Here is a 144,179-nt window from a genome sequence, read left to right as displayed (position 1 = left end):
TTCAAGAACACATTCATGAACTAGGAATTTCATTTCATTCACACTACCATTTAATTGAACAATGGCATGCCTGACTATTTTTATCATAGTCAAAATTCAAATTAATTAAACCCTTTTTGCAATCTGTTGAGAGACAAAAGAATCAAGCCTTCTGAAATCATCAACCATGGCAGCAGCAATAATAAAATCCACATGAATATCAAACAGAACAAGAAAAATATGCAAGGTGTAGGGCATTCCAGGTTGCAGAGCATGAATTAGAAACTACTAGCATCAATTATAAAAGAATAATAAATATATGTATAAATATATATATATAATAATTAATATTATATATTTTTGGTTTGGTATGGGATTCCCGAAATATCGAGAAGCCAATCCCGAATCCCATACCGAAATTTTGGGATTGGTTTGGGATAGCATCCCGAAAATTTCGGGAATTTCGGTTTGGGAAATTTTTGGTTTGGGATTGGGATTTTTTCGGTTCGGTTCGGGATTTTCGGGAATTTTTTCCACCCCTACATCTGACCATTCCCGTCAATGCTCAAGCTGCACGGCACCTTCTGCACGACCTTCACTGGGGGCAAGTGACCAAGATGCACATGCCAATGATGAAGAAGGATGGACATTGGTGACCTACAAAAAGATAAGGAAGCCAAGACCACAAGCCACAAGGCCAAAGAAGGAGCAAGGGAGAAAACACCGCCGCTGCAACAATAGGAAACCTAAAAGAAATATAAAAGCTGTTAAGCCAACATATGTTAGGGAACCTACGGAGCAAGAGCCACGCATTCCCATCTCCTTGCACGAGTACTTCCTGGAGGACTTCTTCCAATAGTGCACTGTCGCTGCATGTCACATGGTCGAAGTGGAAATGGAAGAACCTTTAAAAGGCAAAGCCACCGCCGTTGAGGAAGGAAAGACCCTCACACCCAAAGAAGGTCTGTTAACGTACTTTAGCATCGAGGAAGCGCTACGATTGCCAAAGAAGATGCGACGAGCACTAGCAGCGGTCTTGGCAAGTCCTGACGACCATGAAGTACAAGAAAGCAACGACGAAGGCTTGAAGTTCCAGCTATGTGAATGTGCCACATGTTGTGCCGCCCATGATGTAATCAGCTTCACTGACGAAGACTTACTGCTGGGATCAAAGCCTTACAACCATCCTCTCTTCGTCTCAGGGTACGTAAGGGCGCACAAAGTCAACCGCATGCTTGTAGATGGTGGATCAGCCATAAACATCATGCCAAAGTCAATAATGACCACAATCAGCATCAAGGTGGATGAATTGTTTCTAAGCTGTCTGCTGATATAGGGTTTTAACCAAGGAAAACAAAGGGCAATATGCATGATTCGAGTGGAGATGACCATTGGTGAACTAAAATCAAGCACAATATTCCACGTAATTGATGCAAGAACTTCCTACAGCTTGCTCCTAGGAAGGCCTTGGATCCACGGAAATGGAGTGGTGCCATCCACCTTCCACCAATGCTTGAAATTCTATCGAGAAGGAGTAAAGGTGATCCAAGGTGATACCAAGCCATTCATTGAAGTTGAATCACACTTTGCAGATGCCAAGTTCTACATGGATGAAGATATGGTGCTTGAACCTCTTCCAGAAGAGATCAAATCCACGGACAAAGCAGCACCTAAAAAACAGGAGTGGCAAGCCATGCCCAAGATGCAAGAAGGGAAAGCCGTGCCATCTTTAAGCAAAAACGATGACGAGCCCGCTAAACCTGCAATGACCAAAAGGAGTAGGACGCCTTTAAAAGGACCAAACACGCCCATATTCCGATACATCCCGATATCAAGAAGAAAGAATGGTCAATCCCCATTCGAAACTGGAGCAAGCAAAGCCGAGACACAGCGGGACAAGGGTGATGTAAAATTGCTCAAAACAAATGCAGTTTTGCCTCTGACACAACTAAGCGATGCTAAAGTTGCAAGACCACCACAAGGCTTCATAAAAGCTCTGCTAAATAGGGTAGAACCAAGCTTTATCCCAACCACGAGGACCGAAGAAGGTTTTGATCCAAACGCCTACAAACTCATGTCGAAGGCTGGGTTCAGCTTCGCTTCCTCTTCAAATCCTAGAAAGAGGGTTGCAAACATCATCAATGAAAAAGAACGTAACCTCACTGAGACTCAAAAGAAGTTGAAGGAGCATGGTTATGGAGTTGACAACAACCAAGCTGGGCTTGGCTTCACACCGAATGCACCCATAAAGATTTCAAGCAAAGCAAAGAACGCTAGCACTCAACACATTAGCGTGACCATTGAACAAGATCAAGAGAAGCCTAAACCCACCTATCGGATGTCAGTCTTCGATAGGATGAATCGTTCAAGACCCAGAATTTCGGCACTTAATCGCATTGGTGATCAAGATCGAACCTCCGTCTTCAAAAGGCTTAATACATCAACATCCCAAAACTCTATTTTCGAAAGGTTGTCAAAGCCTAAGAAACAAAGCAACATAGCTAGCTCTCTTCTGCAACGGTCGATTTTGGAAAGACTTGAAGAAACCAAGAAGCTTTCCGGAAAGAGAAAGAAAAACGCCAAAAGAAGAAAAACTCGATGGTTTGGCAGAAAAAGATGACGTTCGAAGCTCTATTCCTTCGAGGATGAAGCGCCAAGTAATCTTGGAGGTTAACATAAATGGACCACTGAAAGTAAAAAGGCGCACCATTATCCACACTGGACAATCTTCATGCCAACAAGCTCGAGAGGACAGCACTGAAGAGGAGGTTCAGGATGTTTTCCACATCACGATCCAAAAAGGCAAAGAAGACGAAGTCCCTGAGGAAGATGTCATTGCTGCACCACCATAGCTCGAAGATGGGGGGCAAGCCACTGTTAATGATCTCAAGGAACTCAACTTAGGCACAAGCGAGGAGCCCAAACCTATCTTCGTAAGTGCACTGCTAAGTGCAGACAAGATAGAGGAGTACTACCAATTGCTATTAGAGTATAAAGACGTCTTTGCCTGGACATACAAGAAAATGCCCGGCCTTGACCTTATCATCACCGTGCATTGTTTTGCAGTCAAGCCTGGAATGCGACCGATAAAGCAAACTCAAAGACGCTATCGATCCGAGCTCATCCCACAAATTGAGGTCGAGATTGACAAGCTAATCGAAGCAGACTTCATTCGAGAGGTGCAATACCCCAAGTGGATCTCTAACATGGTCATTGTCCTTAAGAAATCTGGACAAATACGTGTTTGTGTAGACTTTCGGGACCTCAATGATGCTTACCCGAAGAACGACTTCCCTTTGCCAATCATCGAAATCATGGTGGACGCAACCACCGGCCACGAGGCACTGTCATTCATGGACGGCTCTTCTAGATACAATCAAATTCGCATGGCTCTTGAAGACAAGGAACTAACAGCCTTCCGCACCCCAAAAGGTATCTACTGCTACAAGGTGATGCCATTTGGTCTGAAGAACGCCGGAGCTACTTATCAACGCGCAATGCAGAAAATCTTCAATGATATGCTACATAAGAACGTAGAATGTTACGTAGACGATGTGGTGGTCAAGACAAAGAAAAGATCAGATCACTTGAAGGATTTATGAATAGTGTTCGAAAGGTTATGAAAATACAACCTCAAGACGAACCCGTTAAAGTGTGCATTTAGCGTCACCTCTAGAAAGTTCCTCGGCTTCATTGTCAAGCATCGTGGCATTGAAGTGGACCAATCAAAGATCAAGGCCATTCAAAACATGCTTGAGCCAAGAAACCTGCACGAGCTGAAAAGTCTACAAGGACGGCTAGCTTTCATCAGACACTTCATCTTCAACCTTGCAGGGCGTTGTCAACTGTTTAGCCGACTCATGAAGAAGGATGTTCCGTTCGTATGGGATGAAGTATGCCGCAATGCTTTTGAAAGCATAAAAAAATATTTATCAAGTCAACCTGTCCTGGGGGTGCCTATGCTCAGGAAACCGCTCATATTGTACATCGCTGCTCAGGAAAGTTCAGTTGGAGCACTCTTGGCGCAAGCGAATGAATCCCAGAAAGAAGGAGCGTTTTATTACCTCAGTCGAACTCTTACCGGCGCTGAGTTGAATTACTCCCCAATAGAAAAGATGTGCCTCGCCTTGGTGTTCGCCATTCAGAAGCTTAAACATTACATGCATGCTTACACCATCCACTTGGTTGCTAAAGTTGACCCGGTCAAATACTTCACGTCCAAACCAGTTTTGACAGGGCAACTAGCTAAATGGGCATTGCTTCTCAATCAATATGAGATCATTTACATCCCAGCTAAAGCCGTCAAGGGACAAGCGCTAGCAGACTTCCTCGCCGATCATCCGATCCCAACCGATTGGAAAATCTCAGACGACTTGCCCGACGAGGAGGTGTTCTACATCGACATCTTCTTGACATGGACGATGTTCTTCGACGGATCCGCACGAGCAGACGGAGCGGGGGCAGGAGTAGTATTTATGTCATCGTAAAAGTAAATACTACCTTACTCCTTCTAACTGAGTGAGTTATGCTCCAACAATGTCGCTAAGTACCAAGCGCTGATCATCGGGCTCCAAATGGCAATTAACATGGAAATCACAGCTCTTGAGGTATATGGCGACTCCAAACTCATAATCAATCAACTCTTAACTGAATATGAGGTGAGAAAAGATGATCTTATCCCATACTTCCGGCTGGCAACTCAACTGTTACAAAAGTTCAAGGTCGTGACACTAGAACATGTGCCAAGAAAGGAAAATCAAATGGTAGACGCTCTCGCCAATCTAGCCTCGAGTATGACACTAGGAAAAGATGAAGCTGCAGATGTGCCAGTTTGCCAAAGATGGGTGATCCTGCTCGTTACTGAAATGCTACTGGATGATACAAATGTCATCTCAGTACTTCCAGTCAACGCTGAAGAGTGGAGACAGCCGCTGATGGACTACTTGGAGCATGGAAAGCTTCCAGATGATCCTCGACACCGCTCCGAAATACATCGACGAGCACCCTGCTTCCTTTACTACAAAGGAACACTTTACCGACGCTCTTTTGAAGGGATACTTCTAAGATGTCTAGGCGAGGAAAAAGACAATCAAGCCATGGAAGAGGCACACTCAGGTGTGTGCGAAGCGCATCAGTCTGGACCAAAGCTGCATTTCCAGCTTAAAAGAATGGGTTACTACTGGCCAAGCATGGTGAAGGATTGCCTGGAACATACCAAAAGGTGCCAAGCTTGCCAATTCCACGCCAACTTCATACATCAACCGCCTGAACCATTACACCCTATAGCTGCTTCATGGCCATTTGACGTATAGGGATTGGATGTTGTAGGACCAATTACGCCAAAGTCATCTGCAGGAGAAGCTTACATCCTAGTTACAACAGATTACTTCTCCAAGTGGGCTGAAGCCATACCTCTGAGGGAAGTCAAGAAGGAAACTGTTGTCCGTTTCATCAAAGAGCATATCATCCACCGATATGGTGTACCTCACTACATTATCACTGACAACGGAAAACAGTTCTCCAATCGACTCGTAGACGAGCTCTGCAAGAAATACAAGTTCCAACAGCACAAGTCTTCCATGTATCATGCTCCGGCCAACGGTCTTGCAAAGCATTTAATAAGACGCTGTGCAACCTCTTGAAGAAGGTAATTGGCCGAACAAAGAGAGACTGGCATGAAAGAATAAGTGAAGCACTTTGGGCATATAGGACTACACATAAGACTCCCACCCAAGCTACGCCTTATTTTCTCGTATATGGCATAGAAGCTGTTCTACCGCTCGAAAGTCAAATCCCCTCACTTAGGATGGCTATACAAGAATGCTTGACTAATGAAGAAAATGCAAAGTTACGCCTTCAAGAGCTGGAAGTGCTGGATGAAAAAAAGGCTCGAAGCTCAACAACACTTGGAATGCTACCAAGCACGGCTATCTAAGGCATTCAACAAGAAGGTTCGCCTAAGGTCCTTCCAAACTAGAGATCTCGTCCTTACATTGCGTAGGCCTATCATCACAACCCATAAGACAAAAAGAAAGTTCACATCAAAGTGGGATGGACCATACGTAATACAAGAGGTCTACACCAACGGCGCCTACTTAATCACGGCAGAAGATGGCCTGAAGATCGGCCCCATCAATGGCAGATTCTTGAAGCGTTACTACCCCTAAAGCAAACGAATTACGCTCCTGGCCCGCAAGAGCATAAACTGTGTACGGCAAAATCATCATCAAAACCATCACTCATTTGAACTACGTCATGACTTGTTCCCTCCTCAACCAAGGGTACGTAGGCAACTTGAAACTTCAAAACTTCAAGTATAGTCACATCATCAACAAAAACACAAACACTTTGAAGAATAAAGAGCAAATTCAAAATATGAATACTTTACTCTTTAAAGGAAGGATTTGGTTACAAAGCCTTATTACAAAAAAAAATGAACAGCAGGACGACAGTCAGTGCAATGGTGTGCAACGATCAGTACAGCGACAGCGGTGCAGCAAACAACGGCAAGAGGCACGACAACGTCACCACCAAGGAAAATTGTGACCAAAAGGCACTACACAGCAAAATCCCGCTGCAGTCTTTTGCACAACACCACACGGCAGCGCACCACCGAGGGAAAACTGTGACCAAAATGCACTACACAGCATAAACTCGCTGCAGTCTTTTGCACAACCCCACACGGTAAAAGTGACGCACTGGAACAAGCTTCAAGCAGCAACAGCAAAGAGCCCACGACAATCAGCAAGGTCAACGTGCACGACAACGTCACCATCGAGGAAAGTTGTGACCAAAAGGCACTACACGGCATAAACTTACTGCAATCTTTTGCACCACCCCACATGATAAAAGTGACGCACTGGAATAAGCTCCAAGCAGCAACGGCAAAGAGCCCACGACAAGCAGCAAGGTCAATGTGCACGGCAACGTCACCACCGAGGAAAGTTATGACTAAAAGGCACTACACAGCATAAACTTGCTACAGTTTTTTGCATAACCCCACATGATAAAAGTGACGCACTGGAACAAGCTCTAAGCAGCAGCGGCAAAGAGCCCACGGAAAACGGCAAGAGGCATGGCAACATCACCACCGAGGAAAGTTGTGACCAAAATGCACTACACAGCATAGACTCGCTGTAGTCTTTTGCACAACCCCACACGGTAAAAGACACTGCAACAAGCTCCAAGCAGCGGCAAGAGGCACGGCAACGTCACCACCGAGGAAAGTTATGACCAAAAGGCACTAAACAACATAAACTCGCTGCAGTCTTTTGCACAACCCCACATGGTAAAAGTGACGCATTGTAACAAGCGCCAAGCACCAAGACTCACGACGACGACAACAAGGATAATGTGCACGACAAGAGAGAAATATATATAGAAGATGTACAATTCCTTATACATTTGGTCTTTCTTATATAGGAAAATAGAGATGCAAAATGACAAATCAAAAACCTCCACTTACTTCACCTACAACCTCCACTTATTTCACCTACATCATCCACTCATTTCACCTACATCATCCACTCATTTCACCTACCTCATCCACTTACTTCACCTACAATCTCCACTCATTTCACTTACATCATCCACTTACTTCACCTACAATCTCCACACATTTCTCCTACATCATCCACTTACTTCACCTACAACCTCCACTCATTTCACTCATTTCACCTATAGCATCCACTTACTTCACCTACAATCTCCACTTATTTCACCCACAACGTCCACTTACTTCACCTATAATCCCCACTCATTTCACCTACATCATCCACTTACTTCACCTACAATATCCACTACATAGTGGCCATTTATTTACCATCCATTCAACATCCATTTTCACAACAAATCTAGAATTTACATAACCAAAAAAAAAGAAAAAAGTACACTGGGTCAAATAAAAGCTCATTTACTGATATGTTTGAAAAAAAATTACAAAAATGTGGATGTACATGAGTTAACAAAAAAAAAAAACCCTTCATTGATCAGGTGGAGCCTCATCACTCGGTGGAACTCCAAGAAGAAGAGGTGCCAGAGGTTGATTGTTTGGAGCCTCAACACTCGGTAAGACTCCAGAGGTCGAAGGCAATAGGTGCCTCTGGAGTAAAGCCACAAACATTTGATGGTTACTCTGAATCTGACTTTCAGATTCCTAAAGCTGGTCAAGCTTTCTCTGCATGCTCGTTGAGTAATTATTGGCAAACATGTGCAACTCTCTACTCTCGTGCCAGAGCCCTCTAATCTCTTGCTTAAGGCTCGCCACCTCAGCCATCAAGGATTCAACCAGGCAAGTTCGAGCAAGAAGGCGTTGGCCCATGTTCAATACAGAGCTTGCACACTGAACACTGAAAACTAAAAAGTCTTGAATAGCCAGCTCATCAGACCGCTTGGAAATGATCCTGTTATCTTTTGAAGTGAGAAGATTTCTAGCAACCACCGTGGTGGTTATGTCGTTCTTCATCACAGAGTCCCCAACTGTTAGAGGACCGCTAGGGGATAAAAAGGATGGGTGCCATATGTTGTCTTGAGAAGACGTGTCAGCGTCTTCCTCAACATTCAAATCAAGACAACGGTCAGATGGGTAAGCCATTTGCAGGAATGATGAAGGAAGAAGAGGTCGTGTAAATCAAGTTCTTAGAAATACAAAAGGAGGGAAATTCCTACAGGCAGCAACTCTTTAAGTGTGTTTTTGGAACACGATTAATGCCTCTGTAAAAGAAAAAGAGGTAACAAGGCCTGTTCAGAAATCGAGGAGGCAGCATGGTCGTTCAGAAATCAAAGAAGCACCTCTCTAAAAGCCGGGCCGCTTGTTCAGAAATCGAAGCGTTTGTCATCACCTTCCACACGCAACCTCAGCTTTGCAGAAATCACGGGCAACTTTGTCAAAGATTTCTGACAAAGTTGAAAACGCGTGAATCTTACTATTTCAATTACCCAATGGTTGTCGACAAGAGTAAAGGAATAGCGCCACTACTGGCTGTTGGAAAATTCCTATATATGTCGACCTTCGTCTTCCATAGCAAGGCAGACCTGCAAAAAAAAAAAAATGCCCAAACCTTCCTCACCTCTGAGAGTACATTCCCAGTAGAGCCTCTCGAAATGCTCAATTTTCTTCCTCTCTGGGAATACCCTTGCAAACAAATGACACCAAAGCAAAAGTATCACATATCATCAGGGTTGAAAGCAAAAGTATCTCATATCACGCTTTTTCCCTATCTTTTCCTTTGCCCTTGCTCTTACCTGCAGGACAAGGGGAAAAAAAGTAAACAGTCGGAACCTGAAATCAAACTTCTGACCTGGAACTGATTGCCTGGAACCTTTGCCTGGTTGCTTACCTTGCATTGCTCTCGAGTACTCATCGTCGCTGAGAAGTAATGTTCTGAAGCACCATTTAAATGCAAAGGTTGTATTCAACTCCTGCATCATGAACAAATACGGCAAGAGATTGAAGCATAAGGATGAATGATGAGTTGGAACAGATCACTATAGCACGACGCCCTTCCTTGCAGAATGGCATAATCCAGATGGAGGAGCTTAAGTCAAAACCAAGCTCGGCATCGTTGCTCTAATCAAAGAGCTCGAAAAGCTTTAACAACCTTTCGCTGGCACCATCGTCGAAGAGAAAAGCCTTGCTGCGCAACGCTGTCAAATCACCACCACTTCTTCGAAAGCAAGAGTATCTCATATCATGTTTCCTTGTCCTTTTCTTTGTCCTTATTCTTACCTGTAGGATAAAGAGAAAGAGAGCAATCATTCGGAACTTGAAGTCAAACTTCTAGTCAGGAACTGATTACCTGGAACCCTTCCCTGATTGCTTACCTAGCATCACTTTGCTGGGGAAATAGACAAGGTAGCAAAAGATACCACATCTGCCTGAAGAATAAATGAGGCAAGCGAAAATGATACATTGAAGCATGTGGAGACAAGCACAACAAAACGCGTACCGATTCATCTCCTAACCCTCTTCAATATAAATTGGAAAGATTGAACAAAGAAACAAGCCATCACCTCCACCTCACACTTGCCTGCCATGTGTCCGAATCGTGAGACCGCTCGTGGTCCAATTCTATTCAAGAACAAGCCTCGACGACCCTTGAAGAAATCACAAGTCCTGTTCAAGATCAAATGTCCACCACCTTTGAATCAAGTTCAGCTCCAGATAAAAGGAGTAAATTTAGACATTTGGTGCAACTCTAGCAGAAGAAACCCCCTAGCCGAGTTCAAGAATGAACCTGTGGAAAGTAAACGATTGGAGGAAACCAAAAAATCCTCCAACCCTGTTCAAGATCAAAGCTGTGGAAAGTCAACAAGCGCAAAGATCTACTACGTGAAGCTCCTTGTGGTCCAATTTCATTCAAGATCAAGCCTCGACAGCCTTTGAAGAAATTTCAAACAAAGCTCAAAGATAAGCCTCAACGGCCCTCGAAGAAAACTTTCAGCCCAATTCAAGATCAAGCTTCAAAAACCCTTGAAGAAATTTCCAGTACATTTCAAGATCAAGCCTTGACGCCCTTGGATCGACATCTACATTAAGGGACTTCAAAATGCATCTCCAACACGTGACAAGTACATGTATGCGACATGTCTTGAAGTGGGGGCATTTGTAGGCATTGAAATTTCGGTGAAATGAATGTTGACCAATAAATAAAATTTCAACGCTCACGTGTCATATAAATTTTACTCGTAGCGTGTGACTCAACGAAAAATCGAAATGAATCGGAAAAGTCATCAAATAGGACATGTGGCAACACCTAGCAGAAATGATTTATTTCATCTGAATATTATATTCAAAATTAGGCCTTGAAAATTTCTATAAATAGAAGCCAATTTCATTCATTTCATTTCACCAATTCACATTGCACCAAAACCTTGAAGCTTTGAAACTCTAAAGCTCTCAAGCAAATCCCGAAGGATCAAGAAAGCCTTCTTCGTTTTTCGTCAAATCCTTCTTCAAGATCAAGCCCCGATGGCCCTTGTAAAACTTCCACCAACTCAAGATTAAGCCTCGATTGCCCTTGAAGAACTTCCACCAACTCAAGATCAAGCCCCAATGGCCCTTGAAGAAATCTGCACAACCATTATTCAAAGATCAAGCCCTGACGGCCCTTGAAGAAGCTCCCACCTGTTCATCTAAGATCAAGCCCCAAAGGCCCATTGGATCAACAACTTTAAGATCAAGCCCCTACAACCCTTGAAGAAACTTCTAACTGTTCATCCAAGATCAAGTCTCGACAACCCTTGGATCAACAACACGTCAACAAACCAACATTTTATGGAGATCGAATCCGAGGACCAAATTACAAAGAGATTGTAACCCCAAAATCATTAATACAATATATTACTTTGTACACATGTTCTTGTCTCGTTCGTCGTCAGGAAAATTCGTGTTTACAATAACTCTGCTTCCTTAATTCAGTCTTTCATTCGCACGTAGGGACTTGAATTTGAATTGAAGGATTTGAGCAAATTACATTTTTTCTTAGGAGTTGAGGTTTTCTATTTGGATGCTAGACTTCAATTGAAGAGAGTTGATAAATATTATTGGTTGGGATTTAACGTTGTATTATTCTTCTGTTATGTATTTGAAATTCAAGTGTATTGTTTAGTTGCTCTGGGACTCCCACATTGATAAGTAGACTTGACATTCATGTCGTGATTCTCGTGTTCATGTCATTTTCATGGCATACCCGATATTTTAACGGATCGTGTTGTGTAACACCTGTTAAAGTAAACGGGTAATATGACCTGATCCGAAATCGACCCGTTAATATTATCAGGTAATTTGACCTGACCCGTTATTAGTTAAAGAAAATATATTTTAAATCAATAAATAATAAAAATAAAAAACATAATTTGGGAAAACATAATACTAAATTAGTACATGCATACCACATTGTCACTAAATATTACTTCAAAACATAGTAAAATAAAAACATTTGTATTTCAAGTATTACATACTCCAAAATAAGAGCCTAATGAAAAAACATTAGTACATTACTACAAAATACCAAATGTTCAAGGATATGCAAAATGAAGAGAGTTGCATTTCAAGGTTGAGAAATCTTGCACGTTCATATATGCTTTCACTTTTTTCGGACTTGTCCATTAATTATTATAAATTTGATTTATTTTGAACTCCCTTAAAATACTGTTCATGAGGGTTTGTATGGTTTTAAAAATTCAAACAACGATGTACCTATACTCAAAGCGTAGAGGATGCGATCATAAGCGTTTGCATATTTTTTCACATTTTCCGCACTTGTGAATTAATTATTATAAATTTTTAATGTATTTGGTATTTTTACATTACTTGATATTTTTATTTTTAATGTGCTTTATAATTTTTTAGTCTCACTCTTTGTGTATAGCATACTAAAATAAATAAATAAATAAAACTTATATTTTTAAATTTATATAGAATAGTAATACAATAATACAATAATACAGATTTAATATACAATATATACATATACACTATAACTATTGTATTTTATAGTAAGTTTTTTTAGTAGTTTAAAAAATTAAAATCATCAAAATAACTTTTTTCCTAACGTGTCAAAACGGGTTACTCACATGTCACATTCGTGTAAAGTTGTTAAGAACTCGTTATTAACGGGTTCTTATTGTGTGACCCGATAATGACCCGATTGGTTATTGTGTCGACTTGAAACCTGTTATTTTCATGTCTTTTACATGTCGTGTAAGAAATTGTCAGGTCTACCGATAAGAGGTTTTTTTTTTTTTTTTTTTTTTTTTTTTTTGTATAAAAGCATTGTAAAGCTCACGTTGTCATTCAATGAGAAATCTGAAACTTCACAAGTATGCACTAAACACTAGATAAAACTCCTATCTTATTCTCTCCAATCTTAACCTAACCTATTTGAAACACAAAGTATGATCCAATACAGGCTACCAAACGAGGCCTTAGATTTCGACTGAAGTTGTTCTATGCTTTTGATATAGAAAATTGAGAAGTGTTATACAAATATTATCTAATCGAGATTTTAGAGACAACAAGAGAATCAGAAAAAGGGTTTACTGCAATTGCATCCAATTTGAACATGGTTTATTATTAAATTTTATAAAATAAAACTAAATCCCTATTCAAAAGGAAGAAAAGAAAAATCCCAAGAATCCACCACTGAGGGAGACCGTGAAGCTAAGGAGTTTCTGTGTGGCTGGTTAATTTCTCTGTCTTTGAGAGAAATGCTATATTTAGATTTAAACCTTCCTTAAGTAGATTTTACGTAAAATCTAAAACAAATTCATTTTAGATTTAAACCCTTTGACCAGTGGCAAAGCCACGTTAGAGCGAGGAGTGGCGACTGCCACTCCCCTCGCTAGAAAACACAGTTGGAGCGCAGGTTCAGCCTCTCCCTTGGCCGGAAAACCTAGCCCCTCCATGTTTGTTCATGACCTTCGGTGAACTGGCACGTAGCAACAAATTGGCTTTTATTTATTTATTTTTTTAAATCCAGACCAAAACGACGTCGTTTTGTATGTTTGAAAAAAAAAAAAATTATATAGTTGGGGTTAGGGGGGGGACTGCGTGTCCCCCGTTCAGCCATTCCTCTTACTCTCTCAATCCCTCTCTTAAAACCCATTTGCCAATCAGAGACAGAGAGCAACAAAGCTGCCCCTCATAATCCCAACAACAACGGAAGGGAGGAATTTTAAATTCCTGTTTGGGTTTGGCTAGCTGATTCCCTCTCCAGCTGTTTTCTCTCACTTTAGCAGTTGAGCCGCTAGGCCAGCCTTCAAAGGTAAAGTTATAATCCCTAACCCTAAATAATTATTCAATACGAATTTTGTTTAATTGGTATAGAAATAGAATCATATGCATATGGTAATGCACTAAATTGGTTTTTGGTTGTTGATTATTGATATGAAATTATGAAATTAATTTTTAGGGTGAAAATTAAAATTTGAATTCTTGATTATTGATTAATTAATTCAATTATTACATAATGTAAACAATTATTCATATGATTAGTTGAATTGAATTTTTATTTATTGAATAATTTGTATGCTTATTGGTATTTGTTAATTGAATTGTTAGTTGGATTATTTATTATGCATATTAGTATAGTCTACTATAGGATTAAGAGTCTAAGAATTTATTTTTTTTCTTTCCATTGTACAGTTACGTAATGGAACAAAATGGGAAATCAATGAATGAGTGATAGCATGATTGTTTACATTGAGAGAGATGCATTTGCTTTTATTGATGATGAGCCTATTATGCGGCATTTTTAGGATATGAAACCTCGTTGGCAACAATTGTAATTTGTTTGTATTGATAAATTATAGAATACATTACTATATAAAAGGATTTGGTCGTTGCTATTCTTCTAAACCTTGCACTCTTTTAACTTCGCCCCTCCCCCCGCCAATTCTTGGCTTCGCCATTGCCTTTGACTGTTATACTACTTAGGAACAATGTTTAAAATATTGGTATAGATGGAAATATCAATATGCAAATTTATAGAAGTATCAATTGATATAACGGTTGCCTTCGATGAAAATTGTGGAAATTTTGAATGGGGGGTATTATCGGAGGCTTCGATTGATAGATAAGTTGCCTACTTATTCAGATTTAGTCGAAATTAGGGAAAAATTTATCAAATAAAATAAAATTCAAAAGTTCAAAATCTGTAATGAATTTGGGAAAAATTTCTGTAATGAATCGGTAAATATCGTCGATATTCATTGATATTTCCTATATCTCGTCAATATAGGACGAAGCTTGCATTTCACCCTGCATTTCCATGCCGATCTTTGATTTTTTGAATATTTTGACAAAAATATTGATAATTCCGTGAATATTTTTTACATTGCCTAGGAGCCTAGGGTAACCATTCCTTTCCCATGTGATACAAATAAATATTTTTATTTTTAATTCCTAGCTTACCTCTTTTTTTTTTTTTTCGTTTTCTTTTGACAAATGATATTATCTACACTAATATTGTTTAATGGGCTAGCAAAGGGAGGGGGTGGATTTAGCCTCACAATTGGCTAGGAATAATATTGTTCAATGGGCTAGCAAGGGGAGGGGGTGGGCTTAGTCTCACAATGGGCTAGCAATAATATTGTTCAAATTTGCCTTTGGCGAGAATCAAACTTAAGACATCTCAGTTACAAGTGAAGATGAATACCACTTGTGGGTGCAAATTTTTGTCTCCTTGTTCTTGGACAAAATTGCACCTACAAAACAAACAACACCTTAGGTCAAGGCCAAGAGCCTCACGCACCACCATGAAATTGGGGGGGGGGGGTTTGGCCGAAGAACCTCCCATGCCAAAGTTAGAATTTTGAGGGAAAAGTGTTTGGAGAATTTAGAGAATTTAGCAAGAGTGTAGAACTTCAGTTTGGAGAAAATGAGGGTGTTTATATAAAGGTATGGCCGGCCCCTTTAGGAGGATGGGGACGGGCCACTTGGATGGTCTTTTGGGTGAGATTCATGATTTGTTAGCTAATTAATCAATTAATTGAGTAATAAATCAATCAATTAGCTAATTAATATAATTTGAGAGGAATAATCTGGCGGTTACCTTGCGGAGAAGATTTGATGAGGATGAATGAAATAGGTTTTGAATAATTACCTATTTTGAGCACTTTTAACCTTGATTGAGTCATGATTGTCCATTGCTCGCCCGTAGGAGTTCCGGTATTCCTTGAGGGTAATTTTATCCTTTTTACCCTAGAATCCACTTGTCACCTCCATATTTTTCTCGATTATTTTTGGCTCCACAAATGCCTCCACACCTATTGGGTTGCTTGCAAGAAAGGGTAGCAGGTGTAAAGATCTTCTTGCTTTAGGAAACGTAAGATTGTTTCCTATTTTGATGTAGATTCTTTCTAGGAAAGGGAAATAAATCACTTCCAAAGTCTATTTAAGTCTACCTTATGTAGATGATTAAATCAACTTCAGAGAGCAATTTATTCTACCCTACAAGAGAGAGAGAGAGAGCTAGAGGATATTTGTTCCCCCTCCCCTAACAATCTTCTACACTTGCCCGGGCAAATGACTGTCTCTCGTTGCTTTCTTTGTATTCTCCGTGCCGCACTGAGATAAGAAAAAATTAATTTTCCTTGTCTTCTTGGATAGTGTTGTCGTGGGGCAGCCGTTGAGGTGGTGCGGCACGTTGGCTGGCAAGGGCCAAGAGTTGGCTCGGCATGGGCCAATGAGGTGTTGTGGCAGGGACCACTGCTTGGGTTGCTTGGCTTGGCCAGAGCCAAGGGCAGCTTGTGCTGTTGTGGCTGCAGATTGAGGTGCTGGGGCGTAGTGCTAGGCGAGCCGTATAGCTTATGTCCTTTGGGCTCTTGGACCTGATGGGGGCCAGGCCAGTAATTGAGAGAAATGAGAAGGTCGCGGTCTTCATGGGCTACTGGAATGCTAGGCATGCAGGCCTCATGCCTTCTAGTCTGAGAGAAAAAAATGAAGGAAAAACCAATATAACTTGAGCTCATCTTCTGAGTACCGTGAATGACGTTGACTGCTTAATCCTCTTTACCAGGAGAAAGGTGAGCTGCGCTGATGCGAACTAAGTAAGCACACAAATTAAAACCCTCTTGTGACAATTGTAGTAAAGATGCAAGTAGGGATCGTTCTAGACCGGGGATTAGGAGGGATTACTAAATCACTTGGACACTGACTCAAAAACGTAAAACAAACGTTAAAAACACTAAACTAGACTCAAAGAATGCAAAACTAAACAATAAAACACTAAAACAAACCAAAAGACTCAAAGAATACAAAACACTTATAAACACAAATTAAGACACTTTCTAACTAAATTAGACACTAAGGTAAAGGGGGATTGAGATTTTGACGAAAATAAATTAAATGCACAAATTGTAATTTAAAGGCAGAATTTAAATTTGAATGTGATGAAATATGGAATGAATGCTAGCTAGAAGGTTCTTCTCCACACATGTTACACTTGCATACAAAATGATTTTCAGTTGGTCTTTCGATAAATTATGAAACTCAACACCCCGGGTTAATTAGGTCCGCTTAAATTAACCGTCAAGTTTTCCTTAAGTTAATGAATTGGATGATTGCATGCGACAACCCAAAGCATTCCCCACAAGTTCCCTACATGAATTGCATAATAGAGATACAAGCAAGAATCATTAAACACATTGAAAACTATAAGTATTGACGAGGCATTCGTTACTATGATTGCATGAAACTTATGCCAAGAATTTATTTAACGCGATTGTTTATAAGCAACCTCCACTACTTGTGAAAATAAGTTCATAACTATTAGGTGAAATTCACTTATATTCTAGCGTCATATTCATGCATGAAAATTAAGCGTGCACTCTCAATCAACATACATAAATAAGTTATCGATCAAGCAGTTAAACAAATTGAATCCACAACTTATGAAATTCCAACCAAATATAATCAATTCATATTGCAAGCATAAACATGGTTTCGAATCACCCCCTAGCTAACTAGGGGGATTTAGCCTCTCATGGTCACAAAAAGAAAAATAAAATTGAATTTAAACATAAAGAACAAAGGATGGATTACACCTAGAACGCCCAACGAATCCACTTGAATTTCTGCGCGTCTAAGTCCTCTTTCCTCTTCTCCTTGCTGCGGCAGTGAGGTTAAATGGTGTTGGTGGATGATTTGCGGGTTTAGGGATGGATTTATGGTGGCTGGAAGGGTGGAGGAAAGGTGCGGCAGTGATGGGAAAATGTGGAAGATGGCTGCCGCTGGAATGAATATGGTTTTTGGGAAAAATATGCGGCTGCAAGGAATAAAAAATGAGAGGAGATGGCACGGCCAGGAGAGAAAATAATGGGAAAAATGCGGCTGTTAATGTACTAGGGTGTATGGTTGCGTGAAAAATATGTGTGAAGGGGGCTGGAAAATAAGGGGGAAGACACGGCAGAGAGAATAATGGGTGAAGGTGGCTGCGGCAGTAGGTTAAAAAAAATGTGAATGTGGCTGATGTCCACTTTGAAGAATGAATGGGGAAATAAAAAAATAGTAGATGGTGGCTGAAAAATAATGGAATGGGAAAAAGGGTGAATGCGGATGGATTAGAATATTAGGGTTAATGGCTAATGGGAGGCCACGGCTGAAGTGGATAGAAATTAAGGTTAACTTTGATAAATGGGGGGGGGCCACGGCCTTGTAAGGCTAATGGGATTTTTGTGGCTGTTTTGTTTTATTATAAAAATGAAAATAAAATGGAAGGCTACGGATTAAAGGGGAGGAAATGCACGGCTTAGGCTAGAATTTGGGTTAGGGCCTTCGTTTTGTATCCTAAAGCGCCTACAAGGACTTCAAAGTGGCTAGAAAATACGGACGTTTAAGATTAGGAAAGGTTACCAAAACGGGAAACTTAGGGTTAACTTTCCTAAAATAGGAAACCTTGTTTGAGTAGGATTCCTCGTTTTGGTAAGAATTCATCGTTGGAGTAGGATTTCGTCGTTTCTTCAAGTCTTCAACTCATTCGTTCCTCTTTCGCTCCAAAAGGCTCCAATTTGCATCTTCTTGCACACTTTGGCCTTATAATCTGAAAATACACAAAAGTGGCCTTAAACACTAAAACAACTAAGTAAACACAACATAAATGCACGAGAACAAGCTAATTAAGTCGCATGAATATGCTTCTATCAAATTCCCCCACACTTAACTTTTGCTAGTCCTCGAGGAAAACAAAACAACTAAAGTAAACAAAACGCAACAAAACAAACAAAACATAACCTAAACCTTCCAACGTTTGCCTCAGGGATTTCCAATGAAACATGACATGTCTAAGATCATTACACACATAGCTTTTAGTCTTCTTTCCCCTCAAGCACATACTTACTCATAGTCACCATTCACTAGTTCGCATTTAATCAATTAAAACACATTTTGAATGTAGTAACATGCCTTAGAGAATTCCCTCAATTCCTCACTCGTTATGCACTCAATTTTCACTCAAATTTTCTGACTACACACCCTACACTAGTTATATGTGAGAAGATTGATGTAAACATGAAAGACTAGTACTCACATACGTTATACAAAGAAAGCAATTTCGGGAGTAATTAAACGTGTATGGATATGATCTCATGAATGGAATGCTACTACTTAGATGCGAGAACCAGTGACACCATATGCTCATACCAAATTCAAACTCCACAATTGAAATGCACAACACTCAAGATAGAAGTCAAAGGTTGTAACGGGGCTTGGGGTTTTGGCTAACAAGGAAAGGTAAGGATAAACAAACGTTCTTTAAGCAATAATAAGTACAGTAATGAAATTAAGACCTAGAATTCCCTTAGAATGCAGAAATCAACTTTTAAACAAATAGGGGAGATTCAAACAACTATTAGGGCCAAATTCATTGTTTTGGGCCCTTACTTCAACAACCAATACTTTTCAACTTTTTTCAACTCTTTTTTTTTTCATTTTTTTCTTTTTCTTTCTTTCTTTCTTTTTTTTCTTTTTTTTTTCTTTTTTTTTTTTTTTTAACCGTGCCTATGGCACAAAAACTCACATGAATAATCCCTCCCCCACACTTATTTTCTGCAACACATTAATCAAAAGGAATTCATTGCTTACTATGCTTCAAGAACAAGGGTAAGGATGGTCCTAATCTAGGCTAGGTGAGGATAATGTGGGTTAACAAAGAAAGTAAGCTACACAAGGCTCAATGGGTTAAATCCTACAAAACAAATGAAAAGGGAAATATGGCAATTTGGCTATGGTGTTCACTACACAACTTCATCTTGAATATGTGTTATGCAAATCAATGACATGCTTTGAATGAAATGGGCATGAGTTCTAGCATTTGGAACTAAGTGATGAAACGCCTTCTAAGTAGTAACCAAGCAAAGAATAATGAGATCATGCAACGACTTAGAAAACAATATTGCACAGATTTTAACTCTCCAAATAACGTTTAGGCTCAAGTCTCACCGGGATGTAGCGTTTGTTTAAGTTCCTTCCTTCAAGCATATTACAAAAACTGATTTTTATCATTTGTGATTACATGTGAATTCGTAAACTATAACTACAAACAAGCATAAACCAAGAGTATATCAAACGTCCAACCATGTTTGTAACTTTCTTTAACCATCATGCAATTAAAAACCAAATCCTCATCATTGTGTTGGAAGGTACCCTACGACGCAAACAAACACACAAAAACAACTCTTTTTGGGTTTTTCAAAACAATTTTTTCAAATTTTTATGAGATTTTCGGATTTTTAAGTCAACACACACTAAAACACTCTAAAATAGCTTAAAAACACTTAAAAACAGCAAAGAACAAGTTTAGACATGCTAGGTGGTAAAACCCTACGAATTTCATGCACAAATATCTCAAAACAGAATGTTACCCCCCCACACTTAAACTAAACATTGTCCTCAATGTTTTAAACACAATTAAAAAAAACATTACACAAAACATAAAGTAAGCAACAAAGGGAAGGGTTTAGGGACGCAAATCTGAGTGTGGAGCGATTCCCAAGTTCTTCCTTTGTTGATTGCATGGGTTGCCTCCCACGAAGCGCTTGCTTTAACGTCTTCCAGCCGGACGATGCTCCCTTGAAGGTTTATGGAACCCCACGGCATAGAGGGGTGCAACTACAATCTGTCCGACGAACCACTTCATGCTTTGGGTCCTTGAATGGAGTGGGATAATGATCCTTTCTTATTGTCGTGTTTTTCTTTTCTACATCAACACGAATTCTCCCACGACGTTTAATTCGATTCGGTACCTGCACCACACGAGGTAACCACCTATTAGTTGAATTGGGAATCGAATTTGGAATAGGTGGCTTACCTTTGTTCGGCAAAGAAGTGGTAGCACAATGGACGGATGCACAAGAGTTGCTCATGGCCAATTGTGGTCCTTTCAAGATTGGAGCCGTGCACTCCTTGTTCTCTACTCCAAGTTCCTTCTCGGTGGTAGTTCGAGAAACATCCTTCTTGATCTTTGTTGAACACTCCGTCCCTATGTGTTCAATTACATTAATGGCACAACAAGAACGAACATCATTAGTAGTCTCAATCGATTCAGGAATCTTAAAGTTAATCATATCACCACCAAAGGCCATAGTGACTGCTCCCTTGGCCACATCAATCTTGGTTTGAGCTGTTTTCATGAAAGGTCGTCCAAGTAAGAGTGGTGATGATGGAGAGTGTGCCGAATCTTCCATGTCAAGCACATAGAAATCTGCAGGAAAAATCAAATGGTCTACCTGCACCAAAACATCCTCCAAAACTCATTTCGGGTATGCATTAGATCTATCAGCTAATTGAATAATAACACCATCCTTTTTAAGCTCTCCTAGATTCATATATGCATAAACAGAATATGGCATGACATTAATTGAGGCACCTAAATCTAGCATGGCATGTTCGAACTTTGTATTTCCAATTACACAAGGAATAGTGAAACTACCTGGATCTTTGCATTTGGGAGGTAGTTTGCGTTGCAAGATGGCAGAGACATTCTCACTTACATGAACCACCTCTTTTTCTTGAATCCGTTTCCTTGTTGTACAAAGCTTTTTCAAGAACTTCGCATACTTCGGGATTTGCTTGATTGCATCCAAAAGGGGTATGTTGACTTGAACTTTTCTAAATGTCTCTAGAACATCTTTTTCCTCCTCTTCTTTCGTGGATTGCAAAAATCTGCTAGGAAAAGGAACATTGGGTGGAACAAAGTTAGAATTAATCAATTTTGACCCCAACTTACCTTTGGTGGCCGAATGAGATGAGTTGGGTGCATTAATGTCCCTTGATAGTTGCGGCAAGGGTGTTTGTACCCTTGCCGTGGGCTTGCTTACATCCTCCTCTTCATTTTGCAGCTTTTCCTCCTCTTCTTCGCTTGATTTTGGTGGTTGTGGGGTGGTTCCAACTTCCTTGCCACTTCTCAAGGTAATTGCGTTGGCGGTCTCAAAGCCTCCCTTCGGATTTGGAATGGTTGAGCTAGGGAGCTTGCCTTGGTCTCGGAATTGCCCTACAAACTCCGCAATTTGGCCAATTTTTTTTTCCAATTGATCCACCCTCTTTTCTTGATTCTGCATCGCTTTGGCTTGGTTTTCTTGCCCCTGAGACAAATTCGTTAGTAACTTTAGAAGTGTATCATTATCTAAGGTGTTACCTGAATTTGTTTGGGCAGATTGTGGAGATGCTTGTGTGGGTGCGAATGGCTTGGTGAAGAAGCCCGGAGGTTGTTGCCTAAAGCCCCCTTGTTGTGGTGGTTGTTGGGGCTCCCTCCATTTGAAGTTCGGGTGGTCTCGCCAACCTGGATTATAAGTGTTTGAGTACGGATCGTTCCTTGGTTGATTCTGACCCTGGAATCCAATCGCGTTGGCACTTTCCTAACCACCATTTTCTATGAGTTGCGGGCACTTCTCAGAAGCATGTCCTTGGATCGAACACACCCCGCATACAACCGGTCCTTGCATCCTCATGCCTTCGGCCATCTGAGACACAATGGAAGTAAGATTAGCTAACTGGGAATGAATATCGGGGGTGGAACTTACCTCATGCACTTGCTGCTGTGGGGGTCCTCTTTGTCCCACTCCTTCATATTGTTGAGCGTTCAACGCTCGGTTAGCAATCAAGACCTTGGCATCCCTGGGCGTCTTGTCCACCAATGCTCCACCCGCCGATGCGTCGAGCATTTGTCGTTCAATTGGCAGGAGCCCCTCGTAGAAGTATTGCAGAAGCAACTCCTCCTTCATCTGGTGCTGTGGACAAGAAGCAACAAGAGATTTAAAACGTTCATAGTACGTAGGAAAAGACTCACCATCTTCCTGCTGGATTCCACTTATCATTTTTCGTAAAAGGATGATTCGAGAAATTGGGAAAAACTTCTCCAGAAAGGCCCTCTTCATGCTCTCCCACGATGTGACGATTCCGGGAGCTAAATCGTACAACCAATCCTTGGCTTTGTCCATCAAAGAAAATGGGAAAGCCTTCATCTTCAATATACTTCCGTCAACGTTGACGGGAGTCATACTTGAGCACACCACCTCGAATTCCTTTAGATGCTTGTTCGGATCCTCCATGGACATCCCATGGTACTTCGGAATGTGGTGGAGCAAGCTTGACTTCAACTCAAACTCCTCGGTCTTCCCTTCGGCCGGTGGGGGATATTGGATGCACAAGGGTGCTGCATTAGCCAATCCCGAAGCGGAAAGCTCCTTAAGTGTCCGGTTGTCTACGGCCATGTCTCGTGGCTCCTCAAAGATCCCTGCCGTGGCCTCTTCTTCCTCTTCTAGGCCTTGTTCTTCAAGCTCAGGTTCCGGGCTTGGTGGATTCGACTCGTGGTGCTTCTTCCTTCGTGTCAAAGTTCTCTCAAAATCGCTGTCAAAGTCTGAGATATGCTCACGAATCGGTTGAGAGCTCCGAGTCATGCACTAGTACCTAACACAAAGAAAACAAAACAAAATCAGAAACTTCAACAAAATAAATAAATAAACAGAAATTAAACAATCCAAGGGATTAGCAAAGTTGCTAATCCCCGGCAACGGCGCCAAAAATTTGATGCGAACTAAGTAAGCACACAAATTAAAACCCTCTTGTGACAATTGTAGTAAAGATGCAAGTAGGGATCGTTCTAGACCAGGGATTAGGAGGGATTACTAAATCACTTGGACACTGACTCAAAAACGTAAAACAAACGTTAAAAACACTAAACTAGACTCAAAGAATGCAAAACTAAACAATAAAACACTAAAACAAACCAAAAGACTCAAAGAATACAAAACACTTATAAACACAAATTAAGACACTTTCTAACTAAATTAGACACTAAGGTAAAGGGGGATTGAGATTTTGACGAAAATAAATTAAATGCACAAATTGTAATTTAAAGGCAGAATTTAAATTTGAATGTGATGAAATATGGAATGAATGCTAGCTAGAAGGTTCTTCTCCACACATGTTACACTTGCATACAAAATGATTTTCAGTTGGTCTTTCGATAAATTATGAAACTCAACACCCCGGGTTAATTAGGTCCGCTTAAATTAACCGTCAAGTTTTCCTTAAGTTAATGAATTGGATGATTGCATGCGACAACCCAAAGCATTCCCCACAAGTTCCCTACATGAATTGCATAATAGAGATACAAGCAAGAATCATTAAACACATTGAAAACTATAAGTATTGACGAGGCATTCGTTACTATGATTGCATGAAACTTATGCCAAGAATTTATTTAACGCGATTGTTTATAAGCAACCTCCACTACTTGTGAAAATAAGTTCATAACTATTAGGTGAAATTCACTTATATTCTAGCGTCATATTCATGCATGAAAATTAAGCGTGCACTCTCAATCAACATACATAAATAAGTTATCGATCAAGCAGTTAAACAAATTGAATCCACAACTTATGAAATTCCAACCAAATATAATCAATTCATATTGCAAGCATAAACATGGTTTCGAATCACCCCCTAGCTAACTAGGGGGATTTAGCCTCTCATGTTCACAACAAGAAAAATAAAATTGAATTTAAACATAAAGAACAAAGGATGGATTACACCTAGAACGCCCAAGGAATCCAATTGAATTTCTGCGCGTCTAAGTCCTCTTTCCTCTTCTCCTTGCTGCGGCAGTGAGGTTAAATGGTGTTGGTGGATGATTTGCGGGTTTAGGGATGGATTTATGGTGGCTGGAAGGGTGGAGGAAAGGTGCGGCAGTGATGGGAAAATGTGGAAGATGGCTGCCGCTGGAATGAATATGGTTTTTGGGAAAAATATGCGGCTGCAAGGAATAAAAAATGAGAGGAGATGGCACGGCCAGGAGAGAAAATAATGGGAAAAATGCGGCTGTTAATGTACTAGGGTGTATGGTTGCGTGAAAAATATGTGTGAAAGGGGCTGGAAAATAAGGGGGAAGACACGGCAGAGAGAATAATGGGTGAAGGTGGCTGCGGCAGTAGGTTAAAAAAAATGTGAATGTGGCTGATGTCCACTTTGAAGAATGAATGGGGAAATAAAAAAATAGTAGATGGTGGCTGAAAAATAATGGAATGGGAAAAAGGGTGAATGCGGATGGATTAGAATATTAGGGTTAATGGCTAATGGGAGGCCACGGCTGAAGTGGATAGAAATTAAGGTTAACTTTGATAAATGGGGGGGGCCACGGCCTTGTAAGGCTAATGGGATTTTTGTGGCTGTTTTGTTTTATTATAAAAATGAAAATAAAATGGAAGGCTACGGATTAAAGGGGAGGAAATGCACGGCTTAGGCTAGAATTTGGGTTAGGGCCTTCGTTTTGTATCCTAAAGCGCCTACAAGGACTTCAAAGTGGCTAGAAAATACGGACGTTTAAGATTAGGAAAGGTTACCAAAACGGGAAACTTAGGGTTAACTTTCCTAAAATAGGAAACCTTGTTTGAGTAGGATTCCTCGTTTTGGTAAGAATTCATCGTTGGAGTAGGATTTCGTCGTTTCTTCAAGTCTTCAACTCATTCGTTCCTCTTTCGCTCCAAAAGGCTCCAATTTGCATCTTCTTGCACACTTTGGCCTTATAATCTGAAAATACACAAAAGTGGCCTTAAACACTAAAACAACTAAGTAAACACAACATAAATGCATGAGAACAAGCTAATTAAGTCGCATGAATATGCTTCTATCACGCCTAAGAGAAGACGTAAAGAGGATGAAGGCGGATGCATTGGCTCGTCTGATCACCATCGTGAAGCCCTACTCAAGAGATGCTGGTTGATAAAAAACTGAAGACTTCCTCTATTGCTCATGAGGGTCTGCCTGCTGCTGAGAGGCCTATGATTGACATAACTTCCTCTAATGGGAAGAAAAATGAAGCTGCTAAATCTGAGCCTGTGGCACCTGCCATGTCGAGAATGGCTAGTACGATTGTTGATATGATTGCTTAGCACTAGAGGTCCTGACATGCCTTTAGTGCCAAAGTCTATACTAAAATGTCCGTTAGGAGCTAAGTCTGGTTTACCTTTGGAGAGGCTTGCTGTTATGAAGAGCGATAAGGTGGATTTTGCAGCTAAAGTGGTGCCAATGATCACTCTCCTTGCTACTGAGACTGATTCGCCTGCTAAGAAGGAAAAGACTACTCGTGTGGGCAACTTTGAAAAATCCACTAAGCCTACTTCTGGGAAGGTTGCAGAGATCTGTGCACTTTTGAACCCATATATGGTTGAAGATATGGACGCTTGTGCCAAGTTTGTTGATGGCATTAGAGGGGTTGTTTGCCCAAGTTCCTTGACCAAAAGGATACCAAGGTTGCCAAGGAGGTGGCAAGGGCTGTGGCAGCTGAAGCTTATTCTTTTGCTGAGAAGATTAAGAGGTTGGAATCTGAGCTCGTCACTTTGAAATGGTATAATATCTCTGCCCCCACTTCTCTACAACTTGAGATCGCTCGCCAAGAGATCGTTGACTTGAAGATTAGGCTTGATGCGATCCAACTTAAGTATGAAAGTGCAGAGAAGGAGATCAGATGTCACATACCTCAGGTTCAAGATCTTGAGCGTGCCGTTTCTTAGCTTCGTTCCGCTACTTATGCAAAAGATGAAGAGTTGATTGCTACTTATAAGCAAGTGATCCACTTCAAGAAGGTCGTTGATAGGCTTGAACCCCAAGTGTTGGAACTCTAAGGTGCACTGAAGATCAATTAAAGTTTGAAGAAAGAAGTGGATGAGCTACAGCACGTCCGTATTGGTCTGCTCAAGGAGATCGGGCAGTCGAAAAGTGAGAAGGCTGGGCTCGAGGCTCCGTTTGTTCAGAGTTAGGCCAATTTCTACAAGCTAGGTTATGTAGATCATCTATTTGGTAGGCCGTCTGGCTTCAAGTTTGTTGGGAGAGACTTCGAAACCTTCTCTATTTCTTTGGAAGACTTGCTTGCCTTTACTTTTGAGGCCTCCATTGGTGAAGTAGTCAGAGACATTGGTGATAAGGCTAAAGCAGCCGGGGGTGAAGCGCCAGATGATGCTACTGCTAAGAATGTCGAGGCTGCTGAAGGTGTGGCCACCGACTAGTCGTGGAGTGCTGAAGAGTGATCTTCTGGGTAGTCTTTAGGATTTTTTTTTGTTTTTTTCATTACTTTTTGCTTTGCTTGAACTTTTTCGATCTTTGCTAGTTATTTATCAATTTTCCTAGAAAATTTAATAAACTTGCTTTATTTGCTTTTCTCCATCTTCTTTTCTTTTGTTCATACCCTAACCTTTAGACTTTATCGACTAGCGCCGATGCAGCCGTAAGTTTTGGTGTAGAACTTTGCAAAGTTGTTAGCCATAGGGTCGGCAGCTGCCACTAGACTGTTAACCTTGGCTTTCTCCAATTTCGTAAGTTGTGTAGAAAGTATCACAACACTTTAAGACTTGGTGTAGGTCGTTTCGAGCTTAGCAGAGGTGAAGCTTATTGACTACGTAGCATGTTGGTAGTGAATAAAGCTTCGTATATGCACGTTAATTTGTTTAACCTTTCACAAGAATGTGTGATTGTATAAGTCTAGCGTGGCTTTACTGCTCGAAAGGCAAGCTGTAGGTAGTCTTATGGAAACTGTAGGCTACCTTAGTGCATTCGGTAGCAGCTTTAGGGTTCCAGGGCAAAGATTATTGTTTAAAGTTGTCTCATATAAATGTTATATGCTTAAAAGATAAGTCCAAGGAATATATAATTGGGAGAATGTGATCTAAAGAAGTTAGATTCATGAGACCATTCTCTTTTGTGTACATATCCTAAACGTTCTTGATCACAGGGTGGCAGAGTGACTGGTCTCGAGTCATTGGTGTGACTGACACCAAGACAAGCATGTAGGTGCTCAATAGAGAATGAGTCCATTGAACACGATCAATAAGGAGTTATCATACTTATGTCACATGAGAACTCATGGTTGGGATAATGCAAAGTGGTCATTTGACATGAGGCATCATAGTTATCTTATGGTTAGGTCCTTGATCTTTGACTATGTCAAAGTCACTCCATAAGAGGGTGTCCATGGCATAGTTAGGGTTAAGCCACTTAGTCATAGAGGCAGGTGAATGCACAATAAGGGATCTCTAACCTTCAAACTGTTTGAGAGAGAATACTCTATGATATGATTAAGAATCTCTGGCCAAAGTATGAATGAGATTTAGGAAGTTGTTCCAAATCACATTCCAGGTAATCATATAAGTAAATGAATCATATTGGATAGTAGACATGAATAAATTATCAAACCAAACAATGTGGTCAAGAGTATCGTATTAGAGAAAGACCTTATTGCATTGGAATCCTAAATTGAATAGGTTCTCCACCTCTTCTGATTAGCTTGGGTAGCCATGACATACTACTAGGTGCCACTCATGGTTTATGGAAGCCCCAAATGTGTATAATCACTAATGGGATAATTGAAAGTAAGTTTCAATTCACAATCGATTTGAAGAGTTCTAATCACCCACTACCTCGCTAAAAAAACCTAATGGATCGCACACAGTGTAAGGTAATGATTGAAGGATATAACGAAGATGAGCAAGGACAATTAAATAGTTTAATTGTATATGGCAAAGATTAATTAAAAGTTTTTAAATCTAGAATGAAAGGTTCATTTTAGAGCTTAAGTTAGTTTTGGGTTTCGAGACACAAAAGGGTTTTGGTCCACAAGGCACATAAGGTTTAAGTTGTGTGACAACTAAAACAAAATGGGCAATTAACCCACTAAAAATAGGGAGGCCGGCCATGCTTAGAGAGGGAGTGGGTTTTGGACTTATTACAAGTTTGCCACTCCAATAAAGGTAGGTATAAATGTGACTTTATAGCCTTTTCTTCATTAGGGTTTTCTAAGGATAAAAAGTGAGAACAACTCTCTCAGAACAGCCGGCCACCATGGGAGAGTTTACTAGCATCTAACTCTTCCATGGCCACTCATCTTCTTCCTCAACCATCCTTGGTGTCGAAACTTAGAGCTCTCCAACTTTGGGGACTTTTGGAGAACCCAATTCCTCCATCCATATCCAAGAAGACATGGAGCCAAGAAGCAAAGTTCCTTCACCCAAATCCATGGAGCCAAGAAGCAAGGTGACAAAGGAAAGAAGCCCTCACATGGGTGATTAACCTTTGCTAAGCAAAGAGGTGCTTCAAAGGTATAAAGTTTCTCAACTCACTTTGTTTTGAGTTAAGTCTTGGTTCACCATAACTACTAGGCTTTGAATTTCATGGGTGAAGCTTTGTTTTGAGTGCATACAAGCATGATTCCAACTTTTAATTGTTAATTGTATGCATAAATGTTGCTCAAGTGAACTTGTTTTCACAAATATTTCCTTTATGGTGCCCATCAAGCTGCTTGAGTCTTTAGGCTTTGATGTAGCGGGAGGTCACACATGGTACTTCCTCAGATTATAGGTGTTCCACTGATTTTCGATCTCTTTGTCGTTCATGGTGGCGATGGTGTAATTTCTTTTGCCGCCTACTTTGTTGATCTTGTACAGAACTTCTTTTTGGAGTCTTCTCTACGGGCAGAGATGAAGGTTTTCCTTAGGACTAGATCTCCGGGCTGAAACTGCTGGATCTAGGCCATTTTCTTATAGCTAGAAATGAGTTGTTGTTGGTAGGCTGCGATGTGGGTGATAGTCTGCTCGCGCTTCTCCTCTGCCAAATCTAAGCTTGTGGCCATCTCCTTATTGTTCCGCTCGATGCTTAGCAGTTGAGTGTTGATACTTGGCACGATGACATTGGGAAGAATGATTGCTTTTGAACCAAATGCCAAAGAGAAATGAGTCTTACCAGTGGCTCGTCGTTTGGTGGTGTGATACGCCCACATATATCTAAGGAGTTCATCTGGCCATTTTCCCTTATTATTGGAGAGGGACTTCTTGAGGCAATCGAGGATCGTCTTATGGGATGCTTCGGCCTGCCCATTGCCTTGAGGATATCTCAACATGGACATATGCTGCTTGATCCTATACTTTTGGAAGAACTTCGCCAAATCTTTGTCTACGAATTGTGGGGTGTTGTCTGTGACGATGGATTAACAGATGCCAAATCGGCAAATGATATTCCTCCATATGAAGCGCTCTATGTCTGTTTGTGTCGTGGTAGTCATGGGCTCTGCTTTTACCCATTTGGTGAAGTAACCGGTGGTCACGATCATCATGCCTTTGCCTTCAGTAGCGAGCGGTATTGGCCCTACCAAGTTGATTGCCTACTGCATGAATGGTTAAGGACTCGTATGCGAGTGTAATTTGTTGGAAGATAGTGATGATACCAGCTTGTAGCGTTGGTAGTGGTCGTACTTTTGTACTAACTCCTTAGCGTCTTGGTGCATGGTAGGCTAATAGTAGCATGCGTTTAAAGCCTTTTGTGCCAAGGATTGGCCTATGGAGTGATTTCCGCAAAGGCCTTCGTGGATTGAGCTTAGAACTTTTAGGTCGTCAGGAGGCGCTAAGTAGTGGAGATGTGGTCCAGTGTAGGATCTTTGGATGAGAATGCTGTTCCACATGTAGTAGCGTGCTGCCTTTATTTGGAGTTTTCGAGACTCCAATCTTTCTATGGGGGAATATGCAATTGACCAGGTAATCTATAATAGAATCTTGCTAGTTTGGAGTTGTACTAACCTGTGACACTTTGGCTGCTGGCTCCACCTCTATGCTTGGCTTGTCTAGATACTCCACTGGAATAATGCGTTTGAGTTGGTGGTCGAGGGCAGAGTTTAGGCCGGCTAGTGTGTCCTCATAGGCGTTGTCTGCCTACAAAACTTGAGTGAGGGTTTAAGTTTGACCTTAAGTTGCTGTGTACTTTCTCTAAGTATTGCGTCATCCTTGGATGTTTTGCCATGTACTCCCAGTAGTCTGGTTGGTGATTAGCTAGGAATCGAAATGAATTGCAAGCCTTTTCATTGCCAAGTTTTTTGCCATTTGGATGCCTGCAAGTAGGCTTCGTATTCTTCTTCATTGTTGGATGCCTTGAAGCCTATAGTAATCGTCTGCTTGAACATCGAACCATCTGGGGTGACAAGGACCATGCTTGCTCTTGAGCCTTTGTAGTTGGATGTGCGGTCGACGTGCAAATGCCAGAAGTCTCAAGCGGGTGAAACAAGCATGGTTAGGGAGTGCTCGACTACTTCCAGAGCGTTGTTGGGTCGCTTTAAAGTTGAATTATGGAGCAAGGGTCGGTTGGGGCCGTGTGACGCATAGCAAGATGTGGTGCTCAACTTGCCAATACATGTTGCTCCTATGTAGAATCTTTGGGATGAGGAGGACAAAACTTGCTTTCGAGTGTCCTTCTAGTGTTCGTCTACCCTTGGCGTGCCTTTTGAGCTGAGTTGTTGCATTCATAAAAAAACTTTGCACCGCCAGTGTCTGCGCCTTTATTATCGCGCATCTAGGTTGGGCGGAATAATGCGTCATAAGGATGACTGCATGTGTTTGAAGGTATAACTTGAGCTTCTGGGTTACAACAACTGTCGCCAAAGTTAGCTTTTTAATTTCTGGTAGCTGGTTTCTGCATCAAGGAGAGCTTTTGAACTATCGAATACAGGTAGTTGGGTCCTTAACTCTTCTCGTATGAGGGTAGAGCTTATTGCTACTTCAGATGCGGCTGCTCGTCCCGTCAGACCTTGAATCTCCTTTAGAGCAGTGGGGGACTTCATATTCATGATCATTCGGATTTGCCTTGAATATGCATCGGCGAACCTCATCCCAAAGTGCATGCTTATCTGCCAGAGCGAAATAGTCTGCCAGAGTTATATCTTCGTTCATGATTAATTTTCCGAATAGCGGGTAGTCTACTAGGAATCCTTTTTGGAAGGCTGCTCTAGCTATCCAGTCATTGCATCCCACTATCTTTGCCTTCTTTACTTTGAACCTCTTTTCATAGTCACAAAACGACTCCTTTAGGTTCTTCTTCATGTTGAACAAGTGGTAAGACTTTTTCTTGATCGAGCGATATGATGAATATTCTTTGGTGAAAACCAAAGAAAATTCATCGAAACTCCTGATGAAGTGTGGCGGCAAGGTGTAGAACCAATCTTGCGCCTCGCCTTGTAGAGTGGTGGCGAATATCTTGCACATGAGATTGTCGTTGTTTTGATAGAGGATCATTGCGCTTCGGTAGTGCTTTAGGTGTCTTTTTGGGTCTCCATCCCCTTTGAAGGATATGAAATGTGGCATGCTAAACTTGCATGGAGGTTCTGTCTGCTCGATCTCGTCTATGAAGGGTGACCTGCTTATGTTGGTCATGTCCCATCGTAGTGCCTCGTTAGACCTTGTTGCGTTAGAAATCATGTAATCCTCGGTCAAGAGCCTTTCTACTTTTTCCTGAATTTTCCTTTGTTAGGGGTAATGGAGTTCTCGGCTGCCCCCAGTTGTGACCTACTGGTTTAGATTGCTTTTCTACGTGCTCAACTAGTCTATGTTGCGGCGGCGGTGTATGTGGTTCGTTCCTAGCAGGCAAGGGAATTCTTTGCATGCTACTAGTTGAGCTTAAGCCAGACTGAGTGACTGCTTCTCTTCATCCTTCATGCTGTCTACTTCGATGTGAGGTGGAGGATGCTCCTTACGAGCTTAGCTACAAATGAACACTTCGCTTGGAAGGTTGCTCATGTTTACTATCGGAGAGTGGCCCCAGCCGTGAATGTATGCTTTTTTGTGGGCTTAGTCAAGAGTGCATGCTTCTTCGTGTGCTAAGATAGGAGTATACGTTATCTCAGGGGCCCAGTCTGGTGCCCGAAAACTCGGTTAGTGGTTGCTTGTTGGGATGCTACTGCAGAGGTTCTTCGTCTGCCTTTGTCCTACTTCGGGACACCTCTTCTGGGGCACGTTGCATCTCAGCATGATACAAGAGTTGGTTCACCAAGGTCGTCTGATGTGCGATGGCACTCATCAACTTTATGACTTATCGAAACAAGTGTTGTTCTCCATTTGGGTTAGAAGAGCTTGGAAGGAATGCATCTCCTTGATCAGTGGAACTGTGGCAGACTCTGGGAGCAAGATTTGAGTTGGAAATGCCAAATCCGGGAAAAATGTGTTGAAAATGCTCCCGGTTTGATTGTTGGTCTGGAAATTTGGAGCCGGGACGGTTGGACTAATCTTGGGTGGCTTGGCTAGGGCTTAGGCCTTTGAAGGTTGAAGCAGCATAGCTTGGGCCGTGGCCGTGGCACCATGGGTTTTGTCGAGTGTGGCCACCATGGTGGTTGCCACGGTGGTGACCCGTGTGGGTGGTGCCGTTCCACTCATCATTGTGTTGAGCCTTGTAGATCGTCGATGTCCTAATTCTTGAACGTTGGAATTTCCGTTTGTCGAGATTTCCGAATCTCTTACCATTGTACTTTTCTTTTAAGTTTTATCAAAGAATTTTTAGAAATAAAAATTCCAAGAATAAGAACGCACAAAAAATCTACAAATGAACGAGAAAACGAAAAACCTTGGTTGCGAGAGTCTTCTACGAGTGTGCGACTCAACTCTCAATGAAAGCACCAATTTGTGGATGTAAATTTCTTGCTCCTTGTTCTTGGACAAAATTGTACCTACAAAACAAACAACACCTTAGGTCAAGGCCAAGAGCCTCACGTGCCTACGATGAATGAGGGAAGGGGGGTTTGGCTGAAGAACCTCTGATGCCAAAGTTAGAATTTTGAAGGAAAAGTGTTTGGAGAATTTAGAGAATTTAGCAAGAATGTAGAACTTCGGTTTTGGAGAAAATGAGGGTGTTTATATAGGGGTGTGGCTGGCCCCTTGGCAGGATGGGGACCGGTCACTTGGATGGTTTTTTGGGGTGAGATTCATCATTTGTTAGCTAATTAATAAATTAATTGAGTAATAAATCAATTAATCAGCTAATTAATATAATTTGAGATGAATGATTTGGAGGTTACCTTGTGAAGAAGATTTGATGAGGATTGATGAAACAGGTTTTGAATAATTTCCTATATTGAGCACTTTTGACCTTGATTGAGTCATGATTGTCCACTGCTCGCGCGTAGGAGTTCCGATATTTCTCGAGGGTAATTTTGTCCTTTTAACCCTAGAATCCACGTGTCGCCTCCATATTTTTCTCGATTATTTTTGGCTCCACACTACTAAAGCGTAGTACTAAGTGGCATTCCTAGCTTACCCGTAAGTTAACAAAATGAATGTAAACATGATTTAGGCCAACATTAATTAAATTAATTGCTATTAGATTTCCAATTTTTATATTATTTTTTTCCAAACGTCAAAGCCTTATATTTGACGAGCACTTTATGCTTATTGCCACTTTCATGCTAAGTTCTTTTCGTCTCTTCAACTCTTTTTTTCCCCTTTTTGTTCGTGTTATCCTCTCATATATAGAGGAATAATTTAATTGAAATTTGTCATGGTGAACCTTAGCTTTTGTCTGAAAAAAATATATTCGTTTTTGCTTTTATATGTTTTAAAATTTATCAAAAAAGTGATTTACAAACGCTATTTTTATGTTGAAGCTAGATAGTAATAGTTAAGTAAATAATTAGGAATTAATTCTGTATTTACTGTCAGAGTCAAAATAGTTTTACGCCACCGTACTGGCGACTGTCGGAATCCGGCATGGCCGGATGTGGCATCGTCCACTAGCAGACCCACTTCTCTGGGCCTTCACCAACACCCATCCACATGCTATACTCTGGGCCCAAACCTCCACTGCAAACATGCATCCAGTCTGATGTTCTTATGAAACCTGGCAGGTTGGCGGCTCAAGCAATTCCCCTTCCCGTCGTGGATGTGCAAATGAACATTGATTTCGTTGTTTTCTCTCATGGTGATTTTCTCAATTTGTTTTCTCTCATCAAACTCTTGAGAATTTAGCCACTTAATACTTCAAAAAGTGGGGTATCAGTTAGGGTATTGACACAAATTTCCACCCTCCGTACGGAGATGGATTTATTCTAGCTTGACTAGTTTTTCCAGTACATGACTATCAATTTCTGTTGTAATTTGAAGGTTTTTGTATATTATACATTGTATATTGCACAAGAGACTTGGTTACACTATATAGGCAAGGTAGAAGACATAACCTTCTGACCTCCCAAAACACACGCCTAAAACTACTTTATAGCTAAGACAAATCCCTTGAATTAAGGACACAAGACAGATATCCCTTGAATTAAGAACACAAGACAGCTGATGGAGATTACACTCCTTAGCTGATGTAAACAGCCAACCTATAAGAAGTAGCCCAACCTAGTTGACTTGTATCTTCCAATACTCCCCCTCAAGCTGGATCAAAGGGATTGATTGATCCAAGCTTGAACAAAGTATGCTGAAAACTAGAAGAACAAGACTTTTGGTGAAAATATCTGCTAACTGATCATGGCTTCGCGTGTAGTGAGTATCAATGATATTGAACTGAACTTGGGTGCGAACATACTGACAATCAACTTCGATATGCGTTGTGCGTTTGTGAAACACAGGGTTGGATGCAATATGCATTGCGGCTTGATTATCACAAAACATAGACATGGGTTGAGTATGAGAGAAACCCAAATCACCAAGAAGTTAAGCCAAATTAGTTCACAGGCAGTGGATGCCATGGCACGATGCTCAGCCTCTGCACTTAATCGGGCCACAACACTTTGTTTCTTGCTTTTCCAAGTGGCAAGATTGCCACCAATAAACGTGCAAAAACCTGTGGTTGATTTGCGATCAATAGAGTTGCCTACCTAATCAGCATCAGTGTAGCCTATGATTTGTGTATGGTTGTTCTTCTTCATCAAGATACCCCTACCAAATGAGCCTTTGAGGTAACAAAGAATGCGATGTACAATCTTCAAGTGAGCTGTATTTGGGGAATGCATGAATTGACTGACAAGGCTCACGGCATATGAGATGTCAGGTCTTGTAATGATAAGATAAATGAGTTTGCCAACCATTCGTTGATAGTAGCTCAAATTTGTGAGCGGCTCTCCTTGAATGTTTAGTTTAAGGTTGTTGTCCAATGGGGTGCGAGCTGGTTTGCATGCTGACATTTCAGCTTCTTGAAAGAGATCAAGAACGTACTTTCGTTGGTTTAGGAATAAACCTTTGCTAGAACGAGCAATTTCAATGCCCAGAAAATGCTTGAGAATACCAAGATCTTTGAGAGCAAATTTGTTGCGAAGATACTGCTTAAGGGAGTGAATCTCAGAGGGGTTGTCACCAGTCACGATAAGATTGCTAACTTAGATGAGTACAACAAGTTTTCCAGTGGAACCAATGCGAATGAAAATAGATGAATCTGCATTGCTCCGTAAAAAACCAACACTTTCCAACATTAAGCTGAGTTTGGCATATCATGCTCGAGGAGATTGCTTAAGACCATAGATGGACTTATGTAATTTGCACACCATATCCTTGTCACCTGCTTGTGAGCGGCCTGGTGGAAGTTTCATATAAACTTCGTCTTTGAGATCACCATGTAAAAAGGCATTCTTGACATCCATTTGAAAAAGAGGCCATGCATAATTGATGGCAACTGATAAAAGAACTCGGACAATGTTCATTTTTGCCCCATGGGCAAAAGTCTCCTTATAATCAACCCCATAAGTTTGGGTGAATCCACGAGCAACCAACCAAGCTTTATGCCTCTCAATGGTTCCATCGGACTTGAACTTAATTTTGTATATCCACCGACTCCCCACAACCTTCTTTCCCTTAGGAGGTTTGACCATAGTCCACGTGTGATTCTTATGGAGAGCCTGATGTTCTTCTTCCATTGCTTTTTTCCATTCATCATGAATGTTTGCCTCATCAAAGGTCTGGGGCTCATGTGCATTTGTGATTGCAGTTAAGAAGGCAGTATGATTAGATGAAAACTTCTCTTTTATTCGTCACAGTCAAATAGTTAAAGAATAAAACATAGAATTTTGACACAAGCATCTTGAAATACACATGAACCACTCCACTTGGAAGTACTCCAAAATTCCTCAATTTTGTTGTTTTTTTGTCCAAGGTAGACTCACGTGCCCTACAATTAATGTATAAAGTAAAGTATCAAAATTCTCCCAAATTATCAAATAAATTATAACTAAGATTTGGGTAAATATATAGATTAATATTGACTCATCATTAGCCAAGTCAAGAAAGTTCCTCCAACTTTGTCTTAATCAGTAATTAATATTCAACACTATATTACCACTAAGCACCCCCATGTGTCACCTCAAACATACTTTGCTAACTTAAACATCGGAGGCCCTTAGAATGGTACTACACCGGTGTCCTTTGATACATTACCTTCCTTCCAGGTTGTTTTGCCTGCTTAACTTTGACCAGAGTGCCTTCACAAAGGTTATCTCACCATACTTTTGCATTGACACAAGATTCAACCAATTTTGTGCATCACCATTTAGTGACGTATGTGGGAATCAAACCCACAACTACATGTTTTTGGGCCCAACATATAAATTTGGGCCAAGAATGGTTAATCTGAAGTGGGAAGTCTTGATTCTCGGTGCAACATTAGTTCCATAAGCCAATGGTGTTCCATCCCAAGATAATGTCAGTCCAACCGAGTCCTTATAATTGAAGGGCTATGAAGGGATCACATTTGAATATGGCTCAGTCGGGTCTTAGACGTATTAAAACTGCTAAGGGTTGACGATTGTTTTGAGAAGATTAGAATTGTTCAAAGGATCAAAATTCATGCTTAATCAAATAAGAATGAATTGAGCTTAGAAAGAGACTAGATTCAGAGTCCTGGTTCAAGTGGTGAGGCTGAGACTGGAGGAGAATTAAGTTTCGGTAAAGAAAGATAATTTGGAATATTTAGATAAATGCCGAGGAAGCTCAGTCATATCAGGAATTTTCCTCGGCAAACTTGTTTATTCTAGAAGCCTTGCCTATAAATAAAAGAGGCTTTGCAATGAGAAAAAAAATTTCAACTCAAAACACAAATCAACACTCTACGCGAAACCCGCTCACACCTTGAGAAAACACTAGTTGCTCACTAACCCCTTCCAGATTGACATATATTCAATTGGGTTAAACATCACTATGTCAACAATCAGCGATACCTTTAGTTTGGTTAAACATCATTGAAGTCATAGAACCTGCCTAGCCTAGGATATCTTTTGTTTAGTTAAATGACATTTTCCTATCCTTGTTGGTTATCTATCCAAACCTTAGCCGATGAAGAGTTTCTGATTCTCTTTTCGAAAGAGATCACCCTATCAGCTTCCCAACGAACTTAGGTGTTCTACGATTGGTTACTCCCAAATATATTCCAGAGTTTGGCATTCATTAGGCTGAACAACTTTCACTGTAAATATTTCCTTTCAGTATCTTTGTCCCTACAGTCTAATACCAGCTCAGTGCACTTATATTTTCACAAATGTAGTTGAAGCTGCATAACCCGGTGTAGAGGATCCTGAACTTCACAGCGAGATTAGCAACCTTATCTTTAGGTTCTAAGAACCCTAGGACAAGAGTGTTCCTTCCTCGACTGTAGTTGCTCGATCCAAAAGTCAACATGTGATTTGGTACCACCAGTGCATTTATCTTACTCATCCGATTCACCTCGGTGCCGAGTGGGCACGCCTGTACCAACGACATGACGTAGTTAGCTCTTAGTTATTCAGCATGGGTGCCACGTAGGTTGATAATTTTGAGAGTCAACAACATGTTAAAACCAGCTAATAAAATTATGATTTACAAGTTGTCCTCATCGCATGTATACCAACTAATTTAAGAACTATAAACACCGAAATGATATCACATGAGGTTCCTCATATAGATAAATCACCATCTAAGACAATGTGTGTCGATCCCAAGGATGAGCAGGCAAATTAGCTTCTCTCTAAAAACAAATTTAAAAAAATAAAGATTTGGAGACCAATTGGTGCATTCGACCTCCTTCCATGTCCAAATTCATTTTGTAGAAAACTAAAGAAGGATTTGAAAAACATCATAGCTAGTGATGCATCCCGCAAGTGATAAGATGAGTTAGATAAGAGAGTGACAATGTCGATGAAAACTAAAATTCAATTGCATATTTGCACTTGGGACTCACATGTGAAGCTCAAAGTTGACATTGAAAAAGAAGACAAAAACTACACGGTCTTGATGAGTCGACGAGAAAGCGAAACCTTCATGCAGTGAATTTAAGTATGCAACCTTACTAAAAAAAGTATTGGTTTGCTTTCAGCAAGTTCATAATAATATCATAACTTGTTTCTTAATTATCATGTTTTTCAATAGACTAAAAGTTTGAATGATGATACGTGAAAATGCGAAATAGTAAACAAAAGAAGTAAACATGGCAACTTCGCAAGCACAAACACACAAAAATTATTATCGAGGTTCGCCTAAATTGTTGTATTATTAATTAGGATTTAACACAACCATTTTATTAATCGATGTAATTTGTATCTTTCTGAATATATATTAACATGTATATATATGCGATTGCTTTGTCTGAGTGTTCACAATTAATTAAGCAATCCGTCCTTTCGGGGGACAGCCGATAAAATAATTAATTAAGCAATCCATGGTTCTTTGTAATTATTCCAAATAAATAAGAAATATCTAACGATTTCAGCGAACACCACGATCTTGCAGCAGCGCTTTTACCAATAAAGTACACACTGAACACTATTCACAAGTGACGCTATTGATTATGCCATTGAACGGTGCTGGAATGCTAACAAGATTCTGATAATACAAATTGATCTTAACATTGGTAAAATAATCCCCTGCGATGGGAGTCTTAATTTTTATATAAAATAAAGCTTTAGTCAGCCCCTCTCCTATCAGCACATTGTGATGGAATCCAAAAATAATTGTCTCGATCTGACTTTTTTTCTTGTTGGACGAGTATCTGTCTCTGTTATGAAATAATATGATTTGAATGTAAAAGAGGAGTGTGTTGGTGTCAAAATTGGGGCGGAGTTTAGATTTAGTTCAACACGTATTTGTTTCAAGTGTTGCTTTTAGTCTCGGTGCTATGGTATGGCTTGAGAGAAAGAGAACACGCGTGGCACTGTTAGAGGCTGCTAACAACCAATGTTGGTGCTCAAGTGTGTGTGAAAGTTGCGTGTAAATCTGACTTTTTAACCAAAATGAATGTGCATCGAGTGGGATGCTGGTTCTGTTAAGTTATTTTCTATGCTCAAGCAAACGAAGGCTTAAAATTCAGTCTAACTTCATGTATGCTTGCCTAGAAAGTAAGCGAAAAAGAAATAGAAACTAAAACAAGAAACATAATGTAGTCAAGATTACAAACATTTACAAATGTAAAATCTAGGCTGATGCGTCAAGCTACATGACTTGAAATGTAAAGAAAACAGTAAAACTCTAGCAAGATTCAGGCCATAAAGGGCAATGTAATGCAAGAAAAGTCCACCGAGATCACTGATGTCAGATTGAACTTAGTAAAAAAACTATGCCTTAGATAAGATATCATGGTGGGTTGATTGACGAATCACTTCATGTTTTGTTTAATTGTAAATATGGAATTTAATGAACATCTTAAGCTCTTGAAGGCCTCTAACTCTATTTATAGGCAAGGGAGAAGAAGCAACCTCAATTATATCGATGAGGTGGAACATGAATAGATCAATCATTTGGAGCTAGCAGTGACTGTAATTTCTGGTATGTGGCATTCAGTTGTGTCTTGTGGCGGTTTGCACGACTGCATTATAGTGACTTCAGCATGTCGAATGACACATGCATATGCATTTAAGGAGCGAGATATTCTTGGACTCTAGTCTTCCGCATGCAGGCGTGTGCCTCAGAGGGAATTTTGTTCGAAGCCTTGAACATGTTGGAACGAAGTAAGATGGTCGTCTGAACCTTGGTTTGGGCTTTGAATTTACTGGGCCAAAGTCGTACGAATTTTGCGTAAATAAAATTGAATATATGCTCTGAACGGTGACATTCGTTGTGGTTAAAGTATCAGAGTATAGGTTTAGGCAATCCTGCATTCATCAAACATGTGATGTAAGTAATTTCGACTCTCGATCTTTAATGTCAGAATTATACCACCTCGTTGAACACGTACCACACCAACTTTTGCTGATTTTGGGCAATTCAAAGCGACTAACGCTAACGTTATCCAGACGGTTTTTTACCCTTCTCGAAAGATTGCCTCCAATCTTTAAGCGAAGAACTTTTACCACATGGGAAGACCTAAAGCATCGAAAGCTTGGTTTGGACATGTTAAGAAGACATTCCACGACATGCATAGGCAAGGAAACTTCTCGGTTGAACAATGGTCGCGACGTCAATATGGTTCTTCTCGCGGTGGAAGTATTAGAAGGAACAAATCCTGAAAGACGAAAGGAAACACTGGAAAAATTCAAGCAATGGTTCGTCGACAAGTTCGTATCTCTAGAGTACCCAGAAGTGAGACGAGTTCATCAACCTGAAGCAGGGAAAATCTAGGTAACTGAGTACCAACGAAAGCTCACCGATTTGTCCCATTACTGTCATGCCATTGCTACCAGCCCATTCGAGATCCTCTACCAGTTCAAGAAAGGGACCCACAAACAACTTCATTCTTTGGTAGCATCCACACCTTGTACATATATATGGGATTCTACGGGACCTTAGTTTGCGTCGAGGATTCGAAAAATGCCCCAAGTGTCAATGTTGGTATTGAAAGAAGTAGAACTCAGTAGAAAAACAATGGGAGTACTCTTTCTTCAGTCCCCAACAAAGTCAATATTTTAAACGCAGTGGTTACAACCCTAGATCTTTTTGTAGAAGTTCGAGTTCCAGCATACCATGTTTTGGGGTAAAGCCGACGGTAAATTCTCGTTTTCATCGTCAGGGCTGTCCCAGCAACACTAATGCCTAGAATGGTTTTTGATGCAACACCCGTCATTACGGCGATTGTAGCAGGGAGTACAAGTTACTACACCTGTGGACAACACGAATATTGGGCCAGCCAGTGTCCTAGAAACAACAGCAGCTCTCAGGAGCAATTTTCTTATCAACAGAACCTACTTGTTGGACTAGACCCTATAATTTGTATCCGGAAGCAGTCAACCAATATCTAGGCGGCATGATTCCTTATGTTTAAAAAAACGATGCAGTACTAGGGAGTTATGCCTCAGTACCAGGATGCTGGCTCATAGCGGTATAGAGGTAGACAATACCAGAATACCAAAGAAGCATCACATAGAGGTGCAACTGACAGGCAAGCTAACCGAGGCAACTAGAGCCGAGGATATAAGAGTCGGGGAAACCAAGGAACATATCGTGCTGGAAGACAGGGGACCCATAGCTGTATCAACAATATCACCCACCACGATGCTTTAAACAATCCCAACCTCATCACAGGTAAGTTAAATATTCTTGGTCACTTTGCTAGGGTTTTGATTGACCTGGATGCCACCTACTATGCCATATCACCCTTGTTTGCTAAATGACTCAACTACAAGGTACTCTTATCGAGTACGACATGAAGATTGCTATGCCACGAGGCGAAATCTGTTACCTTAAATAGCAATACGGAGGATGGCCCATTTTCATTACCAATCAAATGATGCCAGTTAATCTCATTCCGTTAGATATCATGGACTTCGAAGTAATCTTAGGAATGGATTGGCTGCCCCAAAACCATATCTTGGCAGATTGCTGACATAAAGTGGACACTTTCTGATGATCAAACATGTCTGTGTTCACCTTCACACGCGAACATAGGGAACTGAAGCACAGATTAATCTCTGCCATAAAAGCACATTAGATGCTAAGAAAATGCTGTGAAGATTTCTTAGCTCATGTCAAAATGGAAGCAGGCAATCCAGTACGACTCAAAGTTGTGCATGCGGTCAACCAATTTTCTGATGTTTTTCTCGAAGATCTACCCAAAATATCGATCAATCAAGAAGTGGAGTTCACCATTGATCTACTTCCAAGTACAAACCATATTTCACTTCCATCTTATCGTGTGAATCTTGCAGAATTGAGAGAACCAAAGGCTCAGTTTCAAGAGCTCGTCAATAAGAGATTCATCCAACCCAACACCTCACATAGAGAGCATTGAACCTATTCCCGGAGAAAAAAAAAGACGAAACTTTGAGGTTGTGCTTAGGGATGGTTCGGTATGGGATACCATACCGAAACTAGTATCCCGAATCCCAAACCAAAATTTTTCGGGACGGGAATTTAAAGACCAATCCCAAACCAAATTTTCGGGAATCCCGAAATATTTTCGGGATTTTGGGACAAATCGGGAATCCCAAATTGAAATATGAAATTATGAATTGTTCTTCAAATGTATAATTCAAGAACACATTTATGAACTAGGAATTTCATTTCATTCACACTACCATTTAATTGAACACTGGCATGCTTGACTCTTTTTATCATAGTCAAAATTCAAATTAATTAAACTCTTTTTGCAATCTGTTGAGAGACAAAAGAATCAAGCCTTCTGAAATCATCAGCCATGGCAGCAGCAATAATAAAATCCACATGAATATCAAACAGAACATGAAAAATATGCAAGGTGTAGGGCATTCTAGGTTGCTGAGCATGAATTAGAAACTACTAGCATCAATTATAAAAGAATAATATATATATATGTATAAATATATATAATAATTAATATTATATATTTTCGGTTTGGTATGGGATTCCCGAAATATCGAGAAGCCAATCCCGAATCCCATACCGAAATTTTGGGATTGGTTCGGGATAGCATCCCGAAAATTTCGGGAATTTTGGTTTGGGAAATTTTTGGTTTGGGATCGGGATTTTTTCGGTTCGGTTCGGGATTTTCGGGAATTTTTTCCACCCCTAGTTGTGCTTACATTACAGGCAAATCAATTGGGTGACGACTAAAAAATGTTATCCCTGCCTCGAATTGATGATCTCTTCGACCAACTCCGGCTTGCCCAACTTTTCTCCAAGATTGATCTGAAGTCTGGTTACTATCAGCTGAAGATCAGAGGTAAGATGTTAATGACTCAATATGGTCATTATCAGTTCTTTATGATCTTGTTTGAGTTGATAAATGCTCAAGCAGCTTTCATGGACCTGATGGATCGGGCATTCCACCCATATCTTGACAGGTTTGTTATAGTCTTTATCAAAAGTGAAGCCGATCATGCCAAATACCTATGATGTGTTCTGAGGAAACTCAAGAAGAATAAGCTTTACACCAAATTCAGCAAGTGCCAGTTCTGTCTAGATCAGGTGTCTTTCTTTAGACACGTGATATCAGAGGATGGTATTCTTGTTAATACCTAGAAAGTAGCAGTAGTGGGAAATGGAAGCGTCCATGAAATGTCACCGAGATACGAAGTTTCCTTGGTCCTGCCAGCTACCATTATTTGTTATCATTATTGCTTTTAATGTTTTGTACCCATATGCTTGTTTTACAATGAGGGGTTACAACTTTTAAGTAACAAGAGTTTTACAAAACTTTGCTTTTGGCCTATTCACTTTTGTTTTTTGCTCCTCGAGGACTTAGTGACGATGCTCTTGTGGTGACGAGGATTTCTAGCAAACGTTGATGTTCACTATTGTTAACGTGGGAAGTTTCTCCATTTTGTATAAACATTCTTTACTTTACTGCACCCATACTTATGCTCTGACATCGCATGTGTAATAAGGGTCCTTCCCGTTATTGCATACTCACACTATTAGACTAAATTATTTCTAGACTGTTAGGTTTTAATTTATTCACACTTTTCCACATCACCATCATTTTATGGTTTTGTCACCTTTCCTGTGTCAGCCAATACCCTTTGATTCAGATGTCTAAGTGGACATTAATTCCGCGGCGAGGTGTGTCAACATATCTATATCATAAGAAGATTTATCATAAGAACATTGCAAATTTTCCAAGAAAAAAATAAGATAGAATAAATACAACTAAGTCGAAAAGAGATAGATATTACAAGCAAAAGGTTTGTAATAAAGGTCGCTAAAAACAGTTTATCTGCGACATAGGTAGATTATCCACAAATAAGTGGACGGCTCCAACATTGAATTTATCTTATATTTTCTTTTCATCCACGCTTCTCCACTTATCCCTCGTTCCTCTACCACCATCCCGCCTTTTCTTGTTGGAGTTTTGAGATCCATGTCCCACATTGGGGAACACATGTTTCACAATTGTATTTATGTATGTTTGTCCTTTATATTAGTAGTTAGGATTTGGACCATTTAGAAAAGGATTGAAGGCTTGGGCTTTATCAAAGTTCATTAATTTTAATTTCAGATTAAGTTTTTAATTAACATATTAATTAACAATCATTTTGATTAAGAGACATAGCTTTTAGAAATAGTTATGTACTTTCAAATACGTTCAATAGGTATTTGAAAGGGTATGAAACAACCTATATATTTGCAGTCTTAGTTTCCAACAGAATAATCTTTTTACCTCTTTCTCTTTTGTACAAAATTCCCAGAAAGTAGAATCACAAAACAATTCGCCATAATTCTATGTCCAGTGCAGGTTATAGAATTAGATAGTTGTGTCATGATTGAGCAGACATCGTAGAACCACAAGCACAACAGTGAGACGGAAATACTGTTCGAAAGACATAGCTTTTGCGCTAGCCTCTATCTATGATTCAATCAAGTTAGTATCATTTTAATTCCTATAATTATTTCTGATATTTCATTATGTATTTAAATATTTTTCATTAATAAAGAATTAGTATTTCAAGTTCTATTATTTTTATTTATTTTTGAATTGTTCTCCAACATATCTCTCATCCCATTCGTTTCTTTTCCTTTCAATCTCTTGCAAAAGAAATGACAACAAAAGCAAAAACAGAAATAAATGGTGTGTTCTTATTAGTTTATTAATCGTATCATATTCATAGATTAAAAAAAAAGTGTACCATATTAAGCTCGATAGGGATTTGAATTTTTAACAACAGACAAATAGAAAAGCTTTTTTGATTTGGTTGATTAATACTTTAGTAAAGGATGTAAACGTTTCTTATCGTGTTTAATAATTTGTTTTATGGTTTTGCAAATAATGAAAAAAATTAGGGAAGCCCTTGGATACAAAAAATAGTGATATGGAAATCAAGCTACAATTTCAAACCACCTCAATTGTAAGGTGTTCGCACACATATTTGTTGCACTATACAACCAAACAGTTAACTTAGAACCCCGATCTATTCATATAACACAAATTGAACTCAACCCACACCCCATAAAATATAATTCACTCGATTCATATATATACCAATAAAATAAATAATAATACCCTTTACGATTCATACAATACAAATATATAAATTATCAATAAAAATTTTATTCTCTTTGTATATATTAGTTGAAACATTTTTTCCAACATCAGTGGTTGGTTGTATGGGGTTTTAATTTTACCATTTCTTTTTTGTTTTGGCAGGTCGTGTCATTTCTTATTTGTTGAAATCATATAAAATTTATCTTTTTTTTTTCTAAGTTGTATTCTAAAGATTTAAAAGTCTATTAATTAGTATATGAATATTCACTGCAACTTTTGCATCTGTCACTCCTTTTTGGAGTACGTTGGGCAGTTCTATATATACATATATTGAGGAATAGAGAATACTTGATTGCTTTGTACACAATAGTTGAACATCACATTACGTGATGAACAAACCGAATATAAAATTATAAATAAAACTTTACTAATTGAAACGAAAGAGAGCAGTGTAAGTTTGTCAAGACGACTACATAATTTATAAGATTACATTGTGACTAACTTGTTTTTTCAAACTAAATTCTAAGCTTATAGCGACATAATTCTAAGAAACCCTATGAGTATACAGAATCAAATCAAATTTATATTAATTTTCTTAATAAACTAATAAATTCTGACAACAATTGCAAGCAGAGGTATGCTTTTATGACCATGGGTGGATCTAAAAACGGACCGGGGTGTGCCGGGGATCCTCAAAAGATCAAGAGAAACACTTATGAAGTACCTTGGAGGACCACCCTAAACCCTAGATAAAACTCTATGGAGGACTGGATGGGATTAGTTATTGTGAAAAACAATAATTAGTCGCCTAGTAAGTATAAGAGCCACCCTTGGCTAGATATTACTAGCTTCTTTTTTTTTTTTTTTTGTTTTTTTTTTTTTTGAACAAACGATACTATCTAAACTAAGAGGAAGGGCCGAGCTTAGCTTCACAATAGACTAGCATCTCATCACCTCATAATTATTAATATCTCATAAGAAGGAATACCTTTTAAGTTACTCATATCCGAGGGGAAAAAAAAGACTTTCCAATTTAATAGTTTTCAAGAGAAATTGACACTGAAGTGCTAGACAAAATTTATTAGTTCTAAAAAAAAAATAAAAAAAATAAAAAAACAAGGCCACCTATGTACTCACAAAGTGCTCGGCAGAAAATCTAGGGCATCCGAATTCACCGTAACAAATTCTACTCAATTCCCTTAATATGTTATGCTCAAGTAGTTCCCCAATATTGACAATCAATTTTCCCTAAATTATTCAACGGTCATGACATCTGGTTGCATCAAAAGTATCCTTACTTGTTAACCCTTTATGGCATCTAGATGAATTTAAACAAGTAAGAACCCATTAAGCTCTACGGAAATTGTTGGAAAATCACACAAACCCTAATTGTATGGCATCTACAAATAGGTGTTTATGGTATCAGTTGCAAGAAGCTAAACCAAGTTAAGTATGGCATCTACTCTAACTTGCATCAAATCAACCTAATTTAAACCTAGATGGTGATCAAGCATCTAAATAAAAATCAAGTGCATTACGAATAGCAAAAGATACTCAATAAAGATGAAAAACTTGATAATAACAATGCCACAAGGCAATTAAGTATTCATGATCAGACTAAATCGTAGCCCTAGCAAAGAAAAACTCCAATGTACTTCCTCTTTGCCCTTCCTTGCCGCATCCCCTATGTAGAATTGTGTTTTTTTTTTTTTTTCTTCTTCTAGTTGTTGGCTGACTCTCCACAAGGAGAATGGATCTGCTTAATATAAAACCCACGGCAAGAAGGTATTGAAGGCTACATGAAATCCAATTAAAACCCCACTAAACTCCTAAACATAATGGACTTCAAAACCTTATTAAAAAAATAAAAAATAAACGGAAATAATAAAAACTAGAAATTAAGTTCTCTCCTAAAGTCCATTGAATAGCATTCCCATGTCTATTTGATTCCAAAACCACTCGGTTTCATCTTCTTGTTGTAATGCAGATGTCTTTGCGCAGCTAGGTAGCCTCGTACTCCATTGGAATTCCTGTAGACACCCAAAACTCCATTTTCCACTTCTTTTTCACTTAATTCCTGTATTGAATGCCTAGAAAATAAAACAATATAAATTAGTGCATTTAACCCATTCATATATACAAAATCCAAAGGAAATATATGATAAAAATATATGAAAATCCCATCACAGTATCTATTTGATTGCTAGATTTTCTTTTCATCGTCCTATATAACATGTGAATTTCTTAATCTCCTAACTAATACGTGGAACTCTATTCATTTTCCTGCCCAGCATCATAGCATATGTTGTTTTATTCATTTTCATTTCTTTTTTTGGTCTGATATTCATATTCGTTTCTAAGAAAGCTGAAATTCACTTTCTGCTATAAATCAAGGAAACTGAATTGTATGCATCATTTTTCACCTCATGCACATTGATGGGTGCATTATTTTTCATATTTTCATATCATTTATCCCTATGTACTGTTAAGGAATTAATTATAAATGAGTCTTATTATTTTCATTTTCTCAGTTTCAGATTAGGAGTTTGTTTTGTTTTAGGAGAGTTTTTCCCAGACCTTTTAGGGTTTTTCTAGTATAAATAAGGTCCCTAAGATCTCTCTACATATCCATCCATCCATCCATCCAACCCCCGCATCTCTCATATCACCACCACACCACACACCATTCACCATCTCCGCAATTTGCTAAGAAAAGCTTAGGGACGTGCTTTGCCATGGATTTTGGGTTCTATCTTTCTTTTATTTTTATTTCTATGTTTAACTAAGTTATTTTCTAAGGTATATGATCAAGCCATGACATGAATATTTGCGAAGTACTTTGTTGATTATTATTCGATTATATGCCATGTTAGATTCTTAATCTTTGTGGGTATTTCATTCTAGGTTCGAATTTCTAATGACTGATCACCTTTAGGAATTTTGCATCTAGATAGTTAGATAAATCTATGAGGATGACCAATCAATTAGGTTTATTGGAACTAAGATTAAGAAGAGTAGACAAACTAGTGAGGATGACCAATATCAAGCTTGTCCTACTTCGTAGACATGATTCTTCTACACTTAATGGGTTTTTATGTGTTTAATTATATGTCTAACCGATAGGATATAATTATCATATAGAGATACAAGAGTTGACGCCTAACCACTGATTTATTCATACATTAGAAAGAACAACTTTTAACATTGGCATGGTAATTGGATAGTAGTTGGCTCTAGCAAAGGTAAACATGATTGTTATTGGTGGATTCATAACCTTAGGTTTTCTTGTGTGTTTGCTTTAGTTAATTGTCTTTTCTTTTTCTTGTTAATTTTAGTCTTAATCAATTACTCAATTATTCAATTCAATCTATCCTTTGTTTGTTTAAATTAAGTCTAGCGTGATTAATCGATTAAATTGGTGTTAAAGCAATCCCTGTGGGATCGACCTCGTATTTGCATATATTACTACAATTGATTCGTGCACTTGCGAGTTTAATTTGGTTTAAATTAATCTATTATTTAGGTTAGTTTAAATATACATCACACATTCCCTAAGCCGGGGGTGCTTGTGGTGGGGGGTTCCGATTGTTGGCCGACCGAGTAAGTCAACTTCAATTTCATGGTCATGCTAACAAAAAAGAGGATCTTACAAAAAAAAAAAAAAAAAAAATCAAAAACCGAAATTAGAAGGTATACAAAAAGTAAAAATAAGTGTGCAGGAAATCACTCCCTACTCTAATTATCAAAAACCTTTACCAATATCTCTACCTTTATTCAAAAATAAAGGTTTAGCACTAAAGAGATGAGTGGTAGATTGCTCTACTTACTGAGACAGTCTATTTGATCCACAATGTTCTAATTTAAAAATTTTTTAAAAAACATAATTTATCTTTTTTTAAAAATATTAATCCTTTTCATCCGGCACATTAATTTGGGGGCAGAAACCGACTTTGACTTTCTTCTTAATTTTATTTTTTTTTAATTTTTTTTTCAATTAAAAAAGAAAAAGAAGAAGAGATTTTAGGGTTTTTCTGCATATACAATTGCCACCAACTTCATCATACCCAATAGGGTCGGACTTAGGTTATGACGGGACCCACCACCCGATATCCCCCAAATTCTTACTTCGCCAACACATTACCCGCCAATTTTTAAACTTTATCATTGTTGCTTGCAGAGACCAAAAAGAAGGCTCCGATCATAGCCACCAACCAACCTCACGTTCATGGCGGCCAAGCTCTTGGCCCTATGCATACACAACGAGAGCCAGGGTGACCTCTCACCCCGGCACCACTACCCCTCCATGCCAAAGTACCCCAAAGGTGTGGCGGCTGAAGAGACCAGCCTGGCAGTCGGAGCTGAGGCTAAGGCTTTGTTCTCTGTCATGGGCATGACGTGCTCCGCCTGCGCCGGGTCAGTCGAGAAGGCCGTCAAGAGGCTCCCTGGGATTCGCGAGGCTGTTGTCGACGTCTTGAACAACCGGGCGCAAGTCATGTTCTTTCCCAATTACGTTAACGTAAGTCGCTTTACCTATCACGAGGATCTTTCATTTGTTTTTTCTTTTGATTATTGATAGTGTCACATTGAATGTAAAATTTTAATTTTGTTTTGTGTTGATTGTGGCCGGGATCTAAATAATTATCTTCATGTTTATATGTGATGTGTCTTGGAATTGCTTCTGCACTTTTGCACACCAAGAAATTGTCCTATTAATTTTACAAATAGGTTAATGAAATTGGGATTTTCTAAGCTTCAATTTCGGACCTAATCAATTCTATACCAAAAGAAAACTTAGCTGTGGCATTTAGCTTTTGAATTGAGTGCATCAAAGAAGAATTAAAGATAAAAAAGAACAATAAGTCGTTGAATGAAAAAACGAGTTTGCGGAAATTATTTCTCTAACAAAATTTTCTTTCCACGGAAAAATGATGTACTTGGAGACCTAATCCAATGTCAACAAAAGAGATGTTATAAGTTCATATTATGTTTATATATTGTTCTAAGTTGTAGGTATTGAGCTTAATATAAAGGATAATGATAGGGAAATGAAATTTTTTTTAAACCAAATGATGTATCACCAATAAGAAACAAGGACGTTAATCGAGACTTAATTAATCATCCATTCATCTACAACCACATCATTTGATTTGCGAATTTGGTTTAAAAAAATTTGGTCTCCCTAGCATTACCCTAATATAAAGCCAGGTTCTTTGTGATTTGGTCATGAATCAAGTATTAAGACAAAAAATATATAAGTATAGCATCTTATTTTACTCATAAACCTCTTAAGTCACGGCCTTAATTAACTGACAGAGTCTTAATCATAGTTCTAATCTTTGACTTAGCTACATAGTTAGTAGAGATTCACAAACCTATTTTTCTTTAATAAGAAAAAAAAAGACTTGTCTTCCGCACCAAGTACAACCCAAACTACAGTTTATTAAAATATAAGCAAGCTTTAGCCTCTAGAATATGTATGTAAAAACGAAACTAATACTGTATGACGCCTAACACTTTCACCAACGTGCTCAACATTTGTTTGAGTAGACCACTAACTTTTGTCATTTGATTTTTGTTTACTGTATTTAATCCAACGGCAAGAAAATAAAGATTGGTGTGTGAGGAGAGAAAATGAAAGTGTAGAAATTATTTTCATAATTTAATCCTATATATAGCAGATTTGCACCTTAATTCAGAAGCTGTTCGGTATTTTAGCCTATGTATATGTCTTCTATTAACAACAAGAGTAACCAGTTGAAATAAACAAACGATGAACAGTTTGAGAAAGATGCCATGATTTGAAAGAAAATGAATTTTTCTGAAGAAGTTCGCGGGGGAAGTTCGATTTTTGTCTTTTAATTTTTTGAAAGAAAATGAATTTTTCTGTATTGGCAGTTGGACTTTTTTTATAGCTGTTGTCTTATATCTTATCATAGGCGGAGACTATTCGCGAGACGATTGAAGACGTTGGATTCCAAGCCACTTTGATTAATGATGAGGGAAATGAGAAGTCCACATTGATATGTAGAATTCGGATAAAGGGAATGACTTGCACTTCTTGCTCGACCACTGTTGAATCAGCTTTACAGGCAGTTGATGGTGTACAAAAAGCCCAAGTTGCCTTAGCAACTGAAGAAGCAGATGTTCACTATGATCCAAAGATTGTGAGCTACAACAAGCTGTTGCAAACCATTGAAGACACTGGATTCGAAGGCATACTCATTACTGCAGGGGAACACATGAGCCGGATAGAGCTTGAAGTTGATGGTGTAAGGACCGATCGTTCAATGAGGATACTTGAACAGTCTCTTCAAGCACTTCCTGGTGTGCAAGCTGTAGACTTTGACTCTGAAATCAAGAAAATATCTTCTTTATTACAAATCATATATGACAGGGCCAAGAAGTTTCATTAATGTGATTGAAACAACCGGGTCCAGGTGTTTCAAGGCAAGGATTTTTCCAGGACGTGAAGCAGGAAGAGATAGTCATAGAAAGGAGGAAATTAAGCAGTATTTTAGAATCTTTCTGTGGAGTTTGGTTTTCACTATTCCGGTGTTTTTAACCTCCATGGTCTTCATGTATATTCCTGGAATTAAGCATGGCCTAGAAACTAAAATTGTGAATAATCTCATGATTGGGGAGCTCATGAGATGGATTCTGGCCACCCCGGTGCAATTCATTATAGGCCAGAGGTTCTATACTGGGGCATACAAATCACTGCGCCATGGTTCTGCCAATATGGATGTGCTAATCGCATTAGGAACAAATGCAGCCTATTTTTATTCGGTCTACTCGGTAGTGAGAGCTGCTACCTCTCCAGATTTTATGGGGACTGATTTCTTCGAGACTAGTGCCATGCTTATTTCATTCATTCTCCTTGGAAAGTACCTAGAGGTATTAACTAAGGGGAAGACATCTGATGCCATTGCCAAATTGATGGACTTGGCACCTGAAACAGCGGCATTGTTGACACTAGATGAAGAAGGAAATGTGATAAATGAACAGGAAATTGATAGTAGGTTGATACAAAAGAATGACATACTTAAAATTATTCCAGGGGCGAAAGTAGCCTCAGATGGTTATGTTACATGGGGGCAAAGCCATGTTAATTAGAGTATGATAACAGGAGAAACACGACCAGTTGCAAAAAGAAAGGGTGACTCAGTCATTGGAGGTACTTTGAATGAGAATGGTGTCCTACATATCAAGGCAACTAGAGTTGGTTCAGAAAGTTCCCTTTCCCAGATTGTACGGCTGGTTGAGTCAGCTCAGATGGCCAAAGCTCCCGTACAGAAGTTTGCTGACCGCATTTCCAAATACTTTGTGCCACTGGTTATAATTATAACACGATTAATCACTTAAGTTGTTTATGGATTTCTTTTGGTTTAATTGAAAGGATACCGGAGGCTTTTTCTTAAGATGTGGCTCAAATTTGCAGGTGATACTACTTTCGTTCTTGACCTGGCTTTCCTGGTTTTTGGCTGGAAAATACCACAGCTACCCTGAATCTTGGATACCATCTTCCATGGATAGCTTTGAGTTTTCTCTCCAGTTTGGAATTTCTGTCATGGTTATAGCATGCCCTTGTGCTTTAGGCCTAGCAACTCCCACAGCTGTCATGGTTGGAACCGGAGTAGGCGCATTTCAAGGTGTATTGATCAAAGGAGGCCAAGCATTAGAAAGTGCACATAAGGTTAGAAAGCAGCATCCTTCTTGTAGATTGATATGTTCTTATTTTTCTGCCTTGGGACAGTATAAAAACAGTAAATTATGCAATTTCACATGTTAAGCGAAGTCTACAAATAGTGTAGTTTCATTTTAAATTTTAACAATTTAGGTATGTTCTTATTTTGTTTACAAAGTTATGGACCGAAAAATAGTTTGATTTTCCTTAAATCAGTTGATGAAGTCTAACTATATTCTTCCTTAGTCTTACCCTGAGGTGTCCATCAGAATTTTCATATTTTCTTCTATATATCTGATCAATGATGTTTTAGGTGAACTGCATTGTGTTCGACAAGACGGGGACTCTAACAATTGGAAAGCCAGTGGTTGTCAACACGCGACTTATGAAAAATATGGTGCTTCAAGAATTCTATGAACTTGTTGCTGCAGCTGAGGTAGGTTTAAAGATTTGAAACACATATGCTCAGTATTTTCATTATTAGCCCCATTGATTTAAAACGTTATTATTATGTATATGATTTATACATATCAGGTGAATAGCGAACACCCGTTGGCTAAGGCCATTGTTGAGTATGCCAAAAAGTTCAGAGAAGACGACGAGAATCCTGCTTGGCCAGAAGCAAAACACTTTGAATCCATTACTGGCCATGGGGTGAAGGCCATTGTTAGGAACAAGGAAATAATTGTTGGCAACAAGAGCTTGATAGTGGAGCACAGCATTGCGGTTCCAATTGATGCAGAAGAGATACTTGCAGAAGCGGAAGGACTCGCTCAAACTGGAATTTTAATAGCTATGGATGGACAAGTGGCTGGAGTTCTGTCCATATCTGATCCACTGAAAGTGCTCGAGAAGTAATTTCCATACTCAAGTCTATGAAAGTTAGAAGCATAATGGTAACAGGTGACAACTGGGGAACTGCAAATTCTATCGCTAAGGAAGTTGGAATTCAGACCGTTATAGCAGAAGCCAAACCCGATCAGAAAGCAGAGAAAGTGAAGGACTTGCAGGTACATATGATGTAACTTCGTTAATATGTTACAAACTACAAGAGTAAGTTCTTCACTTCATGCGCACCGCATACACATAATTTCATCGTTCACAGGCTTCAGGCTACACTGTGGCAATGGTGGGAGATGGAATCAATGACTCACCAGCACTTGTGGCAGCAGATGTAGGAATGGCAATTGGTGCAGGAACAGACATTGCCATTGAGGCAGCTGACATTGTTCTAGTGAAGAGCAACTTGGAAGATGTGATAACTGCGATTCACCTTTCCAGGAAAACCTTCACCCGTATCCGTTTGAACTACATCTGGGCTTTGGGATATAACGTTCTTGGCATTCCAATAGCTGCAGGAGCCCTTTTCCCACCTACTGGATTTCGTTTACCACCATGGATTGCTGGAGCTGCAATGGCAGCTTCTTCTGTCAGTGTTGTTTGCTGCTCTCTGCTGTTGAAGAATTATAAGAAGCCAAAGGTTCTGGACAACTTAGAGGTACGCGGAATAAGTATTGAGTGATCAATAAGGAGCTTTTTAATTCTGTTGTGTGCGTGCGTGTAGGACTCGAGTTTTAGTAATTTGGGTAGTGGTGTGGTTGAAGAAGCAAATATGTATATATGCGTGTACAAATGCAATCTTTATTAGAACATCAGACATATGAATTTGCAGTGTTGTTATCTTACGTAATTCATGGATACTTAACAATCATAAATCTAACAAATTAAATCATCCATGAAAAAGGAAGATCACCCATTAATTCGATTGCCATCTGAAAGTGAATTACTGGTAGTCTTGGAAAGTTTTTGAACAAAGGAAACAAGTAACTGTTAGTGTTTGTAGTGATTTCTGGGTTAATTTGGTGTCATTTTCCTGTCGATTTCAACAAGAAACTGATGAGCTCAGTGAGCTGGGATTGCAGAGAACTCAGAAAAACAAAAATGGAGTACTTTGATCCTTAGATTACGTTGGATTCGATCAAGAGCCTCGATTTGCGAGGAACCTGTCATTATGGGCAGTCAATGTGTCGAAATATCGAGACCTTTCAAGTTGCCTGAGGGACTACTAATAGTTACGTACTCTCTAGTGAGTATTCTATGTACTCACTTTATGATTTGGCTCAATCAAAACATGTCACGTGTTCTCTTATTTTAAAGCTCAAGAAGAAATAAATAACATGTTAATTATTTTTTAAAATAATAAAACATGTCTTAAAATATCATTGGATAAAACCAAAAGGTAAGTACTCTCTAATGAGTATACAAGCATTATCCATGAGGTTGTAGATGCGCAATATTTACTAGGGGTCCTTAAATAGTGTGGTCAGTCTTCACACTAGGTAGGCCGGTTGGCTTGCATCTACATGGAAGTCAGAGCTTTTAGTAACTTAGTTACTAGGAAGTAAGATTCTCTCCCTTCCAAATTCCTTCTCCTCCCCTCCTTTCTCACTTTTCGTTATATCTTTTCCTCTTTATAAAAGAAATCAACACAACATGTTGATGTGGCTTAATTGTTACATAATACGGAGAGACGGTATAAGAATCTGACATGTGGCAGAAGTAAGGAGAAGTGTGTCAGTCAAGGCAAAGTTGGTGCGTAAACTAGGATCGAGGCATATAATGCAAGATAGTGGCAATTTGGAGAATATTTACTATTTAAAAACGTTTAGGGTTTCGGAAACGACGGGGCAATATTTGAACCTAAAATAAAAGCTTGGATTGAGAATGGGCTAAATCGAGTTGAAAATGCCATAGTCCTCGACTCAATAAAGATCCCTCAAGCTAGTGGATTTTTAGCCAAAGAAAGGATTGGTTCAACCAAGTCCTCGTAGAAGTAGAAATGTGAGAGTATTAAATGCAAATTATCCCAAGGATCAGAATTCATGCTTGATCAGATAAGAATGAATTAATCGCATAATGGGGTCAGTTCATAATCATAGTTGGAGTAAAAAAGGCTAAGACTAGATGAAGATGAAGTCTTGGTTAAGAAGGGAATTAAAGAGATAAAAGGGAATATTCAAGTAGGTGCTGAGCAAACATAATCCCAACAGGACTTTGTCTCGGTAAGCTTGTTTATCATGGAAGGCTTGCCTAAAAATAGAAGAGGTTCTACAACATTGAAAGCCTCTTCAACTCAACAAATAACTCAAAAACACTTTATGTGAAAACCTTCACTCTATGTGAAACCCTTCTCATGTCACATCCGGGCTCGGGGCGGAACCACTTCTCGGGCCCGCTCCACCACCGTAGCACGATATTGTCTGCTTTGGGCTTACTATTCCCTCACGGTTTTGTTTTTGGGAACTCACGAGCAACTTCCCAGTGTGTCACCCATCATGGGATTGCTCTAGCCCCCTTCTCGCTTAACTTCGGAGTTCCTACGAAACCTGAAGCCAGTGAGCTCCCAAAAGGCCTCGTGCTAGGTAGAGATGGGAATATACATTTAAGGATCACCCCTGGGCGATGTGGGATGTCACAATCCACCCCCCTTAGGGGCCCGACGTCCTCGTCGGCACACTCGCGACCAGGGTTAGGCTCTGATACCAAACTGACACACCCCGAACGAGATCAGGGCGTGCTGGCCGTCACTTCCATGTGACGGCCAGCAAGCCCTGATCTCGTTCGGGGTGTGTCATCTCACATCTCTGAGCAATACATTAACTATCATAACCCTCATGTCAACATATCTTCAGCTTGGATAAGTAAGCAGCACTGTGTTGACACCTGGAGACATCTTATAACTAAGTAACACTGAAGTCGTAGAACCAGGTGAACCAATAACACCTTCAATTTGGATAAGTAAACAACATTGTTTTTGCTTAGTTGGTTATTTATCCATGTCTTGGCATACAAAGAGTATCTAATTCTTTCGCCTATAGAGGTCATCTCGTTAGCTTCTCGACGAAGTGAGGTATTACTAGGCTATCTCATGTTCGACACATTGAAAGTCAAACCAATTATTCAACTTTGTAGTGATATAGTAACCTTATCTCTAGGTTTTAGAACCTAAGGCCGAGACGTGTTCTTTCCTCTGCCGTATTCGCTCAAGTGTTGAAATCAGCAGAGCACCGACATCACCACCACCTCATCTATTCTACTCACCGACCGAGTTTGAAATCGAGTTAGCACGCCCGCATTCACAAAAAGGACATAGTTAGCTCATAGTTGTTCAATATGTGCACTAAGCAGGTATTGTAATTTTTAAGATCAACAATAGTATGAACATTACTTCTGGATCGACCATCTGTTTGGTCGATAAGTCTTGCCTCTTTGAAAACTCTTCCTTCCACGGCCACCTTAATCATGGGATATAATGACCGTGAAATCAAACCACTTTGAAATGTTCATGCCTTTTCGGGCTGATTGACTTTAATTATTGCGTATTTGAATCTCCTATGTGCTAATCTCCTTTGGCACCCATTTCATCAATTAGTTCTCTTATTTTGTCTACCAATATTCTCTCCTTACATGATTTTATCCTTATAATTTAGTCATTACATCATTAATTACTTGAGTAAGATAAGTGGACACATTTGAAATGAAACTTGAAAAAGTAACCGTTTTGGCAACCTAGCTAGAAGCATTTCCTTTTAAGCCACCTCCAATAGAGAAGGCTAAAGGTTTAAAAGTGAAAAAAAACAAAAACAAACAAAAACAAAAAAGGCTTGATTTGTGTAAAAGTTCATCTCCAACCGATGGTTAAGCTTTAATTTTATGGACCCCATTAGGGCTCAACTCCTTAGTTGCAATAATTAATTCAAATTCAACGACTAGATTTGAAACATCTAACAGTAGTTTAATTAAATTAACCAATGAATTTAAAGTATAAACTTAAAACTAATAAATTATTGAGGGGACTAGATTAAGCCCGTTCGGTTGGAGATGTACTGAATATTACCTAACACTGTTCCTTTAAATATAATTTTTGTATGACTATAATTTTAAACAAGGCTACATTTGGCTCTTTCGATTGGAAATGACCTTAGAGCAGTTCCAGTGTGGTGGAGGCCCCCTAGGGCTATCCATTATGCTATCCACCTAGTGAACAGTAACTGCCCTTACTGAACAGTAACCGTTTTTTGCATCTCCACCCCTACACTGAATAGCCCTAGCAATTGGCAATAAAATACTACTATTTTTTATTTATAAAATAATAAAAAATAATTTTATTTGTAATTTCGGATAAGATTTTTAATCGTTCTCATTGCACCACGTGTCATTATCCGAAAAGACAATTATTATTGATGGATTTCCGATAAGATTTTTAATCATTCTCATTGCGCCACGTGTCATTATCTGAAAATACAATTATTGATGATGGATTTTCGATAAGATTATTAACCAATCACGTCACGCCACATGTCACAGTCTGTTTACAATCTTTGAGGATAGATTTCGATCAGATTTTTAACGAATGACGGCATGCCATGTGGCATTATGTACAACCTAATCCTTTTTTAATCCTCCATATAATCCACCATCCATCCTCACAAATCTCACACCAATTTTCTCAAGATCTTTATCATTATTTATAGTTTCTGCTTCCTTCTTCACCAAAATCAAAATCTGTATCACTAGTCATAGTTTCTGCTTCCTTCTTGCAATGTCTTCTTCTTCCTTAAGGATGATGTGGGAAATCAATCAGTAACCAATCAAAAGGAATGTTTAATCGCCAGGTGGCCCAAAATGAGATGGAAGATGAAGATGAACGTAGAAGGAGAGATGACGAAGCAAGAATGGCTAGAGCCTCACATTCCCGTCATATCATCCAAGTTGTGGGTCAGATCTGCAGGCCCAGCTGTTCCGCAAACCTTGATAGAAGTAGGCAACGACGAGGTACATAACTCTTGGATGATTATTTTGTTCGCAACAGGGCATTCCCTGATACGTACTTTAGACGTTGTTATAGAATGGAACAACATTTGTTCAACAAAATCATGATTGTTGTTTGCAACCATGATTCTTATTTTGTGCAAAAGAATGATGCTTTTGGTGCTATGGGTCTCCTTCTTGAGCAAAAAATTACTGCTGCCTTGCAGATGCTTACATATGAAGCATCTGCAGACCAAGTGGACGAGATAGTGAGGATGGGGAAATCAATCATTCTTGAATCCCTGATGAGGTTTTGTGGAGTAATCGAATCTATCTACACCGTAGACTACCTCCGGAAACCTACTAACATGGCCTTGCAAATGCTTTTGAAGAAGGGCGAGATGTGAGGTTTTTCTGGGATGATTGGAAGCATCAACTGTATGCACTAGACTTGGAAATACTGTCCAAGTGCATGGCAAGCCGCTTACGGGGATAGAAAATAAGCAAAAGGTAATATTTTGGAAGCGGTGGTATCTTTTTGATACATGGATTTGGCACGCCTTTTTCAGGGTTCTAGGAGCTCAAAATGACCTTAATGTCCTTGCCCAATCCCAGTGTTCAACGATGTTCTGCAACGAAAGGCACCAAAAGTTATGTACTGGGTCAACAAACATATGTACGACGGGCCATACTACCTAGCAGACGAAATTTACCCAAGGTGGTCATCATTTGTCAAAACAGTGCCACATCCGCGAAATGCAAAGGAAAAACACTTTGCAAGCTATCAAGACGGGTGTAGAAAGGATGTGGAGCGTTGTTTTGGTATCCTTTAAGCTCGATGGGCGATTGTCAGGGGTGTTGCCAGAATGTTTGATGTAGAGTCTCTTCGATCCATCATGATAACATGCATCATTCTTCACAACATGATTGTGGAAGATGAGTACGATTATGATGCCATTGATGAATATGAGCCATACACGATGAACAATTCCAGAACACAAATATATTGTGCTCATGACACCAACGAAGAACCCGTGCAACACGAGCCATTAGAAAGGGATGGACGTTACAATGAAGGGGTCATTCAACGATATACTGCACTTCAAAGGCCATATATGCACAATGCCATGCAATTGACTTGATAAACCATCAGTGGAAATTGAAACAAGCTCAAGATACTTAAGTTCATTTAGTGTGTTTATTTTTATTTGGTGTGTTTATTTAATTTTATTTGGTGTGTTTTTTATTATTTGGTATGTTTATGTAATTTTATTTGGTGTGTTTTTTAATTTTATTTGGTGTGCTTTTTTTAGTTCATTTAGTGAGTTTTTTATTATTTGGTATTTTTATGTAATTTTATTTGGTGTGTTTTATGTCATTTGAATAAAGATTCTCTTAGTATAAATAAATTACCAAATTAAATAAATTTACTCTCACTTTAAATAAAGTACTAAATTCAATAAATTGGAAACAACATAAAGTACTCTATTCAATAAACAATAAATTACAACCCGAAGTGATTGGAAAATTATGGGCTCCAATTACAAAAAGTACTCTATTCATCATCACTTAACCAATTTGTGGTGCTAGGATAATCTTCTCTTGTCGTGCTAGGACCATCTCCTTTAGCTCTCACTTCTCTTGCACACCTCATTCACACCACATCCACTTTTTCCGACTTCCAAAAATATTTAGAATTTGGAGACTTCCCTTCTAAAGGCGTGTTCATAATGTCACGATCTCATTGAGCCATTCTTTCTTCTCTAACTTGTTCCTTTTCTTGCCATAATGTCACAATCTCGTTGAGCCATTCTTTCTTCTCTAACTTGTTCATTTTCTTGCCTAAGTAGCTCTCTTTCTCTCTCATTAGCTTCAAATTCTCTCTCAATAGCTGCAGCTTTTGCCTCTTCTCTAGCCTTATCAACCTCAAATTTAACCATTTCTCGCGCCAAACTCAATTCACCTTGGCGAGCAAGTTCTTCCATATACTTTGCATAATCATTCTTGGAAGCACTACCTTTTCTCTTTGAAGCCTTCTTACCTTGAGGCCTAATTGGATAACGAGTCAACCCGTGACGCTTGTTTAGGGGTGGGCGTTTCAGGCACTTCTTCTCCGTCATCTTCATGAACATGTGAGGAATGATTGGACGTAGAGTGTAAAGGGGTGTTGTTCATGAAAACTTTGGGACCAACAGGCACAACTTTGAATTTAAGACAATCTTTGACAATATTCCAACATTCCCACTTGTTGAATGATTTGTTTTTACTTTTGGTTTTGGCATTATACCAAGCTTGTGCTTGAAGTTCCTACACAATGCAGGAGAAGAAATAGATCAGTCAATGAAACTAGGTAACAAATAAATAATACAAAGAAATAATTATAATGAAAGTAGGTAACAAATAAATAATATAAACAAATAATTATAATCAAAGTAGCTAACAAATAAATAATATGAACAAATAATTATAATCAAAGTAGCTAACAAATAAATAATACAAACAAATAATTATAATATAAATTTGGGTATAGCATAAACAAATAAATAATATATTGTTACCCGATCCGCTAAATTTTCCCTACTTCGAAGATTACCACTAGCTTGTGCCAAGGCGTTTCTCCACGTAGTAAACGATTGGTTAAGTAATTTCCAATGACTAGACATCGATTCTTTGGTTCTTTTCCCATAATTTTTCTCAAGAAAATTGGTATGAATAAGACTCCACATTTCTCGCAATTGCATCTCATTACCCGTAATTGGATCATGAGTAACTTCAACCCAGCTAGTACACAACACAACATCTTCAATAAGCGTCCAATTCGTACCTGCATCAGTAGTCATTTTGTTGGAAAAAAAATTGGATTGAAACTTTGAGAGAAAGATAGGAATGTGGTTGAAAGTAGTTGAGAAAAAATTTGAATTCCAACACTCCAGATTGTGCCACGTGGCACAATAGTAAGATTTCTGATTTTTAAACTGTTTTTTTTTTAATTTATAAAGGTGAATAACGTGAACCATTGATCTTAGATCTAATGGTTGAAATTAAATAAGGTTTTTAAATTATTATTACCGTTGGAAATCCAACGGTCCACAAATTGTTGCCGTTGAAATCCAACGGTAACATTGTCTCAGTGCGTCGCGGGCCCCGATTACTGAAATCATGTTGGCCGATGCGCGCATACGCGTGCTTGAGGTCCACTCGCCTAATAGAAAAAAATAAAAAAGGGGCTGATGTCTGGGCGACGTCAATCGTGCGTCACGATGCCTTCGGGCTCCTTCACCAACACACGCTAGGCTTGCTAGCTCAGGCTCTCTACCACTGATCGCGGGCCTGTCCCTCTGGCTCCAGCACATGCTGGAGCTGCTCTTAGAAACGAATGAGAAACACCAAACTGAGAAGATGAAGAAAGTAATACGGACAAAAGGAGTTGCGAATTGGAAGAGAAAGACAAGTAACAACACCCGCATTTTTTTCTCTTACTCGCCACTCTATAGAAACACACAATATTTATATTTTTTTGGGTAAGGTACAAAAAACTACCTCAACTATTGGTGTCACGACACTTTCATACCTCATCTTTTTAAAATGACAATGTCAAACCTCATCTTACGAATTTGTGTCAATGTCATACCTCTGTCAGTTCTTCTATTAATTTTTCTGTTAAGTGCCGACGTGGTTAGATACGGGGACCACTCATTAATCTAACTGGATTAAAATATAATTAAATATATATTTTAATAATTAAAAATTAAAAAATTAAAAAAAATTATATTAAATCTCTCTCTCCTCTCTCTCTCTCCCCCTATCTCTCTAGCCTCTCTCTATTCTCTCCATCCCCAAAACCCCTTCCCACCCGACCCCCTCCCCATCCCCTTCCCACCCGTCCCCTCCAACCTTCCTCCACCACCCTCTCTCTCTTGCCTCTCTCTTCTCTCTCTATCTGTGGACACCCACCTGCATCCCTCAAACCCTTCCCACCCGTCCCCCCCTCACCCTTTCTCCCCTCGCTTCCCGTCTTCCCCAAACTCAAAACCAGAACCACCCAACCCAGATCCCACCTCGCTCCAAACTCAAAACTAGAACCACCCAACCCAGATCCTACCCCGCTCCCGTCTTCTCCGTCTTCCCCGAATAGTTTGGACCACACCCAGATCCAACAATCCGTCAACCCAGTCTACAACGTCCCATCGTTCGACACTGCCAACGCATTCATAGCATCCTCATGCACCTTGATCGACTCGACGCAGCGGAGATCCGAGTCCCGCCAAATCTTCAGGCTCGACGCAGCGGAGATCCAGAGGCATTTCTCATGGGCCGATATGGCGTAGAAGAGGTTGTGGTTGACGACGAGACAGGTGATTGAGAGGGCGGGGCAGTAGGGCAGGAAAGTGGCGAAGTAGAGGTGGGAGACGGAGAGGTCGAACGGCTCTAGATAGGAGACTTTTTGGAGGGAGAGGTTGCGCATAGAAGATGGGAGAGGGGGGAAGAAAGGGTGAGGGGGAGGAAGGTTGGGGGGATGCGTGGGAAGGGTGGGAAGGTTTAGGGGATGCAGGTGGGTGTCCAAAGAGAAAGGAGAGAGAGGGTGGATCTACAATTTTATATTAAAAAAAATATTTTTAATTTTTTAATTTTTAATTATTAAAAAATATATTTAATTATATTTGAATCCAGTTAGATTAGTGAGTGGCTCCAATATCTAGCCACGTCAGCACTTAACAGAAAAATTAACAGAAAAACTGATGGAGGTATGACATTGGCACAAATTCGTAAGATAAGATATGACATTGTCATTTTAAAAAGATGAGGTATGAAAGTGTCATGATACCAATAGTTGAGGTAGTTTTTTGTACTTTATCCTATTTTTTTATATCACTCCCTCCTAACTAAAGCAAATCCCACGTTATTTTCATCTCTCTCTCTATCTTTCTAAATCTCTCAAACCTTGCCGCATTGTCATCCTGTTCCTCTCTCAGAACTTTGGAAAGAAAATGGCCAAAATCTGAACGCAGCTGTATTTAGCTCCAAAGGAGGTACGTAATCAAGGTACAAACTCTGAAAGTTTCCACACTCTTTAATATTATATGTTGGTATTAAAAAGTTTATAGCTTTGTTAAATTCTACTTTTGCTTCTCTGCTTGTATTTTTTTTAAGTATTTTTATTTTGGTTTGTCAAAGTGCGTGTGTGTTGAGAAATTAAGTCAGAAAGTTTTACCTGCATTTTCAGTTTTAGGCCCCTTAATTCTATATTTTACTGTTCTGCTTCGGTGTGTAAGAAAACTGAGGACTTTACAACTCTCTAAGAAATATTATGGGTTTTCTCAGTGGATTCTGTTTGGTTCCTGAGAAAGGGAAGGAAAATAGTTGAACCATATACCTCACGTCTTGCAAATATTTAATTATCTGGACTTATATTATAATGTTACATTTCCAGCATTTTCTTGATAACTTTTTATACTCTCTTGACATTTTTTAAGGACATATTTGTCGATTTGTCTCCTGAACTTGTATAGAGCTGTTAATTTCCCTCATGAACTTAATTTAATTTTAGCCTATTCTCCCTGTTTGGTTCCTGACACTGTATAAGGGAATATTTGTTAGGTTTGTTCATGGTTTGTTTAATTTTGGCTAATTACAAAAGTTTAAGGGAGAAATCGGCTAAAATTAAAATTTAAGAGGAAATTGACACCTATATACAAGTTCATAGACAAACCAACAAATACCTTTTTTTTAAGTGGTCGATATTCAGCGAAAAGCTTGGGTGTATTAAGCGAGCTTTTTGGATCTCATTAGGGTTGCTTTATTTTTTGTTCTGAGTTTGTTTATTTAATTTGGGTTTAAAATCCTACTGCACATGCTGTTATAAAAAGTTGCTGACTTTGTTTGCTTTCCCAATCCAATCCATATGACTTGTTTAATTTAAGTCCCCCTTTTTGTTGCAAGTTAGCAAATTTAAATAGCCAACAAATAGTTTTGGGATTTGATTAAATCGTTTTAGCTTAATCTTTCTGGCAGTAATTAAAATTTTTAGTCCAGTAAAACATGCAGAAGTTAAAACAAGATGTTCTACACTCTGTCAGTTGTATTTTTGCTTAATTTTTTGCCACTGATTCTACCTTTGTACAAGTTGAGCACTTTAGTTCCGAAATCTTGATTATTTGCATCTCGGTTTCTTAAATTTATTCGTGCAGTGCTTGCAATTACACATCTATATCAGTGTCTAAACTTATATTGTTCTCTGTAGGTACCTGTAGTTATTTTCGATTTTGTTCTCTTACTGTGATGAACAATCTTAAGCTCGGGGTAGATATGGTTAGCGCGCACAATCTTTTGCCTAAAGACAGGGAAGGTTCATCCAATGCCTTTGTCGAGCTTTACTTTGACGGTCAGAGGTTCCGCACCACTATCAAAGAAAAGGATCTAAACCCCGTTTGGAATGAGAGCTTCTATTTCAACATTTCTGATTTTTGAACCTGCATTATCTTACACTGGAGGTCTATGTCAACAATAATGTCAAAGCTACCTACTCCAGGTCCTTCCTTGGAAAGATTAGCCTCACCGGGAACTCGTTTGTCCCCTATTCCGATGATGTTGTCTTGCATTACCCCTTGGAAAAGCGCGGCGTCTTTTCACATGTAAGAGGAGAGCTTGGCCTCAAGGTGTATGTTACTGATGATCCGTCAATCAGGTCTTATGCTGCAGTCCCTAGTGCCCAATACCTCGCAAATGCATATCCAAGCACAACTCATGGACACACCGAAGCAATTTCAAATCCTGTCATGAACGCTTTGTGAAATGAGAGAGCTGGAACAAGACACATCTGTCATCGTCTTCCTCATTCAAGTCATGACTAACAACAACAGAATCATGCTTCTTCTACACCGGATGAGCATTATGTGCCCAAGTATGAAGCTAATAAAATGAAACAGGTAACAACCGCAGCCTACAATGCTGGTTCGCATGCACTCTGCTGCATCATCACAACCGGTTGATTCTGCACTAAAAGAGACTAGTCCTTACCTTGGAGGTGGAAGAGTTGTTTGTGGCCACGTTATTCACGGAGACAAGACTACAAACACCTATTACCTCGTGGAACGCATGTATTTTCTATATGTAAGGGTTGTCAAGGCTCGCGAGCTTCCTGCTATGGATGTCACAAGGAGTCTTGATCTGTTTGTTGAAGTTAAAATTGGAAACTACAAAGGGATTACAAAGCACTTTGAGAAGCAGCAAAATCCTGTATGAAATCAGTTTTTTGCCTTCTCAAAAGATCGAATGCAAGCATCTGTATTAGAAGTTGTGATTAAGGAAAACAATTTAATTAAAGATGATTTGGTGGGGCTTGTAAGATTCGACATCAATGAGGTGCCGATGAGAGTCCCACCAGATGGTCCTCTAGCTCCAGAATGGTACCTACTAGAAAGGAGAAAAGATTAAGAATGAGCTGATGCTCGCAGTCTGAATTGGAATGCAAGCAGATGAGGCCTTTTCTGATGCATGGCATTTCTGATGCAGCTACTCCTGTTGATAGCACACCAGTTGCCTCCACATCAATACGTTCGAAGGTCTATGATGCACTGAGGTTGTGGTATGTGCATGATAATTTGATCGAGGCACAAGACCTTTTTGTAGCAGAGAATAATCGTTTCCCGAAGTCATATGTCAAGGTATAGCTTGGAAACCAGGTTTTGAAAACAAAGACACTTCAGGCTCGAAATCTAAACCCTTTTTGGAATAAAGATCTTTTATTTGTCGCTTTTGAACTCTTTGAAGATCATCTTATCATTTTGGTTGAGGATCATGTGAACCCTGGAAGAGATGAAATTATTCGGAGAGTCATATTACCACTAAATGCTGTAGATAGGCATGCTGATGATCGTATGACCCATTCCCGATGGTTTAATCTAGAAAAGCCAATTGCTGTCGATATAGATCAGTTGAAAAGGGACAAGCTCTCAAGTCGCCTTCTTCTTCGAGTTTGTCTTGATTGAGGTTATCATGTTCTTGATGAGTCAACTCATTACTGCAGTGATTCAAGCCCTACTGCAAAGCAGCTTTAGAGGCCATCAATTAGGGTACTAGAGCTCGGAATCTTGAATGCATCGGGGCTTCATCCAATGAAAATGCGCAATGAAAATGGCACATCAGATTCATACTATGTGGCAAAGTATGGTCATAAATGGGTCCGGACAAGAACCCTCGTTAATAACCTAAGTCCAAAATTCAAAGCATTCTCTTCTTGGCACCAAAGCCAGGTTCGAAAAAAAAAAAAAAAAAACCCTAGCTGGATAGCACTGCCGCGACTCAGCCGTGTTTGGTTCGCCTTCCTTGATTAGTGAGCGATTATAGTCGTTACTATCCCTCGATCAGTGAGCGACTGTTGTCATTGCTACCCCCTCTGAATTCGAAACGAACAGCGAGTGACGCTATCATTGTTGACCTGAATCTACCCAATTGATTCACTCCGTTGTGTGACGAACCAGACTTGCTGCCCCGTATCACTGCAGCCCAACCTAATTTCACATTAGACCACGACCCCACCGCAACTGCTGTCCCATTATGCCCAGGATCTCTGAACTCAGTCCGAATTTGTCGTTCATACACCAGATTCAACTTACCCAACTGCAACCCTGAGATTTGATCTGTACCTGCCTCAAATCATAGTCTGACTAACTTCTGTCAACCCCAAAGAACCCACCATCACCGCTGCTACAACTCGTTTTGAAAACTGCTGCTATTGTCATTGATGTCTTCTCTGTGTGAAGGCTTGAATCACCCACACCACTGCTGCTGTTTAAAGAAATGAAGAAGATAAACAGAGGGAAAAAAAAAACAAAAAGGAAAGGAAAAAAGGAAAAGAAAAGGGGAATCAAAAGTCCACAGGAGAGAAAAGAATTGGTTAATTACTAGGCTTTTTTTTTTTCCTTTGTCGGCCATCCAGATTGCAGCTGAGCTTGGTTGTGGTTTTTTTGGGCTTGGGCTTTATTAATCAGTTACTCACGTTGCACCCGGACTAATGGTAGGCTGAACTTATAGGGACCAATCGTGACCAGTTCAAGTCGCGTGCATTGGTTGTTGAAGCTAAGGTAGATTCTGACCATACAGGTAATGATGGTAAGGCTTTAAAAGTTTCTGCATAGTACATGGACAATTGATTCTGGTGCTACTGAATATATGACTTGTGATTTTAGATAGGTACAAACCTTAAAACCATCAACCAATACTATAGTTAATGTTGCCAATGGTAATGTTGTCCTTATTATTGGGGAAGGTGATGTGTCCCTCTCTGATACCCTGAATCTTGACTCCGTACTTGTTGTTCATTCCTTAACTATAATTTATTATATGTTGCTCAAATAACTTCCGTCCTACATTGCCTTGTTATTTTTTGGCATTTCTTTTGTGTTTTTAAGGATATTCGGACTTGCAAGACGATTGGTTATGGTATTAGGAAGGGAAAACTCTACTACTTAGAGCTAACATTGAACAGTTTTCGAATTTGACTCAAGCTATGGAAAGATCACATGAGGAGAGGGATAAAGTTTCGGAGGTTTGGTTGTGGCATCATCAACTTGGACATGATTCTTTCGACTATTTACGAAGGTTGTTTCCTAGCCTATTTGTTAAGCATGATGTTTTTTAGCTTTAAATGTGGGGTTTGTGAAATGGCTACAAGTCATCGTACTTCATTTCTGTCAAGTATGAATAAAAGTTCTATTCCATTTATGATAATTCATTTTGATGTTTGGGAGCCATCTAAAACTGCTACGTTTGGTGGTGCTCATTGGTTCGTTACTTTTATTGATGATTGCACACATATGACTTAGGTCTATTTGATGAAGTCCAAAAGTGAAGTTCCTTCTTTGTTTCAGCAGTTTTATAAAATGGTACAAGTACAATATAAGTCACACACACAGGTTCTCAGGAGTGATAATGGCGGTAATATGTTAACTTTGACCTTCGTGCCTTTCTTGATCATCATGGCATTGTTCATCAAACCACATGCCCATATACTCCACAATAAAATAGGGTTGCAGAACGCAAGAACCATCAACTTTTGGAAGTTGTTCGTGCTTTTTTGCTCGAGGCTCGTCTCCCATTATCCTATTGGCCTCAGCTGCGTATCTCATTAATCATGTTCCATCCCAATTCGTTGATTTTCAAACACCACTTCAGGCTCTCTCTTCGCACGTTAATGCTCATGCGGTCCCCAATCTTCCACCTTATGTGTTTGGTTGTGTGACCTTTCATTCATCTCCATAAACAGCAGAGGAGTAAGCTTGAACCTCAGGCCTTACGGTGTATGTTTGTGGGGTATGCCTCAAATCAAAAGGATATCCTTGTTATCACCCTCCAGCGAAAAAGTTGTTTGTCACTATGGATGTTGCATTTCATGAGAATAATATGTACTTTGCTAATCCTGAATCTTCACTTCACGGGGAAAATCAAATAGAAGTTCAAACTCTTTATTATCCTATTCCAGAGACAGATAGTGTGAATGTTTTAGATTTAAGTGGTGATGTCTTGGAAATAAGTGGTGATCATTCACAAGAAAATAATAATGCGAATGAATTAGAAGTAAGCGGTAATGTCTTGGAGACAAGTGGTGATCATTCACATGGAAATAATGTTGAAAACTTTCAAAGTAATGAGTTGACTGCACCAGATAACTCACAGCATTCCTCTCCACCTGACAGCTCATTACCAGTTTCCTCACCAGCAGACAACCATGTGCCACCAACTACCTCACAATCGATCTCGTTGCCCTTGAGCCCTAATAACCATAACCAATCACCTCCGATCCCGGATGCACCACTGCCACATCACCTCCCTTACCGTGTAAACCGAGGTATTCCTAAACCTACTTATGAAGCTAACCCTAAATGCAAAACTAGATATCCAATGAATAAGCTCAACCCTGAATCCAAAGTGTTATACCCATTAACTAATTATGTGTCTACCAGTCACCTGTCAGAATTAAATAAGTCATTTGTGTATCAATTATTTACTGTATCTATTCTGAATAGTGTGCATGAGGTTTTAGCTAATCCACGTTGGCAAGCAGTAATGAATGAAGAGTTGAAGTCTTTAAAGAAAAATGCTACATGGGATATCACAGACTTGACAGTTGATGAGAAACCTGTGGGATGTAAATGGGTATATACTGTGAAGTATAAAGTTGATGAGACAGTGGATCGCTTCAAGGCATGATTGGTAGCAAAAGGATACACTCAAAAATATGGAATTGACTATATAGATACATTTGCTCATATGCCAAGATCAACACAGTTCGTGTTTTGTTGTCCTTGGCTGTAAATCTTGATTAGCCTTTACAATAGTTCGATGTGAAGAATGTCTTCTTGCATGGAGATTTGACAGAAGAGATTTATATAGACCTTCCACCTAGATGTAATGCTCCAGATAAATACAAAAGAAAAGTGTGCAAGTTGAAGAAATCCTTGTATGGCTTGAAGCAGTCCCCTCGAGCATGGTTTGGAAGATTCACAATATCTATGAAAGCATTTGGTTACAGACAAAGTAACTTTGATCATACTTTGTTCCAGAAAAGACAGAATGGGAAGCTTACTACACTTATTGTGTATGTAGACGATATGTTGGTAATAGGTAATGATCCAAAAGAACTTGTGGCCTTGCAAAGATACCTATCTACAGAATTTGAAATGAAGGACCTTGGATCCTTGAAATATTTTTTAGGAATTGAGGTATCAAGAAGCAGTTCTGGAATTTTCTTATCTAAGATGAAATATATTTTTGATTTGTTGCATGAAACTGGCATGTCAGCTTGTCATCCAGTAGCTACACCATTAGAAGAAGGATTGAAGCTTAGTGTTGATCCTAATCAAGTACCAGTTGACAAAGGAAGATACCAAAGGTTAGTAGGTCGTTTGATGTATTTGGCACACACAAGACTGGACCTTGCGTATGCCTTGAGCGTAGTGAGTCAATACATGCATGATCCTGGAGAACAACATATGAATGCCGTGATGAGAATAATGCGATATTTGAAGGGAAGTTCAGGCAAAGAAATTTTGTTTAAAAGGAATAATCACCTTAGTGTTGAAGGTTATATTGATGCAAACTGGGCAAGTTCGATTGACAATAGGCACTCAACATCAAGTTACTTTATATTTCTTAGGAGTAACTTGGTTACATGGAGAAGTAAGAAACAAAATGTGGTTGCCAATTCCAGTGCAGAAGTCAAATACAGAGGTATGGCTTTGGGGATTTGTGAAATTTTGTGGCTTAAGCTTCTGCTACGCGATTTGGGTATACAAAATGATAGCCCATGAAATTATTTTGTGATAATAAAATTGCATGTGATATTGCACATAATCTAGTACAACATGATAGAACAAAGCATGTTGAAGTTGACCGGTTCTTCATCAAAGAAAAATTGAAAGGAAAAATTATTGAAGTACCGGCAATAAGAACAGAAGATCAGTTAGCAGATATCCTCACAAAAGTTATTTCAAGTCACAAGTTTTCAAGTTTCTTACACAAGTTGGCCATGAGCGACATATATGCATCAACTTGAGGGGGGAGTGTTGACTTTTGTATTTTTGTGGGATCCCTAACTGATATGTAATCCCGTGTATTCTCATGTAATCACTTGTAATTAGTTCACTTTCCATTTTGTTAGGGTTGTACACCTTTAAATACATCTTATTGAGAAGAATATATCACAATTCAAAGCATTATCTCCTGAGGTATGATCGCGTAAGGAGCGTAGCTGGTAGAATTCAAACTGTTGTTGGTGATATAGCTACCCAAGGGGAACGGTTTCGAGCATTGTTAAGCTGGCACGATCCACGCGCTTCAAGCACTTTTTTGTCTCATTCTGCCTCATAGCTGCCTTGGTGACGCACGTTACACTGTTCCAGGTAGTGGCGGCATTGGCCGAGTTCTTTATGATGAAGCATCCGAGGTTTCGCCATAGGCTACCATCCGCACCCATCAACTTCTTCCACAGGTTGCCTTCAAGGACCGACAGTATGTTGTAAACTAAAGCTCAAATGTTCTTGCTGCTGGGATCATTTACTGACTTAATATTTGTTGACATTGTTGTTCTTCTTCCTGTTTCTTGCTTCCTTGGGCCGCTAGTGGGACGATGTAGGAACATGAACAAGTAAAATAATTTTTTCAAGAAAATTCTTGAATTCTCTATTATTTGTCTGCTAAAAACTCACGATAATATAATTTTTCAATCACATTGTAAATCACATCTTTGAAAGAACTGAATTCACCTTGATCGTTAGTTCTGCCTTTATAAAGTTTGTGTTCAATAAGTACAGTACATCTTCTTTATACCACATGCTAATATTATTTTTTATTACATTGTAAGTCACATCTCTGAACGAGTTGAGTTCACCATGGTTGTTAGTCTATTATGAAATTAGCAACTTAAATTTTAAGCTACTAATTACACGTTTTAAACTCGCAAGTGCACAATACTAGACACATAGTATAGAAAGAAACTACGAGATCATTTCCATGAGGATTGCACTAATATGTATCTAGATTATGATTCCTAAAACAATTTAAATTAATTCTTTTACAAAAGCTATCAATATGCACATAAAGGTTTAACAAAATAGTTTGAGTTGTCTTGAATTAAAAGTATAAAAACACAATATAAATAAAAGTAATTGGCAATAAGGGTTTTGAAAGATGTTTGAACGGCTAGGAATCTTTTTTGCCTAAGCAATCAATACACAAGTTAGATGTTTAACGTTTGTCAACCTAAAGGCATGGTATCTACTCTTTAAGTTGTTGATTTCCCAAAAACAAATTAGGTATGGGTGTCTATTCTTAACTCTTTTCGTTCTTGAAGTATTTAGCATGGTATCTATTAAGTTACACTTCGCGAAAGCATAATACAATGAAAATTGACAAACACGTGAATTCGTCTATTCCAGGTTATTCATGCTAGTTAATTCCAAGAACCATAACTAGTTCTCTTGTTACTTAGCATAGCCACAAGACTTAGTGATGAGCGGATTTTATATTATACATTTAACCCTATTCTTAGTATATTTTGGTTAATATTTTGGAAGAATTTTGATACTTTGAATTGTATTTCTAATTTAGGACTTTCGACTTCCTCTGGAGCAAAACATAATCAAATGGACGAATTTTGGAGTAATTCCAGTTGAAGGACGTTCGTAAGTCACTTGACTTGATCGTATCAAAATATCAGATTTTTCCACCAAGCGGTTATTTTCTGGAGATAAAATAAAGGAGTAATACGCGGTGCTGGAATAATGACGTTTTGGGATTGATTTGCATTTTTGGAGCCCAAGATGACCTCGGATGGGTTCGTAGCCTTTCGGAGATGTGTTCAAAACGTCCCGATCTTCAAAACAAGCTATTATGGGCCGGATTTGGAGGATTTCTGAGGCTAAAACGTGGCTAGATAGTCCCCTTGCAGTTTTTCCTAGTTTAATTAGGACTTTATTTTCTAAGTATTTTATTTTATTATTTACTTTCCTAGTTGGAATAAGAGACCTATGTTTTAGGGTTTGTGGATGGCTCAGTAATTATATTGCATGGCCGTTCTTAGTTTTAGGGGGCTTTCTTTTATGAACTTTTGGAGATAGAGAGTGAATGCTAGGGTTCTTGGAGATTTTCTACTTTAAGGTGTTTTCATTCCTTTTATTCTTAATAATATTTTCTATGATTTCAATTATGACTATGCGTAACTAATTCCTTTTGCTAGGGTTAGACCATGAACCTTAGCATGAATATTTAATTTTAGTAATTTGCTTATGAATGGATGCATGCTTGCTTTGAATTATTAATCATCGCGATTAAAATTATCTATATATTTTAATGATTGATCACCATTAGGGTATTTAGACAAGTTATTTAATGCAATTTCTATTGGAACATCACCCTAAAATTGAGGAGGGCTTCTTGTGATTAGTAATTGTAAGTTCACTTAAGGCGAACAACACGCTCTTAAGGGTTGCATGGTTTTTCAAAGGGTTTTCGACTGCTTGAACATCACAAGGAAAATATGCATTAGGAAAACCTAACCTTCAAAGCATGAATGTGGAAATTCATAAGTAATTGATAGAATTGCATAGGATTGTAACAGTGACGGCTAAATCCTAGTCTTTCCCTAAATTGTTTTAATTAAAAAGCGTTTTTCTATTTGCTGCCTTTATTTTTTAACTTCTAGGTTTCTTTAAATTGTTAAATCAATATTTTCAAACTTAAAAATCTCAAATCTTTGATAAAAATCTGTTTTAATAGTTAATTAAGAGTTGATTTAATTATGAATTAGTCAAACAATCTTTGGGGACAACGACCTTGCATGAGCAATTATACTACAATTACCTTATATTCTTGCAAGTATTTTCAATGATTTTAACCCTACTTTTGCATGTGGTAAAAATCCTATCACTTGGTCATCCAAATTTACCTATACAACGAACTCAATCATAAAGTTATTCTATGGTGAGCAAGCATAAAAATAACTTGATAAGATTGAAATTAAAATAGAAATTAACCATTAAAGTATCAACCAATTGTCTTGTAACAAAATTGTATCAAAAACAAAAAAGAAAAGAAGAAACTCTTTGATGACGAATTGAACGGTGCTCTGGTCCTTCCTCTTTCTCCCTTATGCCGTGGTTGTTCCTTCTCTGTTTTGGTGGCTGCTGCTACCTTCCTTTATTTTTTTTTTCTAATCTGTTTTTGCACGCTGCCTTGCTGCTGCGCTGATCAGGGATAGAGCCCCCCTTTTCATTTGTCACAGCCCAAGGCTTGAATAGCCTATTTTACCTCCTTTAATCTGCCCCGTTGATACACATTTGTACAAAACTTTGTCATTCGGGCATAGCCCGACCTTCATGTACTAAAGCTGCCATAACTCCCTTTAGAAAAATGATATTCACGAATCATAAAATTCTACGGAAAATAGACATCCATAGATTTCCAAGAATATATGGCACATCTCTTTGTTCTTCTCGAGTCTGTACAGTTTAATTCACGAACTCGACTGATCTGCAGAGGCTGTGCTGATGACATGGAATTGCAAACCCTTTTTAGTCTCAATACTTTCTTTTTAGCTCTTTTTCCACTCTTTACTTGTTACAACCTACAAAACATAAATAAAATGTAAAAACCTATATAAAAGAGTAAAATAAAAATGTAAACAAGAAGAATTAATATGTATATAATAGCGAATTTACATCTTTATACGTTGACATCACAGTTTGTTTCCCTATGCATGCATGTAGATCTGTCATTAGGTCATCTCCTAAACTTTTCTTGCAATATAATCATTGAGATTTATAGTCAAATGCAAACCTTAATATTTTATTTAATTAGGAAAAACAATGACTGATACAAAGAATTAAGTATTAGATAACGAATCATTGCATTCCAACGTGCAATCAAATCAGAAGCTACTTCTCAAACGTGCTTCCATGATCAAAATTATTGAAAGAGCACAAGCCAACCTTTCCCTCGCAAGAACTTAAAACCAGAGGCAGGGCAATGTGCACACATCAAGCTTTCTAAAAATGGTCGGTGCTTCCATGGCGAAAAGAAAACCCAAAGTCCCCAAGCAACCACCCCCGAAAGAATTCTGTAGCTGTTTCATTTTTCTGTTCAAATTCATCTATCGAGCCCCGGCTGCAGTTTTCTTTCTCTTTCTTATCTACCTCTGGTCTTCCTCCACCACCATTATCTCCGGCAACGTTGTCCACGTTTGTGTTTCCTCTCGGAAGCTCAATGACCATTATTGCCTTTCTGCTGGTAAAACCCAACCCAAGTTTGAAATCCCAATTCCTGTCATCAATCATAGTTCCATTTACCTCCACACTCTTGACAAGAGTTCAAACATCCCTCTTCCCTTATCGCTTCCTTTGTACCACGGCAATGGTTCCACTAGTCCTTCTCAACCGACTGTCAACGGCGAGAAGGTGAGAGAGACCGCTGAAGTTATCGGAGCTGAGTCTGATCCGATAATTATGAGGAATGGCAAGAACAAAGACCGAGAGGAGGAAGTTGTGAACGCAAAGAAGGAAGTTGAAGAACAGATGCGACTGCACAGATCATGGAATTCGGATAAGAAGCAAGCCGGGTGCGAAGGGAGGGGAGTATATGTGTATAACTTGCCATCCAAGTTTAATTTTGACTTGATTGGTCGGTGCAGAGACATGGTTACATGGATGGACTTCTGCAAGTACTTAAAAAATGAAGCCATGGAAGAACCGATTCCAAAATTTGGAAATGGTTGGTACCAAACACACCAGCACTCATTGGAGCCAATTTTTCATCAAAGGGTTATGAAGCATGCTTGCAGGGTTTACAATGAGGATGAAGCCAAGCTTTTCTACATTCCATTTTATGGCGGTTTGGATATTCTAAGATGGCATTTCAAGAACGTCTCCAGCGACGTGAAAGACACGTTGAGTTTGGAGCTCATAACATGGCTTCGGAAGCAAAGGTCATGGACTAAGAATTCTGGCAAGGACCATGTCATTGTGTTGGGAAAAATTTCATGGGATTTTCGGAGAGAGGACCGCTCTTGGGGAACTAGATTCTTGGAGATTGATCAAATGAAAAACCCCGTCAAGCTTTTGATTGAGAGGCAGCCATGGCAGCCAAATGACATAGGAATTCCACACCCAACATACTTCCATCCAAGCTCAGACGATGACATCATGGCATGGCAATGGAAGATCATAAGCTCACACCGAAAACAGTTAGTGAGCTTTGCTGGTGCAGCAAGGCCTGGTCAAGCTGAGAGCATAAGGTCTATATTAATCAAACAGTGCAGTTCATCTTCCGAAAATGGAAACCAATGCCGGTTTGTTGACTGTAGTTTGGGCGGATGTGATCAGCCAGAGCTAGTCATTGAGCTCTTCATGGAGTCTGAGTTCTGCCTGCAGCCTCCAGGGGACAGCCCTACTAGAAAATCCTTATTTGACTCGTTGATTTCGGGCTGCATTCCCGTGCTTTTCGATCCCTTTACTGCTTATTACCAGTATCCGTGGCATTTGCCAGAGGATCATGGAAAGTATTCTGTGTTTGTGGACCAAGAGGAAGTGAGGGGGATGAAGGTGAATGTGGTTGATACGCTGAAGAAGATTTCAAAGGAGAAGAGAGATGATATGAGGAGGTTTATAGTGTATGAGTTGTTGCCGGGTTTGGTGTATGGGGATTCACATGCAAAATTTGAAATGTTTGAGGATGCATTTTCCATCACAATGACTAATCTCATGGAGAGGGTGACCAAATTGAAATCAAAAGTATAGTTTCAGGATACATATTTTATTTAATTTTTTGTCTGCTCTTTCTTTCTTTCTTTCTTTTTTTTTTTTTCCTTCTTTTTTTTTTTTTCTCACCTTTGAATTTGTAAACAATGCAATGTGGGGAGGGAAATGAAAATTTGAGGAGCACAAAAACAGTTCATATTGTTTTATTTAACTTTGTAATTATTGGCACATACATTTTTTTAATGAAAACGCATTTCATTAGAAGTAATTACAATAGGGTTTACTTTTAATAATTAATACTTACTTGTATATTGAGACAACACTTTTTAACTTTTTCAATAAGTGACAAAAGTTAATACATGTAAAAGATGACATCATTGACTTTTTTTTTTTCTCTGAAGTGTAAGTTAAAAAATTACCCCATCTAGTGGAAAAAGTCCTTTTCGCACTTCTATCTCTTCATATGTTGCTCCCTTCTCTCTCCTTCTCTCTTCAAAAAATATTGGTTTCATTTAATTATTCAATTTGATTATTCAAATGAATGAATGAACTTGTGAATCGACTGACCTCTACTCAGCTTACCATCCCATTCTCCAAGTCATAAACGGCAAGTGTTGCGGTTTTGATGTTTGTTTGTAGTAGAAATAAAGTTCCACTCTGGCCTGTAATTTTCATTGCCACAATTTTAGTTTGGAAGTTTACTACATGTTGAAATTTAAGTAAAAGGGGCTTGGATTCATCAAAGATTTTTTTTTTTATGGAATTAGGATTCAGGACGTAAGTGGAAGATGGAGTTTATGGAATTGTACGACATCTCCCACATTGCATTCACGGTACTATTTTAATTGGGCAAAAAATTCAAGGAAATAAGCCATTGTTCTTAAATTGCAGTAGTTAAATTACGACAATTGAAACTACGCGACCTAAAGTCAAATTTTACCAAACTACAGGGACTAAAACTATAATTTGGCCCTTTTCTTTTTCTCAGTGACATATTAAGATTATGGTTCATATTAAAGAGAATGACTTACATGGGACAGTTTACTGTCATTGTAGGATCTCGGACCAAAATATCATCTCATATATAAGTTTTTCTCCATATGACATGAAATTATTAAACCAAAACACTACATCGCGGTAAGCTTGGTCCATAGAAATTGTTCTCCATGTATCTTAGGTTTGATAGAGTCACAACAGGAAGAAATGAACCCTTTCCCTAACATTGTTCCCTCTCTAAATCATGTCAATATTATGTTGTTATAAACTAATTCTACTAAAAATATACAAACTGATACTACTAAAAAAGTATACAAAATTGATTCTGCATGTATTCGAAACTGATTCTGCAAAAAAAGGCTTGAAAACAGGGTTGAACTGATTATGCAAAAATGATCGAGGACAGGTTGAACTGATTCTACAAAAACGGTCATGGGCAGATTGAACTGATTCTGCAAAAATGATCGATGACTGATTGAACTGATTCTGCAAAAATGGTCGATGACGAGTTGAATTGATTCTAGTAATAAAGCATACAAACTAATTCTATTTATAGTTTCAAAATTGATTCTGCAGAAATAGTTAAGGATGGATCGAGCTTATGGCACATATTAATTTTGTTTTAAGTTGTGAGGGATGTGTTCTATTAAGGGCTTTAAAGCCTTAGGGGTATAGTTGGTATTTTATAAAAATTGTTTCCATGTTTTTGGACTGAGCTTTAGTTGTTTTTATGTTTTTGTCTCTCCTTAACATGTTTAAAAACTAGTGTGATTCCTTGATATATAGTGAAAGTTTTTGTCTCTATATATAAAGCTCATTTTCATTTAACAACTCAAAAGGGCCCAAATACAAGTAAGAAAAAGAAAGATATACCAATTCAAAGCCAAGTTTGAAGTCCAAAACACGTGAAGCTCTAACATCAAACCGTACACCGACACAAATGTCGTCGTTGCCACTATTGCTGTAAAAAAAAACACCGTCATCGTTGAAACAAGTCAGAAGAAACAGAAAAAGTGATTATATAAAAATGGGGACATAGTCACGCATATAATCAGTCGACAAGTGGATACAATACTATTTAAGATCCCCAATCCGTCAAGCAATGAATCTCCAGCACACCAAGGAATGTCTAAGATAGCTAAGGAAGAGAGGGCGCGAGGTGGAAAGATCTGTAGCAAAGGGAAGTTTTGACATACAAGAGATTGATTGAGCATGAGATTTGGGGCAAGATAAGAGTGCAAAATTAGATATGGTAGCAGGATGGTGAGTATGGGTGAGCTCAAGCCAGAGCTAGTTGGGGATGGAGGGTTCGTTCGAGTCTGTGACATCTTGTGCTGCCAAATTTATGGGCAGTCACCAGTGCAAGTATCAATTTTTCCGTTTACTTGGTATCCTGTCTCTGGTTCGAGAAGAGCTTTTGACATGTAGAACACAGGTTTCTGCTCCCTCAAGTCTTCTCGAATAAGAGCCGTGCTTACTGCGCAGTCTGATACTGACAGGTATAGGTACAAATATTTTCCATCTTCCAATTTTGATAGTAACGGGGGTTTGGATAGGTACTCTTTTGCCTTCGTAAAGGCATCTTCACACTTATCCGTCCAAAGCAGGCCTTTACTCTTTTCTGTCGCCGTGAAGAATGGTTTGCACTGATCAGTGGATCTTGAGGAGAACCTGTTGTGGGTCGAGTTTTTCGACAAAGGTGTCTCGACTGTGGGTCAAGTTTCAAAGTTCGAATCCTTGCAAGATTCGTCTGGAATCTTATCTTTCCATGATGGAAACGTTTCCTCGAAGATGAAAGATGACTTGCAGGTCGTCAGAGGAAGTTGCATTGCAACTCCAGCGCGAGCTGCATGCTAAGCGCTGGATTTTAGGTCAAGACCTAGCCTAAATTTTTCATGTTGCAAGGCCCATCACAACTCCTCTTTTTCCTATGTTTTTTTTTTTTTTTTTTTTTTTTTTTGTGGTTATCCACACATGTTCAATTTACATAATTTACATAGTATACCACCACATAGTTTCACGGTCTAGTGGTATTCCTCTTCATTTATAAGTAAGAGGTCTTAGGTCTGATTCTCGCCAAAGTTGAATTTGAACCACATTATTGCTAACCCATTGTGAGGCTTAGCCTACTCCCCTACCCCTTAGTGTAGATAATATCAGTTGTTAAAAAAAAAAAAAATTACATAATATACAATTTATGCTATGAATAAAAGAAAACACAACTTAAGCAGAATCTATAATTCGTAACGTGAAGCCGGGTTCATGCATTATGTAATGGTTCATGCAATCACGCTAAAAAAATATCGACAATCAAGACCCGTGTTTTAAAGGAACCTGGATTGCGATGATGTGAAGGAATTTTTAGGAGTTCTTCCTTCAATTTTGGATTTCCATTTTCAGAGTGATGTATCATGTTCAACACAAAAAAAATAATAAAATAAAAAATATCAATAAAAGCATATGAACTCAATAAAATAAAATAAAGTTTAATCATAATAATAATGATTGAAACGGAATGTCCCCTGATTAAAGATGGACAACTTCTCTTTAGTGCAATGTCAAAAGCGTAATGATAACATGTTGTGACCTATTTTAAGAATTTATGTGCGTTATTCTTCAGACCTTGTGCCTTTATTTATTGTAATAAGTAGGGGTGGATTTTTTTGCCAAATTGTCGTGCCAACCATGCCATACCGATTTTGTGACAATTGGTAATAGTATGGTATTGTACCGTACTGTACCGAAAATATAAATATAATATATAATTTATAGATTATATAATATATAATTATATTAACACATATTTATAATATTCCATTGCTTGATTTGTATAATGAGTTTAGGAGATTAAAAAATGATTGCTTGATTTGTATAATGAGTATAGGATGGGTTCTTTTACTACCACTAGGGCTTCTTTGGAAGATGTGGAACTAAATGTGGAGTACATAATTCAAGCTCAAGGGGGTGATGAGAACAAAATTGAAATGATGAAGGAGCTTATACAAGAAAGGAGGGAGCAACACCTTTTGGAGATATCCGATGAAGTTGATAAGTACTTCACCACTTCTTATATTAGCATTGTTGTTGGTGGCTTTGATCTCTTGAGTTTGTAGAAATTAAACAAAAAAGAGTTCCCAATTCTTACAGAAATAGCCAAGAATATCTTTACAATCCTCACTTCTACCGTTGCTAGTGAAAATGCATTTAGCCTAGGAAGGAAGGTTGTGAACCCTTTTAGGGCATCATTGACTCCTAAAATGATAGAGGAACTAAAGTGTACTAGTGATAGGCTTAACACAAGCTCAATCTTCTACAAGTTCAATGCCTCCTCCAAAAGCTTCGACATCTCAAACTTGAATAATTGTTCAATGGATTTTACTTTTTGAAGTTTAGTTCCAATTTTCATTTGGTTTGAAACTTTAGCTTCTATTTATTTTGGTTTGTAACTTCTATTTAGATTGTAAGCTTAATTTTCATCATGAATCTTGATGCTTCATTTGAATTATTGTGTGTGTGAATTCTAAATGATAATTAACAGATGAATTTAGGTCACAATGTATGAGATAAAGGTACAAAAAAATGTTTTGCCCTTCAATTGGGTTAAAAAAGAAAAATAGATTTTGTCCATAACAAAGTGGCAATTACCATTGTCATATCATGCTAACCGAACTATTTGGCAATACCAAACTTCGGTATACTGAAAGTTTGGTAAGATAATGGTAATAGATTTTGCTAAACCAAAAATTTGGTACGGTAATTGGTAGGAGAGTTTTGGTACGGTAACCATACCGAACCCATCCCTAACTATTGCTATAAATAAAAAACACCATCATCATTGAAACAAGTCAGAAGAAAAAGAACAAGTGAATATATAAAAATGGGGACATAGTCACGCACATAATCATTCGACAAGTGGATACAATACGATTTAAGATCCCAAATCCATCAAGCAATGAATCTGCAGCACGCCAAGGAATGTCTAAGATAGCTAAGGAAGAGAGGGCGCGAGGTGAAGAGATCTGTAGCAAAGGGAAGTTTTGACATACAAGAGAGTGATTGAGCATGAGATTTGGGGCAAGATAGGAGTGCAAAATTAGATATGATAGCAAGATGATGAGTATGGGTGAGCGCAAGCCAGAGCTAGTTGGGGATTGAGGGTTCGCCCGAGTCTTTGACATCTTATGCTGCCAAAGTGAAGAGGTTGTCCGAGTCTGTAACATCTTGTGCAGCCGAAGTGAACTCAACTTCCTCTAGTGCTTATGCTTTATTGAAGTCTTGGGGCTGTAAATGGTTTCATGTTTTCCTAACTCAATAGCCCACTTGGTAACTCTGGATGATGCATCGGGGTTGTGCAAGATGGATTGCAGCAGGTACTCTGTCATGTAGATTACTCTGAACGATTGGAAGTATGGTTGAAGCTTTATGGCCAGAGTCACTAGTGCAAGGATGAATTTTTACATTTTCTTGGTATATTGCCTCTGGTTCGAGAAGAGCTTTTAACATGTAGTACACAGGTTTCTGCTCCCTCGAGTCTTCTCGAATAAGAGTCGTGCTTACTGCGCTGTCTGATACTGCCAGGTATAGGTACAAATCTTCTCCGCGGGGTTTGGATAGGTACTCTTTTAGGTTCGTAAAGGCATCTTCACACTCATTTGTCCAAAGCAGGACTTTACTCTTTTCTATCGCGGTGAAGAATGGTTTGCACTTATCGATGGATCTTGAGAAGAACCTGCTGTGGGTCGAGTTTTTCGACAAAGGTGTCTCGACTGTGGGTCGAGTTTCAAAGTTGAATCCTTGCAAGATTCGTCTGGAATCTTATCTTTCCATGATGAAAACGTCTCCTCAAAGATGAAAGATGACTTGTAGGTCGTCAGAGGAAGTTGCATGAGTCATCAGGGAGCTCGGTGGCGCAGCTCCAGCGTGAGCTGCATGCTCAAGCGCTGGATCTTAATTCAAGACGTAGCCTAAAATTTTCATGTTGCAAGGCCCATCACAACTCCCTTTTTTTCTATGTTTTTTCTTTCCTTTTTTACCATGTTTATTCACATATATTCAATTTACGTAATTTACATAGTATACAACCACTTAGTTCCACGACCTAATGATATTTCTCTTCCCCTGTAAATAAGAGGTATTAGGTTTGATTCTCGTCAAAATTGAATTTGAACCACATTATTGCTAGCCTATTGTGAGGCTTACTCCCCCCCCCCCCAAAAACCCCCCCAAAAAACAAAAAAACTAGTGTAGATAATATTCGTTGTTAAAAAAAAAATTTACATAATATACAATTTATGCTATGAATAAAAGAAAACACAACTTTAGCATAATCTATAATTCGTAAAGTGAAAAGTCGGGTTCATGCAATCAGGCTAAAAAAATATCAACAATCAAGACCCATGTTTTAAAAGAACCTAGATTGAGATGATAAATATTGTGAAGGATTTGTAGGAGTTCTTCCTTCAATTTTGGATTTCCATTTTTAGAGTGTTGTATCCTGTTCAACACACACACACACACAAAAAAAATAAAATAAATAAAATAATTTAATAGAAGCATATGAATTCAATAAAATAAAAAATTATAATTGTAATAATAATGATTGAAACGGAATATCCCCTAATTAAAGATGAACAACTTCTCTTTAATGCAGTGTCAAAAGCATGATAATAACGTGTTGTGATCTATTTTAAGAATTTGTGTATTATTCTTCAGACCTTGTGCCTTTATTTAGTAATAACTAATAAGACGAAGATAAAACCTGCTTTCCAAGTAATACAAAGTGTAATAAGAAAGATCTTCTAGAACACAATTACATTATGTTAAATATAATTACATTCACATTATTCACACCCCTTTTTTTATAAAAACAAAAAATTCATTTCGTATTATTCACACCTTCCACCACACATCCCGTTTGGCTTAGGGAAATTTTATTTGAACTCATATAACTTCTTTTTACACCCAACTTACTCTCTACGCCCATATTAGTTCTAATTAAAGAATAAATCTCTCTTTAAACCCAAATTTACTACCTAAACTACCCCATAAATCCAATTCAATATATAAATTCATTCTTAAATAATCAATCTCTTTTAAGCCTATTGTTTTATTTGTCATGGCAACCAATTGTTATAGATGGATTGATCAGTAGTATCAATTTGTTTTACAACTTTTTCAACGTTGCCAGTTTATAGTGCAAGGCTGCTAGGAAATGATATTTGCCAAGCTCTTAATAGAGTAGTCCAGGTAGTTAATTTGAATGTGATTCGCGAAATTGAGTGATGCATTTCTAAGTCAAGATTAAACGGTTCAGTAGCAGCTAGGCAAGCAGTTGAACTGGTGCTTTTGGAGTTTGAATCATGTAAAATTATGTGGACACCTTAATGAAAGTAAATTTCAGTAGAATTTCTCATCACATTTTCTTGAAAGATCACGTCAGTAATTTTATTGGAGTGATATGTGTTGCTTTTACAGGCATACCTAATTGAATTGGAAGTTGAACTTAACCAATTACGAGATGAGTTCCTTAAGCAAGCGCTGGTAATGACATGAAACACATTTCGATGTGCTGAAAGCTTGTTACTCTTTTTGTTTCTTGTGATGATATGGCTTGTAATTATTGCTCTTGTTGATCGAGTTAACATGAAGCTAGAGAGGAAACAAAAGCAATCAGGCTTGATTATTAGGTGATGGTAGGTTTTATGACTGCTCTTAGGATTTAAGTGAGAAGGAACATAGGATAACATTGTGGAGTTTGATTATTAAATGTGAGTTTATTGATAAATTTTAAATTTATTGTTAATTTTATTTTGTAGTTGATAATAATTTTGCAATATAATAAAATAGACAATTCAAATATAAAATTTAAGTTTGGTATAGAAGAAGATTATAAATGACAGACAAAGTTTGTCCGACCATCAACGGTCAACCCGTCCATTTTCCCCACTTCCAAGACAAAGCAAAGTGTTTGTCATTACACTTCCACGTGTGGGATTACAAAAGCACCTACGTGTCAATCTAGTATCCCTCCACGTGTGGGCCCGCAAATCATCACATTCCACTCCTTTGGATAGTAGCCAATTCTCTGCTTTGAGTCCCCCGTATGCTCTGTGTTACTATTCGCTTTCTCTTCCGACGAAATCTCACCGTCACCACTTCATCTGCTTCTCAGCTTCTGCAAAAGCACTTCTCGGCCGATTCCCGGTAGACCCTTTTGCGGTCGTCGCAGATTTCGCTGCTTTCGCCGTCGATCAAGGTAGAGCCCGGTTTCGTCAACTTTCCGATTGAATCGTACAATGGCTAGCCAGTCCGAGAGTAAATCCATCCACGACTTCACTGTCAAGGTTGGCTTTTCACGAATTTTGATTATTTTCATTTTTCGATTGGGATTGGGGATTTTTGTTTGGTTAGAAGCTGGGTTTTTGCGTATAGTTCTCCATTAAATTGAAAATGAAAATGTTAGGGATCAAATTTTTAAATTAAATTTTGTAAAATAAATAACATAGATGTTGATGGTTAGATTATTACGTAAGTGTTGATTAATGTGCTTATATCCTTTGAATGACACACATCATTTAATTTACAAATTTAGATATAGATTATAACAAGTATTGATTAACGTACTTATATAATCACATTCCATTTAGTTTGCAAATTTGATTTAAAATTTTAGTTTTCTGGCATTACTGTTTCGAAAATAGTGTTGTTAAAAAGAAAAACTGATGTCATGAATGCTTAAGTTTTCCCCAGTTTGTTAGAATTTGGGTGGTTTATGATAATGTCCATGCTTTAATTTAATTTGCGTTTAATTTAGCAGGTTAGAATTTGGGTTCTAATTGTAAGGGGTGGATAGCCCTTGTCGGCCTTCCTTTTCAATCTAGTGCGTCCCGCGATCAAACCATCCCCACTCTCTCTTAGTGTAGTTTATTGTAGAATACGCTTTTAATAATAAAACCAAACAGAAAGGAATTTGAGTTCTAATTATCTTCCTTATAATTGAAATTTTAGTAGTTTTGTATTGACCCTTTGGAGCCAACCACTGTAGCTTATTTCAGTTTTGATCCCCAAAAATTGGTGGGTTTAATTTGCAAGGTGATGTGGTATAGGGGCTGCAGGTTAGCAAATCTAAACCAAACTTCATCCCAAATCCAATAATTGAATACATATAATGTGTCCGTTTACTCGCAGGATGCCAAGGGTAACGATGTTGATCTTAGCACCTACAAAGGGAAGGTCCTGATGATCGTCAACGTCGCATCGCAGTGGTACACAATATCTTCTATTTTCTTTCAAGTTTTTACGTGCATTCCATACTAAAATACTAAAAGAAAGAAAATCTGATAAGGATGGTTATATTCTCATAAAATGGGATGCATTATCAGCCAACGTTGTTTGTCTTTGTCTGAAGTGTGAGCTTATTATAGTTTGCTATTTAATTTTGATGCAGTGGCTTGACTAATTCAAACTACACAGAGCTAGCTCAGTTGTATGAAAAATACAAAACTCAAGGTCTGCTTTTGTGAATCTTTTATTACGTATGCATGTTTGTACTGCACCCCATGGCTGTTTTCATAGAAACTCCCTATCGTTTGGTTGCCTTGTAGGCTTGTAGCTCACACTTGCTTCTGTTGCCTTGCAGGATTGGAAATCTTGGCATTCCCGTGCAATCAGTTTGGAGCTCAGGAGCCGGGGACAAATGATGAGATTGTAGAGTTTGCTTGCACTCGCTTTAAGGCCGAGTATCCCATCTTTGATAAGGTAAGAGTTTCTTAGGATGTCATTTCCAATATGAACAAACAGCGAAAGCGTCTTTCATGGAGTTGTGTTATTTTCTAGAGCTGGAGATTTACAAACAACAAATTTTAGGTGGATGTGAATGGTGAGAAAGCTGCTCCGATTTACAAGTACTTGAAGTCGAGCAAGGGTGGACTCTTTGGCGACAACATCAAGTGGAACTTCTCCAAGTTCCTAGTTGACAAAGAAGGGAAAGTCGTTGAACGTTATGCTCCTACAACTTCTCCTCTTAACATTGAGGTAAGAAATCATACATTCATGACAGTTGCATTGAAGTGAAAAAGTGAATTAGGATAACGAAATTGCGGTTTGTTGTTTCCTTTTTGTTTTGCAGAAGGATGTAAAGAAACTGTTGGGGGTCGCATGAACAGGCAGCTCTCTATGAAGAAATGAGAGGGAGTAAATTAGTTGAGGAATAAAAGGCACTTGCTGTAATAAGAATGCATCTCTTTGTCTTGTTCAACATTTTGTAAGGGTTGCACTCTGTTGATGTTTCAAGGAAGTATAACTTTCAAAAAACAGTCGGAATTCAGACCGGTTGAGGGTCTGTGTTTTCAAATTTTAGCTTCAAGATTTGAGTTAGGCTAGTCAAATCAAGCACTATATATATATATGTATGTCTTTAGAAAACCTCGACGGTACAAAGGTAATTTTATTGATAACAAAAATGAAGTTACTCATAATACAAGAAAAAATGATAAAAAAAAAAAAAAAATGAAAAAGAAGAGGGACATAAATCTTACCTTTCTAGAATCGAAAACAATAAGATACAAGAAAAGAAGGGGGGCATGAAATTTAACCCCTTTAATGGGAAACATAAAAGTCTAAACCTACAAAACAAGTTAAGAAACATCACAAGGTTGAGAGAAAAAAAAAAAAAAAGCGAGTCAAACGTGTATGCTGATATGCAAATTAATTTAGCGATAGCCAAGAAAGCAAGCATAGTTTGAAAACAAAGTAGCATGAGCTGAGCCAATCTTAGCAAAATTGTCTACAACAACATTTCCTTCGCGATATATGTGAGAGACCTAGAAAGTCATATTCCGAATGCGGTCCAAACAAATAGACCATTGCGTACAAAGAGGCCAAGAGGATCAAAATCGGTTGATTGGAAAGCAGAAATAACAGTAGAATAATCACTTTCCAACCAAAGACAATGCCAACCCTGCTAATATGCAAATTCTACACCAATCATAATTGCTGATAATTCTGCAAAGAAAGAGTTGCAATGGCCAATCCCTTGGATAAAACCACCAAGAAATTAACCATGGCAATCCCTGAAAACTCGTCCACAAGTAGCAAGATCGGGATTTCCTATGACAAACAATATGTATTAAGTCTAATCCAAGGAACCAAGAAGAAGACCAAAGCACATGAAAAATTATTGGTGCCTTACAAGGGATAGGCTAGATCCTCAAAGAAGAAATGATACAAGTGTCAAAACTATAATAATAACCAGGAATCAATTTCCCACCATGAATGACCCCATAATTGATAGACATGCAAAGATGACGAAAATAGATTGGGCGACCCTGAGCGTTCCAAATAGCCTAAATAGTAGAAAGACCCGCAAATCCCAGAGATTGTCCAACTGCTGGGAAAATGGCTTACGTACGTAGGCATGCCAAAAACAACCAAAGAATCTGAAAAAGATAAAGAGGTACCAAATTGACATGCTTAACCACCTCTAAAGCTGCCTAGATATCCAACAATCGAAGACAAGATTACAATAGATTCCTCAGATTAAGACATAAACAACAAATGGACGCTAAAGAAATACGACGTCGTTGAAGTGCACCTTCGGTAAAAAGTTTATCATGAAGAAGCTGCCAAGCCAAAATAGACAGTCAAGGTGGGATAAAATGTCGCCAAATAACCTTAGCTCAAGCACAATCACTATGTTTTTGTCGAATAACATGATAGGCAAAAGAAAAGGAAAATTTCCCAGTAGATGTAGGCTCCCAAATCAATTTGTCATCCTTTATATTTAAAGGCAAAGGTAGACATAGAATCTGCTGCACTACAAAAGGGAATAAATTTACAAAATAATCTGGTAAAGACCAACTTTGTTCTTCAATAACTTTTGAAGCCCTAGGAAGAATTGTAGGTGACATGAACGAAGATAATGAAGGGCCATTAATCAGGTTATCCAACCATTTGTCGAACCAAAAGGAAACTGACTTCCCATCACCAATAACCCAACGACTATTATTATTCAGAATAGGAAAAACAAGCTTCAACCCGTGCCACATAGAAGATCGTAAATAAATATCTTGTTTTTTAACTCGACGTCCGTTGAAGTGCACTAAACCCTAATATACATGAACAACTTAGCATTGTTTAGGGAGCTTAGAGTTCCTCATATGTTTTCTATAGAAGTTTTCCCAAATCATGAATTAGAAAGTTTGGTCCAATAGACCCTCAGCAGCATTGTTGAGAAAGTCAACATGCTTAGATTAGAATCCAATCAACGTTAATTTGAGCAAATATGTTGGAATGATTACCTTCTCACTTAGTGTTAATTGTATCAATAGCCAGATATTAATTTCATGCTTTGTATCAATTGTATTATAGTAGGAATCAATCAAAGAAATTAAACCATATTAAATTTAATTAGTATCTTCCAGGATGCAGAATTTGCCATAAGACAACAACCATGGACGAATCAATCAATATTGGAGCTACCCAAGTCAAACAAGGCAGACTACTAAATGGTTCACTATCAGAGTTTCCTACCTATAGTATACAGCTCATAGTTGGTCTAGCTTTAGCTTGACAAATAATTGAGACAGAGAAAAAAAAAAGAGAAAAGAATGGCTAGTCTTAGCCCACCCCCTGGATCATTTTATGACTTCACTGTCAAGGTAAATCCTTTCTATCCTCAATTACTTTATGATAAATTTTCTTAATTTGTTGCAGATTGCTGGTTTATTTCTTTTTGCATAATATGAGCGATATAACTACTCTAGTCTAAATACATTAAGGGGGGAGAGGAGGAGGAGGAGGAGGAGGAGGAGGAGGGGGATGGTTTGAACATCGAGATGTAGTTGATTAAAGATGAATGGCCTAATCACTTGGTCAATTCACCCGGTAATGAACCATTTGCAAAGATCAGTAGTTTCTTGAGTAAAGTAATTATGTGGTTTGAACTTCGAGACGCAGTTGATTAAAGATGAACAGCCTAAGCACCAGGTCAATCCACCCGGTAATCTACCACTTGCAGAAGATCAGTAGTTTCTTGAATAAAGTGATTATGTTGAATGTATTCACAATCAAAACAATAAGCATATGGGAATTCGGTATTTATTTTTGGCATGTCTTGAGAATTTTCCTTCGCCTGTTCGGATGACAAGAAAAAAAATCATACCTGAAAGGTTAAAAGTTTAAACAAATATATATTGGGAACAGAAGAAATGTTATTTTGTATTGAACCTTTGTTGGAGATTCAGCTGAGAAATGTGATTTGTTTGTCTTGATCTTGTACTTCTTGTGATGGGGTTTTAATTTGTGTAAGTGCAGGATGTTAAGGGAAATGATGTCGATCTTAGCATTTACAAGGGAAAAGTTCTGCTGGTCATCAATGTTGCTTCCAAATGGTATATACACCCCCTTGTTTTCATCCCTAGCCGTGTTTTTTTCATTTTATTCTTTGATTCAGTTGCTCTTTTTCAATGATTTTCCCGCAGTGGACTGACCAACTCAAATTACGATGAGCTGAATGAACTGTATCGAAAGTATAAAGATCAAGGTTTGCATTTTGAACTTGTATGGTTTTCTTACATGTTCTTGAGCTGATATCTATGTAGTTACTTCTCCTACAAGTTGAGTTCTGACTGCCCCTCTGTGATACATGCTAATCTGCTGCTTGTTCGAAAACTTTCAAATTAATATATTGCATATGCAATGATCTAATTTTTGTTAGAAAAACATGAATTCCCTCAAAAATTTTGTTGAAATTCTTCCTTTTTCCATTACTTTTCACCTTTGTATGATATATTACGAGGTTGATACAGGCTTTGAGATTCTGGCATTTCCGTGCAACCAGTTTGATGATCAGGAACCAGGAAGTAACAAAGAGATTGAAGATTTTGTCTGCACTCGGTTCAAATCGGAGTTTCCCATTTTTGACAAGGTAGATCCAGAAAAGTAGATTATGTTGTATGATTGTTTCTAATTTTCCATTAGCTCACGTTCGTAAAACGATGAAGAGCGGATGGTGGTTGAAGATCTTTGTGTCTACAAGTTTAAGTTCCAACTTTCAAGGATTTCAAAGTCGATACATTTAGGCTATTGAAACCTTAATAGCTGAAATTTAAAAAAAAAAACCTATCTAATGAATAATGAGTGCTCATTTTAATTCTATTTGAACTCTTGCAAATTAGAACTTTCACATGCGTTTTTCCCTACGGATATTTCAACTGCATCTAAGAGCTAGGATGGTATTGCACTGTTCTAAAAATCCCTGCCTAGGCGCTAGGCGACTGGCCACCATCCCGATTAATGTCTAAGCATTTGAAAATTAAGATAAGGCACCTAGACTTGATGAGGCACCTGCATAGACCGTATAGGCACCCACCTAGGCCGCCAAACCCACCTAGGCACTCACTTAGGTTGCGACTCACTTAGATAGAAAATAGATAACTTTCATTTTGTATTTTTATTTTTTTCAGTAAATTATAAAAGACTTGCTGAATGGTTAAATAAATACTCATTATATGCTTGTTCCCCATGTTTTCATTATGTTCCAATACTTCATAATATATATGTCACTCTATTTTGTAGTTTATGATGAAATTATATATATTTTAAGTATAAACATACACATATTTACATGAAATATAATATATTTACTTAAATCTGCCTAGTCCACCTAGCCGCCCACCTAGACCCTACCTAGCCGCCTAAGCGCTAGGCCCCAGCCCGCCGCCCAACTAGCACCTAGCGTCTTTAGAACCTTGTGGTATTGCAATAATGTTAGATCTTTCTTTCTGAATCCGCCCTTGTTCTTGTGTTAGATTGAAGTAAACGGAGATAATACTGCTCCAGTGTACAAGTTCTTGAAGGAAGGCATGTGGGGATTCTTTGGAGACGATATTCAGTGGAACTTTACCAAGTTTCTAGTTGACAAAGAAGGAGAAGCGTCTCACCGCTATTATCCAAGCACACCCCCCCTTAGCATCGAGGTCTGTTTCTCAAATTTAATCATGTTATGCTGGCTCTGTTGTTTATTAGTGATTGATCATCTCGATTCATCTGTAGATTTGTCAATTTTTCTAGCCTTTTGACATACATTTTCCACAGCGTGACATCAAGACACTGTTGGGAATTGCGTAAGTAGCTCAGATGTGAAGATTTCAACATATGCTTTCCTTTTGCGTACACTGGAATAAAAGTTCAAGCTTGCTTTGTGTATGTATATTATATCAGAAGGCTTGTTAAGGATGGAGGCATGGTGCTAATTAATAAAACATTAAGCAGTTGCAATCCCTGCTTGTTTCTTAAACTTGATTAAAGCATTTCTGTTCCTTGTGGGATGATGGAAAATGTTTTAATTGGCAGTCAGGATTCAATCATCTTTCCTAATCTGGATACGTTTGTTATTTTGATCACAGATTGATGTATAGGGAAAAGACTTAGCTGTCTCTTTTTCCACAAGATATATCTTTCATGTTAGCACTCATTGCGTGACCTCGCATCATGGTGAGTACAATACAAACATTGAGGATAGATATTTCTCATTGGAGTGAGATTTTAGTTAAGGGATCATCTAAGTAACCTTATTCGAGGAACAACCTTGTAGAGCCAACTTCGCATTGTACTTAAGGATTCCACTGCATATCTTGTCTCTCTCAAAAACCATCTCTACCAAATCATCATAACTGGAAACAATATAACGGTTACCCTTGTAGAGCCAACTTCACATTGTTTTTCAACAATCCAACCATGTATTGTTGAAAAGTAACTCAGCTAGGGTTCTAGGAATATGAAGTTTGGGAAGAAACTTTTGAATATTTTTCATTATTTTCTTTACAATAGAACACAAGACTTATATAATACAAGGTGGCCTATTCTAGGAAGGAAATAGAATATAATTTACATTGATTTACATGGATCAAATCTGCTCCTATGATCAAGGAGAATCAATCAAGTATCCTAAACGATATTGTCTTCAATACTTTCCCTCAAGGTGGAGTGTGAATGTCAAGAACACCCATCTTGCCAAGTAGAGAACGGAATGCTGATTGTCCAAGTGGCTTGGTGAATATATCGGCATGCTGTTGTCCAATAGGTACATAGGCTGTCGAAATAACCCTAGAACGTATTCGTTCACGAACAACGTGGTAGTCGATCTCTATGTGTTTGGTGCGTTCGTGAAAAACTGGATTGGCAGCTATGTGGAGTGCAGCTTGTTTGTCACATGTAACTTTTTCGGACCCTTGTGATCAATTTGCAGGTCAGCCAATAAAAACTTCATCCATGTAAACTCACATGTAGCGGAGGCCATAGGCACGATACTCCGCTTTAGCTGAGGATCGCGAAACAGTAGATTGTTTCTTGGTTTTCCAAGATACTAGTGCACCTCCAAGGAATATACAATAGCCTGTGACAGATCTTCTCGTAAGTAGACATCGAGCCCAATCGGTGTCACAATATCCTTTCAATGTTAAACTCCCCTTTGAAGGAAAAAAAGCCCTTGTCTAGGTGATCCCTTTAAGTATCATAGGAGACAATAAACTGCGTCAAGATGAGGCTTTCTTGGTTGTTGCATAAATTGGTTGTGTATATGAACCGAGTATGAAATCTCCGGCCTAGTGATTGTGAGATAAATAAGTTTCCCAACAAGCCTCCTGTATTTCAAGGAATTGTGGAGAAGTTGCCCTTCCGTTGGAGATAATCTCAAGTTTTCTTCCATAGGGAACTTTGCAGGCTTTGCATCGAGTAAGCCGACTTCATCAAGAATGTCAAGTGTGTATTTACGTTGTGAAATGGAGATTCCTTGAGAAGATCAAGCCATCTCCACACCAAGGAAATACTTCAACTATCCAAGGTTCTTAATTTGAAAGTAGGATTGAAGAAATTGCTTGAGAACATGGATGGCACCCTCATCGTTGCCTTTTCCACTGCCATATACCAAGCCGGCTACCAGCAGTCAATGGCTGACTACTCCCTATTCACTAAGGTGCGTGGAAATTCGTTTACAGTCGTCTTGATTTATGTTAACGACATGATTATCACATGGAACTAGCTGCGAAAGGCTTGCATGAGGCCATAGAAGGACTTGTTAAGTCAGCATACATTATGCTCCCCCTGCCGACGAAGCCCAGGAGACAGCTTCGTATAAACTTCCTCACAAAGATCATTGTGAAGAAAGGCATTATGGACATCCATTTAATGTAAGGACCAATTACGAACAGATGCAACGGCTAATAGACAACAGACTGTGATAAGTTTGGCAAAAGAGCAAAGGTTTCCTTGTAATCAATACCTTCGCATTGTGTAAAACCTTTGGTAACTGAGGCGAGCTTTATAACGCTCGACGGTACCATCAAAGTTGTATTTGATTTTGTATACCCATTTGCAACCAATGGCATGACGACCAGAAGAAGGGTAGTGAGAGTCCATGTGTTGTTTTGTTCAAGGGCCAGAAGTTTAGAGTCCATGGCAACACGCCATTGAGGGTCACTATTAGCCTGTGCAAATGTAGTTGGTTCGACAATAGTCAAAATAGCACAAGCAAAAGAGCAATGCAATGGTGAAAGGTGAGCATATGATACATAGTGAGATAAAGGATAGCGAGTATCTGACATGGAGGAAGGAGTGGCGCTGGGAGCAAGAGATTGCACATGATATAATGGTAGCCCTATAACCTTACAAAAAGCTTAGGAGCGCGGCCAGAGTGTCGAGGGGCAAGTGGGTTAGGATGTGATGGAGAGGATGGTGGAGATTCTAAGTGAGGTGCTATGAGAGAGTCGATGGTGGTCGGTGTGGGAGGAGAAGGTTATGTCGGTGTAGCTAAATGGGGTTCTGGAGAGATTGTGTGGTAGTAGGTTGTGTAGGATTAGGATGAGAAAGAGAGTCGGTGGGGATAAGTAAGACAAGTGTATGAGGTTGATGATCAGGAGGTTAAGTGAGGAAACGGAACGTGGTTCATGGAATACCATGTCATGAGTGGAAGAAATTTTGTGTGTGGTGAGGTCATAAACGTGATATCCTTTTTGACCTAATGGGTACCCAACAAAAATACATTTTTGAGCACGTTGGTCAAATTTATGGTGAGGATGGAGGTTGGTAGCATAACATAAACAATCGAAAACTCGTAGGTGGGAAAAATAAGGAAGTTGGCAATGCAAAATCTCATAAGGAGTTTTGTGATCAAGGAGAGGTGTAGGTAAATGATTAATTAAATAACACGTTGTTTGTATGATTTCCCCCCAAAAATTTGGTGGTAAATTGGCTTGAAACCGAAGTGCTCAACCAACATTTAGAAGATAACAGGTGTTTCCGTTCAACAACCCCATTTTGTTGGGGTGTGGACGGACAAGAAGTCTAAAACATGATACCCTTGCTTTCAAAAAAAGAGTGTAAAGAGGTGAATTCACCACCATTATCAGCCCTAAGTGTTTTGATCATGCAATTAAATTGTGTTTGGACCCAAGCAACAAAAGGAACATAACAACCCTTGTGTTTCTGACTTAAAATGCATAAGATGTATCTAAGTATAACTGAGAATAATCATTAACAATCATTAAAAAATATCGAGCCCCTGAATAGGAATTGACTCAATGAGGTCCCCAAATATCACAATGTATCAAATCGAAATGAGTTTTAAAAGAAATAGAACTTGACGGAAAATATAAACGGGTTTGTTTAGCAAGAGGGCAAATGTCACATGAATGACTAGAATCAAACATTATTGTTGGAACTTGTTTGGTTAAAGCTTGCAGCGGACCGGCGGAAGGGTGCCTTAATCGTTGGTGCCAGAGGATGGAGTTTGCGGCTAATGTGATGAGCAAGACGAGGGTTTTGTTCTGGTGCCAAGTAGTAAAGCCCATTATATCGCTTGCCCAGGCCAATCGTCCTCCTCGTATCCATGTCCTGTATCACACAAAAATCAGGGAAGAAAATCACTATGCATCGTACTGCTTTAGTAAGTTTGCTAACAAATAATAAGTAAACTCGAAAGTTAGGCACGTGGAGCACTCCATCAAGTTTAATGTGAGGGTAACTTGTATAGAACCGATCAAGTCTATTAAGGCATGTCCTCCATTCGGCAATTGAATAGAATCCAGCATGGATAATGATTTCTTGTCTAGCAAGTGAGGAGAATGAGAGATGTGGTCTGTTTCCCCACTCTCAATGATCCAATATAAAGTTTTCTTTGGGGAGACTTCTGACAAGTTAGAGGAAGGTATGATTGTACCTGTTACATTTGCAAAATGTAGCAGATTACCAATAATGTTGCTCTTCTTGAGCATTCCATAAGTTGATTATATTCTTCAGTGGTGAACTTTGGACCTTCACTAGACATCGCTTTGTGTCATGAGTCAGAGCCCTTGGTGGTCTCGGTCTCCACTTTCACTTGGTTTGCCACAGGTTTTCTTTTGTTTAGTGGCTTGACTAATTTGCCATGATACTTATGGCCAGACAGGAAACCATACAGGTAAAAGCATCGATCCACAGTGTGGTACTTTTTATCATACTATGAACATTGAAGGGTGTTTCCTTTCAGTGCAACAGGTTCCCTGTTATGGGTTACATTCATGGCATGTAGATTTATATTGTTACGATTCAGAGATACTCTTACTTGCTTCTCCTATTAGAGAACAAAGGAGTATGCGTTCTGAGTGTCTGGTAGTGGCTGCATCAATAGTATCTGTCCACGTACTACTGCATAAGAGTCGTTCAAACCCATCAGGAACTGCATCACCCTTTCTTTCTCATCCTGATCATTTACCTTATTCAACCCCCCACAGGTGCAAGTCGAAGTTTCATTGTAGGATGCTAGTTCATCCCACAACGCTTTTAGTTTCGTGTGGTAGACCAAGATCGATTGTTGTTCCTGTCTGTGTTCAACGATCTCTCTCTTGATTTGATAAATGTATGAGTCGTTTCCTTGTGAGAAACGATCTCGCAAGTCAGCCCAAACATCGGCTGCTGTCGTGTAATAAGAAATGTTGTTCGCAATGTCATCGGGGACCTGAGAATCCAAGCAAGGACCATATCATTGCATCTTTGCCATGATGCGAATTGTTTGTCAGTCTCTAGTGAAGGGTCAATGGTGCCATCAACCATGCCAAGTTTATTCTTCGCGCTCAAGCTGATTCGCATAGCACGACTCTAGGTATTGTAGTTGTCTCCTTGAAGTGTTTTGGAGACCAAGATATTCCCAGGTTGATCTAAGAGATGTAGAATAAAAGGGCTTGAGACATCTGTGAATGTCTCTGTAAACTTTGGGTTTTGGGTGTCGATGGACGTCCTAGTGGGTTTTGTTGTTGGATCGCCCATGGTGGTTTAGGTGATGTTGTGTTTGTTAGGATTGCAAAAGTTGTGTGGGTATTCAAAGTCACCAGAAACGATGCTCTGATACCATGTTGAAAAGTAACTCAGCTACGGTTCTAGGAATATGAAGTCTGGGAAGAAACTTTTGAATATTTTTCATTATTTTCTTTACAATAGAACACAAGACTTATATAATACAAGGTAGCCTATTCTAGGAAGGAAATAGAATATAATTTACATTGATTTACGTGGATCAAATCTACTCCTATGATCAAGGAGAATCAATCAAGTATCCTAAACGATATTGTCTTCCAATATGTATCTAGTCTTCCTCAAAGACCATCTCTACAAAAAGATCATCATATTTGGAAACCATATGACTGTTAGATTAAATTATAATCCTTTTAGTGTTTTTTCGAAGCAGCACATTCATTTATTTTCGTCATTAAAATGGATGCTGAGATGTGAAAGCTGAATAATTTCAAGCTTTGTATGATCAAGAGGGGAAATAAGTTCAAGCTTTGCTTTTGTCTACATTTTATTATATCATTGTGTTGCTTCAGGACTCATTACTATTGTAATGTGTGGTGCTAATTGCTAAAACATTAAGCAATTGCAGTACCTAGCCTGCTGTTTCACAGACTAAATAAAACCATTTCTACTTGTGTGATGATTTACAATGACCTTATTGGCAGTGAGGATTTATGATCTCTTCTGATCTAGATGTTGGTTATTTTTAGTATGTATTTTGTTCTTATTGTGAGGACTGAAGAATTGTTTGACATTGAAAAGTCAAGAAATTTTGCAGAGGCTTATAAGGAGTTGGACTATTGTCCAATTAGATTTGGAGTAAAACCTTAAACGCCTGTTATTAACAAGATAATACCAATATTAGCATCTTCACACATGTTAACTTCCATGTCAATAAAGCTTTTCTTAAAAATAATTATATCATACTTTTAATAATCTCAATTACTAACATATTCTTTTAATTATCCATGTGGCATCACTTGACTTGTTTTGTGGAACCTACATGGGTATCACGTCAATCCACTAATAAATTTTAAGAAATTTTATTTGAGCTTATTTAACTACTTTCTACATCCAACTTACTCTCTACATCCATATTATTTTTAATTAAAGAATTAATATTTTTTTAAACCCAAATTTATTACCTAAAGTACCCTACCAAACCCAATTAAAAAGTTTATTTAACTTTACACCCATTATAAAATAAAATCTCAAAGAAACTCGAAAGTCAAAATTCTTCTGAGTCCTTTGTCTCCCCTCCCACCTTGAGCTCTTTAGAAACAGAGCTTTTTGTTTTACAAATTTCTCTCTGCAATTTGTTGCTGCATATTATTTGATTTTTTGATAAAGTTTCAAATTTCTACTAGAGCACAACATTATAGCATCTATGGTTGTTTTTCATTTATTTGTGTTTCGGTGTTTGTGTGTGTGTTTTTTGCTGCAATTATTTAATTTTATTTGATGAAAGAAATTCATCTAACCTGCACTCACTAACATGTACTAACCCAAGCAATTTCTCAAAAGGAAAACAAATGTCAATCAAAACTGCAACAAATTTATAATATGAAGTTGAAGTGAAGGGTTTCGTATAGGAGGATAGGCTAGCACGAAAACAACTTTTGCTCTCTGATATGCCAAAGCCAAACAAATTACTAATACTTCTACTTTCCATAGAAAGGGTCTTACATATCAATACTTTCATTACGACTGTTGTAGAACGTTGACAAAAAAAAAAATTGAAACGCAAATACTTATCTTTCTATAGTCTAAGAAAAATTGAAATCAGACGAACACAAATTTTCATAAATCGAGTTATACTTTAGTTTGAGAATTCAAAACTTTAAAATTACCATTCATCGATAAAAAAAATTAAAAAAATAATAAATTAAATTAAATTAAAATATAAAAAAATAAAATAAAAACTTGTTTTTCTCCATAAAAGCTATTAGGGTTTTAGCCAGAATGAACACAGGATAAACAATGAGTGATGATTAGATTTAATTATAGTGTGTGGGTTTATTGATAAATTTTAATTTTATTATTAATTTCGTTTTGTACTTGATAGTAATTATGCAATAGGGAAAAAAGGATAATTTATATTTAAAATTTAAGCTGGGTGTAGAAAGTGATTGCATGGGTTTAAATAAAATTTCCCATAATTTTTTTATTGACAAGGATGGAGAGACAACATTGACAACCAAAATAATAGATGAGGACTAAATTGATGAGTTTGAAATATAAATGACCAAACTGATGAGATGGCAAAACATGAAGGACTATTTGTGATAAAACCTTTTTAAATACTATGAACAAATTTAATATATCGAATAAATTAATTACAATTAAGAGAGGAAAAAACCCTAAAGCAGCATGCAAAACTAAACCACGTCCACCGTTGTAAAGAAAAAGAAAGGCGGAACAGCCATCGTTATTCACCTCCACCGTCAGGAAAAGGGAACCACCACCCCACCCTGAATTTCACCTACATCATAATTTCAAGCACTAAAGAGCTGATTTCGTAGAAAGCATCAGTTAAATTCGAGTTGTAGGCCGGATTGTAGCTGATTCTGTGGCGGAGTTGATTTCCAACAGCCTCTTCTGTTGAGCGTTATTTCTCATTGGCTACATCCTCTATGGGAAACAAGGTTTCTGGCTGCTTTACAACAATGCCTCAAGGCAAGATAAATTCAGCTTATTCTGTTCTTTTCTTCTTTAACCCTAATTTAGTTTTGTACAAAATAAACCCAAAATTGCTTGCTGGATTTTGCAATTTTTGTTCTCCCTTAATTTTGCTGCTTTTGTAGCTAGCACAGGTACCTGTGGTACTTCAGAGTTGGGACCGGATTGTAAAATGCCAAGCCAACCCGATGAGTACCCAGACGGAACAATTTACGAATACACCGTCAAGGTAAGCAAGTCCTGTCTTCAATTAGTTTTTGCATTTCTCCTCTCTCTATTTAGCTGGTCAATATCACTTTGTTTGGACCCAATATCACACCATTGACCCCATTCAATCGAGACTGTTGAATGAATTCACAAGTTAATATGATTTTAATATTTTTCCTAGATATTACTATTGGATTATCATAGTAATTCTCTTGTAGAAATATTTTATGAGCTTGGAGATGAGGATGAAAACGAAAACTGTTGTTCAACAAGAAGATGGACGCAATGATATTCTTGTTAATTTTTTGGAGTCAGTACGACGTAGAGATGACCTTCAACTCTACACACAAATCAACGCTCTACGCTAACCCTCTCACTTTTGAGAAAAAAAACCACTAATTGCTTTACTGAAAGTCAGCACAAATACCGTTTGGTTAAACATATTTGGGTTGACAGATGACGAACAATGACAATCTAGTTAGACAGCATTTCCAGAGGCAACCAGTGAAGGTGACATTTTTGCTAAACGACACCAGGGTTGCAAAATTAGTTTTATTTTAGGAGTCTTGACAGTGTGGTTAAACAGCAGCTTTTCCTAAGTTAAACTGATTATCTATCCTAAGTCTTTGCCTATTAAGAGTCCTTGATTCTTTCACCTAACAAGGTCACTTCATTAGCTTTCTCGACGAAGTAAAATGTTCCATGATTGGATATTTCCCAATGACATTCAAAGTTCATTCAGATAGTCGAACCACTTTCACCATAAAGACAATCATCTTTTTGAGTATCTTTGTCCCTATAGTTTGGTACCGATTCGACACACTTATATTTTTACAAATATAGTTGAAGTTGCTGAACCTAGTGCAGAAGATTGAATTTCATAGCAAAAGGCATAATTGTGTCTTTAGGTTCTAGAATCTAAGGTCGGGAGTGTTCCTTCCTTCACCTGATTAAGAAGTCAGAAGCATATTCTATCACACTCAAAAAGTATTTGCCCGGCCAAGCTCTATAGCAAATTGGCACGCCTACATCAGCAATCAATCACCAAAGAGCGTAGTTAACTCTTAGTCACTCAGCCTGCAAGCCACGTCTATTCTCAAGAGATGGAATGGAAAATTTTGACTCGAGTTTTTTGAAATTATGTGTGACGAGTGGTAAAATTTGTCACATGAAAAAACAATAATGCATGCTTTTCGAAATGATGGGAAAAGAATTCTCGAGGGAAGCCAAGGGTATGAATTCTAGTGTGTTTGGCAAACATTGGTATGATATCTCATACTCATTCCAGGGCTCCAATCTGCAAACCAAACGCCAATGTTAATCTCCAAATTGTAAAACAATAATTTTGAAGAGATGAGATTATGTTGGATATATACTCCCCTTTTGGGATGTTTGATAATATTCCTCAAGTGTGGCTTGGGTGCCAAGACAAAAGCATAATTGAAAGGGAGAGAAAGAAACATTGACACAACATTGGAAAAACCCAAAACATATGGCTCGTTTCTTTGTTGGGAATATGAACGAAAAGTGTTGATTTGTATTTGATTAAATCCATGCTAGAAATTCAGTTTAGAAGTAGTATTTTTTTGTTCTTTGGTTTATAGTTCATCTGATAGTTAATAATTTATATGTTTGTGCAGGATGTTAAGGGAAAGGATGTCGATCTCAGCGTGTACAGGGGAAAGGTTGTGATGGTTGTTAATGTTGCTTCCCAATGGTATTCCTCATATTCAGGCCCTTCTCGCATTTATTTGTTCTTAATTTAGGGAATTGTTATTAACACGTCAAAAATCTCATTCTACACTCCTCACAAGTATTTTTTTGTTTCTAATTATAGAAAGTTTGGAATATAAAATGAGATTTTTTGAGTGCCAATAACAATTCCCTTAATTTATTTCTTTTGTAAAAAGAAAATAAAAACTCTATAATCATTGTTGGATTTCACTGATTTTGCAGTGGATTGACGGAGGAAAATTACACGGAGTTGAATCAACTATATCAAAAGTATAAAGATCAAGGTTTGCATTCTGTACTGTTTTGCAGCTTCAGCATATATTTCTACTTTTCTCTTTGGTTCTTTTTTTGTATGATGTACCGGTGGCTGCGACACAGGCTTGGAGATTCTGGCATTTCCGTGTAACCAGTTTAACTGCTCAGGAACCGGGAAGTAATGATCAGATTCAAGAGTTTGCCTGCACTCGTTTCAAAACAGCATTCCCAATTTTTAACAAGGTAGATTCAGAACTGAAACACAAGATTATGTCACGTCTGCATGCTTTCCAACAGCGTAAACTTACTAAAGCATTTAGGCAAGCCAGAAGATTATTCGACTGGATGCCTCATGCATGTATTGTCCTTGTAAAACGACGAAGAACTGCATTGTAACTATAATTGTTCTATATTTATAACTCCCTTAGAACTTTTGCAGGTTAAGAATTTTAGATGTGTTCTTGGTCGGTATTGTAATTATTTCAGACATTTTGTAAATTTACCATTTTTGTTCTCTGTGTTAGATTAAAGTAAACGGCTTTAATACTGCTCCGTTGTACAAGTTCTTGAAGTTAGGCAAATGGGGATTCTTCGGAGATGATATCCAGTGGAACTTTGTTAAGTTTCTTGTCAACAAGCAAGGAAAACCTGTCGGTCGTTATTACCCATCAACTTCCCCCCTTAGCCTTCAGGTGAAAACTTAGACGTCGAATTCGCAAATATGCTTATGTTATGCTGCTTCTGTTGTTTATTGCAGTGATCATCTGCAGGTTTTGTCAAGTACTCTAGTTGTGTGACATTGTATTATTTTTGCAGCATGACATAAACAGGCTTTTGGAAGCCTCGTGAATTATGAATACTGTGCGATGCAAAGGCGTTAACCCGAGGGTGTGCATGCTCCCTGCCGGTTTCACTAATCGTACAAAACGATATCTGTTCTTTGTGTGATGATTGACATTGGCCTAGTTGGGAGTCGGGATGTAATCATCTCTTCCGAACCATTGTTGACAATGACCTGTGACTCAAAAACTCACTAGCTTTATCTAGTTTACTTCAAATCTTGTAAAACACGGTATGTTAATTGGTTGTTAGGAGTGTAAAGATGCTAATCTCGTGGACATATATATTTGAAGAAAACTGCCCGTCTGGTGGCATTCACGAAATAAAGGTCCGACGGATATGGTCACGCCACCACCGCCTAACTCACACCTGTTTGAGCAGACGGGGGATGAGCATTCCATGTGGTGTTTTGGATTGCACTGTCGTGTTTTGGATTCACTGCGTTTTACGTTTTTCCGATCAATACAAGCAGTGTTGCCCCTAAAACACTCCCATAAGATCATAGTTTCATAGGAGTGGTAAACATCGTAATGGTTCCAAATTGTTACACACGGAACCACACATCAAGATACCAGACAAATCAATGAGATTAGCGGGATGCTTGCAAGTGATTATCGAAGGGGGCTATAATCACTTCTGAGGCCATAATCGCTTTTACTCAGAACTGATGGCTCTTTTCATAATCACTTCCAAATGAGCCCTGAATGGCTCAGACAATGCTTCATCACCTAAGTGGCAAAACACAAGTTGCTCCGGAGACAGAATAAATGAAAAAGAGACTCGTTCATCCATGCATATGCAGCATACAATTCTACAAATTGTCATTTTTGAATCGGTTACAAACTTCAAATGGACTTTTGATTCAAATAGGAAGTTTCCACCTAAAAGCCAAAAGAATTTCTTGCTACTGACGAATATTTTAACCTCCACACTACTTGAAACTTCCTCAACGAGTGAATTATGTCACCCGAAACATCCCCTGGAGTTATGGATTTTGTTACAGATTATGTTAGCACAAACTTGTTTACCCACCAGTGGGTGAACAAGGGTCGGAGAGTTGCATCACAGATTCAGTTCATTTACAACACATATATACAAACCTGGCATGTGTCTGTTGCAGCTTATCTTCACCCTCGAGTCAAGTCAATACCGGTGTGGGCATTTCTCAAATCAACTTGCCGCGAGCCAGGCCAAATGCCTGCTCCGGAGGGATTATAATTTTGAGTTGGTGGGGCACTGCTTGCTAGACCCAATTTCTCGCTATGCTGTGGCTCGGAATTCTCATCGCTATTGGGATCAGCCAGTTGCTTGTTCTTGGTCTTGGAGCCACCATATACGAAACTGCAAAGCACAACCTGCAACAACACATGAATTAGATCTCTCAATAGGTCTCCACATTCCTTCACTACAATTAGAACTGATAAAAAGTGCTTTTAAGATCGTCCATCGTCCGATGCTAGACAAATATCACGTCACAACATGTGCGCATGTGCAGACAACCAGCAGGAAATAGGCATTAGCATTGAGCCTAGAAACTTTGAACAAATTACTGTGCAGTAAACAAAATACCTGCACTGGAGTTGCTGCAATCAGCACTGCCACAGCACCACCAATGACATGACCATTAGGATTAGAAAGGGAAACGCTTATTCCCCCTGTTCGATTGCGAGGTCCACCATCCTCTGCAACTAAGTAAGAACCTGACAAGCATAATATCTGGAACCGACCCTGCAGAGCCACATAAACAACCGAGTTATAAGGGAGGAATAAGCTAACTATTGCAAAAAATTGGACTTGCAAAAGTAAGTGCATTTTTAGATGATTCACTGTTTCAGCATTAAATAATATGACAGACAATCTACTTGATAAAATCAAGGCATGTTTCCGGGAAGAATATATAAACCTTTTGAGCTGCTCCAGAAAGGAACAAAAGAAAGAGAAATGTTGCTTCTTGGAGACAGAAGTAGGCATTCAAGCTTACTTAAACCTGGATAGTATCTGAGATTCTGAACTAATTACTGTCGAACAGAGTCCGCTAACAGTTAACCCCACTCCTAATGGCACCTGTTCTCCTCTTAGTAATGCATTAACCAGTCCACTTTAATTATGTTAGGTTCGGCCACTGAGAAGGGTTGGCAACTGCCTAACCGATAATCACCATAAGCATCTCTGATTCTAACATTCCAATTATCTGGAGATCTCACTGAGACTTGCAGCTGTTATAGCCACCATCAACCCATAAATCTTCAAACAGCCAGTGCGCTGTCACACGGCAACATCTACAATTCCCAAGACCCTTTGAGTTATTTTCTTACCATTTTCCACACGTACATTCCCTGCCTCCTACCCGCCCCCCCCCCCCTCCCTCCTCTTCTCTTTTTCATTTGTCTCCTTTTCATTCTATTCTTTCATTAGTTGTAATTATATTGGTGGCCCGAAGGCCGTCAATGTATACCAACTGCTTTTCTCCCCATATGTATGTGATAAGTACTAATTACTGCGCTAATTTCCCTTTCCTATCAGCTATTTGAACCAAACAAAGTGCTCAAAGTATTAAAGAAAATGAAATGTACTCAAATTATAACCAATCACAAACTTACACAAAGAGCGGACAGCTCTTTGCAATTGTAAACATTACAATGCTCAACAACTAAATTACAGTTGCAACTTAAGGTATTTACAAGAAATGATTTAAACAAATGGAAGAAAATTTGCAGCTTCCTATCCTAGTTTTGGAATAGAAATTCTCAGTAAAACTGAGATCTGGTCCAACCCAGAAGGAAAAGGAACTAAAATGGAGTTATTTCTTCTGCTCCATATGTTTTTCCTACGGACATAATTTTTGCACTAATTTCTCATCAGGAACTAAAAATGCTCAAATTATTACAGAAAATGAGATGTGTTATACATATAACCAACCACAAACTTGCACAATGAGCCAGGACAGCTCTTCGCAATCATAAATGTTACAACACTTCACTAACTGAACTAATTTGCAACTTTAGTATTTGCAAGAAATGTTTTTATAAAATGAAAAAACATGCAGCATATCCCCCACTCTCGTAATTATCCATAATTTAGATATAGTCCAACATAAAAGGAAAGGCATCTAAAATGGAATTCTTTCTTAGGCACAATATGAGCAAAATTAGAGATAAAATTGAGTTAACCTCATATGTGACACTGACACCAGTAGATGCAGGCTCACGTAGAGTTACTGAAGACACTGCACCATTTCCTGACAAGATGCATAGCGCCCTTGGTCTCTGTTGTGCAAACAACAATAATTTTGCTGCAATGTCCTATAGAAAAACAATAAGGAAAAGTTTAACAGGGGCAGGAGCTCATGTGCATTTAAGCAATAAATCAACACATAATTATCATCCAAAAGCAAGTTAAACATTGACATTAAGACTTTCATCAAGAACCAAACGCTAAAGAAACCATTAAGGAAACAGTAGACAGACAAGTGTTGCATTCATATAGAGTAGCCCTACTTGCGTGTGTTTTTGCAATTGTATGTACTATGTATCTCAACTTTCTGGAATCCTAGTGATACGGCCATTCCATTTAGGCAATAAATGAACACATAATTATCATCCAAAAGCAAGTTCAAGACATTGTACATGTTATAAACTTCTAATAATTCCTACCATGCTTTAACATAATAACAGGTAAAGCATTACGCAAAATTTTAATAGTGTAATTCTTATTCCCCTATAGATTCATGATCCAGAAACTTTTACTGCAATATTCGAAAAACTATTTGGTTCAGAAGCTTCTAGTTCGCTATCTGAAGCAAGCATACTATGGGCTGGTAAGAATGATCAGTGCCCATTTCTAGTATTCATCTGTTTTACTTTCCTTATGCATGAACTTAAGAGCTTATGCAGAATTGAAACCATAATTAAATAAAGACAACAAACAATGACAACCTCCTATGTCTTCACAAAGGGACTGTTGAACACAACATATTGGAGCAACTCCATTGTAGAACACAAAATGTTTGTGACATCAATTCTTAGTATCTTAGTAATACGAGCGGTGTATGGCATACCTCTCCAGCTCCAATGGTGATAACATGGGGTGCAAAAGCTAATCCAGCTGAATTGTTCATCCAATCCCCTATGAAAACAGTTTAAAACGTCCAAGACATAGTAAGAATAAGCCGCCTTTATAATTCATGTGAGAAATAGAAAAACTTGAACTGGAAAATTACAAACATCTAAGCACTAACTATCATAAAAAATAGGTGTAGCGTACATAAAACAACCATAACATTAGAATCTATGACTGTTACTTCTGCGTGCATCTCTGCTTCTGAACTCCTATACATGTTTAGATGTTTGTGCTAAAAACTTGTTAGTGAACACCTCAAGGACATTACTCGTAATTTACAAAATGCAGGAAGTTTAGTAACATTAGCAGAATTGGCATGAATTAACCACCATTTATAGAAATCAAATGAACGAAGTTGATAAGAAAATGCTAACAATAATGGGCCACTACATGCTAGCCAACTAAATTTAGAAAAACTGATAAAATTAGAACCATAAGCAAACAAAAGTAAGGCATAAAAAAAGGATATTAGAAATTGCACAGAGATTTACCAAGAGTAGCCAACTGTTGCTTCCTACCACTCCCAGGTGGCCTCCCTCTACTACGTTTCGGGGTCGGACTGGTTGAACCCGGTGTAGGAGTAGGTGTTGCAGACATGGGAGACAACCCCAGAGAAACCGGCCCATCGGGGCCATACTTCCGGGGCCTCCCTCTTTTCTTCTTTACAGGCTGAGCTGAAGGCACTCCGGGAGCGACATTCATGGTACTGCCACGATGTTGAAAATTGGGTCTTGAAGGCTCTACTGAGAATGTTGATCCCGCAGAGCTGACCCTCACATTGGACTGAGGTTGCATGAGTGTGTTTGAGATGGGCCTGAACCCAGGTGGAGCATGATGAGGTCCGCCGCCACCGCCAGTAGCCTGTGACCCAGGCATAGACCCACCAACCCCTCCTCCCCTATGGATGTAGTATGAAGCTGACCCACCAGACAATCCCATTGCTTCCCTCCCATCCATGCATTTACTAAGAGATTTGTCACCAAAAAACTCACTTTTTTGTCACCTAAAGATTGTTTCTACAAACCCTCTTGGTCAATTCTTCAGAAAACGGAAAATTCGAACAAAATGGGGGAAAAAGTTAAAACATTATTTTCAAAAACAAAAAAAAAAAGAGGGAGATAAATCCCTTTTAACCCTAAATCTTCAAAATACAGAAACAGAGTGAGCTTATAAAAAGAAAAAAAAAAAAGGGTTTTGCTTGAAGTTTCGGAATATCTAAAAAACCCTATAAAGCTCTGACCTTTACCCACAGAAACAAGTAACCAAGTGACTGCAGAGCTTGAACAGTACGACCCCTACAGACCCATCACAGAAAATGCCCAGCAAAAACCAAAATGTAGAAAATCAGGAGCTCAGGCAGCTCTTGAGCCACTGCCTCAGACACAGCAACAGAACAAAACCCTAGATTTCAAATCTAGGGTTTTGACAGGAAAATGCAGGAGGTGGAAAAGGGAGAAAAAGGAGGGAGGAAAAGACAAAGGGAAGACGGGAAGGGGGGGTTGGGGTGGAAAAAATGAATTGAAAATTTGAGGTTTTGAATTAAAGTTGCGAGTGTGAGAGAGAGAGAGAGAGAGTGTGTGTGTGTGTGTGTGTGTGTGAACTACTAGAGAGAGAGAGAGAGAACTTTTTCCTTTTTCTTTAGTCTGATCTGAGGCCTGAGGGGAGTTGTGGTGTGTCTGTGACTATTAGATAGGAAAGGCCTAATGCTATTGGACAACAGTGTGGAGCCTACCAAACTACCAACCAGGATGCCCTCATCAGATTGCCCTTGCTTAGGGCACAGAGCCCTCCAGGGCCCCCAGTCCCCACATTCCGCTCCACTTTCCCTCCCTCGCCTCTCTCTCGTTTTCCTCTTTAATGACCCCTTTGGTGTGGGCATCTTTTGCTGGGTTAGGTTCAACAGATTGTTAATCTGATGTAAACAGTGCTAGGAGACGAAAAGTAATACTTTACTAATTGGAATGGGTTAGAATTTGGTCATGGGCGGGTCTCAAATGGGAGACAGATTCTTATAGTATGGGAGTTTACTTCTTTTTCCGAGCCACTAAATACAACATCGTCATGATTTTTTCGAACTACTATTACGATATTGAATATGGAGAGTTTAAAATATAGTATTGTTATAAAAATTTAATGGCATTGTTTTAGTGATTTAAGACGCTACAATGACAATAAATCTATTAAGTATAAATGTAGGAAAATATGTTTTCCTTCAATGTTATTGATGTAACAATATCGAGACAAATGGAGCAATAGCAAAGTTATATGGATTAGAAACAAATTAATTCGTAATTAACGTGGTCAATAAAGTGTTCATTACCGGTCTAAAACTAAAAAATAAGAACATGTGTTTCAAACTTGACTATACAAGTGGGAGTAAAAGTCATGTGACCCACATGACACCCACCTTTGTTTTGGTATTTTGTACCCGAATTTACACTCTCTGGTCTAATTGAATCTAGCAGTCCAAATAAGGTTGAAAATCATATTATGCTAAATTACACCCTTGATTTAAGTGATACGAAACTTTTTTTGGTCCAAATGAAGATGATGGAATGGACACAATCAAGGCCTAGTCAATGTAAACTATTAGGAAGATTTCTGTTGATTGACGTGATCACGAGACAAGGTATCTAGACTTAACGAAAACCTGTAAATACAAACTTTAAGGAAAAGAAAATGATCCTTAATTAAACACACAAACGTATCATTTTATTCTCTTCAATTCCTCTCTAGGAGCAGCACAATGTAATCCATAGTCTCGCTTTTCAATTTCCTTTCAATACAAGTTTTTAATTTACTTTATGATATTAATTAATTTATTTTGTGCAATTTAACTGCAGTTGTCTTTTTTTATTTATTTTTTACGCATTTTACTTTCCGTCTTGCTTTTGCAATTTTATTTAATTTCAAAGAACTTTTATTTTTACGCACTCGCTCTTCATTTAATTTACTTTCTCACAAGTAGATTAATTTTAATTTCATTTATTCTAAATTCCTTTTACTTTTTCGCTCAATCCTTACCTTCACCATTTAACATTATTTTGGTTGTTGCTTCAAAGCCTTGTCTTCGAGGTAAAAAACCGTTCAATCGTTTGATTAGAAATCAAATCTAAGGTGCAAACGCAATTCACACTCACATCTTTTCTACATCGGGCAATTTAGTTCACGTGGCAACACACTCACGCATCCAGACAAAGAAAAGACTAAATCCTTAAAAAAAAAAACAAAAGGGAAACAGTTTAGGCATGCCCAGTGGCATACTGTATATAAGCAGCCAATATGGATTGTAATATTCATATCGGTGGATAAACTACGGTGAGTATGGGTTTAGTAGCCAATACATAAATAATGAACAATATGGTTTTAGTAGCCAAAATGACTCGGGCAGCCAATATGCCTCTAATGACATTACTATAACACTCTGTTTGGATGAGACAATTTAAGATTACTAAAGAATTTTAAACTGACGGAAATTAAAATAAAGAAATTTTATTTTCTAGAATTTATGAATTTTCTTGTTTGGTTAGCCTAAAATAACAACGGAATTTGTTATTTTTAAACTTTTACTCATGAAAATTCAAAAATAACACCTATTTACATGAAACTTAAGCTTGTGAATTTTCTTCTTCGGTTGTAATAGTCAATTTGTTTATAGTGGTCAATATGACCAAAATAATTCAACCAACATAACTAATGGTTCGGATTATGAATTTGGCGAAACAATTTACTCAAACTAGGAGTGCTATCCTAAGGTCCTCTTTTTGAGGTCCTGTGAAGGCCTCTTTTATATAAGTATAGGATTAATCTAACGATACAAAAATTGATGAATTTATATAATCTTGTTACACTTAAACAAAATCAAAACGCGCTAAAAAATAAAATAAAAAGTGGGTTCACGTTCAAATTTTTGACAGCTGCAAGTTGAAGGAGAGCAGTGTGAATTCCGATTTCATAGTGTCCTCAGAAAAGTAAAATTCTCTTTGAAGCTACGAAAATGTATTTCCTTTATAGTTGTATTGATTTCAATTTCTCCCAATTTTCCCGTCCCCATTGTCGAAAAAAGTAGAATCACGTTGATGTTTATCATAGAATGGAATTAATTGAGTACCATTCTTCTTTAATTAGGTCTCATAGTAACCCAGAAATGCTTCCTAATTGAGCACCATTCTATTTTATATTTCTTTGTGGTGGTGGTTCAACCTCATTCTTCTTTCTTTTTTTTTTTTTTTGCTTCACTTTTAATTTTAATTGCAAATTGTTGTATCATGGAGGAACAATCTTACCAGGGACGATCTTGAACCGCCAGCAACGATCTTCAAGGGTGGAGCAGAGCGGTAGAAAGGGAGGGTTGGGATGACGTCCTTGGCGAAATATTTCTATGAGATCGAACTGGTTACATTTTTGCTCATCCCTCTCAGGAAACAGGAATGAAGGATGAGTTTGAACCCTATTTTTATATTTTAGCATGTTTTGATTTTGTTTAGGTGTAACATGATTATATAAACTCATTAATTTTTCTACCATTAGATTAATTTTATGGCTCATATAAAAGAGGTCCTCACAGGTCCTAGAAAAAGAGGACCTTGAGAGAGCATCTATTACTCAAACATGCAACGAAGGCTGTTCTCCATCTCCTTCACAAAGGGAAAAGGAAAAGGGAGAGAGGTGGCCCGAGAGTAAATTGACATAAAGCATATGGAGGAGTCGGCCCTTGAATTTTCCATTGATTGAGGAAAATGCAAATACCGTACAAGATGAAAGTCAACAAATAGCCTAGTTCGACGACCAAATTACGTCAAAATACTGACGAAATGTGAAGTTTTAAAACCACTACCATATGTCAAAGTTGGTCGATCAACCAGACTTGGGGGGCATGAAAAAAGGGCCAAAATAATGACCAAAAGTTATATCGGCCATGGGTTTAGGGTTTGGCTGAGAGAAGAGTGAGGCTGAATTATTCGATAGGGAGATGCACCACAGGTGGCCAAAGGATTACAAGCTTTGGTTGGTTTAGTTTTCAATACAATTTGAGTGGTCTTAATGCGGAGTTTTTGTCCGCTTATTGAAGTGGCATGATTCTTTTGCCAATTGATGGTTGATCGCTAGCTAATCTGATAATTCAATGCTAAAAAAAAAAAAAAAAATTGAAATGTCATATGAATTTATACTTTTTTTTTTCGATTTGTCATATAAAGTAAATTTTAACTCATTCATTATATCAATTTTTTGAAATCATCCATTTGTCATATCTTCCTAATTCTCCTAAGTTTTTCATTCAAAATAAGTCATGTGCTTCTTGTTTTTATATTTATATATTTATAGTTATACGAAGATATATTTACACTAGGGTAGGGTATATTGGTTTTGGACTTGTGGGATCCTTTTTCATAAGTTCTCTAGTTCTATTTGGTACGAACAAAAAAAAATTTGGCTAGTAAAAAAAATGAATGAAAATTGTTGGCTATAGTGATAGGATTTTTAGTATATGCACAAAACAGATTAAAATCACACAAAATACTTGCAAGAGAATAGGTAGTTGTACTATAATATAAACGGCTATAGCAAGGTCGTTCTTCACAGGGATATTTAAAAACAATTTATATTTAATCTAAATCTTAATTCATTACTTAAAACAAAGTTTTAGAAAATATGTTGATTTTATGACCTAGCTTAACGAAACTGATTTTAATTAAAACGATTAGAAAAATCTGCAATATTAAAAAAAGGGAAAGAAAATAATTTTTGAAAATTAATTTGTAAAAGCACTAGAGTTCTAACAATCCTATGTAATTTATCAATTACCTATGAATTAGACATGCAACTTTGAAGGTTAGGTTTTCCTAATGTACATTCTACTTGGACCTCCAACCTAGAATGTATATCAAACATGCAATTCGGATCACATGTAAACATAAAAGACTTACTAAGCTTTATTAAAACTCTTTGAAAAATCATGCAACCATTAAGACGTGGTGTTCGCCTTAAGTGAAATTACAATTATTAACCACAAGAAGTCATAACCAATTTCAAGAAACCTTCTGACAAAATTGCATCAAATTACTTTTTTAAAGATCCTAATGGTAGCTAAGCATTAAGATGATTGACACACCCCGATCGAGATCAGGGCATGCTGGTCGTCGCGTGGAAGTGACATAGCCAAGTGCACAGTGCGGAAGCTAATAAAATAATAATAAAAATAATATCCGGCTTAACACAAGGTAGTGACATACATGTGCAAGCAAAGTGTGAAAACAAAGTTCAGAGCACGAAGACCTAATGCAGTCCGGGAAAAAACGACACAACAAAAGTACACCCGAAGGTGGTCCTACACTAGTGACGGTCTGTCAGATATGCCGGGGAAATCCTCAAGGAAGCCACCAAACGTGCTAGCCAACTAGAACCTGGAGGGACGCAAAACAAAAGCGTGAGTGGGCAAAAACAATCAAAAACCATTTCAAAACAAATTCTAATCCCTCGCCGTAAAACCTGTATACTTCCCAGAAACATAATATACATATATATAATCATGCTCGGAAAAATATGCCATGCCACATGTCTCTAATTAGAATGTAAGTGCCCAGGAAATATCGAAATCAAAGCTATGTAAACTGTCAGCCGGAGTCACCTAACGTGACCTATACGGCTGAATCTAGAGCTCGAATCTCCATCTCACTAACTATACCTGCACACGAGTCGGAACCACCTAAAGTGGTCTGTACGACAGGCCTGGGTGTAATATAGGTACGCTCAAGTGCTACGATCACGTGAAGGCTGGGCGAATAATCGTGGGTCACCTACGAGTCGGAACCACCTAAAGTGGTCTGTACGACAGGACTGTGCACCTAACTTGGATCCAAGACGAGCGTATGGTGCAGGAGGTGAACATCACGTGAAGGACTGTGCCCTACACTGGGCAGGAGCACTAACATCGGGGGTGCAAGTTATGAGCTCTCTATGTATCTAGAATCACTACTGAAAGCAAATATAAAACATACTCACCTGGCACTTTCCCTTGCGTTCGCAGCGCCAACAAACAATATATATATATATATATATATATATGCTACTAATAATGCATAACCAACGATAAATACAATGCATGGCATCAAGACGTATAAACATTTTAATTCATTTTCTGGGAAAAACATAAGTATACAGGTATATACGGAAAACCAAAAGCCCACTCACTGGTATGTAGAAGGGTCGTAACCTCCTTGCCTCGAATGACCACGCTCGTCCTCGGGATATGTCTCACCTATATGCGAAACAACTACAAAAACGTTAATTTTAAAGCACATAACCAACCTTAATAAATAACTTTTCATACAATGCTCAAATGGGGTGTATGAATACACCAACGTGATCTACTCAACCTCAGGAACATCCCCATATTTTTAGAAAAAATTTTCACCATCACACGCGCCGGCCAAGGCACGGCCACACGCGCCTGCCACGCGCAGGCACGTGCCTGGCACGCTGACAGCGTCAGTTAACGCCATCAGGAATATTCCGTTAACTTTAACGGATTCCGTTAACGCCGTTAGGAATATTCCGTCAGTTTTGACGGAATATTCCGTCGTCTTCTCCGGTGAGGCTCCGGCGCCGGAAAATCGGGAAAATTTCAAATCGTGATATCTTCTTCGTTTTTCAACTAAATTTCACAAAATTGGTACCAAATTGAAGCTTACAACGAGAGGAACAAGTTCATACCACTTTCAAGTGCTAAATTCCACGAAATCTCGCCGGGAAAACACCACCAACTCCGGCCAACCTCGAAACTCACGATCCCGACATCCAAAACCTTCAAACGAACCACCCCAAGCCTCCAAAAGACCTCACCAAGCTTCCTACAAGCTTGAAATTCCCAAAAACATCAGAATTTACGTGTGCATGAACAGTGACAAAAATCGGGTATCTCGAGTTCGACGTGAAAACGAAGGTATCCTTACCTGAAATAGGTATGGTTGGACTTCTACGGACCTCGCGAGCATGGCTATGTACTTTGTTTCTTCGATCTGTGAAGATTTGGGTGGTTTCTAGGTATGTCCGTACAAATGGAGGGGGAAAATGGGAAGGAGAGGGCTCGAGACAGGGGGGTGCAGGGCAGGGAATGGTGAGGATGTGTGTGTGTGGAAATGTGTGTGGTCCACAACTAGCGACACCAAGCTCAAAACAACCACACAACGTAAAGGTGACTCTAGGGGCAAAATCGTCATTTCACGCGTACGTTTTAAAAATTTCCAAAACGGGCTGTCACAATGATAGTTTAAACATAGTGATTACTAATTCAAAGTACACATGCATAATATCATAAGCAATTAAATAAAAACTACATATTCATACTAATTTTCATGGCCTCGCCCTAGCAAAAGAAAGTTAATTACACATATTCATAATTAAAATCAAAAGGAATTTTATTGAAATAGAACAAGAGTTAAAACACCTTGAAGGTAAAAGTCTCAGAATCTTCAAAAGCTCTAGCCAAACTACTCTCTCCAAAGTCGTACAAAGAAGACGACTAGGGCTAGCCAAAAGACCTTATTTATGCTACTACAGTTGAAATCATTCCTAGAAAATGTCTTAGAATAAAACTAGGAAACAATCTTCTAGTCAAACATGGAGAATATGCCATCAAATTGATCAACCACGTTTTTAACTCAAAAAAGCTCCAAAACAGGCACAAGATAGCTTATTTTAAAGACATTATGAACATATCTTCATGAGGGTCCAAACCCAAAAGAGACAATCTTGGACACCAAAAAACCCAAATAAGCCCAAAAACGTCACTTTGGCAGCATTGCACGCTACTCATTCATTTCATCACCATAAATAATCCGTTCAGTAGAAAAATATGAAACATTGCCATGAACTAGTTGAAAGACTCACAAACATCCTCCAATTGAAATCACTCCAAAATTCATCTATTTGATCACTTTTTATCAAGAGGAAGTTGAAAGTCCTACATTGAAAATATAATTCAAAGTATCAAAATTTCACCAAATTAATTACCAAAACATACCAAGAATAAGGGAAAATATATAATATGAAATCAAATCATCATAGAGATTATTTGAGCAACATATGCATATATTAACAATTAAAAAAAAGTATGAACTCAAAACAAATCTAAGTTCCATAAAAATTCAAGGCCTAGTGGATGGTGAACCAAGACTCCTTCCATAAATGAAAGAAGAAAGTTTGAACTTTACCCTTGAAGCATCCTTGTTTTTAGAAGGCAACCACCCAAGTGGAGGGCCTTCAAGTCCTCTCCTTGCTCCTTGGATCTTTGTTTCTTCATTGCTCCTTTGCTCCTTGAGAATTTGATGAAAGGATTCTTCAAGCAGCAAAGAGATGGCACCTCTAAGTCCACACACCATGGATGTGATGTGAAGACAAGATGGATAAACTAGGAGAAGTTTTGATGCTAATAAAACTTTATCTAGTTGGCTAGCTAAAGAGAGAGAGGGAGAGTTTGTGTGCCTCCAAACTTTCTCTCCAAAGAACCCTAATGAGTTTTTGCCTATAAGGTCACTTTTACACACACAAGTGAGTGACATAAGTGAAATTGAGGCCAATCCTCATGTATAGCCAGCTACCCTAGTGTGGGTGGGCTTGTGTCTCATTTTGTTTAAATTGTCATACAAAGTTTAATGGACCTTATGGATCAAAGCTCATTGTGCCTAGAAAACCCGAAACTAATTTGAAGCCTAGTACAAACCTTTCTTATGATAAATAAATAATTAATTAATTTTAACCATACACAATCAAACTATTTAATTGCTTATATCCATCCCATTTACATATCTTTCATCTCACCCTAATACGATGTACGATCCATTAGGTTACAATTAACGAGGCAGTGGATGATTGTAACTCTTACTAAACAATTGTGAATTAAAACTTACTTTCAATCTCCCTATGATGAAGATTAATGATTACTAATATTCAAGGCTTTCACAAACCATGAGTGACACCTGACAGTATGTCATGGCTACCCAAACTAAATAGAAGTGGTTGAAGAACTTATTCAGTTACAACTACAATGCAATACAGTGTTTCTCTAATTCAATACTCCTAACCACATTGTTTAGTTGATAAATTGTTTGGTTGATAGTTTATCTCATGTCTACTATCCAATACGATACTTCTGTATATGATTCTAGTAAATATGATTTGGAACATTGTTCCTAAGTCATATTCATATGATTTGGCCAAGGACTCTCGAACCATATCTTAGAGTATTCTTCTTCCACTATGGAAGGTTAGAGGTCCCTTGTTGTACACTTACATGTCTCTACGGATAAATTAATGACCCAACAATGCTAGGAACATGCCCAAGATGAGGCATGTACTTTGTTACATTGTCAAATGATGAAAGACACCCAAAAGGCATATGTGGTGTCTCAAGTCAAATGACTACTTGTATGTGTATGTACGTATAAGTGTGTGTATGTGTATATGTGTGCGCGTATGTTAATGTATGTATATGTATATATTATGCATATGTATATGTACTTTCGTCTTAGCACATGACATTATTTTGCTTCACTGGCTAATTATTCGAAATGCCGTCAAATTTGAGCATTGGGTGTTGACGCACTCCTTTAGTTAATTTATAAACTGACATGACATTATGACGAGTTTTTCAATCTGCCACACCTCGCGGGCATAAACTTTTGTGAAAATCGAACATGGAGGTAATTGAGAAACAGTTTCTAAACCGCCAATGTTTTGCACTCGAAAAGGCATCTACGCAACTTAAGACACACGGATGAAGATAGTCCGAGATCAAGTTCCACAACTTCACACCGGATATCAGTGCAAATCCAAGCATCCACACCAGAAGCATCCTTGATTCCGCCCTGGTAAAGAGAACATTTTTCCATCTGCGTGACAAAACGTTGCAGCTCCCTTACAACAAACCTCAGCCCTCCATTTTTGTAGATTAAAAACCAGCGGATGTGATGAGTTGATATGCGCAATACGCAGCTCATGCCTGAAAAATATAATGTGGTACAGTGGTACCGGTCTGTTTGTCAATAGGACTGGAGTGCTTTGTGGGTTTGTTTGTTATGCAAGAAAAGAGTTGCCAAGAAAATCGACCGGGAACAAACTCTGGAAAAATTCTCCCCAAAACGATTTAAACGGAAAGCTTGAGAACTTAACTATGTTATGTCAGTACTAACTATAATCCTAGTTTTGAACATTACAGTACAAAGTCCAGAAGGACAAAATTGGAGTCATCGTCATCGGTTGAGACTCGAGTGTATTTGTCTTCACCAAAATTTTCATTTGTGATAATTTTGATCCAGCTCCAATAGCTCAGGAAAGTACTAAGTTTGCTTACCAGTTAGGTCAACGATCTTAGAACCTTACCAATTCAATTCTTCTATGATAGGTGATCCGCAGAGTGTATCTTGAGTGCAGTCGTAACGTAATCGCTCTGTCATGAACAAGTAAGAAACAGCTATATCCATTCAGAGACACTTTACCGAGTGACGTCAGACTTCAGCTCTCTGTTCACATAATCCAAGTATCCCTGACAAATATGGAAATATAAATTGATGTTAGCACCCAAGACTCTGAAAATTGATTGGGATGAATGCTCTTCGTATTGTCTACTTGAAAGAACCAAAGAATCAGTTCTCGTTTGATAACCACCATTTCACATGATTGAGATATGCGGAAAGTACATATGGGAGAAAGGATAGATGAACAAAGTTGGTGGGAGAGAAGAAATAAAGAATAATGAACGAAAATGAAATCTTGAGAGGGAAAACAACTCACAGTAGCTTTTGGTTTTTAGTTTTCATTTTGTGTACATTTCTTCTACATCTATTATAAATTTCCCCATATCTCAAGCACAAATAGTGAAAAATAAAAAACCAAACGGGGTCCCTTACAACATTTATTCAGTTTTATCTAGCACAATCCGACACCTTTTATTGGATTCTATGAAACGGAAGAAAACATACAACACTACCTGGAGTATACCGACAGCAGCAAACTTGTCCATAATTGTCTTGGACTGAACTGGAGGCAGATTCAAAGGCTTCAACAGTAGTTCCACATTCTGTTTGCGGTAAAATAAAATCTGAGATTCTAGATCGCTTACAAAATAAGGATACTTGTTATGTAATTTGTAAAATAGCCTAGCTCTTTAAGTGTAGGCTGATCTTCTGCCAGCAAACAAAGTACACGCAAGATCTTTAACATTTGAAACAAAAAAACTGCAAAACCTAACGGATAGTAAATTAACACTAGACACATCCAAGTTAGCAGCAGTGCCCATATGATGAATGAATAGTGTGTCAGAAGCATCATGTCACAAGACTAAATAATTTTCCCACACTATACGCACTAACCTTTGACGTAAATCCCTCGTCCCAATATGTATACTTTAAGCCTTCCAGTTTTCTTGTCTTAGAGAGGTCGTCAATGAAAAGCTTCACTTGGACAGCCTAAACAAAGACAAGAAAATCATGATAAAAAAAATGAGAGAGTCCCCACATAGACAACTCAAGCTAAGAATACACACATCAGGAGTCCCTTTTTGTCTGTCGAACGGGTATCCAACAATGAAGCCCACCAGAGAAAGCTCAGAAATCTGCATACAGAAACAGAAGGAATTATGAATCTGACTCAGGAACTAACATGGACCAAGGTTTCAGACAGTCTTACATCACTGATGTAATATCACGTATCATTTGTACTCATGCTTGGTTACATGCCGGTTACGCCTAGAAATCTAATGATATTGAATACTTGGGTATGACCAGGAGAAACCAAAGTTCCTAAACTCATGAGAAGTTCAGAACCAATCACGAAGAAAAACTAAATGCATATAGATATCATTGAGGCAGCACCTAATGTTGCATTAGCATGATTTCTAGACTTCACTCTGAAAATTACTTATGTTTAAAACGTATAAGATTACGATAATGTCTTTGGCCACATATTGCTATAGAAATGCGTATAACACGGATACAGATGAAAACAATGAGAGGCATTTGGCCAATTATCTGACAAGAACAAAACTATTAACATCTTGTATGAGCCCTATCCCTATCGTATCGTAACCAATGTTTAAAATTTCTTCGATACGGTCGATATTTCCATGGAAATATCCAAAAAATTAAAGAAAGATATGGAATTTGGGGGATGTCTAAACTTCATCTCATATCAGAGAAACGCTTAAGTTTAGGCTAAAATCGATATATATCGTCAATATTGCTGACACATCAGTTAAAATAGCGGAGAAACTCATATTTCGTTCAAACCAATGTTTGACAACATACCCAAAGTTTCATTTTAAATTTCCAGAATTTAACAGTGCCAGAACATCTGTAACTTCAATTTCTAGTATTTAACTTGTAAATGGCCCTTCAATTAACATAAACAAGTAAATAAATCAGCAAAATGAACAAAAAAACAAAAAAAACCTCACCAAACTCTGAAAATCGGCAGCCATCAAACCAATATTTGATTTCTTCCTCAACAGAACACTGCGGCGCATCAAATATTAAGAGACCCAAACTCATACGTGAACAATAATTTGAAGATTTACAGGAGGAAATTATTCCAGTACCTCAAGGGCGACGCAATCTTGTTATGAAGATCCGAAACGGCTACGCCGACGTACTTGTCGCCGACGTCCAAACCCAGCAACCGCCCGCGTTCCAGAGTATTGGCCTTGACCAGATCCTGGAACAAGTTCAGCGGCTTCACGTACCTCATCTATATATTTGACGAACTCACTTATGGATTTTGTCCAACACTTACGGCGTCGACTGATTAGCGAGGGAGTGCCAGTGCCAATGTTTATGTGTGTTTTTTTTTTTTTTTTTTTTTTTTTTTTTTCCACAAACGATATTACGAGGAGAGTTTTAGTTAGGGTTTAAAGTTTAGGTTCTTACCTGTATAATGAATAATTAATAGTTTAAATCCGTCTTCAACAAACTTAACTTTAAACTTTTCACTTATAAAATAAATGAACAGGAATACAACTAAATCTTACTGATTAGCTATGTTTGCTTAACTTCGTCGCACTTTAGAACTTGTGAAACGGACAAGTTAAATGGGTCGGACTGGGACCCAAAGATATAGTGGGCCATTAGGCTGAATGATTGTCAGCCTGCATTAGGCTGGCCCAGCCCGTTAAATATTTGGTGCTTTTGCAAAAAGTTTCCTGTTATAATAGCCCGTTTACTATTTCAACCCTTTTTCAAAACTTCTACATTTTTTTTTCTTTCTAAATTTGTCAATGAGAAATCTTATATTTGATTTTTGCTAAATGCGAATTTAAATCATATTACCACTAGCCGATTGGGAGACTAATTCATCACCTTACCTTAGTGTAGATAATATTGTTTGTTCATTAATTAAAAAAAAAAAAAAAAAAAAAAAAAAGAACCTTTGGCAATGGGATGGGTCGGATCGAGGATGCCTATGCGGTGTAAAAGTAAATTGAAGGTATTTAAAGTTATTATCAATTCGAGTTATGTTTAGCGAGATAGAGTGAAATTGGGAGTAATCTTCGGTGAAAGTCACTAAAAAATAGAGTTAAAACTGGCACACATCAAATAGACGTAATACCACACCACCAGAGTAACCGAAGTGATCCTCACACTTTTTTTAGCCTCTTGCAGATTACGGTTTAATCCTAATCCTAATCGTTGAATTTATTTAATTTATTCAATTCAATAGTCATAAACAAATAGGAAAACATGAGATGCTAAAAAACGTGTGAAAATCACTTCCCTTTGAGTACCAGAGGAGCTGCTTTACTCCATACAACTGAAAAGTCGCATTTATAACTTCAGAAACATTTCCAGGACGAGCAAAAAAAAGGGGAAAACTCATCATATAGCTCAGGAAATTAAAATTTAGGACCATCTACGTGAGCTGAAATCAGGGTAATCAATTGAATAAATTAAATCATGGCCTACAACCAATTTTCTTTTTAATGTTTCACCCTTCCAAATGAGAAAACACAGAGAGACTATCAAGCTTGGCACGTCGTTTAGCCGCCCTTCTGAAAGGTTTCCGATTTCGCCACCATAAACGTTCTATCCCGCTAGAACACCTATAAACATTGTTGGGGTCTGTAATTGCAAGAATCTTTTGTGCTAGATTGGACTCCGCCTTCTTTGGGTTCGTCCTGCACTTTGCACGCATAGGAGAGGGCGTTTTGGGCTCTACAGATTTCGCATCAGTACATCTGTCGAAGCATGCATTTTGGAAGAACCAGTTATTGGACACGCATGGTATAGGATACAATAAATTTAGAGTAGACAAGACTGACCTCTCTTGATCCACCGCGGGTTCACAAGACTTTTCTCCTAGAGGCTGACATGCAGGGCATATGTAAACCTTTGGTGTGGAACGTAATTTAATGCAATCAAAGTGATACCACTCATTACATTGGTCACACGCAATCATTGCTCGTTGATCATACGGCTTTCGGCAAATGCAATAAAGCATACTCCGAGCTTTCAACAACTGAAACAAGTAAGCATTTTTTTTTTCAGGGGTCAGAGATCAGCATAGTTTATTAACAAAAGGCCACAGCACATAATTAAGACGAAAGCCTCCTCTGTACCTTAAGTTCCCTCTCTAGACGAACAGGCAAATTTTCACCCTCCGAAACAAGTTCAAAAACTTTATCCAAGGGGAGAGCCCCAGAATCGGCAGCAACCTGTGCACAAAAGGCAAATAAGAGAGGAGAGGAGAGAGAAAGAGAGAAGGTAGGAGAAAGAGAGGACAGAAAAGTGCTCCTCACCTTCTTAGCAGTATCTGCCCACTGCAAACCAATAATCCTCACTTCGGTAAGTTTCTGCCAATAATAATCCGCAGGCAGAATGTTCAAGGCAGCTCCCTAAACATTGAAGAAAAGATAAATAAATGCATGAACATTAACTACAGCAAAAATAGACGATATTCTTTCCTGCTAAATTGCTTTACTTGATAAAGGTTTGCTATTTTGGACAATCAAGAGTGACCTCACACCAGAACATTTGTTTTTGCCTTAAAAGTTGAAGTTCAATGTATTAAATGCTTTTTCTTTCATTTCTTTAGTTTCTAAAAGCAAAAAAACTGTAGCCACCATTTCTCGGTATCCAGTACTCGTGCACAAGCAAAGAAATTTCTCGATCTAATAACCAACTGTTGGAAAATGTTTTCCATGCCACCGTTTGGTCGAAAAAAACCACAAAGGACAGAGAAATTGTTGCACGAGAAATCCATCTTAAGAACACAGAACGTGCTTCAAATTCATTTAATATCAGCAGGACATACCTCTTTTAACTGCTGCTGAACCTGTTGGATTGTGGGCTTTTGTGAACCCTCCAATAACCTATTGACTCTGACTTTCCATGAGTATCTTGATAAAGCCGACATAAGGTTGATATCACCTTCATGATCATGTACACCCTGCATTTCTCTGGCCTGTATAACAAAAACAATTTCAATCACGAAGATGTACCAAGCCTATATCAAGGTCATTCCCATCAACAGAATATACCAAGATTGGTTATTCTCCATTTTTCTTTTCAATTTCTGGAAGACTAGTTTTCTAACAACATAACTAGCAAATTCCAACCCAAGGCATTTATGCTAGATGACAAAGCCAATGGGTCCATCATATTTAAAATAAAATAAAATAGTTCAACACTACAGCAAAACGCTCCTTAAGATACCTTTAAAGCTGTTGTTAGTTTTTCAACAAGCACACTGAGATCCTTATCAGAATAAGCTAATGCAAAATCCACTAATTCTGTCAAGCGAGATTTGCATGCTTGAGCTTGCTTCAAAACTTCTTTCAGTACATCTCTTTCTTTAATACTGTAAATCCAAAACAATGTTAATAATTTCAATAACTTTAAGAATAAAGTATGAATAAACAAGTAACTTAAAAGAGTGCACTTCATTACCAAACACAGAAGTCTTCTTCACCGGATAAATGTTCAATAATTTTTTGAAGTTCTGGACGCATCCCACCAAATTTCTATACCATATAAATAGGATATTAAAATAGATATCAAACATACAGCCTTCCTTACAGAATATACTAGACAAATTAAATACATACCAGAGTACTGAGCCCACTTGGAGAAGAAGTTCCAGATACCAGATATCGGCAACATGGGCATTCATATTCTGCATGTTTTCCACCTACCATGGAAGACCCTAGACACCTCAAATGGTAGCTGTTCAAGAAGATATCAAGTTATAACCTATAACAGAGGGGAAAATTTACAGGAATTGTGTTTCTTGCTTGAAATTCTTCATAGTAAAAACATGTGATTGAAGTGCAAAAATAAGATTGAAATAGCAACCTATTGTGAAACAATTAAGTACTAATAATAACACGTAAGGGTGAAGGACCTGCAAAAATTTACAATAACAATAAATAACTTACCAGTCCTTGCATGAAGAACAAGTAAGAAATTCCTGATCCAGAGAACCACTGGAGCAGCAAGCAAAAGAACTACTCTCTTTCAAGCCATGTGGTTTCTCATATATGTGTATACATCTCTTTAGAGTCTGTCCTATCTGTGAATCAATAACAACGATTCAAACCCCTAGGGAAAACATAACAATTAGATGTAATAAATTACAGTTTTAGCTGAAAACCTTTTCTAAACTGCCAAGCAATGAATTATCATCTCCAACTACTATCCTGAAAATATCCATGCACTGTTGTTTCCAACTCTCAACCCTTTCAACTTCAGATACAATCAAATCTAGTTCTGTGCAACTGAAAGCAGCAGAAACTCCAAGTTCCTGAGTGCAATTGAATCATATTAGGCATGTTTTCAGGAATTTAAGTACATAATCGAATGTAATTTAACAATCAATATAATTGACAAGAGAAAGCAGGCAAAAATTATACAACATTGACCAAGCCAAAGTGTTGTACTCTTCAACTATCATAGAAGTCATCAGTCATAATCAAACATCACCTATGCTGATCTATTAACATTATAAATACAAGTGAAGACATTTACTTAAAGGTGAACTGCAAGGGAACAAAGATGAACTTTGTCATGTCAAAAGCACTAAAGCATGTATAAGCGCACAATCTGACGTCATACCTTTAGCTGTAATGTTAGAGACCAAGATCGTTCTCCTGGCCTTAGGCTGAAAAGTTGATGCACTTGCTCAAGCCAGGACCTACAATACATTTACAATTACTTATTATAAATCATACTGGTACAGCAAGAGAGGGCAATACAAATTGAAAACCCAGAAGCCAAAAGTTTTTTTTGTTTTTGTTTTTTGTTATCCAGTTTGTTGCATGCTTAGGCCCAAATTGTTTTCCTTTCCCCCAAGATCAAAAGGGAAAAGGTACAATAAATCAGACCGCCCAAAGAGATCATAATATGATATTAGCAGAAAACAAGCCACTGGATCATGCAGCATCCCCGAAATTCTAGTATACAAGTTTTAAGGACCAGTTCATTCCAAAAATTCTTTCCTTCAACTTGATAACTAAACATCAAAACATTGCTTAATACAATAAAATCATGACAGAACTTTTATTTCTAGTAGAAGCAGAACCAACATAATATTACCAAATAATATGTACACAAATTTGGGAATAAGTACTTTTTTTTTCTAAAGAAATAATGTTGCAGTGACAACAGTATTTGAAAAACACTTTTCTCAAACACTCAGATTATTAGCCTCATTTTCATATTCTGCAACAGCCTGGACTTGTAGCATGCATACCAAGTCCTTGAAACTTTTTCTAACTCCTCCCACAAATATATCAAGTGATGCACTTCAGTTTAAAAAGTGAAAGTAAAACAATGGACAGGTCAAAAGACACTGCAAGCTCACTTGTGTTTCTGAATAGCACATTCAAGTTGATCAACCATCAATGGGAAGGAGACACTGATACTCTGCAAAAGATGATGATACAGTTTAGTATGGCAAGTATAAAAATATCCATGTATAGAATTGATTTGAAATATTACCAGAAAATAAAAACACCTGAGATTTAGAAAGAACTTCTTCAGCTTCACTTAAAGTGCATCTTTTAGAATTGCCTGATGCAGAAATAACCTTTGTAGCATGCTCAAGCCATTTCAGCCCTTCAACCAACGAGCCCCACAATGCACTAGGGGCAAATGTACCACATAAATTTTCTGCAGCACTCGCCAAATTTTCAACATCCTACAACAGAAATGGCAAGTCTCCATAAAATTGCCAACAGAAAGGCATTGTATAGAAAGTAAAAAGAATCATAGTGTTAAAACAAGGCACATGAAAACCAAGCAAGACCAAGATAGCATCCTCGTCATTCCACCACTAGCACCAAGGTAGCTTAACAATCACAGGGACACTTTTTTAAGTTGGTCTATATAATACTCATTTACTCTTGCTTAGCAACTTGAGCCTTGCGTTCATTTTGATTGTGGTGGGTTGAGACTTGGGATTGTCATTTCATTTAGGGCCAATATTTACTCTTCCTAATTCCTTTTCTCTTTCTCAGCTCTCTAGTCTATGTCCTCGCCATCTCTCCCTTCTCTTTGATTGAAAAAAATGAACAATAAAAGACAAAAAAACAAAAAACAAAACTTCTGTGAAAAACAGGCTTCTAGTTGTACGGAAAACTAGGAGTCCTGGATGCAATGGACAAACATTGATACACTTTTTATGATGTGTCGGACAAACATTGATACATTCCTTGTGCTGTGCCTGTCCATCATATTTCTCTATCATGTATATATTGCATTAATTGGTACAAGAGCTGGTCGCTACTCCACCGCTAAATGCATTTTATCATCCTAATAAAATAAGTAGAGGAGATGCTCTACACCTGCAAACATTTTCAGATTAAGAACTATAAATTTCAAGCACTTCAAAGATTTAGCAATTGTCCTTTCAACTTGAAGGCAAAAAGTTAGTACCAGGAAGCATGGAGGATCAAGTCATGGGAATATTAACGATTCTAGTGATAACTCTGCCAGCAGTCATAACTGGATTTGGTAGGAAATGCAAGGGGAAAACGGATATACTACCACAACCAAAACTTAAGCATCATGTTGTACAATCACTATTGCAAACTCATACGAAGTTGAGCACAACCGCAACATAAAATTTGATTAGTATTGGAGTATGAAGTATCACCTCAAGGGGAGGAACTCCAATGCTGAAAGAAAGAGCCTTCTTACACCATTGCAGCACAGAACAAGCCTCCTTAAGTTTCACAAGCTCGCCAAAGTCAAAAGAAAGAGATAAACCAGTGCTTCCCATGGATTTGATTCTTGCAATTAGATGTTCAATCTTAGAAAGAAGACCATCTCTTGTTCCATCACCAATGATCCTCATATCAAATAGGCACCTTGTATCTTGCAGTAGACAGCAAGCGTCATTCTCCCATTCCTTACAGTTCATCAAAACAGTCTCAAGCATCCTTATTTCTTTCAAAGAAACCTTCAGAGGCTTTGACTCAGAAACTAATTCCTGCAACATTAAACCATATTGTCATCTAGGTCTTTCAATTTTTAGCGAAGAAAACAAACAGGAGACATTTGAGAACCTTCAAGGTGTCGACATTCAGCAAAGGACTTGAAACAGATACCAAAGGAGAAGTCATTAAAAATGGCTTTGACCTACTCAACCAGATCTTAGCCTTTGATAGTGCATCCTTCACATCATGGAGAGAAGATAAATGCACATGTATGTCTTCCGAACTCCTAAAACATTCAAATCAATTATTAGAACCAGCAAAGGAACTTATCCACGAACACCCATATGGTTAAAAAAATGTAAAGCATGTTGAAGACCTGATAACATCCTCAAAGTCAGATATCTGAGCCTCGTGTGCAAGGATATATTTCGCTCTTTCCTCCCATAGCATGGCAACAGCTAACACTTCAGACATATCAACGAATAACTTCTCCCCCTCAACATGTAACCTGAAAGAGAAACACCAAATGACCAAGGGTAAATGCAAATATAATCCAGAGTCTTTAGTTCAAACTTGTAACAGGCATCAAGGTTAAAAAACATACATTCTTGCCTCCATCATCACTTCTTGAATGAAGTCCAGAGACAATTTAGTACCTCGCATCTGCACATATTCCAAGTAAATTATATGCATTTGGGTGTCTAATTAGGATTCAAGCACAAAAAACAAGTGAAACAACATAGGAGCAGGCCAGAAGAAGGGGGAGGGATGGATACCCAGTGGGTCAGCTTAGGCCCACTTAACTTCTTGTGTACACACTGCAATTTTGCAACATGGCATGCACAAAAACTCACATAGACACAAATCCAGTGGGCCTAAGCTAATCCCATTGGGTACCCACAACCATCTATAGAGGGAGGAAGGGAAGGAGACAAATTACATACTAATAGTAACTTACCCTCAGCGCCTTTTCCCTGCACTGAGCCTTCTTCAACTCAAACTCTACGATAGACAACTGATCAACTGATAAAAAAACCAAACCCAATGTTAGCAACACAAGAGACCTATTTCCATTATACAAGTACTGAAAAAGTCAACATATTCCAGAACCTTTAATTTTCAAAGATGCTCCATCTGTTAATATGAGCATTAACTCATTAACTACATTATTTTGATCCTCCCTTTCGTGAATGTTCACAAGAACAGCATTAAGACGAGAAATCCAAGAAACTGTATCAATGTGGTACTGCTTCAGAAGCTTCAGCTCTGGTGTGTTAACAGTAAAACCATCCAATTGTTTCAGAAGCGCCTCAACATCCTACAGAAGCCATGTATTCATAAGTACAAGTACTTTAAATCATGCAAATCATTTGGGTAGCCTATTAACCATATCACTAACCTCAAGGCTAATAGGACCTTTCAAAATTTCACCACATCGAGCACGCCATGATTCAGCCGTCCTTAATAGATCTGAAAGCCTATCCATGTCTGGGAGTTCAACTTGGAGCTCTGAAATCTGTTTATTAGATTCAATTTTAAGATCCCAACCACCAAAAACAAATTGTTAAGTCACAACTCACAACCTAAAAGATTTAAACAAAACACAAAGTTTGGCAACAGAACAGCATGCCAGCCATTATTACCTCTGAATTCAAATTGTAAACAACATCAATCCCAATTGCTGCAGTACGTGTCTCTGAGATACATTTTCTTATGCCTTCCATCAAGACCTGCCCCGATAATGAAGCCAGATTATAAACATTAACTTGCCATATACCAAGAATACGTTATAGCTCGAATTATTGTTAACTCAGGTTTTAGTAGAATTTGAATCCAAATAAAGTAAACTACCTCTGCAGATGAAATTTTTTGTAGTAAATTTTCACTTTCTTTCACATAGACTGGAAGCTCACAGGCTCTGGAATACAACAATTTCAACTCCGATATCTGGAGGGACAATTGTAAACAAATGTTAATCATTATGAATGAAGTCAAATGAGATCACACTGTAATTGATAGTGCTATTTGTAGACATCGAAAAGAGACAATGCCTATTTTCTTCATGTATATGCGTGACCAGAGAAAAGGTGAATTTCTTGAGCTTCGCTCTGGCCCTGGCCTTTTTCTTCACATTAGTATCTTTAGAACACTGTTAGATAAACTCATGAGAAAATAGACTTAAGAGAAATAGAGAAAAACCTTTAGGCATGATGACATAGCAGATTCAATTTCCTGTATCAACATTTTTGCCTTTTCTGCATAACCCTGTATCACATAATCACACACCTGGTAAGATTCTTAGTTGGCAAGCCAAGGATAAGCACAAACTAACAATTACAACCACTCAAAAAACTGTAACCTTCAAATTATGATGCCCAGTCTCGTAACAGGGCACCACATCAAAACTCAGCAACTCATTGATATAATCCAAGTGAACTTTCTCGATATTGTTTCCACTACGAGATGACCAAGTTTCAAGTTTAGATAGACAATCTCTTACACCTTCAGCCCATTTCTGAAATCTGATCAAATTCTTGGTTGTTTCCCGCACCTATATTTCAATGTGAAAGTAGATGAGCATAATGTCTGTTAGGTAAAATTTCAGAACGTAACAGAAGATAAAAAGCAGTTAAAACTCACAGGATACATCTCTGAGCCAGCCCAAAGAAACTGTTCAGCTTCTTTTAATAAAGACACATACTCATCTCTTGAAAATGGATTCTGAGAAATCTTGCACGAGCGCAAAAGCCATTGTTCTGCAAGTTGAGCAAAAGTGGCATGGCCCCCTTTGACCTACATGCATTGCATGGCCTCAGAAGCACTCTTAAAAAATCCACATACTAATACATCACATAGTAGGCACCACATTTGTTGAGTAAGTCGGTTAATGTTAAAAATCATGCAGGACATTCTTAGAAAGAAAAATAGATTAACATTAAAAACCCAATCCAAAGCATGATAGTCAGCCTAACATTATCAGTCAAGATAAAAAAATCCTACCTTTTTTGTCAAAGCCGTTGGTTCATCAGTGCATGAGATTTGCCTTCTTATAGTCCTACTTTGTGTTGTCTCCTCAAAACCATGTTTATCCATTTCAAGGACCAATTCATGCAACTCTGCCAGAGAATAACGATATAAAAGACGGAGTCTTCTGGATTTGCATTCGCAAAGGTGTTCCCAATGCTGCACAAAAGGCAAAGTATTTTTGTGAGAATAAAGCATATGGGTTGAACAGTCAGACTTCCAAGTTCCTAGTCCAACCAAGTTCATAACTTGATTTTACACAGTAAATAGTTATCATTATAATTTAGTTAGTACACGAGAATTCTTAGCAAGGTAAGGATAAGAAACAAAGTTATCAACTCTGGGTGAAAGAGACCAGGTAATTAATATCACCTATCAAACCCCTAATGAAAACAAAAAAAAAACAGTCGGGTTTTATCATCTAAACTAAAAATTTCCAATCAAGTAATCTGCATTCTGACTCAATACCCCCAAACATTGAAAAAAATCTACTTACAAATATTATCCATATCTTTGTTAGGATGATAAAAGATTAAAGGACCAGAATCATGTACAATAGTATGTATAATATACTTGAAAATTTTATTTTACTCTTTTGTCCTCAATCAATCTATTCCACCTCATGATGTTCACTCCACCCTTAATTACCAAACAGTGTTACTAAAGGTTGTATCTAGGTGATTGATCATTGCATCACCTCCATCAACTTAAAATAATTGGGAAAAAAAAATCTCCAAAAAAGAACAATTGTGCAAACATGTGCTTTTACTTTTTTTCTCCATTCAAACCATAACAATCCCATGCAAGGTTTATATGTGCATGGGTTAGGATCATATGTTACGTCTGAACTAAATTTACACACAAATTCAAAACAGAGGGAGGATTCGAAACAGAATCTGAGAATCACATACCTCCAGACATACAAATGCAGATGGCCTACAACGACAAACAACAGCAGAAAGAAAAAGATACTGTTGGCATATAATGCATGTAGGATCCTACAAAAACAAAACAGCAGGAAATATCATTATCATCCGAAAATAATTAAAGTTGCACAGCATATGCCCAAACACAAGGTCGTAATGCAGTATGGCAAGTACCTCTTCGGTACCAACATACTCAGGGCATGTCCGAGAGGACATAAGGGATGATCTGATGATCCCTTTCCTCCAAAGGCGCTCCCTCCAGGTTTTTTCCTTATTGTAGATTCTTGTCAATTCTTTCTTCAAATAAGTTGATACTCTGCTGTCACAGTCACTCTTCTAAACCAAAACAAAATTAAGCGGATGAGACCTATAATTCAGTTAAGTGACTGGAGAAAGAATTTAAAGGGAGAAAAGAAACCAATAAACAATGTTGGCACAAGAAAACTACTTTTGCAGCATTATTGACTATAATTTGATAATCAGACGTGAAAACCTTTTTTAACAATGTACATTGATGAGTGTAAGCTATGCAGCCAAGGGCTATCCAACAAACATTATTATGCCTTCAATTCACATTATAATGGCTTCATAACCCAAGGGCTACTCCAATATAATATTAGCTTCATAACTGCAGAGGTTTGCATATTTTTAAATGAGCTCACTTTGAGCATTATGGAAACACCCACTACACAACATATAGTCTGCAATAGCATCCCATCTAAAATTTGAACCGAGAGATATAAAATGAAAGTTGTTCAACAGGTAAAACCAATGTTTTAAAAGGCAAAGGCGTAGGCAAGGCGTTTCATACCCTGCCTAGGCGAAAGCCTTGAGGCGTGAGGTGAAGCCTCACAGAACCTAAATTTTTTAATATATATATATTTTGATGGAATATGTGGAGTCTTAAAAAGAAAAATAAAGGATAATATATAACGTTAAAAAATAGGTAATATACTAATATATAACGTTAAAAATAAAATGTCTTATGAGTTTTTTTAGGTCCATAAAATATATCAAAACATATAAAAAGTATAAAAACAGTTTCTTCTGCTTATCTTTTATTTTTTTAATATCTATAAAAATAATATAAAAAAAACAAAGCCTTAAAAAAAAATGCTAAAAGAATCTGTAACTAGTAAAGTGCAGAAAAAAATAGAAAGAAAAACCAGTCAAAAGTTCGCGTCTTCTTCATCTTCTCTGCAACTGAAAACAAAACGCAGATTTCAACCGAAATTTTTTCAGATTTCAGCAACTTTTATAAAACTGACGCCTAATCAAACACCCTGGGGTGAGCCTCATCCGCCTAGGCACGCCCTGACAAAGCTACACGAGTTTTTCGCCGACTCCCACAAAACAGAGACGGCAAGCCACCCACCCAGCCTCTGAGGCGACCTAGGCACGCCCCGAGGCCAGTATTTTAAAACACTGGGTAAAACAATCACAAATTTTATTACCAAGCAAACAGGACTTGCATTGTGTATCATTATACAATACAAGCCTAAGTATTTGTTGTACACATGCATACAGTTGCATAAGATGTTGGTCCCCCAAGCTTCCAGCCAAAACCCAAAACACCAAGCAAATACTTGAAATTTCAAACACTGAATTGGCTAGCTAGTTTAAGGTATTTGTCGTACACATGCATACAGTAGAATAAGATGTTCTATCACTAAAATTAACCTTGGCTAGCACACAAACAAGCTCCTCGTGAGACAGAACGGCAGTTTTGTGATAAAGTTGATACAGCCCTGCTCCAAACCCACCATGAGGTAGCCAGTCCGCAGGAGCAAAATTGACAGCTTCTGCACAATTCAAACCTGAAAATGCCAGAGCAAAGTGTTATGCCTGCGCAGATATTAACTGAACACTACATCTACTAACCACTATCAACTTGTAAAGCAAAATGCCATACCAAGATTAAAGCCTCCATGGTAAGATCTGGGGAAGGTGATGACAAAATTCCCAGGCTCCTAGCAGAGAGCAAGTGTGAAAAGAACATCAACAATTACTAAAGATACCAGATAGATGAATAATTTAAAATTGGTATGTGTATAATTAAAGTTGAAAAGGAAACCATAAATCCAGTTTTGAATGTACTTATAGAAAGCCATGCCAGAGCATTGCATACAATTGAGAACCTACAGATTCTTAATTCAAAATTCTATATATTACCAAACTCCTTCAAAAGAAAGGGGAGTGCAAAAACGAAGGAAACCTCTAGCAACATTTCATTAAAAAGTGAAATCTCTAGCAACATAAAAACTATCACGGTTGTCACTGTGTCTCCCTGTTCATATTCTTCTGTGTGAAAAATTAATATTAGCATTTTTCAGCATTGCTTTTTGTCAATTATAGAAGAAAGGCTTTCAATACACGATATCGAATTCAAAATGCTCAAACCTGTAGCACACTATATACAGGAACTCCATTCGCTTGCAAAACAGATGGATTTAACATGGTGACAAGCTGAAAGAGTAAATCGGGTTGTGCATCAAAAAGATCAGGAAGACTGTTGCGCATCACCTACAAGAACATAAGTAAAAAAATGTGTCTATAATAATTCAGCATCAGAAAAACACTATTTGGTTAGCATATGAACCACCAACGAAAGCAATGGTAAATATGAAGATTTACAGAATCAGAAGAGAATTACAGCAGGCAATGAGAGGTATGATTAAATACAAATTAAATTCATTCCCTTGCCATAATAATGTACTATAGAAATTCTGAATTAGAAAAAAAAAAAAAAAAAAAAAAAGACGTACAAGAAGGATACCATAAATGAGAATGTGCTGATATTCTAAGAACAAATACCAAACCCCCAAAATAGATGAAAAAACTGTAAGGGCTACCTTCTCAAATGCACTGGCTTCACCACCAGGGACGCTGTACCAACATTTTGGCTCTCCCCTGAGAAAACAATATTAAGCTAACATTCAAATCATCTGCCTTAAGTTACAGAAAAGAAAAAATATTTGACTTCTGAAAAAGAGCAAATATTTTATCACTGAATATGAATTGTCACTTTGAAAGCTCACATCCCACAAGTTTCCTTATAAAAAATCCTGAATATAATTTAATGAAGAAAAGTGAAATACTCATCCACTACAGAGAGACAACAAAAGACTAAAACTTCGAAAGTTGTTTTTTTCTCAAATATATGCAAAAGTCTGGAGGTAATCCAACAGCATAGCCTCATAATTCTACCAACATATCGGCTTTCAACTATGAAACACATAATTTTCCAAACTAGTAGGGCAAGAGATGCAAAATTAGTTTTTACTTGATCAGTGAAACTAAAAATAGAAATGACTCGTCACTATAAGCCAACCACAATGAGATGATACTAGGACATGGCCGAGGTTAGATAACTGTTTCAGTACTCAAATAATCATTAAAAGAACCCAAGGTGCATGATTGGAAGATGACAAATGGACAGGTTTAAGTAAACCATAATCAAAGTTAAAATCAAAACTGGTATCGTCAACCAGGTATACTTCAATGCAATAACAATTTTACCAATATCTGCACTTTTATGTTGACTGAAAACGGCACTGGGAATAATCATCGCAAAAGAAACATTACTTCCAAAAGTGTATTTTGTATGTGATGCATGTATGTTTCCTGAAAATGCTGTCCTCTGTGGTTATAACCTACAATCTTGTTCAAAAGTCATCCCGCACATAGCTTCTTTTGAGTTCTTTTAATGCACAATATAAACAGGATAGACAGAAAATTTATTATTAATTTCATAGGATTCCATTGGAAAAAATCGAGTGAAATCATGTCTTTCTTTTCTTTTCTTTTTTAGGGCAATAAGGGTGTCTCCTTGTCTTCTCTTCATGTTTCTTAAGTCTTGTATTTATTTGCTGGCCCCAAATATTTCTCTCTCAGTCACACACACACGTACACAAACCAATAGGAGTTGGCATCTGATCCTGCTCCATGGAATGTGCACAAGTTTACAACTCAAAGCCCCAATAATAATCATCTTACGTGGATAGTTTATTTTGCATTTGTAGCCAAAATTATCTTGTATATAATATTAAAAAAATACACAAGATATACATACCAGTGGTGATAATTCATTGAGTAAAAACAATGATCTTCAAAATGCCAGCAAAAAGATGAGAACAACATCCCAACATACAGCCAAGGAACCATAACACCAGCAATGTTATGATGAACAGCTTGAAGCACTGATCCTTTCAATTTGGGCAAGTTATTGAGATTCCATGGGCTACTGCAGTACTCATCCCATATCTTGGCCTCAGCCGATTCTGGTTTCTGGTCATTTACACGCGGAAACCCACTCCCATATATGGAAGTATCCAAGTCACTGCCATACTTAACTTCAACCTCACCGACTGAACCCTCCACAATCTCCCAAAACTTTTTCTCTATTTGCACCCTTGATGCAGATCCTGACCCAAACCATTTCCTCTTGGAGCGATTAGCCATACGCCTAAAAACTTCCAGCGAGAACTGCTTACCAGGAACAAAGCCAAAACTATCCTTGTCGGAATTCAAGCAATCCAAACAATACCAATTCCCTGGCGGAACCTGTTTCAATGGAGGAGACAGGCAATAAATGTGCCACCCCTTATTACACCTATCACACAAAAGCATCACTTCCCCGTGCAGACCACTTCTGCATTGTTCACATATCTGATCATGCTCCTCATCCTCCTTCTCTACCTTACCAACCTTAACTTTCTCACCATCATTATTGACTCGCCTCCTTTTGGAGCTGGAATATTCAAAACTCTGTTCACTCCTCTTTTCCACAGGCATAACCCTCTTACATCTCCTAGCCCCCTCTTTGTTCAGCTTGTTATAATACTTTTCATAATCAAACAAATGGTCTCGATACAGTTGACACAACACGTGCTTCGAGCACTCCGAAATCTTTATCAGCGGCCTCACAAAACGAGCAACCTCCCCCCACTTCTTCCCCTTGACAACCTTAGCATATCCTCCATACCGCTTCACAGCATTAAACAATTTACACAAATCCAACTCCTCCCCTTCGAAAACCACCCTCTTCCGCAACTTCTTCCCACAGTGGTCCTCCCAAAACCTACTGTACTCCAACTCAAAAGTCTTGGAATCGCAAGATGCAGGCCGCACCTGAAGCTGGTGAATGGCCTGCGTCTTTGTAGGAAACGTAAACGAATCCAGATCCAACGCAAACGGGGGTTTCCAGCTCTTCGGCGGAACTATCTTACAAATCCCATACGCCTCGGCCTCGGGCCTGATCTTATAAATATACTCCAAAGGGTCTCTAAATTCATCCTCACTAGGGTAATACACAGGTGCAGATGGAATATTCAATGATCCAGATGCTGTAACACTCAAATTTTGACCTACCACTCCCTTCTCCACAGCCCTGGGTTTTCCCTTACCCATCAACACCACCACACATACACAGAGAACCTATATGCATATAACTAACTACCTACATAAACATAATTAAATTCCAATTAATTTAATTAAATTGACATTGCAGTACTGAAATTCGAACTCGAGTGGCTTTTAGGGTTTTGCAGAGCGTACCTTTTGTAGATAACCTCAGACTGGCGAGTGAACGGTGAATTCCGAGTTTCGTACGAAACGAAATTGCAAGGCAACTTAAAGGAAAGAAGTATAATTACGCATTAAGGCCTGAAAATGGTTAATATTACGAGAATGGTAACCCTATCTTTTACTGGCCGTATGTTTCGTCGTTATTGTGTTTGTCTCGTTTGGTCTTTTTCCGCCGTTTGCATCGAGGCGCGGCTTGTTTGGGGGACTCTTCACGCGCTGCGATATCGGGCAGCTGAGCGTGTGGCGTGGGATGGAATCGACGGTCAGGATTCAGGCGATTTGTTTTGCTCTTGGCTTGAGAGCGTGTTTGGTCGCACGTGTGTGATATATACTGATCAACCGTACTGTTGTCTACTTCCTCATTTGGAAACACGTGTCAGAGTCTTGACTGGATTTAGGCGTTTTCAATTTTTATTTTCGTCAAAAGAGTTTTTTATTTAAAAGGGCACTTCCGAACTTTAACTAAGTGCTCGTTTACGTAATTGTAATTGAAATAGGAAGGATTAAATTGAGGAGAAATCAGAATCGAATTTTTATTGAAATTATTTATTTAAATGTTTTAAAATCGGAATAAAAATGACACTAATTCCAAAAAGTTGATTATTAATTCAGCAGAATCATAATATAAACTGGTCTGATTCTAAAATGCCCATGTCCCAAATCAAATGTTTTATAGGGAAATACTCAAAAATAGGATAATTTATTAATCTTGAGACATAAATAGGACATTTCAAATATGCACATGGCATGCATAACAATCAGACAGAAATATGATTTTTCTTACACCTTGAAATGATCAAATTGTCCTCCCATATAAAAGGGGTATCCAAAAATTTTAGCCCTCATTTCTCATTTTGTAGTGAGAGAAACAGAGAGGAGAGAGAGAAAGAGTCTCTCTCACCCAATTCCAGTTCTAAGAACCCTACTTATCTTCGTCATCCAAGAGCTCTTTCTTTCTCTCTCTCCTCTCTCTACATTTCGAATATGCACAAGAGCTCTCTCTCTAACCCACCCATATTCTTCGTTTTTTACTTTTTCATTTGTAGGTTTTGTGAACCGGGTTTGCTTAATTTTGCTTTTTGATTGATGGATTTTTGGAGTTGAAGTGATTGGTTTGGTGTTTCTTGGAGGAGACCCAAATCTTCAATTTTCATCTTTTTATTTTTTTATCATTTCTCTAATTTATATGTGGGTTTTCATTTCTTTTGTCTTCTCCCTCTCTCCGCTCCCTCTCTCGATCCAAATTTACAAGCACTAAAATATGGTTTGGCTTTTGCTGCACTTAAATGAAAAAATATATTAAAGGTCAATTGCCTTTTGAAGACAATATAAATTTTGAGGGAAAAGAGAGAAATTAGAGTGGAAAGAAAGAAGAGAGAAGGACATTGATGAAATTCTTTCGTATTAAGCTCACTCATACACAACAGGCACATGTTATGCTCATAAATCTGAGCTCAACCCAAGAACCCATAACTCACAGCTCTCTCCTCGAAATCGGACAAATGACGCAATCAGATAAATGACTTTAAACTTCATGTGAAGAATTGAAGATTCATTAATTTGAATTTAGTATCAAATTTGATTTTCAAGGATTTGAAAATTGCAGTTTGAATGGCCACGAAAGAACTCAACTGAATCAAAGGAAATTGTTTCACGAACTCGTTTACTTTTTTCATATTTGCAGGGCTTGCCTCTGAATCAAAGGAAAAAGTAATAAACTACGTTAATATGAAGAGTATCAAGGATATAAATACGCACCGTATACACTATATGCACACCACATGCTCATAATATATATAGTACATGCACATGATATGCACATAACGGAAGAAACTTTAACGGCAACATATTGGTATAGTGGATACAATGAAAACATAATTGGTACATATATAAGGTTACAATGACAGTTTGAAAAGTCTTGTTACATATATTAACCACTGCTTAACTATGCACATGGAAAACATGATACTCGTTGTCATTATTTCATGGACACGCATGACCCTTAATGTCCTCTAAGCATTTTCTTAATTTTGTTTTTATCTTAGGCCAACTAGGTTGTGGTCATACTCCCTAAATTTCGGGGTACAACATACATGCATCATAACTAGTGAACATTCCCGCTTCTCATATTAAGATGTAGCCATGCACACCACATGCACATTATAGAAAAAAATTTCACAAATTTCTGCAGTTGAACAATTAACCAGAAATTATTTCATCCCAGTTTTGTAGCATGTTAAAACTTGAAATTTATTTCACAACCCATATGTCACAACATGAACACACAAACCTTAATTTAACTTCTAAGTATTAATTCATCTTACAAATAACCCATTTATTCTATAAATCATTGATGAAGGAACTTGGAACTAAATACCCTACCTTACTATGCCTGTCGAAGCTTTAGTTGCTGGATAAAATGGAACTTTCTTGCCAAAACAGAAAATATGGTACAAATTCCAGCTCACCTATTCTCACCTCTCTTGCATCCCTTTGTTCGAAATCGGAGGTATGAAGGTCAACCCAAAACTCAGCACACTTTTCTCGCCCCCCTTTGGACTTCCATCTCTTCGAAATTGGAGTTCAGAGTTCTAAGCTTAACCCAGAAACTGAAAGCTCACAGAGCTCTCTCGACATCCCTCTCTTCCAAATAAGAACAGTGATGCAATGGACTAATGATTTTTGGTATTTATATGCGGGTATTTTAGTAATTTTGGTTTTGTGTATGGTGTGCATGGCTGAGTTGTCCCATTTTTGTCCCAAGATTAAGAAATTGTTCCATTTTAGGGTATTTCCCTATTTTATATGCTTGTTTTTTGAATAAAATTTGATACAATATGCAATAATAAAAAAAACTCAAATTGTTGTTTTATTTCATAGACACACTTAAACTGGTTTTATTTATTTGTAAATTTAAGTATTTACTTTAATATTTAAATTTTCTTGCTCAAGTTATAGTTTCTTTTCTTCGGAATATGCAAGTGGAGTTGTGCATAATGAGAATGAGCTAGAAGGAAGTAGAAACATATTGTTAGGAGCATTTTCAATTTAGGAAACTAGAATTAACTTGATTAAAGTCAATAGTTTACATCAAATTACATCTTCCTAACCATAATAACCAACCTAAACAAAATAATCATGCCATGCCGAAACATCATATTATCAACAAAATATTTCCAACCTGCCCAAACATCATAATAACAACAAAAAGTGCTCATTCCTAATCATCATGACATTCACAATCTTTTCAAATATGTCATTTGACAATAAGCGGGTCATACCAAAAAACTAGCATTCACAATCTTCGGACAGTCACTTAGATGCCATTATGCATCCAAGTCTGCAACAAAGTAGTCATATGCACTTTTCCTTTCGTCAAACATAGTGAAAAAGACCCTTAGTAAGTTATATTCTTTGACCAAGAAGTTGGTGACTTGAAATAATTCCATGGGAGCCAAAATCTCTATTTTGTTCAATTCACCATCAAGTTTTTGTTGCATTTGAGTCAGATTTATATCAGTTGAGAATGCATGGACTAGACCATCAAGCTTAAGGTTTGACATCAACTAAAGCTTTTGTTATGCCGTGGACCAGAGTTCGGTGGAAAAATAAACCTAACGCTCGGTTTAAGAGTAAATGTAAAAATAAAATGAAAAACGAAACTTCTCTTATAAAAGTAACTCCAAAATCTTACAGGGTGTACAAAAATAAAATAAAACTCTTAAATCTCTTGTCTAACACAATCTCAGCTCGTCTAGCACTTGTCTTGCCAAATAACTCATCTGTAAAATAAAAAGGTGATGGGTGAACAACAACCACTGTCGCTTAGTGAGTAGAATATGTAATATGCCAATCAAGCGAAGCCATTTTAGTCACTCTAGAAAATACAATAATAATATCAGATCATTATACACATAATGCCATATCACATAATCCCTTTATATGTTCATTATATCCTTCATAAATTGTAACTCACCACGTGACCCCTACTGGCCATTCTGCCCTAATGTCCCCGTGTGCAATTTACATTTATCCGTCGAATTAATGCAACACTAAAGTTCTCATGCTCCATGAACAATTCCAAATACCCATATATCACTATATTAATAATTCCGAAAGCATTTCCACAAATTCAACATTGCTTGACTTGAAATAGAGAGATATTTGAAAATAGATAAACCCCACGATAACTCATGGTTTTTGTTTATCAGAAAATAAGAATATTTGGAAACAGATTACATAAACCACTCACCTTAATATTCCGAGTTTTGACAAGACAACATCATACCTCAAACCCTAGCTTTCCCTCTCTCTTTCTTTTCTAAACTCTTTCTAAACATACATATACATACATACATGCACTAACATGTTGCATGTCTTGCATGCATGCATGGCTTTCTACCTGCCATTATATGTCTCCTAATATGCGATGAATGAAATAATGCAATGCAACCAAAATGTAGTAGAAATAGGCGGTGTCAAACTAGCTTCCAACTGGATGGTTTTGTGGCTAAAGATGACTAAGGCATTGCATGTACAAGGTGTCAAATGCATAGCTAATATGCATGAAACGTCTAACTAATAGCTTCAATTGGTATGCATAATTGAGTGCTCTATCAACACTTCTCATACAAACTACACACGTTGCAACCTAGTCATCAATTCTAGAGCCAAGAAGAAGGTAACTGAGAATGGTAGAAAGATATCTATTTGAATGGGATAAGAATAATGGGTATATCAAACTTGTACATAAAATAGGGCTTCTAATAAACTCTTTAAAATAAAATAGAAATATATATATAATAAATAAATAATTATAAATATGTAATTTAAAATACGGGGTCTCACATCTTTAGCCATATCGGAAAATTGATGAGCTATTTCATCCCCAACTCTTGCCCTCTTATGACCACTATTTGATGTATTACTTTCTGCATTTTGTTGTTGTAAGGAATTTGGTACTAAGAAATACGTGTCAACATCATATCCACTTTCATCCTCACCTTCATTCTCATTGACATTGACATTGACATCTTCAAGTCTAACTTCTTCTTCCTTGTTATCAACGTTACTAGCATTTGCCCCACAACACGATCTTTCGCATAAATCTCTCCCAAAATGTAGTAGTGCGGAAAAGCCTTATCATACAATCCACTTGCATCCTTTTTACCCTACAAACACAAAATCCAAAGCATGAAAGAAAACTATAAAATAAAATGGAATCAGATAAATGCAATCTCAAATACCACATTGATTTCTAATTAGGACTTAACAAAAATCTAGTATGTTTCTTATTAAAAATCGTGATGTGGGTGCCAAACGTTTAAAATGACTGATAAATTGTTGTTGCATGATGATGATAGTATATGTTCAAGATGATCTGTTCCATGCACATAGAAAATGAGGGGATGTTTGGTAAATTAATCTCTCTCAAATATAAGTTAACATGCACAACAAGTCTTGCAAATTAATAGTTCAAAGGATTTTGAGCTCGTCAATATATAACTATATCAATTGGCTTCAAGTGATGATTACTCACAGTATTTTTAACAATTTATTTATATCCAGTTAGATTACTATATCAACTGGTTTCAAGTGATGATTTATGTACATGCATACCTTTGTAGTTTCGTAATACACACTTTTCTCAAAAACGAACATCATTTTCTCTTTATTCGCCTCAAATCCACTAAGTGTTAGCAATTCGGTTATGGTAAAATAGTTTGCCTTCAATGTCTTGATTTGTGGTTGAATGTAGGAAAACACCTTTAATCCATACCTTAGAAGTCTAGCTTCCATCGTAGCTTCTATCTTCTCCAAATAACCATTCTTGAAACTGGTGTTAGCTCACCAAGTCTGGTCACTGTGCAATTCAAGCAATGACTCAACCAATATTGTCTCCTCAATGGTTGTCCAATAGTGTTTTTGTTGTCCCCTTCTCATTTCACAAATGAAACAGGAGCCATTCTGCGTAACAATATTAGAAATCATAAGCATTCCAAATAAGTTTGATTACAAACAATGATGTCTTTCTTAACTTAGAAACAAATAAATAATTCCAAATGTTATTACACCAATAGTATTAGAAATCATAATCATTCCAAATGATTTTGATTACAAATAGTGATATCTTTCTTAACTTAGAAATAAATAAATCATTCCAAGTGTTATTACACAAATAGTATTGGAAATCATAATGTGACATCTCGTCCCAAAATTTTAAGTTTTATAAATTTTAAAGTGGTGATTTTACGAAATACCCTTT

At 38.0% G+C, this 144,179-nt stretch overlaps 7 protein-coding genes and 2 pseudogenes across 10 annotated transcripts; 6 read left to right on the top strand and 3 right to left on the bottom strand.

Annotated features, from left to right (window-relative positions):
* Positions 1 to 50,285: 50,285 nt before the first annotated feature.
* On the top strand, positions 50,286 to 55,266 carry LOC103938487 (probable copper-transporting ATPase HMA5). The gene is given in 8 exon segments (XM_048590074.1): positions 50,286 to 50,576; positions 51,997 to 52,428; positions 52,430 to 53,392; positions 53,499 to 53,753; positions 54,058 to 54,180; positions 54,279 to 54,585; positions 54,588 to 54,754; positions 54,850 to 55,266. Coding segments are annotated over 8 exon segments (2,955 nt in total).
* Positions 55,267 to 65,297: 10,031 nt separating this feature from the next.
* On the top strand, positions 65,298 to 67,967 carry LOC103938488 (annotated as a pseudogene).
* Positions 67,968 to 76,102: 8,135 nt separating this feature from the next.
* On the top strand, positions 76,103 to 78,433 carry LOC103938489 (xyloglucan-specific galacturonosyltransferase 1-like). The gene has a single exon (XM_009348489.3). The coding sequence runs from the start codon at positions 76,103 to 76,105 to the stop codon at positions 77,840 to 77,842; it is 1,740 nt and encodes a 579-aa protein (XP_009346764.3). The 3' UTR covers positions 77,843 to 78,433.
* A 7,445-nt stretch (positions 78,434 to 85,878) lies between these two features.
* Positions 85,879 to 88,156, top strand: LOC103938480 (probable phospholipid hydroperoxide glutathione peroxidase 6, mitochondrial). The gene is made up of 6 exons (XM_009348479.3): positions 85,879 to 86,142; positions 86,987 to 87,063; positions 87,246 to 87,307; positions 87,438 to 87,556; positions 87,665 to 87,832; positions 87,927 to 88,156. The coding sequence occupies exons 1-6, from the start codon at positions 86,095 to 86,097 to the stop codon at positions 87,957 to 87,959; spliced, it is 507 nt and encodes a 168-aa protein (XP_009346754.2). The 5' UTR covers positions 85,879 to 86,094; the 3' UTR covers positions 87,960 to 88,156.
* A 2,199-nt stretch (positions 88,157 to 90,355) lies between these two features.
* LOC103938481 (probable phospholipid hydroperoxide glutathione peroxidase) lies at positions 90,356 to 93,165 on the top strand. Its single transcript, XM_009348480.2, has 6 exons — positions 90,356 to 90,456; positions 91,112 to 91,188; positions 91,279 to 91,340; positions 91,606 to 91,724; positions 92,608 to 92,775; positions 92,894 to 93,165. Exons 1-6 carry the CDS (start codon positions 90,406 to 90,408, stop codon positions 92,924 to 92,926), a joined length of 510 nt encoding a protein of 169 aa, XP_009346755.1. The 5' UTR covers positions 90,356 to 90,405; the 3' UTR covers positions 92,927 to 93,165.
* A 7,765-nt stretch (positions 93,166 to 100,930) lies between these two features.
* LOC103938482 lies at positions 100,931 to 104,218 on the top strand (annotated as a pseudogene).
* Positions 104,219 to 104,601: 383 nt separating this feature from the next.
* LOC103954806 (AT-hook motif nuclear-localized protein 5-like) lies at positions 104,602 to 109,426 on the bottom strand. The gene is made up of 5 exons (XM_009366633.3): positions 108,448 to 109,426; positions 107,895 to 107,962; positions 107,008 to 107,139; positions 105,407 to 105,565; positions 104,602 to 105,192 (listed from the first exon to the last, which is right to left on the bottom strand). Exons 1-5 carry the CDS (start codon positions 108,911 to 108,913, stop codon positions 104,965 to 104,967), a joined length of 1,053 nt encoding a protein of 350 aa, XP_009364908.2. The 5' UTR covers positions 108,914 to 109,426; the 3' UTR covers positions 104,602 to 104,964.
* A 9,117-nt stretch (positions 109,427 to 118,543) lies between these two features.
* Positions 118,544 to 121,962, bottom strand: LOC103938484 (putative pre-16S rRNA nuclease). Of its 3 annotated transcripts, none has more exons than XR_007260382.1 (7): positions 121,548 to 121,962; positions 121,407 to 121,464; positions 120,498 to 120,566; positions 120,325 to 120,420; positions 119,943 to 120,032; positions 119,336 to 119,498; positions 118,544 to 118,988 (listed from the first exon to the last, which is right to left on the bottom strand). XR_007260382.1 is itself a non-coding variant. In XM_009348484.3 (6 exons), exons 1-6 carry the CDS (start codon positions 121,694 to 121,696, stop codon positions 119,448 to 119,450), a joined length of 513 nt encoding a protein of 170 aa, XP_009346759.1. In that variant the 5' UTR covers positions 121,697 to 121,962; the 3' UTR covers positions 119,076 to 119,447. The 3 variants fall into 3 exon arrangements, 1 of the variants encoding a protein (XP_009346759.1); XR_665971.3 differs by having other exon boundaries at positions 118,544 to 118,955; XM_009348484.3 differs by lacking the exon at positions 118,544 to 118,988 and having other exon boundaries at positions 119,076 to 119,498.
* Positions 121,963 to 122,859: 897 nt separating this feature from the next.
* Positions 122,860 to 138,025, bottom strand: LOC103954812 (lysine-specific demethylase 5D-like). Of its 2 annotated transcripts, none has more exons than XM_048590142.1 (34): positions 137,885 to 138,025; positions 136,401 to 137,786; positions 135,181 to 135,238; positions 134,729 to 134,851; positions 134,241 to 134,298; positions 134,009 to 134,145; positions 132,503 to 132,664; positions 132,314 to 132,400; positions 131,379 to 131,561; positions 131,019 to 131,171; positions 130,738 to 130,929; positions 130,578 to 130,643; positions 130,230 to 130,325; positions 130,022 to 130,108; positions 129,778 to 129,894; positions 129,489 to 129,696; positions 129,337 to 129,401; positions 128,983 to 129,041; positions 128,755 to 128,886; positions 128,508 to 128,664; positions 128,096 to 128,431; positions 126,956 to 127,138; positions 126,803 to 126,864; positions 126,055 to 126,133; positions 125,594 to 125,743; positions 125,379 to 125,512; positions 125,049 to 125,166; positions 124,891 to 124,964; positions 124,657 to 124,801; positions 124,256 to 124,405; positions 123,741 to 123,836; positions 123,561 to 123,656; positions 123,264 to 123,460; positions 122,860 to 123,179 (listed from the first exon to the last, which is right to left on the bottom strand). In XM_048590142.1, exons 2-34 carry the CDS (start codon positions 137,735 to 137,737, stop codon positions 122,930 to 122,932), a joined length of 5,547 nt encoding a protein of 1,848 aa, XP_048446099.1. In that variant the 5' UTR covers positions 137,738 to 137,786; positions 137,885 to 138,025; the 3' UTR covers positions 122,860 to 122,929. The 2 variants fall into 2 exon arrangements, with proteins under 2 accessions (XP_048446099.1, XP_048446100.1); XM_048590143.1 differs by having other exon boundaries at positions 132,503 to 132,661.
* Positions 138,026 to 144,179: the final 6,154 nt, after the last annotated feature.

The sequence above is a fragment of a genome, unplaced genomic scaffold (assembly GCF_019419815.1).
Source record: "Pyrus x bretschneideri cultivar Hongxiangsu unplaced genomic scaffold, Pyrus_bretschneideri_v1 Contig30, whole genome shotgun sequence".
Classification (NCBI taxonomy): domain Eukaryota; kingdom Viridiplantae; phylum Streptophyta; class Magnoliopsida; order Rosales; family Rosaceae; genus Pyrus; species Pyrus x bretschneideri.
The sequence above is the reverse complement of the archived record's forward strand: the minus strand, read 5'-3'. Positions and strand labels throughout refer to the sequence as shown.

Excerpts from the sequence above, each read along its gene's own strand:
- LOC103954806 (XM_009366633.3), bottom strand. The coding sequence starts at position 108,913 with ATGGATGGGAGGGAAGCAATGGGATTGTCTGGTGGGTCAGCTTCATAC. Across the intron at positions 105,566-107,007 it reads GTGTCAGTGTCACATATGAG|GGTCGGTTCCAGATATTATG; the intron begins GTTAACTCAATT and ends GTGGCTCTGCAG. Across the intron at positions 105,193-105,406 it reads TTGCAGCAACTCCAGTGCAG|GTTGTGCTTTGCAGTTTCGT; the intron begins GTATTTTGTTTA and ends GTGTTGTTGCAG.
- LOC103954812 (XM_048590142.1), bottom strand. The coding sequence starts at position 137,737 with ATGGGTAAGGGAAAACCCAGGGCTGTGGAGAAGGGAGTGGTAGGTCAA. Across the intron at positions 125,513-125,593 it reads TGCTTGGCAGTTTAGAAAAG|ATAGGACAGACTCTAAAGAG; the intron begins GTTTTCAGCTAA and ends ATTGATTCACAG. Across the intron at positions 123,180-123,263 it reads CCCGCGGTGGATCAAGAGAG|ATGTACTGATGCGAAATCTG; the intron begins GTCAGTCTTGTC and ends ATGCTTCGACAG.
- LOC103938480 (XM_009348479.3), top strand. The coding sequence starts at position 86,095 with ATGGCTAGCCAGTCCGAGAGTAAATCCATCCACGACTTCACTGTCAAG. Across the intron at positions 86,143-86,986 it reads TCCACGACTTCACTGTCAAG|GATGCCAAGGGTAACGATGT; the intron begins GTTGGCTTTTCA and ends GTTTACTCGCAG. Across the intron at positions 87,308-87,437 it reads TGAAAAATACAAAACTCAAG|GATTGGAAATCTTGGCATTC; the intron begins GTCTGCTTTTGT and ends GTTGCCTTGCAG.
- LOC103938481 (XM_009348480.2), top strand. The coding sequence starts at position 90,406 with ATGGCTAGTCTTAGCCCACCCCCTGGATCATTTTATGACTTCACTGTC. Across the intron at positions 90,457-91,111 it reads TTTATGACTTCACTGTCAAG|GATGTTAAGGGAAATGATGT; the intron begins GTAAATCCTTTC and ends GTGTAAGTGCAG. Across the intron at positions 92,776-92,893 it reads CACCCCCCCTTAGCATCGAG|CGTGACATCAAGACACTGTT; the intron begins GTCTGTTTCTCA and ends CATTTTCCACAG.
- LOC103938484 (XM_009348484.3), bottom strand. The coding sequence starts at position 121,696 with ATGAGGTACGTGAAGCCGCTGAACTTGTTCCAGGATCTGGTCAAGGCC. Across the intron at positions 120,421-120,497 it reads GACAAAAAGGGACTCCTGAT|GCTGTCCAAGTGAAGCTTTT; the intron begins GTGTGTATTCTT and ends GTCTTTGTTTAG. Across the intron at positions 120,033-120,324 it reads ACGAGGGATTTACGTCAAAG|AATGTGGAACTACTGTTGAA; the intron begins GTTAGTGCGTAT and ends TACCGCAAACAG.
- LOC103938489 (XM_009348489.3), top strand. The coding sequence starts at position 76,103 with ATGGTCGGTGCTTCCATGGCGAAAAGAAAACCCAAAGTCCCCAAGCAA.